The sequence below is a fragment of the Manis javanica genome, chromosome 4 (genome assembly GCF_040802235.1).
Source record: "Manis javanica isolate MJ-LG chromosome 4, MJ_LKY, whole genome shotgun sequence".
Lineage (NCBI taxonomy): Eukaryota > Metazoa > Chordata > Mammalia > Pholidota > Manidae > Manis > Manis javanica.
In genome coordinates, this window is record NC_133159.1 from 84306016 (window position 1) to 84450194 (window position 144179).

At 36.0% G+C, this 144179-nt stretch overlaps 1 protein-coding gene across 3 annotated transcripts; it reads left to right on the forward strand.

The window, feature by feature from the left end:
- The first annotated feature begins 6081 nt into the window (after window positions 1-6081).
- SNX7 (sorting nexin 7) lies at window positions 6082-108073 on the forward strand. Of its 3 annotated transcripts, XM_073234329.1 has the most exons (10): window positions 6637-6772; window positions 19254-19345; window positions 32847-33029; window positions 39654-39764; window positions 40120-40284; window positions 42289-42487; window positions 46876-47075; window positions 49198-49284; window positions 89426-89578; window positions 107807-108073. In XM_073234329.1, the coding sequence occupies exons 3-10, from the start codon at window positions 32859-32861 to the stop codon at window positions 107870-107872; spliced, it is 1152 nt and encodes a 383-aa protein (XP_073090430.1). In that variant the 5' UTR covers window positions 6637-6772; window positions 19254-19345; window positions 32847-32858; the 3' UTR covers window positions 107873-108073. The 3 variants fall into 3 exon arrangements, with proteins under 3 accessions (XP_073090429.1, XP_036880347.1, XP_073090430.1); XM_037024452.2 differs by lacking the exon at window positions 19254-19345 and having other exon boundaries at window positions 6095-6772; XM_073234328.1 differs by lacking the exons at window positions 19254-19345; window positions 89426-89578 and having other exon boundaries at window positions 6082-6772.
- The last annotated feature ends 36106 nt before the right edge of the window (window positions 108074-144179 follow it).

Here is a 144179-nt window from a genome sequence, read left to right on the forward strand (position 1 = left end):
TGCAGGTCTATCTGCTAGAATCATTCCTGGTAACAATTCTGTATTGTTCAGTATCCAATCAAGAGAGAGGATCACACAGTCATTTGAACAGGGAACATTTAATATAAAGCTTGATATTAAAAAGGGGATTGGAGTAAGGAGAAATTGTCTAATGAGAATTAAAAAGGATTCTAAAGAACTTAGGAATAGCAGATATAAGATGTGACCATTATTCCTAAGGCTGATATAAGATGTCATTGGAAAGAGTACCACTTTGGCTTCCTGAATGGTGAAGAAGTCAATGAAGTACTTCATTAGTGGAACCTGCTAGAAATCTACCTCTGGGAGCTGCTGAGCCTCAGAATTTTGTGAGGCACCAGGAAAGCTGTGGAACACTGTTGTACTGGGCACTTATGCCTTCCTCAGGAGGCTAGTGAACTTCCATGTCCAACTCAGACTGGGTCAGCTCTGGCTGACTGTGCAGGATGAAAGTGAGGGGATGAAGGACCTCTAGTGTTCCTGGTGTGTGTCCATGCCTGGGACTGAGGAGAAGATATAGGGGGCAGCAAACTGGGTTGGGCCAGGCCCACAATACCTGAGTAACTAGACTATGCCACCACAGCTACATGAGTTTGATGGTGAATCAAACCCCATAAGAAGCTGTGCCCTACCAACAAGATGGCAGTGTGAGAAGTGAGGCAGAAACCTCCTCCCAAAACCACATATAACATGTAAATACAGCAAATACAACTAATCCTGAAAGAGCAACCCAAAAGAAGACTATGACAGACTGCCTACATCTGGGGAAAACCTCTCAGTAAAGTAGCAAAGCCAAGATCTGGCGGGCCCCAGGCCTTCTCCCTACCCAAGCTCACTGGCAGGAGGAAGAGAAATGGAGTGGGGAGGAAGTAGAAGCCCAGGACTGCTAAACTCCCAGCCCTGGAGATCTGCTCCAGGAGCATGAACCCACATTACACGGTCTGGAAATTAGTGAGGTTGGAAAGCAAAGGCAGGCAGAATACTTGGAGAGACTGAGATTCCAGCTGCTTGTGGAGAACAGATACCCACAATCTGCCGCTCTGGGAGGCACTTTGAAAGACTTCCCAACAGCGAGAGGGGTGCTAAAGAGGCAAGGATTACACAGAGCTTGCTGCTCAGGAGAAAGGACAGGTGGACAAAATTGTCTCAGCACACTCAATGCAACAGGTTGGGAACTTTCAGGAGCTTCAGGAGTTCCATCCCCCTGGCTGCCAATGCAGCCCTGAGGCCCCCATGATATGCTGCCTGCCACTCCTTCCTCCCGGCCAGTATCAGTTTGCAAACCTTCTGCCCCCACCATCATGCCAGGCCAGCCAGAGGTTGGTCCCACCTACAGTAGCCACAAGGGCATAATGTAGAGGCTCCTCCCCACACTCTCAGCCAACTGGCCCTGGCAGGGGAGGCAGGCACTACAGCCAGGAAGCAGAAAAGAACTCTTTCCTCCCAGCAGGCAATGGCACCACTTGCCTGCAACCCCCACCATTGCTCCAGGTACTGGGCAGCTCCAGAGAGTAGAGCTTCTGAGCACTAGATGGTGCTGCCTACACAAAGTTATTATTCCATAGTAATCATTAGAAATATGAAATGGCAAAAGAATTTTGCACAAACCCATATCCCTCAAGCAGCAGAAAGAGGGCTAAATGAAACTAAAATCAGCGATCTCCTTGATAAAGATTTCAAAATAAAAATCATAAACATGCTCACAGAGCTACAGAATAATATTCAAGACCTTAAGGAAGAGTTCAAGAAAGAGATAGAAACTTTGAAAAATACAGTATCTGAAATGAAATATACAATGGAGGGATTTAAAAACAGATGAGGTAGAGGAGATGGTAAATGAAATAGAAATTAGAGAACAGGAATACAAAGAAGCTAAGGCACAAAGAAAAAAGGATCTTCAGGAATGAAAGAATAAGAGAACTGTGTCACCAATCCAATATTTGCATTATAGGGCTACCAGAAGAAAAAGAGAGAGAAAAAGTGATAGAAACTCTCTTTGAGGAAATAATTGCTGAAAACTACTCCAATCTGGGGAAGGTAATAATCTCTCAGACCATGGATGTGCACAAGGTACCCTAGGAAGACACCAAGACATATAATAATTAAAATAGCAAATCAGCCAGAGAGAGAAAAAAGATCACATACAAAGGAAAACCCATCAAGAATTCAGGGAGTTGATCTCTGAATCTGGGTGGACCTTGAGACTTGCTCCAGCTAATGTAGGTGAGGTAGGGCAGAGACAAGGGACAAGCATGATTAATTTTCCTAAAAAATGCTGAGGTCAGCATAATAAGCTCAGGAGAGACTTATCTTAAGGCTAAGAAACCACGCTCTGAAATGGCCAGCCTGAGAAAAAAAGGGGTTTTCTGATCCCACAGCCCAGCCTTAGCAACAAGTCCTAGGCAACCAGGTGGAAATCTTCCTTTCCAGTGCTTGTAATTCTTGGACATTGCAGCCAAAGTGGTTTTCCTTCCTTGGAGCCCCTCTTAATTAGCAGGAGGCTTTTTTTTACTCTTCATTAAAAGCTTTGCTGGTTGCTCTGTACTCTTGTCTGTTGGCTTCATTCTTCATTGCCTCCAAGACACGATCCTAGGAAAAACAGCATCTCAACCAGTAACAATGGTACATAGCAATGCCCATTCTGCTTCAAAGGAAGGAGGCTAGGATGAAGATTCTATACTGTTTAAAGGATACACGCTAAATGTTTTATGGGATGAAACTTAGAAGGAATGAAGTAGGGTCTAGGAGTCAAGAAGGTTTGGGAAAATGTATGTGGATTGGAATGGTCCCAGAATCAACATATATTTGTAGCCCATGGCAATGCTTTCCAAAAAGCCCCACTGGATGAATTTTTATGATAGAATAGTAAGCTTGAAAAGAATTTTGTTTCTGTGAATTATAATCCTACTGCTTTCCCAGGCACTCCTGTGCTTGTTCCATGGCCTCACATACCAAGTGGCCAAGGTGTTAAGGACAGACACTATGTGTCAGCTCAACATGGATTTCCCCCTACCTAAAGGAATGGCTACTTTCATGGCTGAGCGTTCAACTTGTCCCATCAGCAACTACTCCTGGTCCTCCCCCTGGCACACAATCTGGAGGATGCCTTGATTTGATCAGCTTCCAAAAGATACACACTGGATTTGATTTTTCTGCTCAGCAACTTTCTCCCAAAATGATCGTCCACACACTTACTGGCTTGTTTATTCCCCATTAGATTTCACACATACCATTTTTTAACCAATTAATCATCCTTCAGCAAAAGAAGCAAAGCCATTGGGCAATGCTCATGGGGTGACTTGTGTTACGAATCTCATTACCAGAAACAGCCAACTTTATGGATGGTTGAGTTAAAGACTCAGTTATGATCTGAGGAGATCTCACCTGGAAAGTGTGGGAGGAAGAGCTTTCTGACAAGATGTATATTCTCAGAGCCAAAAATTAATATGTGATACTCTTTTTCCTATAATCATAATAACAGTTCAGGAAACAAGAGGCAGGACTGGGTAGGACTCCTCTTAATATGATACCTGTACTTAAAGTTTTGGACTATGCTGGTTTGGAGGTTTTAGTGCCTAAATAAGAACTCTTCCATTAAAGAACCCAGTGATGAACCCATTTAATGGGAATCTGAGACTGTTATGTGGCAGTTAAGGACTTTCTATGCTGCTGAATAAGCCCGCACAGTGTATTGGTAATTAAATTAAAAATTTTCTTCCATAAATTGCAAAACATCAATAGGATACAGCAAAACTGGAGGAGGATTAGACATATTAGACTTGAAACTGCATCAGTAATGAGTAGGTTTGGATTTTCTTCCTTTGGGGAACTGGTGCTTGAGGCATAGCTGGACACCACTCAGCAGGAACGGGAGAAAAAAAGTATGTGAAGAAATATGATATTAATTTTGGGCCACTAGCAGAGTGAATTACTGTAGGGTTTTTTTTTTTTTTTTTTGGCTGACCAGCATTGATACGGCCTTTCTATGTTTAGAAAACTCTTCTGTGTAAGGAATCTCCAGAGGACTTGGCTAAGTGGGCCAAGCAGATCTACCTTCCAGGGTTTTGAAACTAGAACTATTACTACAGAGATCCAGGACTGTGGGGCATTCCTGTGGCAGTAATAGCAGAGGCAGTTCTCAGAGGCACCTGTGATACTGTTACTGGTGTGTTTAGATCCCAGTTCTTTGTCTTCTCAATGGAAATACTTCAATCAAGTGACAGACTTAGGACAGTCTGAAGTGGCAGGAATTTATAAGCAAAGCAAAAGTAAGCTCTTGAGAAGGATGGACGGTGGGCTGTTCAGAAAAGCCCCGCTATTAGGGTTAGGGTTGTCTTTAAAATGGTGAAAAGTCCCTCCCCTCATCTTACATCATTCAATTGACATGTTGATTGACATTTTCAGGTTATATAACCTTCCTAGTGTGCAGGTCTTACTTATAAATTGTCAAGTAAAAGCCATGGGGTGGCAGGATAGAAGTGGGTGGAGGTAGGCAAAACCACAATGTAAATTTATTATAATTATGGTATAATGAACCATTAGGTAGCTCCAGTTGCATTCTGGGTCTTAGTGTGCCAACCTGTGTTGGTGCTCTGGAAGGCGGGTTAGACTTTTTTACATCTTGTTTGGCCCTGTTAAGGCAGGAGACTGAACCATAAACAGGAGGGGTTTTGGGCATATTCTGCCATCTGGTGACAAAGGGGTAGATGAAGAGGCGGAGGACCTGGTCCAAGACAGGGTAGGACCCACTCATGTCTGCCTAACTACCTGACAGTACTGATGGTGGTGACAGCATCTGGAGTCCAGTGACATCAGCATCAATGGCAGTATGTGGAGATGGGATACATCCAGTGTTTAGCAATATTGGCTGCACTGTCTACACCATTAGTTCAGCGGCATGGCTGGGGCTGTGATCCAAGTTGTGTAGTCTTGCTGTGTTCTGTCCATTTTCTGAGCCTGTCTCTATGCTTTCTGACAATTCTGTGAGTTACAGTATCCTTAGGAATTTCCTGTTCATATTGTAATTAGAAAACCTTGACTCTTTCTCACTAGCCAGATGAGCTTAATGAGAAAACAACCATCTTCAATAGTTTGTATTCCTTCTAGTCCTTAGTAGAGAACCTTTTTAAGTGAGTACATCTGATAGCATCGTTTATGAATAAATAAAGTGATCCCTAACCTTAAAAAGTTAGAGTTTACTACAGAATGTAAAGAATTCGCATGAAATAAGTACAATCTATAAAATTGAATAAAACTAAATGCTAAATTGCTAACAAACTGTGTCATTTGGAAAAATCTTCCTGAAAGAGATGGGACTATAGTTAATTCCTAAAAGATGAGCAGAAAACAGGCATTTTGGGTACAGGAACCATAAAACATCAGAAGAAGAGGGCATATTCACAGGGCCCAGAGACCAGTCCAAGTAAAGAATTGGGCATATAAACTGAAACCAATGGGTGGGCGGGGGGTTGAGTGGGGGAGATACTTTGATTAAGAGGGAACATATTATTAAAGCCTTTTCCTCTAATCAGAAACAGAGAAACTCTTTCCCTATATATCTTACATATATCTCTTAAATTTTTAAAAGTTAAGCATTTTAAACATTGGGTTAAATAGTTTGCCAGGAAAAGTTTTAGAAACCAAGTTCGACTTAGTCCTCTCCCTGGTTATATGCAAACTTCTTAGACATTTTTGTCAGGACTGATGGGAGAAAAGAGCTGAGACTGAGGATAGCAAATAATAAAACGTGCAGACAGTTCCAAAGAAATCAGATTGCATTCAATTTTCCATTACTTTGTAATTTAATTTTTTTTAATACTAAGCAGTGAACCATAATTACAGGTATGCACTGGCAGCGCAGACTGAACATTATTTCCTGGTGGCAAAGTCCAGTCCTGCTCCTTGTCCTCGACTCTCAGTAATTAACATTCTTGCTCATTAACTTCAAGAAGACGTCTAGGAGTAAAGATAAATATGAAAGTGGCTGCAAATAGTTTTAAATCCAACCTGCCTGGCTTGACAGTAAAATGACCACACGGTCTGGTCACTGGGTCAAAAATCAATTACAAAACAGAGGAGCTTTTCTTGTCTTTATTTTTGCATTAGCCTTAGTAAAAAGCGGACTAGAAAACCACAACCAAGAAGAAAGGCAACCATTAAAGCAGGAAATACACTATTGGCTTTTCCCTCGGCGGGATGGGTCGGCTGCCTTCCAGCCCCGCGGCGGCTCCTCGCCCAGGCGCTTCTGGCCAGACCCACGCCCCCGCGGAAACCCTCGCCTGGCAGCCGCCCGGACGCCCTCCTCCAACTTCCTCCCCGGCTTTCTTCCAGCGGCCGGCGGCCCTTTCCTACCCCAGCCACAGCTCGACAGCCCCACTCCCGCGCCTCTCGCAGGCCCCAGGCTGGATGGGGGACGAGCCCCGCTCCCGCGCTCGCCGCGCCGTTTCCGCGTCTGCGCAGCGGGCGAGGGGCTGGAGCGGGGCCGGTCGGGGAGGCGCAGGACGCGCGGGAGCCAATGGGCAGGCTCGGGGGAGCCGGGCTGGCAGCGGCGGCCGGCCGGGCGCGCACTCTCGGGATGGAGGGCGAGCGCCGGGCGTCTCAGGCGCGCGCTGCGGGCCTCCCAGCCGGGGGCGCCGGCGGGGAGAGCCCGGGGGATGCCGAGCCCGTCCCGGGCAGCAGCGGCTCCTCCTCCCTGCTGCAGGCCGAGGTGCTGGATCTGGACGAGGACGAGGACGACCTGGAGGTGTTCAGTAAGGTGAGGGCGGCGGCGGCGCGCCCCAGGAAAGTTCCAAGGCAACTCCCGGAGTTGGCACGGCTGTGCGGCGGCCCCCGCAGCGGCGCGCGGGAGGCTCGGAGCTGGAGGTGGGGTAGTGGGGGGTTCTGCGCGGCCGCCCCCGCTCCGCCGGGCCGCCCGCCGCGCCCGCGCTGCGTCCGGCAGGGCCCCGACCGCTGCCGCCCAGTCTAATGCACTTTGACCTACCCCTCGGCTGGGTGGTGGCATCGTGGAGTCTGCAAAGTTGTAATTTTTTCCCTTTTTCGTTTTCTTCACTGACGCAGACGTCTCCTCGAGACAGTGCCCGAACCCGAGAGACGGTGGCCCGAAAGTGGCCCCGTCCTAGCAGCAGCTTTTCGCGTGCGGCCAGCCCTGAACTCGGGGAGAGAGATAACTCGAGTCTGGAGAAATTATCCTTGATTTAGTGTTACTGGCTGTGGATTTGAGACTCGGGTGAGTCTCCAAGTCCACTGCGAATAGGTGCGACAGAGTCCCCTCTTCAGGAGAAAAAGGTTCGTGTGTCCAGCAGGAAATTCCCTCACTGCAGAGCTCAGGATTTTTCAGATGGTCAGCGACTGTCGGCCAACCCACTGCCAGACGCTTTCGTTTTTTCCTTTCCCCAGAGAAATCTGGACCAAAGGGCCCTCTTACTTTGTAGTAGAGAAATTGACTCGGGTTAGTGGCGGACGTGTGGTGCGTGTACGCTGGTGGTTGTCATTTCTTTTTGGAAAAAAATACCTTTCTGGCAGGGCAGCTGAAGTTTCTCACGTTGCTGCTGGTGGAATACCTGAGTTGATGTGAGAACATTGCATTAATTACTAAAGTTAAATGTTACTTCGAGATGTTAGGTAAAGCAACATACTTAACCACTGCTTTATTGTGGGAGAGCGAAGTGCAGTTAGAAAGTGATATCTGACCCCAAAGAGGAATATTATGCAAAACTCCTTTTTCTTAGGATTAGATGAAATGGTAGGCACGTTGTGTTCTAGATATTTAGACAGAGTATCAGTTTGTGCTCTTGATAAAGTGTTTGACCTTTCAGTGTGCTTAAATTATAAAACAGTGAATTTATTTTATGTTCAGTTGTAAAAAGTTAACACTGCCTTTTTACATTCCACATATACTTTATGTTCAGGTCAGGGACAATAGGCCAGCCCTTACAATGTCTTCCAAGATCCCCGTGAGTCTCTGAATATTTGTGTATGACTCTACATTGTGAAACTTCTAGCCGAGGGAAGGAAGAGTGTTGGGAGTCGTCGCATTTGTGTACCAAATCATCTGGGATTGTTTTAAACTTGGCATGTGGTTTCTCCTTTCTTAGATTCTGAGTGTTCTAGCTCCCTCTTAAGAATCACTGTTCTAATGAGCCCCTGTTGTCAGAGGTAGAGCTAAGGTGAAGCTAATGCAATTTAAGCTTCAGATGTTGTTTTGTTTGGGTGGTTGGAAATGGGAGTTGGAGATGTTCTAGGTAGGTTGTGGAAGGACAGGTTGCAAGCAGAAACATTTCTAAGTAAGCATTTCTGGTATATTGCCTACAGCTGTCTCAGAATAAAGGAATATAGATCTCCATGGCTTCAATCAGTTGTTGAGATTTCTTTTCTCATTGTAAATAAAATTTTGTTTTTCTACATAGTTTTGTATTCTTTTTAAAAAGGTTGCAAACTTCAGCTCCATACACATGGATCCACCCTGCATATCAGTGTTGTTCAATTACATGTGTTGGACACTTAAACAAGTTAAGAACCACTCCTACAGAAACTGGCCACATAGATTAAGGTAAAGATATCACATTGGTTGAAGTCTGAAAAGAATACTTAGAAATTTTTTAAATTACCCTCTTGCTTATATTTCAGTAAGTTGAATTTTTCAACCATTAACTACGGTAAGTACTCTCTATTGGCCTACTAGTTCCTTTTTAGCCTTCCGCTATGTAGAACTCTACCCCGCTATGTAGAACTCATTGCCCAGCCTACCCTAGGATGGTATTAAAAATTACTTCTAAACTATACTATGGTAACCCTTTAGTACTTTGAGATCCACTACTTTCATATTTAGTTTATGTTTACACTTGTGGTTCCTTATTCTCTTAGATTATTTGTGAATATATATCACGCTGCCATCTAAAAGCTTTTGCATGAGTAGGATCTTTGGCTTATTGTTATTCTTTTCTTGCCACAGTATATTACAAGTACATGTTAGATATTTTGGCTAAGATGCTGTACTAACTATTTCTTGGAAATAAAGAAATGCAAGGTTCAGTTCTTGTAATCACAGTCTGGAAGTCCAGGTGGAAAATGTGACAGAAACTCTAAATGACAACATAAATCAAGAGAGATGGAGAGTAAAACAAACAATTGTTCTGAGTTTTCAAATAATCCAGTGAAGAGAAAATGATGCCAAATATCTCAAAAGACCATAGAGAACATAAGAGAACATAACTGATGATTCAGAAACAAGAAACAATAACAAAAACAAAAGGATAAAAATTATAACGATATTGTATGAATAGCGTTAGAACTGGGCCAAATGAGGTAAGGCTTGCAAAAAAATAAATGTAATTAGAGAAAAAAGGCCTTTTTCTCTGTGTTTAAAGGGAAAGGTTCTCCTTTTTTTTGGAAAGTATATTAAAGTAAAATACATTACCTTTATTTTTATTACATACTTAATGTGTAGAAGAAAGAGCAATTGAAACTTATCATAGGTAACTAGGTCACAGGGAAGCACTGAGATTCTTACCTGGTAGCAGTAAATGAGAACTCTAATTGTTTGTTTAAAGGTATTCAGGACTGTAAAATGAGATTTGCATTATCAAGCATAATCAGGGAATTTACATATGTAATTATCCTCATCACCACTAGTCATCCAGGAGAAATGCAATGCAGGCATGGTACGCCAAAACTAGAGTTGTGTAAATATTCTTTTTTAAAATAATAGGCAAAAAGGAAAGCCCGGACAGTAGAGATCAGTATAATTCAGTATCCAGCAAGGCTATCAAAGCAATAGAACTATTTGATATTTTATTTATAAACTCTTTGAAAAGAAAGACATGGTCATGTTTTATTAGTTATGGAAAACTAAGATTGCTTTTATGCTAAATCAGAAATATGACAAACATATGGAGCAAGGCTTTTAAAAGAGTCATTCATATTTTTATAGAAAAGGTTATTTTTGAAAGAATAATAGAATATAGTTGTTGAGACATCTAGCTCCCATAAATATGTATAGGATCTCTGTCAATCTAGAAATTCATAATAGTTATAGAGGAACATAATTATACTATTCAACACTTCTATCAAATACTTAGAAGAAGATATTGAAAGTTTCACATTTGTTTTCTGAACCATCTTTATTTAGTTCCTATTGTGTGCCTGTATCAGTCCTTGTCCTGATGAGAATCAGAATTGTCTCCAGTGATTTAAATGAAGAGAGTTTAATGCAAGAACTATTTATAGAATTTTAATCAGGGTTCAGGAACAAACAAGGAATACTGAGAGACTTAGAGACTTGTATAGCAAAAAACATTAGCACCCTTAGTTTAAAGGGAAGAGGAATGGAAATAGTGTTGCTGGAATCCATTGAGAGCCAGAGCAGGGGAGATGGGGCCACTTTCACAGGAACTGTATTTACAGAGAGATGTAGCTAGAAATGTGCTACTGCCAGAAATGTGGTGCCTAAACAGGGAGGAAATAGGGAGGATATTCCCTGAGCTATGCTCCTGCTTTTGATCTCCTGCTTATGGCCTCCACTGATAAAGATGCTCAGGTGGTATCATCCATAGGGGTCAGCCGTCTAGGGCACAGGGAAAAATGGGTGGAAACTGGGAGGTCGAAAATAAAGAATACCAGCATAATATATAGTACAAGTATAGAGAAAAGCTTTGGATAAAGATAGCCATATCTCTATCTCCCATCCCATGTGCTCCTCCATAATGTGACCTGCTACCTTTCTATCAAGAGGTGGTATCTGTTCCCCTCTTCTTGAATCTAGGTGAGATTATTATGACTGCTTTGACCAGTTACGCTTGGTAGAAATGATGGATATGGTGCAGCCTCCAGAGCTAGGTCATAAAAGGAAACATAGGCTCTGCTTTGTCCAGTGGGACACTGTGCTTTTTGTAGCTGCAATGTAAGAAATGCAAGCTAAGGTCTCCATGTTACGGGGAAGCCCACGTTCCCTTGAGAAACCACATGCAAATACTCCCATCAGGTGCCCCAGCTGAAATCCCAGGTACCATCCAGCATCAAGTGGCTGGCTTGTGAGTGAAGATGTCTGTATGATTTCTACCCCCAGCATGAAGCACTTCCAGCCATCAGATCTTCTCAGCTGAGGCCCTGCATGTAGTGGAGGAGAAGCAAGACATTTCTGCTGTGTCTAATCTAAATTCTTGGGCTACTAAACCAGTGAGCATGATGAAATATAAAAGCAATGAAATTGTTTTATACCACAAAGTTTTGGGATGATATATTACACAGGAGTAGAAACTATAATAGCTAATAATCTGTATAACAAAGCTTTCCAAATCTTCTGATAAATTAGAATATTGGGTTCAGGAGTAGACTATGATATTTAATTGGGGTAAATGTAAAGTCCTGAAGAATGTTCTGCTAGTCACTGTAAATAAAAATACAGTTTAGTGGGTAGGAGCAGAGCTACACTGCCTGTGGCTACACTGCCTGTATTTGAAATCCTGGCTCCACCACTTACTAGCTTTGTTTCCTTGGGCAAGTTACTTAACCTCTCCATGCCTCAGATTTTTCATCTGTAAACTGAAGGCAAATAATAAATATGAGAATTAAATGACTTACATGCAAAGAGCTTATAGTGTCTGGCCATGAGATGCTGCTGCGCAGAAAGACCTGCAGTGATGGGCATGTTCTGTACCTGCCTATTTGATGTGGCAGCCACTAGCCACTTGTGACCCCTGAGTACTGGAAATGTGGCTACAACGCATAAGAACTGACCTTTTAATTGTTTCAGTTAATTTACACTTAAATGTGAGTACCTTGAGCAGTAGCTTGAGTTATAGGTTACTAAAGAAATATCTTTGAATGGATGGAATGAATGATTTCCTACCTTGGTGATCCATATAGAAATATGTAAAATACACATACTTTGTACACACACATGCACACATATATGTACATAGTGTATATGTGTTTAGTGTATGCATCTATGAGTGTCTGTATGTACATATTGTTTGTGTGTGTATAGTATATAAAAGTGTGAGTGTGTGTGTGTGTGTGTGTGTGCATGCACTCTCAAATGTCCAACTCACTTGAAGTCTAAAATACAGGATTACAACAGGCAAGTCATGTGTTCCCCCTTCCCTGGTCTACTTCTGAACTTTCCTCGGTGGGTCTTACTATTTTGATGATGAAAAGAAAAGAGGAAGCAGTAAAGCTAAGGGAAATAGTGATGATTTGGAACTATTTATATTCCTTCCACTAGAGGCTCCACTCTCTACCATCACAGCTTTCTAACATGTAAAGTAATTTCGTATGCCTCCCAGTGAAGGAAGAGTGAGTGAGTGAAACAGAAAGATGAAAAACCCTCAAGTTCTCCTTATGAATGAGCATGTATATGGTCAACAACAGAATTACACAAGGGCATTTCAGGGTAAATTTGGGGAGACTTCGAATAGGACCATTTTATGTACAAATATTCCTATCAATTTTCTTTGATTGAAAACTCAATTTACACAAATGACATGATATTGAATCTAAACAAACACCATATTTCCAAGATCATATAGAGTATTAATTGTTCTGTGATCTGCCCTGTCCTGCCACTTCTGACGTTCCATTCTACCCACTGTATTTTAAAGGGGAATTGATAGTCTTTGTCAGAAAGTGGCACAGGGAAGTTAGGTCATCTGCAGATGCCAGCACTCTGTTATTGGTTCTTTGGAGCGCTATGTTAAGGTAGAACCAGAGATCTTACCCGCTCAGCAGAAAGAGGGCTTGGATCCACAAGCACTGTCATTCTTGGGCACAAGAAGTGGGGAAGGCTGCAGTAGTAAGTTCGTCTGCACATTTGCTGTTGTGGAGAATGAACAAAGAGGTTTCACTGATAATATGTTCTAGCAACTGCCACATAATATGAAAGGCTGGGGAAGAACAAAAAGTAGTTTAGCTTGGAAAAGACTTGGGTTAATTCTTTTCACAACTCTTCATGAAGAGTTATGATCAAGGTGGATTAAATATTTGTAGTTCTGAAGGATAAAACTAGAACCACTAGGTCAAAAGTATGGGGAGACAAGTTTTAGGCCAATTTAAGGAAGAGTTTTCTAACTGAAGGTTCTAAAATGAAAAGGATTACTCAGCATGGTCATGAATTCTGTCACTACAAATGTTCAAGCACAGGCTGGATGACTAACTGTCCCAGAGGAGAGGAGGGCAGGACAGTTGGGCTGCCCCTTTCCACTGTTAAGAAGCTGTTACAAATGGAATTTTAGATTACTAAATTTAACTACAAGAGCAATGGAAAGTCCTGACAAGATGGTCTGCTCATCTCTTCAACTTAATTCCTGAACTATATTGCATCATTCTCTGATTCTTGTATTTCTCTTTCTATCCCTTTTATCTTTTCCATTTCATTCACTGCTAATGATGTGACTATTTCTGATACACATAATAAAATACTTACTGTTACCTTCTGTTTATCCCTTTCACTTGCTCTTCATGTCCCTTAAATATCTAAAAAATAACCTCCATCACTTTTATCTTCTTGAAATCTCTGTAATTAGTGCCATCTTCATGTTCCCATTGCTACAATTAAAATAGTTACATTGTTACATCTGAAAAGCCATTAACTAGGCTAGGCCTCTGTCTCTAGTCTATCCTTTGGGCTTGCAGCAACTGATGTTTCCGATCATGTCACATTTTGCCATTCAAGGGTCTGGGTGATCAGCCTGCATACCGGCTGTCCTGCCTTCTGCCTCACCAGTCTGTCTCCTCTACAGCCTGATTACTTAAAATACATCCCACGATCTATTGCATCTACTTGGAGCTTGTTGGAAATGCAGTTTCAGAGCTCCCTCTTGACCCAATGAATCAGAATCTATATTTTAAAACAGGATTCCCTGGTGATTTGTTTGCACCTTACAATTTGAAAAGCACTGATCCAGAATCACTGATCTATGGTCCACTTGCTGTATGTGAGCTTACTTTGTATTTTTCTATCTCTGTGTAATTTGTTTTAGGTCCACAAAACAAAATCCTTTCTGTTATTTATGGCCCAATGTAAAGCTGTCTGTTTCCTAAGGACTTCTCCATTTTCCATCTTAATCTCTTCACTTTGTGCTCCTCATAATAGTGTTTTGAATCTTGTGATTCTTAGTAACATTTTGCCTTATAAAAAGGTGTTTATTTATCTTCTCTAAAACCTTGATTGCTTGTCTACCTCCAATAGATTAAACTCCTTGAGGGTAGGAGAGTAGGAACTCTAAATATACATTAATATATTTACATTATACATTATTATTAGAAATACATTAGTGATGACATGGCCTGTGACCTTTTCCTGTGTGTAGACCCAATTATTACAGTAATTTGCCAATGGTCTGTCTTCAGTTAATCAGTTTGTATTGTGTTGGTCTTTCCTATCTGAATACTAAACCAAATAGAATTAAAACAAATTGTTCTTATTAAATGGTGAGTAAATGGTAATTGCCAGATGACACAGAACTATGTTGAATGTCAACCCTGGACAAAATTTCCTACTTGGATTGCCTTAGAAGGTACAAACACTCAGCATAAAAAACCCAAGGAAATCATTTAGGAATCATCTTTTACTTGAAAAAAATAAATAAATCCTTTTAAGTTAGTAGCACCTGATTCAATCGGGGCCTGGTGGTAAGCAATGGCAACCGACTCTGGCAGGAAATGAATGACATGGTGAATATTATTAGATTGCTCACAGAGTAGTTTTGAAGTTGGGAAATGCGGAAGTGGATAGGCACTAGAAGAAAATGTATCCAATGTGGTGTTTGGAAAGAGGATTGGATGCTGTATAGCCAAAAGGAAAAATTAATCCATGGGAACCTATAGGAAAGGGAACTATGTACAGTTCATTTTTGCCAATGCATTTACTTATTGGTCAGTAGAAATGCAGAAAATTATAACAAATACTTTGGGAAAATGATGTCAAAAGACTGCAGATATGAACTTAATATGCCCTAAAAATATACTTTGTTCAATTGGGTTTTAAAGGTACAATTTTATTTCTGCATCCTTGAGGTTCTCATCAGATGCTCTGGTTAATGCTGACAATCTGGTACAGTTTTCCAAGTGGCTGGTGTGATCAGAAGGAAAAACAGATTCAACAGCTATGGAATATAGTGCTCAAAATTAATTTTATCCATGCATTTATTTATTTCTTTTGAACATATTCCGAAGAAGATATAAGACTAAAAATTAAAATAATCATTCACAGTTGCTCACTTTAAGAATGTATCTTAAAGTTTTCTCAGTAAACAAGGGAAAAGTTGTATCCATAAAAGACTTTTAAATGGAATATTTGATTAACTCTGACACTACATGTATCAGGCATGCTGGACAAAAAAATGTATTGCTTGTAGTATTAATAAAAAAAGATATTGTCAGGCAATCAAAATTATTAGCAAGTACTGACATAAAAAGTCAGTAAAACATATGTCATAAAATAGAACAGAAGGCTAAACCGGTAGTTCTTAAAATTGAAGATAGAATAATTTTACTTTTTAACTTTGAGAAATGCTTTGGTATGCTGCACTCTATTTTTTTTCACTAACTTCTTTGACATATAATCTGTATACCATAGAATAATTTTACTTTTTAACTTTGAGAAATGCTTTGGTATGCTGTACTCTTTTTCATTTTTTCTTTTTACTTTTTTTTTTCACTAACTTCTTTGACATATAATCAATATACTATAAACTTCACCCATTTTGGGTGAATGATTTTTTTTTAAATAAATTTACTGAATTATACAGTGAGGTCTTCTGAGAATCACAAAAATGTATTTCTAATATTTAAAGAGCTTATATTTATTTAAGGGAGGCTGTTCTGGTATTATATTGGTAGTTTAGGTTGGGCTGTATAACAACTACTTAGGTTAAAAGTATGGGAAATATGGGAAAAAATTCCATGAAATCAAAGGAGGCAGGCACCAGGGAGATAAAACTGAGGATGAACACTTTTAATTTAAAATTACCAAAGCGTATGTTTTTCAGTTACTGTGAGAGTGTGACCAAAATTTTGGTGTTGTCTTTTAAATGCTTTATTATGTGTATAGCTTCCCCTTTGAATGAGTCATTACATGTAGTGTCTGTTAGGCTATTTAGAAGTAGTAGGGTAAAAGAATATTCTTGGCACAGCTGTTTTAACTGTCTAATAGTTTTCCTGATATATTTTAAGCATATAAAGTCTCTTCAGGAACATTCATGTTTGTTGGTGTGGCTAGATATCAAGGCTTTCCCTGGAGAATATCTATAAAGATGGCACTTATGTTTAGGGGAGTAGTTTTAATTTACTGTAGGCCAGAATACATTTTAGCCCTGCCTAATAAGTGTACAGTCAGCTGGTTACACTCCTTAGGAACTATTTTTATTATATTCCTTAGATAGGTCTTCAGTGTGATCTGCCCATAGAAAACTTCTTGAAGAATTCTGGTTAAAGCAATTATTTTTCCTGGCTTATACTACTTCCAGTGAGTCAGCATTGAATCCATATAGATATTTTCATGCCTGCAGAAGATACATAGTTCTTTTTCAGCTTACAATGGGTTTATGTCCCAATGAGCCCATTGTATGCTGAAAATATTGCAAGTCAAAAATGCATTTAATATTGAACATCATCACTTAGCCTAGCCTACCTTACTTAAATGTGCTCACAACACTTAATACTAGCCTATAGTTGGGAAAAATCATCTAATAAAAAGCCTGTTTTATAATACAGTATTGAGTATCTCCTGTAATTTAGTCAATACTATACTGAAAGTGAAAAGCAGAGCAACTCTATGGACACAGAACAGCTCCAAGTGTCTGGACTGTCCACCCTTGTGGTCGTGTGGCTCACTGCTGCTGTCCAGCACCAAGAAAGAGGATCCTACCACACGTATCATCAGCCCCAGAGAAGATCAAAATTCAAAGTATGGTTTCTACTGAATGTGTACCACTTTTGCACCATTGTAAAGTTGAAAAATCATAAGTCCAACCCATTGTAAGTTGCAAATTATATGTAAACATATGTATGTATATTACGTCTGTCTCTGTATATTATATAACTATCTATATAATACCTGTATAAAGCAGAAGCAAGAAGCCTGTAGGCCAAATCTAGTATGGTTTGTTTTTGTAAATAAAGTTTTATTAGCATGCAGCCACACCTGTTTTTTAATGTATTGTCTGTGATGGTTTTCACATTACAGTGGCCAAGGTGAGTAACTGTGACAGAGAGAGATGGCCCATAAGGCCCAAATTTATTATCTGGCCCTTTATGGGAAATGTTTACAGTCTCCTAGTAATAGAATAATAAAATTTTCATGCATTTACTTACCACTCAGCTTAAGAATTAAAACATAAACCTAAAATTTGATATGTCCTATGTAGCCATCTCCAATATTCTCTCTTTATCCTGCTTAAAAGGAAATAATAATCTGAATTTTGTGTTTATCATTTTGCTTGGTTTTCATAAAAGATTATTCTATATTTGTATCTTGAAGCAATATAGTTTAATGATTTATATGGATTTGGACCTTGTATATTTTAGGAATTTAAAAAATGATACTGTTCTGTACGAATTCTTATCTGATTTACTTGTTTTTCCTCCTAACATTATGTTTATGAGATTTGTTTGTGATTTTGCCTGTAGTTGGTTTTCATTGCTCTATAGTATATACAACCTTGTATGCATATGCCACAATTTATCTATTCTTCTGTTTCTAGTTTTTTCTAATTGCTAACAATGCTCCTTGAATGTATTTGTACTTCCTCAGGTTTTGTGCACTAAGTAACTATGTATTAACCATAAGAATTGATTTATTCTTGCTTTACATTTCTATTTAATTTCATGGGCAACTGAAAAAAGTGAATTCACTGACAACTCCCAGGGATCATACCTTGATGTACTTTTGACTTATGGCAGTTAGGAGGTCAAATGCTAGTTCTTCCACTTAACAGCAGTTAGAGTTTGAACAAGTGATTTAACCTCTCTTTTCTCATCTGAAAACAAGGTATAAAAGAGCACCTACTCAATAGTTTTGCTTTCTGATTAAAAAAAATGGGAAGAAATAGAACCTGGGTCATTGTACGGTTTACATAAGATAATTCACATAAAGCCTTCAAGCAGATAATGTACACATCACATTTATTCATCTTTTTATCCTCTCCTTGATCCTCTGTGATCCAAAGTGAGATAAGACCTCTCTCAGAGGTTACAAGTAAGAACACTGAACCTCAGAAAAGTGAAATAAATGACTTATGTCACATAAAACCACGTGAAACATTTCTGTGGTCAGTATATAGTGTTGTAGTGCACAAGACCTAAGGAAGTCCAAGTGCATTCAAGGGAACACTGCTGGAAAATAGAAATGTAAAAATGGATAAATAAATTATGGAATATGCATGCAGGGTATATATACTACGTAACTGGAAATTTTGTTTACCTAGAATGTTGTAGGCCTCTTTAGAGAGCCCAGAACAGGCTCTTCCCCCCAGTCACATTTTCAGCAGCATTCCACAGAAAGCCTTTCTAATTTTTTTATTATTATTATAAGCAGGCAGATTGGAAGGAGTTGTAAACCAAAACACAGCTGGTAATTCTAAACTTAGGCCCATCAAGATGAGTGTCCCTCAAAACAACAGGATTTCTCACACTCCCTCTACTTTAAGTTGCTTTTTTACCAGATGTCTCTTGGTGCGCGTGTTTCTTGTGCATCAGCAATTTTATTTGCATGGCCTTTTCATGCCACTGTTCTGATTTATCACACTTCTCACATTGATTTTTTGTTCCCTCTCCTTGTAAAGGGAAAATAGCTGTTTGTGCACAGATGGCGGGTGCGATTTAGTGTTATTGGAGTAATTCATGTTATATTTATGAGATGTTCCGGAGTAGCATCTCAGAGAGGGATATTAAGGAAGGACATCTCTTAGAGAGGTCGTACCTAACCCTTTAATCTGTTTCTTTGAGTGTTCAGCTCCGAATGGCAAGGCACTGTTTTTTTTAAAATTCAGCTATGTATTTTGTTTGTTTCAGTAGTAGAACTTTGGAACCATCTAATTGTATTACAGGAGGGAGGCAAAAACATTTTTCAGAAATTACTGTAAAAAACAATGAATGAATGGAGACAGGATGAAATATTTTAAGCTTAGTGTCTCCTTACATGTTGTGTATCACTCTGGGTACAGACATGCTGTTAGTTTTTAGGGCTGCTGTAACCAAGTCCCACTAGGTGTCTGAAGCAATGAAAATTTATTTTCTCATAGTTCTGGAAGCTAGAAGTCTGCAAGCAAGGTTTCAGTGGGGCTGGTCTCTTCTCAGCAGTGAGGGAAGGATCCCTTCCAGGCCTCTCAAGCTGGTTTGTAGATGTCCATCTTCTCCCTGTGTGTCTGTGTCCAAATTGCCCCTTTTTATAAAGACAGCAGTCATATTACATCTGGACCCACCCCAGTAACCACCTTTTAACTTGATTGCCTCTATAAAGATCCTATCTCCAAATAAGGTCACATTTTGCAGTACAAGGGGTTAGGACTTCAACATATAAATTTTAGGAGGATGCGATTCAACCCGTAACAGATGCTTATAATGAAAGTAACAATAAGGAAAACTTACACTTAACTTTTAAGTGGCTTTGTCAGTAAATTCCAGTATCATACAAACACAACTCTAATGTCCATTTATTTCAGTAAATTCACTTAAGTGGTTTTCTTACAGTGGATATGTTGGTTTGGATAAGGATAAAAGACAATGACTTCCTGTAACAATTTGGCTTACTTCTTCATTACACATATTCAAATCTCAATCTGAGATCATCCCAAGATTTTTTGGTTGTAGTGGTGTGTGTGTTTTCACTATCTTAGCTATAGGACAGGTATTTGATGTCATTTAAGAAGTAGAGATTTACTACACAGGTAATTTCTCTTCTGCTTTAATGCCTTGAAGAAAAAAATGAGAAGATGTATTTTCATTGTCGAAAACATTGTAAGATAATGGACATATATCTGGATGCTAAGAATGAATGAATATATAAATGAAGTTGAGAGGGGTTAGGGTGGCAGGGTGGGGGTTGGGGGAGAGAGAGAGATAGCAAGAGGAAAGAGGCCTGCATTGTGGAGATGAGACCTTTCTTTGGAAATACAAATTTTAATGATCCATTTCTGGAAGCATCAACCACAAAAGGTTAAATGGAATTCTTTTTTGTTAATTGGTGCTTTGGCTTGTCTCAAACACTCATTTCTGTCACTTATTCATGTCCAAATGTAAATCTTTTAAGTATTGTCAGTGTATTTTTTCCTTTTCTTTTGAAGTGAATCTAAAGCACTTTAGTCTTATTAAGGTTTTAAGAATGTTTTTGAGTGATTCACAGTAATTTAAATCCTTCTACTGAAATCTGAGATGTTGCTAAATTTCAGCCTGTAATTTTCTTCCTTTGCTAGACATTGAAGCATATTTTTATGACACCACACTAGATCTCATTGTAATTGTGAGCATAAATTCATGCAGATCTTTCCCATTCTACAAAAGGATGTCTTTTAAGCAGAAGAAATAGAATGCTAAATTATGTAGCAGTTCGAAGAGGTGAGTTGTGGTAAGTTAAGGGGGTAACTACAGAGAATGCCAAAGCGCATGGTTGTCTTCCATGTCAGTGAAACTTAAAGTACATTTGCCCTGCAAATTAAAATTTTCAGCTTAAAAAAATACTGTAGGTTTCCCCTGCTATTTGAAAGTGAAATGTTCCTGTGAAACCTTTTGAAAGTCAAAATGGCATAAAGTGAAGAAGCAATGACCATTAATCTATGTGGAAATAATATGAGCATTCCCAGACAGAAAAAAATAACCTCTTTTAGGCTTTTCTGATGCCTTAAAATGCATTTTGCTAATGGATGCACAAAATAAATCAAGAGAAAGCACAGATGCTCGCAGACACAGTTTAAAGCTTTTGGTGGCATCATACTGAGATGCTGAGAGTAGTTCCTGGGGAAGGAGCTTGGTGGGGCCACTCTTGCTGCTGGGGGTGCACACTGCCTCCATAGTGGCTCTCTGCAAAACAAATGTAGCAGTTCGAAAATGTTGCACGCTCTTTTCACTTTTAGCTTTTTCTCATAAAAGAGAAAATCCTTAGGATCTCTTTCAGTTAGCAAAACAGGTACTAATTTATGTCTTTCCTAAAAGTGAAGTGACATAACACAAACTTTCAAAAAGTGGGGGATACCTGTATTTATATAAAATGGTTACTGAGAGAGACTTTTGTACATGCTCATTGCTCATTGATTTGGAACTTCTAAATTCTGTTTTTAATGGCTGCTTAGTATTCCATTGTGTTAGTATCTCATAATTCATTGTGACAATCCCATTATCATATGATCCCTGACATTTAAATATTTCCTATTTGACTATGCAGTTTTGGTGAGTTAAGAAAAAAAGTAAATGGTAATCCAAGGTCTTCTGCTAGAATGACCCTAGATAACTCTTAACTTACTGTAATAGTCCTTTCTGTCTCTGAACATATTATGTACAGTGTTAGCTCTGACAATTTTAATATTTCTTCTCAAAATAATATGTTAATAGTATGTTTGTTTTAGAGTATTTAGGGATATACAAAAACTCACATAGGAAAATATTAAACTCAGTAGCAATCCTAACACCTGGCATAACTTCTGTTAACTTCTTTTTGTACAGCTTCTGTTTGTATGTGTGTGCACATTGTGAGTGTGCTCACTCCCCCTTGCCTTACTCATCTTCTGTGTCTCCTTTTCTCTCCTGTCCTCTGGTTCCCCCATCATACACTCACATAAACAAACATACACACATTAGAATCAGGGGTACACAGATTTTATAATCTTAATAATGTACTGTGAGTATTTTTTCCAAGTTACTATACATTCTTCCAAAATATTAGTTTTAATCACTTTATTATATTCTGTCATAGAGATAGATTTTATTGTGTCCTATCCTAGAGATGCACTATAGCTTATTTCACTGAATTTTTGTTGCAAAACTTTTGTTGTGTCTTATTGTGTCTATGTTTTTCTGTGTCTGATTAACCTACCTGTAAGTTGTTTCCTGTTCCTTGGTCTAACTCATACCTAGATGTATTTCCTTTCACAAATTATTTTGTAATCACAGTAACCTGTAATCACAGTTACCTTCTTAACATAAACATCATTGTTCTTCTTGTTTCTTCAATAAGCGTGACTTGCCCTAATACTTTTGTATTATTTAATTGAAGGATTACCCAAATGCTGTATTATGTAGCTCATATAACTACATTTCTGGGAGGGACCTTGAGAACAGTGCTCTGGATATTATTGCTACTTCAAAAGCATTTAAGTTGATTGATTTTGAGGGAAAAAAAGTCAATGTTATAATTTCAGACTTTTGTGATTCATAGTACTATTAAAAAGTAACTTTTGTTAGAATATCAGGTCTTTGCAACATCTTACTGTATTAATGAATTTGGAAGGTATTATTTTAGCCTCTGAGGTGAGAGAGATTTTGGAGATTTTAAAGTCCACTCCTTAATTTAACCTAGAAAGGCTGAATTAATCATTCAAGGTTATCTACTTAGTGGAAACAGAACTAGATCCCAGTTTTTCACCTCCTATGTAATTATTTTTTCATTCAGGACTGGCCAACTCTTGCTAAACTAAGATAGACTTTGCTGCAGAATTAATCTCTATGTGTGTCAGTTAACTTTAGTTTTTGCCTAACAGCAGACAAAACTTTGTATTCTATCATCTATATTCTTGCTTTTGGAGAAAAAAAAGGTATCTAAAAGAGAAAGTATGGAGTTGGAGAACAAGTCATTACTACCACCGGAAAAATAACTTGTCATTTTGATAGTGTTAGTTTTATCTTTGGGTGTGAATGAAACATGAGTGTATTTAAAGTTTATTGCATATTATACTTTTTTTTTCACTTCTAACTTTAAAAATAACATGTAGACCTTCTTTCCTAGTTATTTAAAAACAAACTATTGAAGATACCTGAGGGGATGACCAGTGTGTCCAAGGAATTGACCAGTGGGATTGGGGCTTGAGGAGGGATCCAACATGGTTGGGAATGAGAAAGAGGCTTCCTTGGCCTACGTGGGCAGGGCTGAGGAGGCAGCTGACATGGTCTGGATATTGAGCACATGTAGGGGATTGAATTTATAAGTAAATACATTCAAGATAATGGGAATCAGGCTTTTCTTTGTGGGAGAAAAGAGTTACAAATATGGAAAGGGGGAAGGCTGGAATAAGCCATGTGGTGTAAAATTATAATTGGATGTATCAGTGTATACTCATGGTATTCAAAATCTCTTTATATCTCTATTTGTCTGTATTTATCTAGATCCAGGTGTGTGTGTGTGTGTACACATATATATGTATTCATGTCTATCATACATATATTTCCTAGTATTTATATTTTGGTTTCTAAATTCTAATGTCTAAATGGAACCAAAGCTGCTTGGAGGAATGTCTGATTTCATGGCTGGGCCAGGAAAAATATAAGATAAACTGAAAAATTTTGTTATGCTGAAAAGTAAAGTGCTCATGGAGTAGTGAAGATATAGCAAAAATACCCAGGTGCCAGCTTTAAGGTGCCACTAGTCAGGTGTAGGACACTTAGAATATCAAAATAAATTATGATATTAATGGATTGTGACCCACTGAGTAAAACAGGAATCTGCAAGTCTACACACATTTGATTAATTAACTAAATAAATACTTTTCATCCTCCTTAATAGGAAACCTGATACCAAAATTGAAAAGTAAAAAAAAGCAGTATGTATGTTGTTTTGAAATAAGGACTATAACAAGAATCAAAAACAGCTAATAGAATTTGCTTCTGAGGACAGTATGAACTGGTAATAGCAGTGCTAGAGGAGGGAAGCTGCTTTTTTATTTCTGTTTTCTTTTAAGCCTTGCAGAATGATTTAATTTTTGAAAACTATAAATATTTTTTCAATTATTTGTACATAATTTAAAGCTTGGACAAAAGTTGCAATTTCACTTAGAACTTAGGTTTTCCAATCACCACTCCACAACTTTTGCTCTCTCTGTTCTAAGTTGGTTAAATTGAAGACATGATGTTTTATTACTCCTAAGAGGCCTATGTGTCTTTTTTGGAAACAAGGACACTCTCCTACATCATCACAGTTGTAAATATACAAATCAGGAAGTTGACGCTGATGGAATACTACATTGTAATCCACAGAGCCTTTCAAACTTCTTCAGTTGTCCGTAGTATACTTTAGAGGGAAAAGTCAAATGTTCTCCCCCATTGGTAGAGTCCAGTTCAGGATCATGTGTTACAGTTAGCTCTTTGTCTCTTTAGTCTTATTCAGTCTCCAACAGTTTCCTTTTTCCGTCAGGGTATTGGCATTTTTGAAACTGTTTTATAGGCAATGTCCTTCCCCTCAAACATATACATACACTTCTTCCCATCATTTAATAAAATTTTATCAGTTTTAAGTTAAAATTGGGATTAAACCAGTTTATTTTTGGTTTAACAAAAATCAGGTATAACAGTTAAGCCATGTAACTGAATTATGATTGCATTTTCATTCCTGTACACCTTTTCTTTTCTTGAGAGTACTTCATCCATCCATCCATCCATTCATTCATTCATTCATTCATTCATTCATTCTGTCTTTATCCTTCCCTTTCTCCCTCTCTCGCTTTCTCTCTCTCTTGGCTCTTTTTGTGCCAATCATATTGCATCTACAAAATCTAACATAGCACACCTCTGCCCATTACATTTGAATATATTAGATATTTTGCCTCTTTCCTTTCTCCCTTTCCTTTCTCCCTCTTTCCTTTCTCTCTTTCCTCTCTATCTTTCCCTCCTTCCTTTGCTCACTCCCCTCTCTTTCTTGCCTTCTATCCCTCCTTCCCTCTTCATCTTCCTGCCTCCCTAGAGGCTGTCTTCCTCATCTAGTCTGTCAATCTGAAACATTCTTTAACTACCATCCAAAGAATTTCCTTTAATCTTCTTTTCTGTTAACTCTCCTGTTTTTAAGATTTGATTCCTTCTTTCTTGGAATATGCCCTTATTTTGGAAAAGTAAAGAAGTTTCCAAATAATGGGTACATAAGAAGTCAGTTTTTGAAATCTTTCCTATCTGAAATGGCTTTATTCTACCTGTATACTTCAATTACAATTTGTCTGGCTATATAGGATTCTAGGTAAAAAATATTTTCCTCTCCAAATTTTGAAGATACTGTCATTTTCAAAGTTAACATTTAGCAGTCTGAAGCCATCAATCTGGAAACATTTCTGTTCAAAGGAAATTTTCTTTCTTCATTTTCTGGAATTCCTTTTATTTTGGTATTTTTTGCTTGGATCCTTTAAATTTTTTAAAATTTTTTCTTAAGATATTATTGATATACACTTTTATAAAGGTTTCACATGAAAAAACAACAAGGTTACTACATTTACCTATATTATCAATTCCCCACCCATATACCCCATTGCAGTAACTGCCCATCACTGTAGTAAGATGCCACAGATTCACTGTTTGCCTTCTCTGTGCTACACTGTTTTCCCTGTGACCTCCCCATACCATGTGTAGTACACATAATAACCCTCAATTCCCATCTCCCTCCCTCCCTACCCACCCTCCCACACTCCTCCTCCCCTTTGGTAACCACTAGTCCCTTCTTGGAGTCTGTGAGTCTGCTGCTATTTTGTTCCTTCAGTTTTGCTTCATTGTTATCCTCTACAAATGAGAGAAATCATTTGGCACTTGTCTTTCTCTGCCTGGCTTATTTCACTGAGCATAATATTCTCCAGCTCCATGTTGTTGCAAATGGTAGAATTTGTTACTTTCTTATGGCTGAATAGTATTCCATTGTGTATATGTACCAAACTTCTTTATCCATTCATCTACTGATGGACACTTAGGTTGCTTCCATATCTTGGCTATTGTAAGTAATGCTGCAATAAACATAGGGGTACATATGTCTTTTTGAATCTGAGGAGTTGTATTCTTTGGGTAAATTCCAAGGAGTGGGATTCCTGGGTCAAATTGTATTTCTATTTTTAGGTTTTCAAGGAACGTCCATATTGCTTTCCACAATGGTTGAACTAGCTTACATTCCCACCAGCAGTGTAGGAGGGATCCCCATTCTCCTCATACTCACCAGCATTTGTTGTTCTTAGTCTTTTCGATGCTGGCCTCCTTACTGGTGGGATTCTCATTGTGGTTTTAATTTGCATTTCCCTGATGATTAGTGATGTGGAGCATCTTTTCATGTGTCTATTGGCCATCTGAATTTCTTCTTTGGAGAAGTGTCTCTTCATATCCTCTGCCCATTTTTTAATTGGGTTGTTTGCTTTTTGGGTGTTGAGGCATGTGAGTTCTTTATATATATAATTTTGGATGTTGACCCCTTATTGGATATGTCATTTACAAATATATTCTCCCTTACTTTAGGTTGCCTTTTTGTTCTGTTGATGATGTCCTTTGCTGTTCAGAAACTTTTTAGTTTGATGTAGTCCCATGTGTTCATTTTTGCTTTTGTTTCCCTTGCCTGAGGAGATGCATTCAGGAAAAAGTTGCTCATGCTTATATTCAAGAGATTTTTTTCCTATGTTGTCTTCTAAGAGTTTTATGGTTTTATGACTTACATTCAGGTCTTTGATCCATTTTGAGTTTGCTTTTGTATATGGGGTTAAACAATAATTCAGTTTCATTCTCTTGCATGTAGCTGTCCAGTTTTGCCAACACCAGTTGTTGAAGAGGCTGTCATTTCCCCAATGTATGTCCATGGTTCCTTTATCATATATTAATTGACCATATATGGTTGGGTTTTTATCAGGGCTCTCTAGTCTGTTCCATTGGTCTATGGTTCTGTTCTTGTACCAGTATCAAATTGTCTTGATTACTGTGGCTTTGTAGTAGAGCTTGAAGTTGGTGAGCATAATCCCCCAAGCTTTATTCTTCCTTACCAGGATTCCTTTGGCTATTTGGGGTCTTTTATGATTCCATATGAATTTTAGAATGATTTGCTCTTGTTCATTGAACAGTGCTGTGGTATTTTGATAGGAATTGCACTGAATCTATAGATTGCTTTAGGCAGGATGGCCACTTTGACAATATAAATGCTTCCTATCCATGAGCACGGAATGTGTTTCCATTTAGTGGTATCTTCTTTAATTTCTCTCATGAGTGTCTTGTAGTTTTCAGAGTATAGGTCTTTCACTTCCTTGGTTAGGTTTATTCCTAGGTATTTTATTCTTTTTGATGCAACTGTGAATGGAATTGTTTTCCTGATTTCTCTCTCTGCTAATTCATTGTTAGTGTATAGGAATACAACAGATTTCTGTCTGTTAATTTTGTATCCTGCAACTTTGCTGAATTCAGATATTAGATCTAGTAGTTTTGCAGTGGATTCTTTTGGGTTTTTATGTACAATGTCATGTCATCTGCAAACAGGCACAGTTTATCTTCTTCCTTGCCAATCTGGATGCCTTTTATTTCTTTGTGTTGTATGATTGCCGTGGCTAGGACCCCCAGTACTATGTTGAATAGAAGTGGGGAGAGTGGGCATCCTTGTCTTGTTCCTGATCTTAAAGGAAAAGCTTTCAGCTTCTCGCTGTTCAATATGATGTTGGCTGTGGGTTTGTCATATATGGCCTTTATTATGTTGAGGTACTTGCCCTCTATGCCCATTTTGTTGAGAGTTTTTATCATGAATGGTTGTTGAATTTTGTTGAATGCCTTTTCAGCATCAATGGAGATGACTATGTGGTTTTTGTCCTTCTTTCTGTTGATGTGGTGGATGATGTTCATGGATTTTTTAACGTACCATCCTTGCATCCCTGGGATGAATCCCACTTGGTCATGGTGTATGATCCTTTTGATATACTTTTGAATTCAGTTTGCTAATATTTTATTAAGTATTTTTGCATCTACATTCATCAGGGATATTGGTCTGTAATTTTCTTTTTCTGTGGTATCTTTGCCTGGTTTTTGTATTAGAGTGATGCTGGCCTCATAGAATGAGTTTGGAAGTATTCCCTCTAATTCTACTCTTTGGAAAACTTTAAGGAGGATGGGTATTAGGTCTTCACTAAATGTTTGATAAAAGTCAGTGGTGGAGCCATCTGGTCCAGGAGTTTTGTTCTTAGGTAGATTTTTGATTACCAAATCAATTTCATCACTGGTAATTGGTCTCTTCAAATTTTCTGTTTCTTTCTGGGTCAGCCTTGGAAGGTATTTTTCTATAAAGTTGTCCATTTCTTCTAGGTTATCCAGTTTGTTAGCATATACTTTTTCATAGTATTCTCTAATAATTCTTTGTATTTCTGTGGTTTCCATAGTGACTTTTCCTTTCTCATTTCTGTTTCTGTTTATGTGTGTAGACTTTTTTTTCTTGATAAGTCTGGCTTCGGCTTCATCTATTTTGTTTATTTTCTCAACGAACTAGCTCTTGCTTTCATTGATTCTTTCTATTGTTTTATTCTTCTCGTTTTTTATTTCTGCTTTAATCTTTATTATGTCCCTCCTTCTACAGACTTTGGGCCTCATTTGTTCTTTTTCTAGTTTCGTTAATTGTGAGTTTTGTGCATTCATACGTTTTTTGTTTTTTTTTTATGTAGGCCTGTATAGCAATGTACTTTCCTCTTAGCATGGCCTTTGCTGCATCCCACTGATTTTGTGGTGTTGAATTATTATTGTCATTTGTCTCCATATATTGCTTGATCTCTGTTTTTATTTGGTCATTGATCCATTGGTCATTTAGGAACATGTTGTGAAGTCTCTGTGTGTTTATGGGATTTTTCATTTTCTTTGCGTAATTTATTTCTACTTTCATACCTTTGTGGTCTGAGAGACTGGTTGGTACAATTTCAATCTTTTTGAATTTACCAAGGCACTTTTTGTGGCCTAGTATATGGTCTGTTATTGAAAATGTTTCATGTGCACTTAAGAAGAATGTTTATTCTGCTGTTTTTGGGTGTAGAGTTCTGTAGATGTCTGTTAGGTCCAGGTTTTCTAATGTGTTGTTCAGTGCCACTGTCTCCTTACTTATTTTCTGTCTGGTTAATCTGTCCTTCAGAGTGAGTGGAGTGTTAAAGTCTCCCTAGAATATATGCATTGCATTCTGTTTCCCCTCCCCTTTTAATTCTGTTAGTATTTGTTTCACATATGTAGATGCTCCTGTGTTGGGTGCATAGATATTTATAATGGTTATATCTTCTTGTTGGATTGACCCCTATATCATTATTTAATGTCCTTCTTTATCTCTTCTTACTTTCTTTGTTTTGAAGTCTTTTTGTCTGATACAAGTACTGGAACTCCTGCTTTTTTCTCCCTATTAGTTGCATGAAATATCTTTTTTCCATCCCTTTGCTTTTAGTATGTGTATGTTCTTGAATTTAAAGTGAATCTTTTGTAGGTAGTATATAGATGGCTCTTGTTTTTTTATCCATTGAGTGACTTTATGTCTTTTGATTGGTGCATTCAGTCCATTTACATTTAGGATGATTATTGATTGGTATGTACTTATTGCAACTGCAGACTTTAGATTTGTGGTTACCAAAGGTTCAAGGTTAACTTCCTTATTATCTAAGAGTCTAACTTAACTCAATATGCTATTACAAATACAATCTTAAAGTTCCTTTTTTCTTCTCCTTTTTCTTCCTCCTCCATTCTTTATATATTAGGTATCATATTCTGTACTCTTTGTCTATCCCTTGATTGACTATTGGGATAGTTGATTTAATTTTCATTTGCCTAGTGATTAACTGTTCTACTTTCTTTACTGTGGTTTTATTACCTCTGGTGACAGCTATTTATCCTTAGGAGCACTTCCATCTAAAGCAGTCTCTCCAAAATAAACTGTAGAGACAGTTTGTGGGAGGTAAATTCTCTCAGCTTTTGCTTATGTGGAAATTATTTAATCCCTACTTCAAATTTAAATGATAATCTTGCCCAATAAAATAATCTTGGTTCGAGGCTCTTCTGTTTCATTGTATTAAATACATCATGCCACTCCCTTCTGGCCTGTAAGGTTTCTGCTGAGAAGTCTGATGATAGCCTGATGGGCTTTCCTTTGTATGTGATCTTATTTCTCTCTGGCTGCTTTTAATAGTCTTTCCTTATCCTTGATCTTTGCTATTTTAATTACTATATGTCTTGGTGTTGTCTTCCTTGGGTTCCTTGTGTTGGGAGATCTGTGCAGCTCCATAGTCTGAGAGACTATCTCCTTCCCCAGATTGAGGAAGTTTTCTGCAATTACCTCCTCGAAGACACTTTCTATCCCTTTTTCTCTCTTCTTCTTCTGGTACCCCTATTATACGAATATTGTTCTGCTTGGATTGGTCCCACAGTTCTCTCAATATTCTTTCATTCTTAGAGATCCTTTTTTCTCTCCTTGCCTCAACTTCTTTGTAGTCCTCTTCTCTAATTTTTCTCTCATTTATCGTCTCCTCCACCGTATCTAATCAGTACCCTCCATTGTGCTCTTCAACGATTGGATCTCTGACTGGAATTCATTCCTGAGTTCTTGTATATTTTTCTGTACCTCCATGAGCATGTTAATGATTTTTATTTTGAAATCCCTGTTAGGAAAATTCATGAGGTTGATTTCATTTGAATCTTTCTCGGGTGTTGTATTCATAATGTTACTTTGAGCCAGGTTTCTTTGGCATTTCATATTTGTATATGGCACCCTCTAGTGCCCAGATGCTCTACTCTCTGGAGCTGCTGCTCAGCTCCTGAAGTAATCTCAGGGTTCTTAGGGGAGCGGTATTGGTGCCTGGGGGAGGAAAGAGCTGTTTCCTGCTTCCCAGCTGCTATTCCTGCCTCCACTGCCAGACTCAGAGGGCCGACCACACAGGTTTAAGTCTCTATGCTTTGCAGTTTTAGTTGCTGTAGATGGGGCTTCCCTCTGGCTGGCCTAATGTCAGGGTAGGGTTTGCTGGTTTGCGAGCCACGTGGGGCTGGCCGCAAGAAAGGCACAGTAGACTTCATATCACAGAGGGGGTCCTTCGAGCTGTGCAGACAGCCAGGGAACTGGAGCGCTGGAAGAGCGAGAAAGTTCCCAACCTGCTTGGCAAAATGCACCAGGACAATTTTGCTTACCTGTCCTTTCTCCTGAGCAGTAAGTTCTGTGCAATCCTTGCCCCTTTAGCAGCCCTCTTGCTATTAGGAAGTCTCTCAGAGTGCCCGCCTTTCTTTTGTCCCAGAGCAGCCGGATATGGATCCCTGCTTTTCACAAGTGGCTGGAATCTCAGTCTCTCTAGGTATTCTGCCTGTATCAGCTTTCCAACCCCCTAATCATGAGAGTACCGTGAAAACACCATGAAATGTAGGTTTATGCTCCCTGGCAGATCTCCAGAGTTAGGTGTTCAGCAGTCCTAGGCCTCCACTCCCTCCCTGCTCTGTTTCTCTTCCTCCCACCAGTGAGCTGGGGTGGGGGAAGGGATTGGGTCCTGCCGGGCCGCAGCTTTGGTTTTATTATCCTGTTCTGTGAGGTTTATTCTTTTCTCCAGATGTATGCAGTTTGGCATAGCCTTCTTTCCTGTTGTTCTTTCAGGATTAGTCATATGAATTATATTTTTGTATTATGTGTGGTTTTAGGAGAAAGCCTCTGTCTCACCTCTCATGCCATCATCTTTAGTCTGTCTATATCGGATCCTTTAATTTTTTAAAACTACTTTTCTCTCTTTTTTTCTACCTTTTATTCTTTTGGTTTTTCTTGGGTTCAATTTTTCAAATGTCCTGGTCAATTTTTATCCTATTCTCATATTTCAATTTTCATGCCCTTCTTTTTTATTGTTGCTTTTTTTTACTCTCTGAATTTTTTTTTAATATTTTAAACCTCTGCACATGGATTTCATATCATTCTTATCCCTAATGATGTCATATGTTTTGTAAGGATTCTATTCTCTATTCTGCCTGCTTCTTGTATTTTATTTGTGAATCTTAATTTTTTACATCGAGGCTTTCCACATATTTATGAGTTTGGTGTTTCCTACACCAGATAATAGGAAGCTAAGTAGACATTCGGCGTTCATGGTAGGGGCTTCATTGATGTTATGTAAAGACCTAGCCAATTCTTTAAGGAACTATAATGGTCAGATTTTTCTTGGGAATCGTCAGCTAAGAGAGGAAATCTCCAGCCTCTATATGGGGTTTTCCCCTAGCTACCAACATTCTTGGGGCCAAATTAGGGACAAGAACTGGTCATCTTTGCATCTAGTATTTAGGAGTTGCCCTTGATATCAGTGTGGTCCTAGGGCTTCTTCCTACATCCTGCCTGGTACCCTGGAGTTTAGACACTCCAGAAAGGAAATTAACACGTTTTTTTCAAATTGGGAAGGAAAAGTCACCTGATCGCATAGGGTAGGTGAAGGAATCTAAGGTTCTATCTTTTGTTTTATTAGCTTTTCACCCAGTCCTCCGGGTTTAGCTCTACCAGTATTCCAGGTCCCCACATTCTGCTGTTGCCAATTCTTGAGTTTCTGTGGGATTCTCATAAGGTCATAAATGTGCCTTCTCTTTCTTGGTTTACCCTTCTCTCCTAGGTTTATTTCCCAGCTTTCTTGGCACTGCTACTTCCGTTACTACTTGACAATAAGATTTCCAGTTTCTAAAAAGTAGCTGACTTTGTTTGCATAGTCCTTTCTTTTTACCTTGAGGTCTTATGCCTTTTTGTCTTGTCTTTGTTTCTTTATTGTCATTTTCAAAGTGAGATTTTAAAAGAAGCAGAGATAAAAATACATGCTCGAAATCATATTTAACTCAGAGTCCAGTTATCCTTTTGTTCTTGACATATTTCATTAATATTTGTGGTATCTAAGAACAAGAGGATTTTAGCTTTTTTTTTCTATGGATGCTCATTTTTTAATGTTTTTATTCCTTAGGATGCCTCATTAATGGACATGAATTCCTTTAGCCCTATGATGCCAACATCCCCTTTATCAATGATAAACCAAGTCAAGTTTGAAGATGAGCCAGATTTGAAAGATCTCTTCATCACAGTTGATGAACCTGAAAGCCATGTTACTACAATTGAAACTTTCATTACTTACAGGATTATTACCAAGGTAAATACTTAATGAACAACTGCTTAAATAAAATTGTTCTCTTTGAACTTTTGGAAGTGCTTTTTATTCACTGTAACTCTTAACATTAGAGATTCTTAGCTGAGGTGACATGTTTTCTGACTATTTTTGGGTAAGACATTGCATCTTAACTGCCCTTCACTTGTTCTGTGAAATCAGTGATATTCAAAAGAACTTGAATAATAATCACCAATCTTTTAGTAGTTGTGATTCTTTTTTTAATATATTTTTTATTTTTTATTAAGATACATTGATATATGCTCTTATGAAGGTTTCACATAAAAAACAATGTGGTTACTACATTTACTCATATTATTGAGCCCCCTTGCCATTTCAGTCACTGTCCATCAGTGTAGTAAGATACCACAGAGTCACTACTTATCTTCTCTGTGCTACACTGTCTTCCCCATAATCTCCACACACACCATGTGTACTAATCATAATACCCCTCAATCCCCTTCTCCCTCCCTCCCGACCCGCTCTCCCACACCCCTCCCCCCATTGGTAACCACTAGTCCCTTCTTGGAGTTTGTGAGTCTGCTACTATTTTGTTCCTTCAGTTTTGCTTTATTGTTATACTCCACAAATGAGGGAAATCATTTGGTATTTGTCTTTCTCCACCTGGCTTATTTCACTGAGCATAATACCCTCTAGCTCTGTCCATGTTGTTGCAAATGGTAGGATTTGTTTCTTTCTTATGGCTAAATAGTATTCCATTGTGTATATGTACTACAACTTCTTTATCCATTCATTTACTGATGGACACTTAGGTTGCTTCCATTTCTTGGCTATTGTAAATGGTGCTGCAATAAACATAGGGGTACATATGTCTTTTTGAATCGTAGAAATTATTTTCTTTGGGTAAATTCCTAGGAGTGCAATTCCCGGGTCCAATGGTATTTCTATTTTTAGTTTTATGGGGAACCTCCATATTGCTTTACACAATGGTTGAACTAGTTTACATTCCCCTCAGCAGGGTAGGAGGGTTCCTCTTTCTCCACATCATCGCCAGCATTTGTTGTTCCTAGTCTTTTTTATATTGGCCATCCTAACTGATGTGAGGTGATATCTCATTGTGGTTTTAATTTGCATTTCCCTGATATTTAGTGATGTGGAGTATCTTTTCATGTGCCTGTTGGCCATCTGAATTTCTTCTTTGGAGAAGTGTCTGTTCATGTCCTCTGCCCATTTTTTAATAGGGTTATTTGCTCTTTGGGTGTTGAGGCATGTGAGTTCTTTATATATTTTGGATGTTAACCCCTTGTTGGATATGTCATTTACAAATATATTCTCCCATACTATAGGATGCCTTTTTGTTCTGTTGATGGTGTCCTTTGCTGTACAGAAGCTTTTTAGCTTGATGTAGTCCCATTTGTTCATTTTTGCTTCTGTTTCCCTTGCCCAAGGAGATATGTTCAGGAAAAAGTTGCTCATGTTTATATTCAAGAGATTTTTGCCTATGTTTTCTTCTAAGAGTTTTATGGAGTAGTTGTGATTCTTAAAATTGGAACATTTCAAGTTTTTAGGTTAAAAAATTATAAAGAAATATCTTTGCATAAGAAGGGCCTCAGTTTGCTAATAAAGAAAACAACTAGTTAGAACTTAGTATTTTAGATTCCCATTTCTTCTGAAGATCACAAAAAGTAATTTCATTTGTTTTCCAAATAAGAACAAGTGATCACTATATTTTATATATGAGGTACTGTGACTCATCCAGTAATTCAAGGGCAGAGTAGATCTAGAACCCCAGCTTCCTTAATCCTGATACACAGCTCTGCAAAAAAGACAGTTGACCTCTGCCAAAATAAAGCAATGTCCTTTATGTAATGTCAGCCTTTAAGAATTCTATTTACAGGTTATATTTTGTTTGTTAAGCCTCACTATCTCATTTGTAGTATGTCTCTTTTGTAACTGAAAAGGTTTTGGATCTTCTTCCTATAATCACTTCCTCCAGTGCAGTCTCTACACTGTGGTTCGTTATGTTTCATAAAAATGTATACATCTGATTTCTACACTCAGATTCTTAAAATTCTTTCTTTGCTCCTCATTTCCTATGAAATAAAGTACAAACCCGTTTATATGACATATAAAGAACGTCTCAGTCTGTTGCCAATAAGCATATATGGATCATCATTTATTCCCCACATTTAATCCCCCTGCTCTCCACTCACATAGAATATCTTCTGTTGTTTAAGGTATAGTATTGTAGGCATTCTTGCTCTCACAACTTTGCATATACTTTTCCTCCTGTATGGTTTATAATTCCCAGTTCTAGGCAGGAGAACTGTTATTATTCAAGACACACCTGAAAATCTTGCCTATGCATAGGCTGATTATCCTCTTTCCTCTGTTTTCTCCTTCTGTCCTAAATTAACTCCTAAATAATGTAAAACTTTGGAGTCAGAGTAGCAAAGAAATTAAAAGCCTACATTTAACCCTTCTAAGCCTCAGGCTTTTTTTTTTTTAATCTATAAAACTTGAGTGATAATGGAACTTGGTTCTGTAGAGTTGCTGTAAGAATTGATTTTGGATAGGTAATCAATGTAAAACACTAAGCAAAATTCCTGATACCTAATACATGTTCATTAATTGGCACCTACCTGTACATGAGTAGGTAACTGTGTGTTTATTTGTATTTATTCCCAAGGAGTCTGTGATCCTCTCAAGGAAGACAATTGTATCTTAAGTTATTCGTAATTCCAAAGACAATCCTTAGCTATAGTAAGTAAGCAATGTAACTTTTTGATGTTTGAGTGAATGAAGAAATTTATGGTATCATATCCATCGGTTAGCAAGAGGCTGTGTAGCAGGACAGCCTGGAGTTGAACCTTTCCTCTTCCTCTTCCTTGCTATATGTCTTGAGCAATTTAATGAACTTCCTATGCTTAGTTTCCTCATTTGTAAGTAAGATAACAGTACTATTCTTGTAGGGTCTTTCTGAATATTTAATATGCTAATACAGATATGTTGCTATGAATAGAGCCAGATTTTTCTTGTAACTACTGTTATAATCATCAACTGTTATTACCCTTCCTAGAAATGAATTTGTGAAACTAAAATATTTTCCCATCATTTATTTCTCTGAGAAAGATAATCTTTAGAACCCACCTTATCGATTTCATTCCGATCATGGACATATAATTCTGAGTTATCCATAGTTACATCATACTCTAAATGTAGGATTAGTAGCAACAGTAATAGTATTACAGTGTGTTAAACCAATAATGTTTGTTGTGCTATTACTTTGTCACAGGCAATGTTCTAAGCGCTTTATACATACTAGCTCATTTTAAGCTTATAGCAATCTAGGCCCTAGATGTTATAATTTACCCCCATTTGTGCATTGAAACTCAATAAGTTGCCAAAGGTTACACCACATTTACTTTAGTTTGATTATACATGTTTTCCATTATATTTTTGTGCATATCTCTATGGTTATGGCAAAGGTTTAACTATTATAAACTAAGTCACTTTGTTCTTTTTCCAATTAATTTTGTTTTATCTTGTTATATAGTAACAGAATATACCTGTATATATTAAAATAAGCATTATAGATACAAATTAATAAACATTTAATATATGTATATTATATTATCAAGCATAATCTTTTCTTTGTTACTCACTTATTATCACTATATTTATTTACTCATCTATTCAATAAAACTTTTGTTGAGCCCCAATTATGTCCCAGTTAATGACCCCCTGTGCCTTCATGGAGCTTTCAGTCTAGTGGGGTGATGGGTATTAAACAGTTATATGCTTAATTATTTAATTATCATTATAAATGCTGACAGAAAAATACAGGATTTTATAGTGTAGCACAGAGAAGGCACATAGTGGATCTGTGGCATGTTACTACACTGATGAACAGTGACTGCATTGGGGTATGGGTGGGTGGGGACTTGATAATATGGCAAATGTAGTAACCACATTGTTTTTTTCATGTGAAACCTTCATAAGAGTGTATATCAATAATACCTTAATAAAAAAGAAAAAAGAAAAAAGAAAAATACAGGATTTTATAAGCATGGGGCACTCCATCTAATTTGGAGGTTCAGAAACAACTTCCTCGGGGAAGTTTTAGTATTAAAATTTATATTCATAGACACTAAAATTATAAGGATAAATGCATTTACACACATATACATACATGCACTAACAATCTGCTATGCAGGAACACTGAAGAATAACCTGACTGTAAATAACCGTATCAGGAAGCCCAGTTTCCTGGCAGCTGATCCCCTTATGGGAAATGACCCTTTATTCTCCAGGTTAGTATATCTGAAGTGACTGCTCTGAAGAAATACTTTACCTTTTGGAGATCTAGAGATGTGCCTTCCTTTAGTACATATCTAAGTAAGAACTAAGATTTAATAAGTTCTTTCCTCTCATATCTTCATCATTATGACAAATTCCTAAGTGTCTGACAGTGTGCAGGTAGGGGTTAGAGTATCTTCTTGATTCTGAGATTGATATTCCCTCAGAAACAGTTTTCTCAATGCTCAGAGCTTAGTGACTGTTTGCCCTTGACTGAAGGTCAGTATTTATTGAATGAGTGCACGCTGGGGTTCAGGTCACATGAGTCCTTTCATGCTAAACTTCAAACACCTGAGGTTTTATGGTCAGACATGAAAAATTAAATGCCATTTACAATATAGCTTCCATAGAAAACTATATTCTAGAATAGAAGCATTGCTTGTGCTTCAGATTAACTTTTTAGAAAACATGTTCTTTCTAAATTGGAGATATGTTGTCAAATCTCATTATTCCTACAATTTGGAAGCTTTTATCTACCTTCTAATGCCCCAAATTGGCCACTTGAGATGGGACATGATTCTATTCCTGCTGTAGGGGAATTAGTTATGATCTGAACTCAACTGATAATACTTGTCTTCCTTGTCATATCTTAATCTTATAACTCTTTAGGAATAGAATAAGTTTTACAGTAGGAAGGAAGAATACACGATCTTTGAGGCTTTTACTTCTGTTTTCTTCTGTTATTCTGTTTGTTGAGGAACTCTTTTTAGTCAATGATAGACCAATGAGGACAGAATCAACCAATTATTTGACTTGATTTTATATCTTCCTCTCACTGAAATTTATATCAGGTTGCTCTCTGTTTATTTAAAGTCTTGAAAATTCTTGTAGACATACAAAGCTCAGCCTTATTTAAATTGCCCAGTTTTTGAGTATTTTTATTGTTAGTTATGTTAGCATAATAAACCTGTACATATCTGCCTGATACAAGGAGATGTACAATAAATATTTTTAAATGAGTGACTCTAAGCCATGTTTTGTGTGCATGTGAATATATGCATGTATGTGTGTATTTGCCATATACATGTACACATACCAACTTGTGTATACATTGTTAAGCTATGTTTCTATTTAGATTTGGTTCTCCTATTTTTACCATTTCCGTAACTTGTAACATAGTTAAGATTTTGTAGTGTTTTGTGAATATTGAGTTTCTCAGACTTCTTCATCTCATTTACTCCCAGTTTTTTCCGACTAAAAAGGGAATGTTTTGCTAAGATATATTGTATGATACTCTAAAAATTCATTTTAAAAGAATAAACTTTGGAAGTATAGCTTTTATGAGTCTTATTCATGACACTTGAGATGGTATCTTATGATTGAACTACTTAATTTTACAATTGTGTTCATCTGTGTGGGTGATTGATATTTCTGGTGAATGTGAAATATGTATGCAATATGCTACTCCATCTTTCCTCCTCCAGGAAAATCTCAATCTTTGTATTACTATGTATAATTTTTTAAATGTAGAAATTCATTAATTAAGATATTGGTGGGAGTGAACTCTTTTATGATAGATGAATATGCATTAGATAATCTGTTTTTGTATCTGGCTTAGAATTCAGGCAATAAAGGTGAGTTTGATATTGTACCCTTCTTATCATATATGTTGGCATAGATTTTTGGTTTGTTGAAAACAGGTATTTTCATGTATTTGCTTAATTTTTAGTAATTTAGGCATACAATTAAAAATAAAATTCTCGAAGAAATGACAGGAGGATTTTCTTTTCATATGAAATCTCCATTAATAACATTTTAAAACAGTGGTAAAATTACCCTGTAATTTTGTAATTTTCATATACTAAAAGCAAATTTTAGCAAAGCAATTCATTTGAGCAAATTCCAGGAAAACATTTTTTTCTCAGTTATGTTCAGGTTATTTTCCAAATTGCAAAAATAGGACTTTCCTCAAATTCTGAATTCTAATCATCTTGAGAAAGAAATATATTTGAAATCTAAATTCAGAACACACTGTCTTGTTAGCAAGAAAGTCATGCCAAAGATAATAGTAGTTAAAATCTTGTGGAAGGCAGATGGTTGCTTTAAGACAGATTTTTCAGTTTGGATTTTAAATTTGAGCATGATGTTTGCTTTCTTTCTTGAAATACTGGAAAGTTTCCTTTGTTTCATCTGCTACATGAATTAATGACTGCAGGGAAAAAAAGCACAGGCTGACAAACACTGAATAATTAGAATTTGTTAATTTTTCTTCAAGACCCATATATTTCATAATGTCTAAAATAACATTTAGCAAATGTCTTCTGTCTTACTTTCTCCTACTTTCCTCAGACATCTCGTGGGGAATTTGACTCCAGTGAATTTGAAGTTAGGAGACGGTATCAAGATTTCCTTTGGTTGAAAGGGAAACTTGAAGAAGCACACCCCACACTGATTATCCCAGTAAGTTTATGTATTTTTTTCATAGAATAGGTGCCATTTTGCCTTTTGAATTCTAAGTAAAGTTAGAATGTCTAAAACCTCATTTAGACCTTTAAATTCAGGTAATTCATTTATCTTAGTAACATTTGTTTTTAAACATTTCAATCTATGTACAGTTTTGCTTTTTTAAACTATGGTAGTATGTTAAGATTTTGCAGTTGTTTGGTTTTAGCGTCATGAATTTTGAAAAATGATTTTTATGAGAAATAATCACATGTTCAAATAGTCTTCCAAGAAGAAAAGGTGTTAGAATTCCTTATAATCCCTTACAGTGCTATAGAAGGCTCAGATACCTTTTTAAAATTTTTTGCCTTAGCCGTTGCCAGAAAAGTTCATAGTGAAAGGAATGGTGGAACGCTTTAATGATGACTTCATTGAGACACGCAGGAAGGCGTTACATAAATTCTTGAACCGAATTGCTGATCATCCAACTTTAACATTTAATGAAGACTTCAAAATTTTTCTCACTGCACAAGCTTGGGTAAAGAGTTTTGATTTATACTTATATAATTGTTTAGTATCTGTATGTATGGTAGGCTGTACGCTTCCTCTTGCTTACCTCTGTAAATCAGACAGCAGTGTCCTTGAATTAAGATAGATTTTTAAACACTGTAGAGATACCTTCATGTTTAACCCTGTGTCTAATCTACATGTAAATATTATCGAAATCTTGTATCTTCCTCATATTTTTTGTTTTTAATGTCAAGGTACTCCTTTCATATATAGCCAATACTGAATATACACAAATATATTTCTTTGACACTATTTTGAGTAATAATGAGTCAGGGCTTTTTAAGTTAGGATAAAGGTCTATAGGAACTGGATAGTTGGAAGGGTAGATGGATGGATGGAAGGATGGATGGCTAGCTAGCTAGATTATATAGTTTCTTTATTTTTACTTCAGTAACATAATGTGAGGGTGTCTAATCTCTAATGTACAAACCTCATGTGTTCCTCTTCTTTTTCTTTTCTCCTATGATGATAAAACTCACCAAGATCATGGATAGGACAAATAGTCAATATTAAACAATTACTGACCAGTGTTGAGTTTTATATCTCAGTTGTTGTCAAAGTGATAGGAGTTAAAAAGCAGTTCGTCTCGATCTTGACAGTCCTGCTGTCTGGAAGTCCTTGTGACTTACATGAAAGAATCTGTGGCCTGACTCCAGAACCTTAGGAGCTGTTAGCAACATCCTCTGTAGTCACCAACTGTGACCTGTGCTGTCTTCTGATGTTTCTATCAGGTGATGCTATAGGACCACTGAAAAGATGTATGGCCTAGTCAAGGAGGTTATCTGTTTTTATTTGCACACAAAATCATACTGATTTAAAAATAAGTAAGTTTGTATTTTTTTGTGTAAGACCGTCAGGAAAGAAAATCTGGAGAAGGATAATATATTATTTAAATAATACATAATGATATTTTTATCTGTGGATTTGATAGTCAGCATTGTTGTTTATAGTTCTTTTTATTTCGTGTTTCTTTTCAACTTTTATTTGATCCAAAAAGCTTGTGTTTCAACAAGTGCCCCAGCCATCATCAGAATCCCTTGCTCTCTTTCTTGCTGTTCTTCGGCAGTAAGCCATACTCATGAAGGGATACTTTTGTATAGAGTATCCTTTTATAACATTTCTTTTATTTTGCAACTCTTTAGCTATCTCTCCTAAGTTAACTATGAAACAGCTAGTTACATATCTTTTAAAAATCTTTCTCTACAGCTGGCAGGCCAGGGGAGGTAGTGTCACAGTTTACCCACTTCAGTTGGTTCACAAGCTGTGGTTGGGGGTATCTGTTTATGAACTAGCCTAGTGACTTTAAGAAGACAAAGCAGGTTAGTGCTTAGCAGTAAAGTCTCTAGAGTCAGACTGCTGAGGCTTTCCTTGTCTACCACCTAAATGTTCCTGGACCTTGAGCAAGGTCTCTACTCTTCCTGTGCCTCCTTCTGTAATGAGGATAGTAATAAAACCTACCTCATAGTGTTACTGTGAGTTATGTATAAAAAGATGCAAGTATAGTGCCTGGAACATATTAAGGTCTCAATAAATGTTATTATATTAAAGAAGTAATGAAGTTTTCCAGTTTTTTATTCAGGATGTAGTTTAGACCCTGAGATATCTTCTGTCAATCACTTTTTCATTAAACTCTGTTATAAAACATAGAGTGCATTCCACATCACCTTCATATCTTATGCAGTATCTCCTTCAGTACAGTTTCCTCTGTTAAACCTGATTCTTGTAAAGATCCATGCTCTAAGGGAACACTTATATACATTTTAAATAAGTACTTTGAAAAAGAATATGCTTGAGACTTAGAGAAAGAACTATACCAATAAAACTCATCTGCTTCAAACTAACAACAAAAAGACATATAGGAAATGTTTATACCCTCTTTATTTTTCTCATTAGGACTCTTTTTTGTTGGTTCTGGACTACTGTTGTTTGCTTCACCGCTAATATTCCACTGTTGTTTTTTTTTTGTTTCTAGGAACTTTCTTCTCATAAGAAGCAAGGGCCCGGATTCCTCAGCAGGATGGGGCAGACAGTCAGAGCTGTTGCAATGTCGATGAGAGGAGTTAAAAGCCGCCCAGAGGAGTTCATGGAAATGAACAACCTTATTGAAACATTTAGCCATAAAATTAACTTGATAGATAAAATATCTCAGAGAATTTACAAGGAGGAAAGGGGTATGTAGAATCAGTGCAGTGTGATTTCCAAATTGTCCAATTTCTGATGGATCTTCACAATTGCTGGTATAGTAAGGCACATTAAGTTAGCATTTCTTTTTAGGTTCTTTCTCAGGATTTCCATCTCTCTTCTTACAGTACCCATTGGTTCTTGCAAGCTCTTTATTTTATTTGCTAGAGCCCTTAGCCTATTAATCATAGTTGTTTTAAATTCCTGGTCTTATAATTCCAGCATCACTGCCATGTCTGGTTCTGATTCTTGGTCTGTCTCTTTAAATCGCACTTTCTGCCTTTTTGTGTGCCTTGCAGTTTTTGTCTTGATAGCCAGACATGCTGTACCGGGTAAAAGGAACTGTTGTAAACAGGCCTTTAGTACAGTGGTTGTGAGGTGCTGAGAGGGAAGAGGAAGTGTTTGCTAGTCCTATAATTAGATCTCAGTCTTTTTGTGAGCTTGTGTCTGTGGACTGTGCCTTCACAAGTGGATCACAGTTTTTTTCCTCCCCCCTTAGTTGGGGCAGGAGGGTCCAAGGGAGCTGAAGTTGGGGATTTGCCTTCCTCCAGGTCAGTTAGGCTCTGTTAATAACCCAGCAAGTTATGATCTGGTTAACTAGTTTTCCCTGAGGGCAGGCCAAGTTAAGAACAGAGTGCTCTGACTGTTTCCAAACGGTTCATTTTCCATTTCTCTGGTAGGAAGCAGTGGGAGGTTTTTATTGATATTTAAACAATGGCAGTTTAGATGAACTCCTGGGTAAATCTCACAATATTGGGGCACCCCCTTTGGCTAGATCCCCCTAGAATTTTTAACCCTCAGTTGTCCACATTGAGGCTCCAATGATTCTTCAGTTAGAGCTCCAGCCTCAACCCCAACACTGGGCTGCCGGAGGTGGTTTCTGCTCTTGAGTCTCTGCTCCAGGAAGCCACAGTTCCTTGTATTTGTAATCTTGGAGGCAGTGGTTTGTACTGTGTCTTCCTCTTTCTTACAGATAGAACAGTGGATTTTTTCAGTCTCTTCAGCCCTTTACTTCTTAGAACAGAGGGTGACTTCTAAGCTCTTTACACGAGGAATCACTCAACATTGTTATTACAATTTCACCTTCCAAGTGTGTCTTATTCCCAGATGTATTATGAAAATTTCTGATTCCTAAATGATTTTGAAGGTATTTATGGCCAGTCTGTATTTGTTTTATTACATCACTAGCTGTTCTTATTCCCATTTATAAATAGTAGTGGTAAAGTAAGCCCTGAGCTTAAGATTTTGAATATAGTTGTATAAAGTTTGTCTTAACTTAGACAACAGCTTAACTATCAAAGAAGTGATGTTTTAGGAAGTAGGGTTTCTGCATTTTCTAGTGATTTTTTGGTGGGGATAGGTACTTTGCATTAGGCCTGTTCAAGCATACAGAGATACTTATGTACTAGAGAATAGGTCCCTTTTCCTAATTTCTGTCTTCAATTCCTTTTCCTATTTTCTGTTTACCTCCCTTCCTTCTCTTTATTTTCTTTCTTTTTCTTAGTTCATAAGTTAGACTTTATTCCATGATGGCTTTTTTCTAATTCCATGATGACTTTTTGCTAATTTTCTAATTGCTTTTACCTACATAAAAATAGATTGCTTAGTCAGAAAATATATTTCCTAATATAAATTGGTTTTAGAGATCAATTACTTAAAGTCCCGATGTTGATGACTTATTTTTTATTGTTTGTCCCCTATTAAACTATAAGTCCATCAGGACAAAAGGGAAAAGAAAAAGGTTTGTTTTACTTCTAGTATTGCAATAGCACCTAACATTTAGTAGGTGTTCAGTTAAAATCTGTTCAATTACTGAAAATATAAATGAATGAACATAAGATTTGGTGGTAAGAAAATATGCTTTACCAAGAATTATTTGGTTATAACAAAAGATAAAGAAAAGATTACTGTAGCTGAATGTCTGTTGCTCTTTCTCTGTCTTTCTTTTTCTACACATTGATACTTGGTAAGGTCATTGTGGTGACTGAATATGGTTTAATAATTTGTTTTAAGCCTTCTTGGTCTGCCCTTTTATTTGCCATTTGTCTTTTTTTTTTTAATCTCAAGAAGGTGATTGTTTTAACTAAGTTCTGTGATTCCAATTCTGTTGAGTAGATTCTTAATGCATAGTTAAGTGGGATAGCAATTCAAAGAGGCCCTTAGAAACTCTTGATACTAAGTATTTTATTGAATATCAATGTTTTTTATTTGCTGGGCTAAGGGGATAGTTTTAAGATCTTTGATATACCCTAATGTTTGTGAAATGCTCAGAAGAAAGCTGGGTTTTGTGATAAAATTTATAAATATGAGCTCTCATTTTCAGAGAGTGAATGCCACTGGCCCCAATCGAAGGGATTTCTTGGTCTTTAGAAGGTGAAGCCCACCTGTCAAGGTTCCATTCAGAATAATGGATGCTTTTTTTTCCTAACTTTGTGAGTCTAAGCTATATAGGGCATTTCATTCATATTTAATTAATGAAGAATTCGGTGATCATAACTAGTAGCTTCTCTTTTTATTTTCTATTCAATTTTTTTCTTTGACTTTGTTTTACTGTACGTTTCTTAGTTTATTTGCAAATTGGTATAGACCACATGTGCTGCTTCTCTGTGCTGGAGATTAAAAGAAGAATAAGATGGTACTTGTCCTTGAGCTCACAGTCTAGTTGAGGAAACAGATGTATTAAGAGATAAATTACAGTGCAACTCATTAAGTGTTTGCATATAAATGTGATCAGACTGCTATGTAACTACAGCTTAGAATTTAGAGAAGCTCTCTCTATAAAAAATACTGCACAGGTTCAGTGACACACATTGATATATACACAAATTGAAAAAAGAAATAAAGGTGAATATTTCCTTTTCCAGAAATGCTAGTTTCATATGGACATTATTTAAAATAAAGGATAGGCCTAGATGAGGAGGGTGGTATTTGGAAGGGTTCTGATACTTTCATTGGGTGATAATTAATATTTTCATTGTTGATATATATATTTTTATCTTTTTCAGTTTACTTGATCATACAAACTTTTGAAGGTTTAATAGTTTAATTTGGAGCAATATGATATATTTCAACTAACCCTGATGAGTAATAAGATGATTAAACAAATGAACTTTCTTGTATTTATATGGATGTTAGAAAAAAAATGCTCACTGCTTATATATTCTCTGCCATAAAAAACTATTGTTGAAAGTTGATAGTATGAAAGCAAAATGTAATGTTCAGATTTTAAGATGAAATGCAAAGTTTTGAATAAATGGCTTATCAAGCATTGAATAGTCTTAAATGTTCATTAAAAAATGAAAATATTTATTGAACACATTATACATCGGGCTTTGAGATAAAAAATAATGACTCAGCCCCTGTCTGAGGGAGCATATGGCCTAGAAGTATGTGAGTTACACAAGCCATTAATGTAGAGTGGGATAATAGAAGTATACAGTTAGGACAGGCTTATTGAAGACAAAAAAATTCCAAGAATCCTTTGGAATAGAATCAGAAGAGATATATGTGCTGTAGGATTTAAAGGATTAAAATAGTTGTTTGCTGGATAATAGAAATGATAGAGGACAAGGCAAAAGGATATGGGTAGTTTGATTTGGGAGAAATCATTAACTACTCATGAATGAGCAATTATTTTGGCTTGAATTAAAATGTCTTTGGGAGAGAGTCTCAAGATTTGTACCTAGAGAGGCACTGTAAGGACTGAACATAAGGTATTTCTGATTCAGCTAAGAAGCTTCAATGTTTATACTTGTGACAAAAACTGAAAGAAGGAGAAAAGCTAGACATTCCCTGAAGCAGTACAGGTTAGAGATGCTGATGACAGTGAAGCCGAGGCTACAGAGATAGGTAGGTTTGGTAGGTAGGTAGATAAGGATATGTATGCATGGACAGAGAGATAAATAGATAGATATTAAGAAATATTGGAATTGGTGATTGACTCACTGTATGCAGGTATGAGTCTAGGATGGCCCCCAAATCTTCTGCTTGGATTGCTGGAAGCAATTGCCGTTAAGTAGGATATGTAATCAAGAGAAGGGGAGAAAGAACACAAGTTTTATTTAGGTTTTGTTGCCTTTGAGACACTTGGGTAGTTTGGTAGGCAGAAGTCCATGGTAGACATGGTGGCCATATAATTTATCTTCTAAGCCAGAACACTTTTGAGAATAAAAAAAAGATGCTATTATTGATCACACCGGGACAGTAGTCATTCAAGGACTGATGTGAGCAGACTGGGACAACTGGTCAATTTAATGAAAAATGATATCCATTTTTTTATGCTTATGTATAAGAGCAGGTGCACAATGAGAAAAATAAGTTTCTTACTGTCTGTAACACAGGGATTTTGAAAACTTCTGTAAAACTTAATTTTTTTTAGAATATTTTGATGAAATGAAAGAATATGGCCCAATTCATATTCTGTGGTCAGCGTCAGAAGAAGATCTGGTTGATATTCTAAAAGGTGTTGCCAGCTGTATTGACAAAAGCTGTCAAGCCACTGAAAAAAGGATGTCTGGACTCACAGAGGCCCTTCTTCCTGTCGTACATGAGTATGTGCTTTATAGTGAAATGTTAATGGTAAGAGCACCTAATTATGCTTTCACCTTAGACCTTGACCTGATTATAAGCTTTATAAAGACAGCTTTTATTTCTGTTTTTTCTCATTACTCTTTTCCTGTTCTAGCAGGACACTGTGTATGAAGATGCTTAATAAATATTGGTTGACTGAGATTTAATTAATGAATTAATGCATATGTTAATGAGAAATATTCAACAGCAACAACATTTTGTAAGATTATACACAGATCTGAAGCATCCTTATAAAGATTTACATAGAGAACATGATTAGTTTTCCAACCTTTAATATTTTACTTAAAACATTTTTCAGGCTTTAGAAATTCCCTTTCATGAAAGAATTGCTTTCCTGCTTCTAGGTACATTTGATTTAGCAATATATTTAGCAGCATTATACAGAAAGTACTTGAGTAGGATCTTGATGTTCATTCTGCCTTCTGGATGCTTCTAAAAAGAAGTCTTCAAATTAAAATGTTTTTCCTTGAAAAGGCTTCCTCTTATATAAAAGCTTTGCATTTCACCTCAGTTCAAGTTAAGGTTTCTACATATTTGGGACTTAACAATGCTATCTATAAAGCTAATGTTTTTCATCCAGTACTACCCTCAACTCACAATACCTTGCAAAAATTGATATCCTAAGGTTTTAGTGTTTTAGGGTGGTGGTGGGGGAAGGAATCAGCTTACATTAAGATACAGGCCATTTCTTCTGCCACCTATAATTGTAGTCATGTCTGGTTTCTGTTTTCATGTACTCTTGATTTTTTTGGATTTTGTTTTTTTAATTATGCTTCTGTGTTGGTAAGAAAAACTCTTAGCCTTTAAGCATGAGATCTGTCTCTTTCATGTTTAGGTTTTCCTTTCACAGTCATTAAATATTTTGAGGATATTCCAGGTTTCTGCTATTATTTAACTTTACTGGGGTCCTTTAAACAAACCCTTCTTGTTTCTCAAAAGCCTCTATTAATGTTTCACTGCTGAGGAGACTCCTGTTTGTCTCCATCAATTTTTTTGGCTACATTATTGATTTCCTCCAGGCACAAAAGTAGCCTGAGTAGTTTTCACAATGCTTTTTGTTCTTAGTATCTCTCAATTCTCGTACAAATAGTAGAGCCACTTTATCAGGCTTCATTTAACTGATTCGTGTCCAGGTTCTTCTCTTCCTCTGAAAACACTCAACAGATGTGTGTCTCATGAAGGCCCTCTCGTTTATGTACTGTACTTCTACTCTCCCTGTTTGAATTGTTCTTTTTTTTTCCTGAACCTGTTTAGAACACTTGTGTTCATTATTATAATTTCATTATTTAAATTAGTACTATGAAAACCAGGGAAAGATGAATACATATAAAAAGACTCCTTGTGTCTATGAAACCTAAGTACAATGTCTTGGAAGATATGTGAGTTGCCAAGGAAAAGACATTTTAAAAGACTAGCAAACATAAAACATTATACAATTCTGCATTCAAATTTCTTCACAAGGATGTTTGAAGTTGAAAGACATTGAAACATAAAATCATGGTTATTCAAGAGAGCAAAATGGAACTCCTATCAGTCAGCGAGGAGGCCATGATTTCTCATCAAAAGCTTGGCTAATTGATTAATATTTATATATTTTAAGCTAAAAGAAAATCTTAAGATCTGAACGTACACTTCAACTTCCTGATGATTCCTTACCCCACTGTAATTGACTGATTAACATGCCCTTGGAGTCAGATAAGAGAGAGCCACTGATTATAGATATTTTCAGGTGAGTGGCTTATGTGACCTCCCAGATGTAATCAGTTTATACCATAGCATATATTTTCAGTGCTCCAACTGCTTATTTTGTTCTTTTCTCTTTCTGAAGAACTGCATGCCTAGAGTGTGCTATCAAAAGTTGTGCATAAAATAATTAAACCAGCAAGATGTGCATTGGGAAAACTAATAAAAGGCTTATGAAAAAAATTCTGCTAAATACTTGCTTTCAGTTCAGCTTTTAGAGATCAAAATGTTTTTAAGTCGTTATATTCCCAAATGACTCATGACTTGTGGAAGAGATGCTATTTATATTCTGAAATGTATATTTTTGTTATACAAAGATTATTAAAACTAACTATAACCTATTCCATCCTTGTGTTTTAACATAAAGGATGTTATGAAAAGAAGAGACCAAATACAAGGAGAACTGGATTCCAAAGTTGAAATTTTGTCCTATAAAAAGACAGATATTGATCTGGTAAGTTTTTAAGTTTCTTGATATAATCATATAGAATGCATTGCCGAAGTTTTTTATTAGCAATTTAGAGCTCCATTATATGCTTGTTTTTAAGCATTCAGCAAATGATACTAAAATTTCTTCCAAAAATCTATTATACATTTATCACCTGGAGAGTCTGCAGGCTTCACAATAATGCTTTTCTGCCTTTTTGTCTTATATTGTCTCCTTTTTTAAAATTGTAGTATAGTTGATGTACAATTATATTGGTTTCAAGTGTACAACGTAATGATTTGACAGTTAACTGTATTATTAAATGTTCACCCAACTACTATAGTTACTATCTGTCAACATAGCCAGATGTTACAGAACCATTGACTATATTCTCTATGCTGTAGTTTCATCCCCCTAATTTATATTATAATTGAGATTTTGTGCCTCTTTATTCCCTTCGCCTATTTCACTTGCCCACCCCAACCCCTCCCCCATTGTAACCACCAGTCACTTCTCAGTGTCTATGTTTATTGCTGTTCTGTTCATTTTGCTTTGTTTTGATTTTAGATTCAACATATAAGTGAAATCGTATGTTATTTGTCTTTCTCCACCTGGCTTATTTCACTTAGCATAATACCCTCTAGGTCCATCCATGTTTTGGCAAATGGCAGGATTTTTTTTTATGGTTAAATAATATTCCATTGTGTGTATGTACCACCTTTTCTTTATCCGTTCATCTATTGATGGACACTTCAGTTGCTTCTCTAACTTGTCTATTGTAAAGTAATAGGGGTGCATAAATCTTTTGAATCGGGGATTTTGTTTTCTTTGGGTAAAGAAGTGGAATTACTGGGTCATATGGTATTTCTATTTCTAGTTTTTTGAGGAACCTCCATACTACTTTGCACAGTGGCTGCACCAATTACATTCCCACCAATAGTGTAGGAAGGTTCCCTTTTCTCCCCATTCTCACCAACACTTGTTATTTCTTGTCTTTTTCATGGCCATTCTAACTGATGTGAGGTGATATCTTATTGTGGTTTTAATTTGCATTTCACTGATGATTAGGGATATGAAGCATGTTTCCATGTGCCTGTTGGACATCTGTATTTCTTCTTTGGAGAAATGTCTGTTCAGGTTCTCTGCTCAGTTTTTAATTGGGTTATTTGTTTTTTGGGCCTTGAGGTATATGAGTTCTTTATACATTTTGGATGTTAACCCCTTATCGGATAAACTGTTTATGAATACATTCTCCAATAATGTAAGTTGCCTTTTTGTTTTATTGATCATTTCCTTTGCTGTGTAAAGATTTTTAGTTTAATGTAGTTCCACATATTTTGCTTGTTTCCCTTGCCCAGGGAGATGTATCCAGAAAAAAATCATTCATGTTTATGTTCAAGACATTTTTGCCTGTGTTTTCTTCTATGAGTTTCATAGTTTCATATCTTACATTTAGGTCTTTAATCTGTTTTGACTGTTGTGTGTGGTGTTAGGGAGTAACCAGTTCCATTCTCTGGCATGTAGCTATTCAATTTTCCCAACACCATTCACTGAAGTGACTGTCTTTTTTATCTATTATATATTCTTGCTTCCTTTGTCATGCATTAATTGACCATATATGCATGGGTTTATTTCTGGACTCTCTGTTTTGTTCCATTGCTCTGTGGGTCTGTTCTTGTCCTAGTACCATGCTGTTTTGATTACTGTAGCTCTGTAGTTTAACTTGAAGTCAGGGAGCATAATCCCCCCAGGTTTCTTCTTCTTTCTCAATATTGCTCTGCCTATTCAGGGTCTTTGTGGTTCCATTTAAGTTTTAGGATTATTTGCTCTAGTTAATTGAAAAATGCCATGGGTATTTTGATAGGGATTGTGTTGAATCTGTAAATTGCTTTGGGCAGGATGGCCATTTTGACAATAATAATCCTTCCTATCCATGAGCATGGGATAGATTTCCATTTATTTGTGTCTTCAATTTTTTTCATCAGTGTCTTAGAGTTTTCAGACTACAGGTTTTTACCTTCTTGTTTAGATTTATTTATAAGCATTTTATTTTTTTGATTCAATTGTAAATGAAATTTTTTTTTAAATTTCTCTTTCTGCTGGTTTGTTGTTAGTATATAGGAATGCAGTAGATCTCTGTATATTGATTTTGTATCCTGTGAGTTGCTGATTCCCCTTATTCTAACAGTTTTTTGGTGGAGTCTTTAATGTTTTCTGTGTATAGTATCATGTCATCTGCAAACAGTGACAGTTTTACTGCATTCTTACCAGTTTGGATGCCTTTTATCTCTGTATCTTGTTGTCTGATTGCCATGGCTAGGATTCCAGTACTATATATTGAATAGAAGTGCTGAGAGTGGGCATCTTTGTCTTGTTCCTGATCTTAGAGAAGAAGCTTTCAGCTTTTCTCCATTGAATATGGAGCATGATGTTAGCTGTGGGGTTGTTATATATGGGCTTTATTATGTTGAGGTCTGTTTCCTCTATGTCCATTTTGTTGAGAGTTTTTATCATGAATGAATGCTGAATTCTGTCAAATGCTTTTTCAGCATCTATGGAGATGATCGTCTTTTTTTCCCCCTCATTTTGTTAATGTGGTGTATCACATTGATTGTCTTATGAATATCATAACATCTTTGCATCCTTGGAATAAATCCTATTTGGTCATGTTGAATGATCCTTTTGATGTGAATTCAGTTTGATAATATTGTTGAGGGTTTCTGCACCTATGTTCATCAGGAATATTGATCTCAAATGTTCTTTTCCATGTTGTCTTTGATTTGGTATTAGAATGGTGCTGGCCTCATAGAATGAATTTGAAAGTATTCCCCTGCTCCTCTGGTACACATCCCACTGCTGGTAAATATTTCAAACTGTTGCCTGTGTGTTGGATCTCAGTGGGATGCAAAGAGCATTTCCATCTTCAAAGGGACAGGAGTCTGGACTCCTCACAGTGCTCCAACTCTCCCTGGTGCCCAGCCTGTTAATCCCAAAGCCAAATTTAGTGTGGACTTGTTTCCTGAAGCAGATATCCAGGGCCAGGTGTGCTGATTCCTGAGCACTTATCCCATCCCCATTCTGTTCCTCTCCCTCACCAGGTGTAGATGGTCTGTTCTGCAACCCTCAGGTGGTTTTCAGGGTTAGTTGTATTTGCTGTGGTTGCGTCCTTGGTGTATAAATGGGAGGAGGTTTCTGCCTTGCCTTCCTACTCCACCTTCTTTTCACCACCTGGATCCTCTTACAATGAATAAAGTATGAAGTCATCATTTTTTTCAAATTAGGATGTTAGAAGAAAGTTTGGAAAGTATCTAATATTGGTCCAGAAGGTTAGCAAGTTCTCAGTAAAGAAATCCAGTTTTTGCTAGTTTTATAGGATATTTATACAAATTAAGTTGGTGTTCCTATATGCTTTTTTTTTAGTTGTTATATAAACTTTCTCAAAGTATGTATCTTTTCAAGTTTAGTCCTTTCCTTAAAATACATTTTTATGGAAATTTTCAATATTAAAAAAGGTCCAATAATATAGTGGACTCATATACCCATCCCTGGGCTTCAAAAATCCCTACATTTTGCCTACCCTTTTTTTTTTTCTATCACTTTTCTTACTTTCTTTTCTGAAGTGTTCTAAAGCAAATTCCAGACATTCTGTTATTACCCACAATGTTTTAATATTTATATTTTATTGTTTTTACATATTTTCAGAGTAATACTATCAGATCAGAATTATTATTCTTATTTTAAAGTGAAGAAGAGGACTATAAGGTTGAATAATTTAACACAAGTTTATATAATTCTTAAAGCAGAAATAGGATTAGAGGTGATGTTAACCCCTGCCTCCATCTGACCAATGCTGCCTCTCAGAGAGCAGGTATAAAAGTGGGAAAAATTATTACTTTGCTTAACTTCTGTTGAGTTGTCTATGAAGGATGCTTTCTTAATCTTTGTTTTAATTTAAGGATTTAGGTAATATTGAATACAATATTGAGTACACAGTGACAGGTGAATGGGGGAGTCCTTGGAACCCCCACCCCTGCTTATCTGTAGTATTATAGCCCCTACCCCAACCTGGCTTAGGACTTGGCATCCTTCTTCCTGCTTCAGTTTTCTCCCTAGCCTTAATCATTTTTTAATAATACAAGATATTATTTCCTTACTGATTTTCTTTATATCATCTTCCTTTCTCTTTCTCCCTGTCTGTAATCTAAGCACCTTAAAGGCAAGAATTTGTTATTTATTTCCTGAAATGTTCTGAGCCCCTCAAACTGTGCCTGGTACATGGTAGAAATTTTAGTGAATGAATGAATGAAACCTGCAGTGACTGCTCTGATTCATAAAAACATTTTGAAGGCTCAGAGCAAAAAGTCTCTCCAAAATCAGATTTTGTGCAAATTGTTGAAACTTCACTAAAAAGTGATGGAATTATCCTCATCTTTCTTGACTATGTTTAGTTTTCAAACTCAAGTTCATTCTTGGTGAAATGTGAGTGGGGAGTGTTGGGCTTCTGTGGACAGAGTAGGAGAATGGAATCTGTGACAGAAAATAATAGAAAATGTAGACCCAGGGGAGCAAATGCTCAAGCGAAAAACATTTTTGCTTTTACCTCAAGATGAGGAGAAAAAAGAGAAAACCAAAGATAAACCTTTTCAATAAGACAATATATATATTTAAAGAGTCAATTAGAAGGAACAAAAAAGGGTGGCTACATGTACAGAGATAGCTATCTTTTAAACTGTAGAATTTCTTTATTTGTTAAATAATTTTGAAAGATACAGAAATTAGTGATTAAAAATTTACCCCTCACTAAATACTAGAAAAAGAGTATTTTAAAGTTTCAGGAGAATAGTGTAAAATGGCTTAAAAACCATGCATCTGTTCAGAATGGCTTAAATTCATACTTTAAATTGAAAGAAAGAGTAGTTAGGATTGTTCCAACCACAAAAACACAGGAAAAAATAGCTTAGGCCCAAAGATGGCTAGGCTTTCCCAACTCAACTAAAAAAGCACATTATTTTTTTCATTTGACTTGCAAATATTTTGTCTTTTGCTCTATAAAGAGTTCCTTGATATCTCAGTATAAACCTAATGATCCATCTGTATTTATGATTTCATTTTTGTGTGTGTGTCATATCCACTATAAAATGTTCCTTACCTATTCTGCTATGTTGTAAGACTGTATAAATTAGAGACTTTAATTACCTGCATTGTATTCTGTAAGATAAAATTTAATTCATAAAGATCTGAAACCAGACACATTTAAAAGAGATGTGCAAGTATTTTTTTGCTATGCATCAAAACAGATCCTTCCTAAAATGTATAGGGACCAAGTTAATGATGTGTGAATGGTACCTGTTCCTTATTCAAGCAGTTTATTTGTTTACAGATTCCACTTCCTAATCCCTATATGTTATGATGTTTTCCTTGGGAAAAACCTTCCAGGGTTACTCTCAAAATGAACTTGCCATAATTAGTCACAGAACAACTGGAGGGAAGTTGCTTGGAAATGTGCAGGATAGGGTCACCATGGAAACACGCCCTTGTGAGGTCCTTCTAAGGAGCCGTCTTTGCAGTCACCATGGCGACCTGACAGAGAACTGAACATAGCAATCTAGCCCTGCTGTTTACCATGGCAACCCAAGCAGGGCCACTTTGGAGACAACTTGGGGGCCATTTCTATGTAGACTTGCTGGGGCTGCCTTCAGAGGCTCCATCAAAGTCACCTTTGAGTGGGATGCTATATGCAAACCCAGCAAACCATTTCACAATGAAAAGGTCTGTGGCATGAATGAAGCTTTACCAAGAAGGTCAAAGTCTAGGGGAGTTACAATTATTGGTTAGAAATACAGCAATGATGAAACATTCCAGAGTTCATGTTGGACATGTCATGTGATCTTTCTGTGGGCTTCATGGCAGACAAATACAAAGTCTGGTTTTTTACCTTTGCCTATAACTTTGTATATGCTGTAAATTGGCAATAATGACTTTGTTACTTTTTCTCATCACACAGATATGCCCAGAAGAACTGCATATTTTTCTGCAAACTAAAATAATGATTTAGAGTGAATTCTTTGATTTATTACCTGGGTAATTGCAAAGTGGCTGCTTCTTAGAGTTTGTGGTTTGTAGTTCTTATCTCTCAACAATAAAATTAATGTTTGCAAAATGACCTAAACTCAGTAAGACTATCAGAATACTCATTTGAAGGTCAGTTCAGCTGTACATGTAGAATTTTGTCATTTAGGCTTTGAAATTTCGTAGACCTAGGAGCAAATCCTAGCTCATCTGTTTATTAAGTCTGTGATTGAGGACACTTTTCATAACTTGTTTTAGCCTTGTTTTATCATGAATCATCTGGGAAATTAGCAGTTTAGGGACTAAATGATACCATGCAAGTAAATTATTTGGGTCATAGTAAGCACTCACTGTTAGATGATGGTACTTTGATGACTTTATAGAAATAATATTTGAGATGGTTCTTGTAAAATGACTGAGGAATGGTTCCCTGAGAAGTAGGGGGGAATATTTCAAGTAGACTGAATACTATGAAAGAGTAGTAAAAGCTCAGAAAACATGATAAACTGAGGAAACCAGGTTGATGTACAAGAGACAGGAAGGGGGAGTGACTATCGAGGAAGATCATAGACAGATGGGATGGGAGCCTTATTATCTGTCAGGATGAAGAAATATTAACTTTATCCTTTGGGCAGTGTGGAACCAGTAAGAACCTGAACCGAAGAAGTGTAGTAGAGTTGCAGAGGGCAGTAAATTTGAGAAAGATGTAGGTGAAAGGTAGAATCTATAGCACTTAAAGAATGAGGGGCCAACATTTCAATAACATTTCTAGCTTGTAAGGACAGATAGGTGCTCTATAAACTGAACTATAGCATAAAAAAGGAAGAAGATTAGAGATAAGTGACATCATGCTAAGATTACATTTAAGGTAAAGGGATTCAGCAAAAACCTTTCAACAAATGGTGAGTACCTTACGTGTAAGAGACACTATTCTAAGTACAGTGAAGACAGTGTTCAAGAAACCAGGACCTCCTGAGGCTTACCTTCTAGTGGATAGAGACAATGAGAAATAAATAACTGATTAAAATTTATAGTATATTGTCATACAGTGATAGTTGTGGAGAAGAGGGAATATTGTGCAGCATGTAGTTTAAAATTAGAGGTCAGGGAAGATCTTACCAAGGAAGTGAGTGAATAAAACCTGAAATAGGTAAGGTCTTGAACCTACCAAGGGAACGTTCCAGGCAAGGGTCAATAAGTGCAAGTACACCTACCCATTTCAGGAAAAACAGGGAAACCAGTGTTGCTGGGATTGGATAAACAAGGAGAAGAATTATGGGAAATGAGATCAGAGAGGTAACGAGGGGACAGATCACATAGGACCTTATAAAGTTTGGTCTCAGTGAGATAGGAAGAGAACAGTTGAACAGGACTAATAGGATCAGACTTGTTATAAAATGATTAGTGTGCTTGCAAAAGACAAAAGATGCTGTGTTTGTGGTGTGTGCATGTGATGGGTGAACCAGAGATGGAGACCAGTTCTTACAATCCCTGTGAGATGTAATGGCTTTGATAAGAATGGAGGTGGTGGGATCAGATACTGAGTGTAATTTGAAGGTATAGCTGTTTGCTGTTTAGTGGACTATGGATTGTAAGTAAACAAGGATGATACTGAGGTTTTTGGACTGAGCAACTGGAAAGTAAGAGTTGGCATTAATTGAGATGGGAAAGACTTTGGAAAGGATGGGTTTAATGGGCAAGATAAAGAAATCAGATTTGGACATATAAGACTGATGTGCCTAGCAGATAGCCAAGAGGAGATGTTGAGTAGGGAATTCCATATAAAAATCCAGAGGTCAGGGGAGGAATCTAGCTGGAGATGCACATTTGAGAGTTGTTAGCAGATAGACAGTATTTAATACCATGCGATTTGTTGAGGTCACAAAAGGATGAGAAAAAAGAGGTCCTAGAACTTAATGGGACTGAGCCTTAGCATATTCCAACATTAAAAATCAGAAAAAGGATAGCTGGTGAAGAGAAGGGAAGAGAATTTGTATAGCTTTGGCTGGTGGTAGATGATTGGGGCAATAAAATGAACTGAACAGATTCATTCGGGCTTATTCAACTTTTTAAACTACTTCTCCACTTATGAGGCATTTATAAAAACAGTTTGATACAGCATATTAAGATAAATATAGATAGATAATAACAGATTTCAAGAGAAATTGGGAGTTATGTTATTGGCTCCAATAAGAAAATGCTCAATGACATAGATTTGTTCATTCAAAGGAAGAAACTTTCTGACTGTGGAGATAAAAATATAATAACTGAGATTATGAGGAAAACTCATATATTTGGAAGAACTTACAGTTTTTGCAGTTATAAGTTTTCAGAGTCAGAACTTCTGTTTGAAAATGCTTATTCACTTCACTGCCTAACTGTAAGATAAATAAAGTTCATCTGTGGTGCTAAATAATGCTGCATATCCATTTTATTTTTGTTTTTATTTTTGAATGATGCTTTATAGTTTTCCACTCAAAGTAGCATTCAAATATAAATGAATATGAATACATTTGACATTTAGCAATATGTGCATAGAATCTGAGAGTTGGATCCAGATATAATGCCATAGCTGTTTAGCAGTGTATTTATGTGAGCAAAAAAAATCATTTTCAGAAGATCATTATAGTTTAGATTTGCATATAGCCACATTCAATAGATGCAAACAGATACCAAATTTATTCACACTGGTCCTTGCTCTGTGTGACTTGTTATTTTGAATCAGTAGTTTCCTTATCATCAAATAGTGGTTATTAATCTTCAGATGTTCTTGATAATATACTACATGCTGCACAGAGCAAGACTGACTTCTCTCTAAGCTTTGAAGAAAGGAAATATTGACAAAAATCTTTTTTTGTGGTGGGGGCAGAGGTCACCTCTATCTTTTCTCAGTTATTTGTTGTCTTACCTTTTTTCCCTGTGTTTTTTAAGAATTTTTTCCTTTCTATATGATTCATTTCCTAATAACTAGTTTCCTCTCTCTCTGCTTCTTTTTTGTCTGTTTGCATCTACACACACACACATACACACATGTACATACACACATACACAGCCATGAAGGACATGACATTATCCTGGGGAAGGAAAAGGGACTTAATTCTTAAATACTTCCTACTATCATTTTGTCCTAGAAAGCATCTAGCAGACTTTTCCTCACATCTCATTGGCCAGAGTTGTGAAAAGCCCATGATCAAACAGTGGCCTGGGAGTGGGACTGTGACCATCAGAATTGACTTAGACAAGCCACAGTGTGCTCCCCAGTGCAAATACCTGGAAGAAAATAGGGATCTCTCTAGTAGTAAGAAGGAATAGGGAATGGATTCTGGGTAAATAAGTAATAAATTGGTGCCACACATACACAATATAGCAGCATATTGGGGTCACATAGACACAGCTGAAAGGGAATTGGGGATGAATGAATGATGCTGTAATCAAGAAGGCACTCAGCGGCCTCTCCTCCCAGACCAAAGTCCCTGGCAGTGCCTAGAATTCCTCTACCTCTATACACCTTCACTGGCAGGCTTCTCATTCAGGACATCTTTGGTTTGAGTGGTAGGAAAATAAGTAAATAAAGCCATGTGTTCCTATTTGTATAAATTTGTAAAGATTAATAATGAATATTTTATTAAAGAGCAAAAAGTGTTGTCTACCTTGCAAATAAGAGTCCACTGAGCCTGGGATCTGTATTTGAAATTTTACCATATTACTTTTTCCCTCTATCATTGATTTATATGCCCCAGCACTTCCAAGTAGAGCAGTCTCCATAAAGCATTTAATAAAAGGTCCTAAACCCAATTGCATGTGATTTCAGCGACAGCATCAGGTGCCTTTGTAGTTTTGGGCAAGTTACTTAGATTCTTCTTGATTTAGTTTTCTCAACTATAGGAGTTGTGGGGAATGTCGATCCTAGAGTGTTGTTAAATCAGCACGTGAAAATTCTTAACCTAGCTAGTGCTTAACCAGTGTTACATTGTAAATATTTTTATAAACCATATTAGAGGAACTTTCTTTGAATTGGCCATTGTATTCTCTAGATCAAAATTTAGAAGGTGGTAGCTATAATCTTGTTTATTAGATGTTTACAATTTAAAATAAAAAAAGGAGACAGCAGTTAGCTTGAGCTGAACAATGCCGGCTCCCACTTGTCCCATCTAGTCACTCTAGGCAATTGAATATATATTTTAAAACATATCTGAATCTATACAGATTATTTTTAAAAATTGTTTTTTGGGCTCCATAAAAATAATTAAACTACACTTGGTATATTGCCATGTTTCTGCAGTGGGGGACATCTCAAGAAGGAGAACTGTAAATCCCTTTATGATAAGCATCAACAACATTGAATACATCATATTTTTCCTTTATGAGTTATTTTGAGAAAAGTTTCCTTTCTGTTTTACACCAGCAATAACACTTAATTTCTCCAGAGCCATTAGCTTATTTTTAGCATATATACATGGGTTTTTACACCTGATCCTACCCACCTTTATCCCACCCCTTACATTAACTACTGTACTGTTGAGAGCACCAACTCTGATCCACTTTTGTCTGACAGATGTGTTATGTGTCAGTCTCACCCCTGGATTGACCTTGTTTTTATCCTTTTCCTATTTTCCCTTTGCACTAATGTCTTTATCTAGGTATCTTAGTTGTTGCGCATAACCTTGAAAGTCATCTTGAATATAGTATGGGGAAAGCAAAAAAGAAATGAATAAATAAGTACTAGAGGTAAAGTATTCCAGATTATCTCAAAGATAACACATTTTTTAAAACATAAGTGTGATCAAAAGAAAAAAAATGTGTTTTTTGTTATTTCCTTAGGAATCCACAAACACCAGGATGTCTTTTGTGAACACAAACTTGAACAGCAGCTGACACATGTTAACTGTTACTCAGAAAATTAGCCAGGAAGTATTAGAGGTGGTGAAAAAACTGAACTATTTTCAAAAGTTTTATCATGAAATTTACATAGGGAAATTATTGCATAGTAAGGTTTACTGATTTGAAGAAAGAACACATTACAGTCCTGGTGAATAAGGCCTGTGTCTGTTTGTGGTGGGTGAGAGTGGAAGGAGAGAAAAGACAATGAAAGGCTGTAGAAAAAGAGAGGCAGTGTAACACTGTTGCAGATGATTTTCTAAAGAAAAACTGTAGTTCTGTGTCTCTAGGAATAGTTTTCATCCCACTGTCTGAACTGCAACAGAAAAAGTAGTAGTTGGATAAGTAAAAGGGACAGTTTAAAATTCCAGTCATATCTTCTTAGGATTTAAGAAATTCTACTTATGGCATCCTTGTAGATTTGTGGTTTGGTTTGAGGAGTTCTTCCCACTAAAGATATAATAGTTTAAACAGCTGTCCTGTACAGAAACTCAAAGTAGATTCAGTTTCCTTTTAATTTAGACTTTTTGTTAATAAAAAATGTGCCCTTAAGGGTCTGTCTTATCTTTCTTTCACTCCCAGCCCTGCTTTGGCACTCAATAAATACTTGATTATGCTCAGAGCAATAACACAGTGGGAGTCTGAAACCTGGAGAGGGCTTTGATTCACTTTTACTTAACTTGCAACCTTAATCAGACATTAATTATTCTTTATCCATGATCATGCAGAAATAATGCTTACTTTGAAGAAAAGTTTTTGAACATGAATTAATGTCTACAAATCTGGAGTTTGTATAAGTAAAAATTTCATTAAGTTAGAGGAAGAAAGTATAAAAAATAGAGAATATAAAATGGTATAAAACATTGTTTAAAGTATGAATTGTTTCAATATTACTTCTAAAAATAAAAATATTTATTTCCATAAAGAATAGAGCCAGTAGATTTTCCTCTAGCATGGTAACATATCACTAAATTATGTGCATTTTGATTTATTACGTTTCTGGGCTTTGAAGAGTAAGCTTTTTCTATTCAATGTTAGTCAATAAGTGAGTAAATTTAAGGGGAATTGCTCTATCAAAACACCACTCAACTTTCAAAATTCTATCCCCAAACTAGTACTTTCGTTTTGTAAGCATAATATTTAGTACATATTGTATGCCAGATACTGTGTGACTCATTGGGATATATTATCCAATGAGTAATACTATAAATTATGAGGTAGTTTATTCCCATTTTTGTAAATGAGAAAATCATGGCCTCATTTGTCAATCAGCCAGGAGTTACTAGCTCCCTCCCTGTCTAAGCATTTGTTGGTGGGGAAACTGCAGTGACCAAGACTGACACATCCCTGTCCCTAAGAAAATTATGGTCTAATGGGGGGACACTAAAAATAAAGGAAAAAATAACAAATAAATGACTCTAGTGGTTTTTGATGTTGATTAGTGCTATAGAGAACATAAAACAGGATCACGTTAGCCAATGCCAGGTGGGGAAGAGAAGGCTTTTTGAGAAGATAGCTGAGGGATGTAAGGGGCAATCAGCCCAAGATCTGGCACAGGTGTTCTAAAAAGAATCCATGCAAAGCTCTGAAATGGGAATGAGCTCTGCATGTTTCAGGTACTTTATAAGATCTCGTGTAGCTGGAAAATAGAGAATGAAGGGACAGCGGATGAGGAATGAAGACTGAACAATCAGGCTAACATCATGTTGTTAGCTAATACTTAAACCCCATTCAAATTTTGCCAGTGTTCTGTAATGTTCTTGACAGCATTTGGTTAGACGTCCCCTTCAGTTTGGGACTGTTCTTCATCTTTCTTTGACTTTCATGATTGTTACACTTTTGAAAATTGCAGACCAGTTATTGTGTAGTATACTTTCCATATCAGTGTGTCTTATCTTCCCTTTGGTAATGTAAATTATCAATCTTTGACAGAAATATTGCTCAATTGATGTTGTGATCTTTTCATAGATCCCTGTAGACAGCACACGACTTGTCCCACTAATGATAATATACTCTTTGATCATCGTCCTTTCTCTTTGTAATTAATAAACAGTTTGTGGGATGCTACTCTGTAATTATTCCATCCTTACCAGTTGGTTTACCTTTCAGTTGATTTACACGTGTGTGTGTGTGTGTGTGTGTGTGTGTGTGTGTGTGTGTATTATGTTTTTCTGTTTTAGTCGATGGATTCTAGTCCAATTTTATCATGTATTTTGATATGAAAACTGCCCATAATTGGGTAGTAGGACCATGTTCAAGGTGTTTTTTTTCCTTTTTGCATGTTAACATCATTCCTTGCTCCTTTCTATATAAGAAGACATTCTAGGTTCTTCTTGTATTTTTCTTGCCCCAGCCCTAGAATCAGCCATTTTTCAAACTAGCCCTGGTTACTTTTAGTGGAAAAAATTATATTTAGAATAAAGCATCTTGAGATGTTAAAATATAGTCATTGCTGTTTGAGATATCACATTCCAACACCTGAGTAGACAGAAATAGTGAATATATATCTATGCATAATTATATACACACACATATTTATATCTGTATAGGTACATTTATGCCTATGTTTACATACTTATATTATATATGTGTGTGTGTACAAATACGCACTTATCATGAGTTCATACCAGTGCCTCCAATTCAACTCCAGTATCATAAGAGACTTATTTGACCAATACCTTGAATATAGCTTATCTTGCAAAGCTGATGTCATCTTTCCTGAGTGTCGGTACTCCTCCCCCACTCAGGTTTTCACACCCTGCACTGGGCCGCATCCGTGCAAGAGCATCCCCCCTGCTACTCTGGGATTTTGTTTCCCCATGCCAGAACCCTGCCCCTCCCATGTGGCACCTACCCGCCCTGTTTGGGCTGTTACTTCCCAATCCAGAGCACTCTTTGCAGGGACTACTGCGTCCTCTTGCTATTGCTTTGACATCCTGCTCTGGGCCAGTATGACTTTGCCTTCTTCCTCCATCAGCATGGGCACCAGCCTGACTCTGTCCTACGAAATAAGTTTTAGGATTGAATTATTCAAGAAGAGAGGGGAAAGGAAGAACTTGAAGTTGCTTTCAAATGCTCACTCTGTTTTCTGTGTGGGGAAGAAAAATGTAGTCAGTGGGGAAGAAAAAGACCTTTTGAATCTAGTGTAAGAGGAAGGTGATAATGGCATGAAGAGGGTGGTAGTAGTGGAGATTCTAAGAGAGGTTAAGGGGTTTGTGCAGTTATACAGAGCTAGTGAAATAGCAGAACCAGAAATATAAACTGGCACCACACTCCCTGGTTTCTTATAAATACTAATTTTTTCTGATAGGTGAGTCTGAAGTCCAGAGGTGTGAGAAAATTTTAAAACAAGTAACAATTATCTTCTAAGAAAATCAAACCAAAAAGGAATTTTAAGAGTTTAGTGCTTTCTCTGTATCCCCTCCAATATGTATTTAAACACATATATACTTAGTATTCATAATAAATTAGAAATTGCAACTTGACAACACTTTGAAACGTATAGAGTTACAATGATCTCAGAAAGTTGAAATTCTTTTTTTCTTCTTTCAAGCAATTATTGTATGGAATTTTATTTTATCCAGATCAGTATGTAACACTAAAACTAATTGATGATAATAAGTTACATTCCTTAAGCACTTATGATACACCAGGCAGAATTCTAAGTGCTCTTACATATCTTCATACCATTAGATATTAATGATAAATATGTGTTATCTCATTTAAGTCCCACCCAATACATGAAGAAGGTACTATTATTTGCCTCATTTTATAACTGTGAAAACTGAGGCTCGGAGAAATAAAGTCACTGGTTTAATGTTGCACATGTAGTATTGTAAAGCAGGACTCCTGAAATTATGCTGGTAACTATGTTCCAGTTATATCAGAGTGTATGTAAACTGTATTCTAGGGCAACATTCGAAAGGATACTTACTGTCATGCTTCAATTGACTAAAACCAATCAGTTTGCATGTGTGATAAGTTCTATTTCCCATTCCTGCTGCAGAACATTAGTAGTGATTTGAAATATTCTGTCATAGTGAACTGGCAGCTTTAATGGTATTAATTTTAGAGGAAATTGACCTGCCTTGCTTATCTGTCAGTAAAAAAGAGGATATGAAATGAGCTAAGGGACACAATTTCATCCCTAATATAGTCAGTGGTTCTCAGTAGTACTGTGGCCTGGGAAGGAATAAGAGTTTAGGTCAATGGGACATTTTCAAATATACAAACTTCCAGAGGTTCTGCCATTCCCAGGAGACCGTCTGACAAGACAAGGTTTTGGTCCAATGTTGAATTTTTAGTTAGAATCTTCAGATTAACTTAGTCATGTGTGTTTAAGGTTACACACACAACTGGATGTGTGTTTTTAAGTATATGTATTAAATAATATATTAATGTAGATATAACAACTTTTTCAACTCTCACATGCATCTTCAACATTTCTTTTGAGTCACTGAATTCTCTTTTTATTGAAAAAGATTATGTATTTACATAGTTCACCAGCCAGGAAAAAGGAGCTCGGAGTCTCTGTTTCTGTCCCTCACTTGTGAATCCCTATATGTTATATCCCTACAAATATCATGTCCAACCACCAATATTAATTTATATGCATTAGGAACTTCAACATTTCATTTGTCCTAAAAGATATTCTTGACCCATAAAGCAATTATCATGTTGCTTAAAAAAAAATACCAAAACTATGTATTTGAATAGGAAATGTATTCCCATGGTTCAAAACTCATACATATCATGGAAAATCTTCTTCTCATCTCCATACCCTATCTTCCCGATTCCCACCACTCACATTAGAAGTACCTACTACCATTGGTCACTTTTGTAGCCTAACATGTTTCTTTATGGATGTTCAGATACAATTATACATCCTGATTTTCCTTTTTTAAATGAATGTGCTAATATGCTGTGAAGATTTCTACGCTTTGCTTTATTACTATAATAACATTTCTTGGACCATTCCAGTTATTGGCCTTTTACAGCTATATATTTCATCATATGGATGTGTCAGAATTTATTTAATTGGCTCTTACTAGTGAACATTTATTTGTAATCCTTTGCTACCATAAACAGTGCTTCATGAGTAATCTTGAATATATATTATTTTGTAAGTGTACCAGTAGATCTATAGAATAAATGCCTAGAAATGAGGTTGCTGAGTTAAAGACTATTTGTTTTTGATGTCTCATTACTAAATATGCTCTCTTGGGCAAGTTAGCTAACTCCTCATCTGCTTGGTCTCTTAGTTTATAGAAAAGAGAAATAATAGTATCTAGCTTATAGGAGTAAATGTGTTAACACATAAAGGTGCTTAGAATAGTGCCTAGTACATAGGAAGGGTTATTATTGTTGATATTATTATTATTTCCACCAAAATGCTGTCCACTAGGAGAGGTATTTACATTTTCACCAGCATGTTTCTGAGGCTTGTTTACTTGTGTACCCTCCACTCTTGCCTTGTCAGTGTTATCAAACTGTAGAATGTTGCCCTAGGATGAGTGAAAAATAGCATCCCCTTATGATTTTAATTTGCATTTGTCTTATGATGTGTGGTGTTATGTATTTTTTAAATATGTTTAAGTAAAATCTGTATTTCTTTTTTTGTGATTGTCTATTTTTTGTTCATTTGATTTTCTCTATTAATTCTCAGTCTTTTCCTGATTTTTAGAAGATTCTTATTAGGGAAATTAGTACTTTTTGTCATTTGTATTTTAATTTTCTTAATAATGATTTTTGTTAGGCAGAAATACTTAGGTTTTATAAAGTCATATTTATGTACCTTTTTCTAAAGGCTTTTAGTTTTATGTGCAAATTAAAAAGTCTTCCCCTATTTCAGGATGACAAGAGTTGTCTCATGTTTCTTCTGTTAACTTTTGGGTGTTTTTTCTTCACATTTGAAATCTTTGAACCATTTGGAATTAATTCTAGTTGTAAATATAAGATGTGAATTCAATTGTATTTTTTCCCAGATAGCTATCCAATTGTGTCAAAACTATTGAATAATTGTTTTCCCCAGTAATTTGCAATGCTGCTTTTGAAATAGTCAATTTTTGTTTTTCATATTTTCAACTATTTTAAGACTGTATGTTTCCTTGGTCTGCTTTTTAGTTAATCACCAGAACCATACTGTCCAAGAGGTTTTAAAAATGTGTTTTGTATATGGTGGGGTTTGCCTACCCCTGTCTATTGCTCTTGTCTATTTGCAGTGCTTTTGAATGTAGATTTTAAAGTACTTGTAATGATAATCAAATACTTGAATTAAGAGGTCCTTTCCTAGAAATAATTACTATGGTGTCTCCTTTTTTAAAATAACTAATTTCTTCAGTAGACTACTATATATATGCAAAAGTACTATTAGTTTTGTTTCAAGCTAATGTATTCTCATGTAGTAATTGAGAAAATATTCAATAATATTAGAGGCTTTCTAAAAACACAAGTAAAAGCTTTATTAAAGGATACATTTTTGGGGGGAACCTCTAATTGATAGAGTTGAGTATATACACAGTTCCAGTTATATTGATCATAGCTTTATAGAGATGTGTTATACAATATAGTATCTACTAGCCACTTATCACTATTTATATTTGAATTTGAATTAATTAAAATTAAATACAATGAAAAATTCAGTTCCTCAGTTACACTAGCTACCTTTCAATAGTCATCTGTGGCTATTGATACTATTTTGGGCACTATAGAATAGAATATTTTTATCATCACAGAAAGATCTGTTAGCTAGCTTTGTTTTAGAATATGTTGCAATTTCAAGAGCTGTATGATGATTTTGTAGATGGAATCAAAGGGGAAAAGTCATATCTAAGGGAGGTTTTAGCTTTGCTAGGGATTCAGATGGAAAAGAGATGAATGGCTGAAAAAAACACCAAGAGAACTGAATTAATTAAAAGTGTAACATAAACAGTACTTCAGGAAAGATAGCTTGGTAGTTTCTAGTTACTAGACTTTCTGGTCACATAGTGCATCAGTTACATATGTTGGAACATACCTCCCAATATATGTATGTTTTTAATTTACAAATTATCTGCTTGCACTACTATACTCTTATATTTTATCTGTATTATAAACTATGCATATAAATTAAAAACATTGGATAAGAATTAAATATAAGGTGGTCAAAAGGTACGAACTTCCAGTTATAAAATACTTAGGTCATAGGGATGTAGTATACAACCTGGTGACTATCATTAATAATATTGCACTGAATATTTGAAAGTTGCAAAGAAGAGTAGATCTTAAAAGTTCTCATCATAAGAAAAAAAAATGTGTAATGCTGGGTGTAAACCAGACTTACTGTGGTATTCATTTTGCCATTTGTACATACGTCAAATCACTATGTTGTACACCTGAAACTAATATAATGTTTTATGTCAATTAAAAAAAATTAAATACAAATGGAAGTTCCTTCCTGCAGCCCTGTGATTGTATAGCTATGCTCTGAAGTTCTTGTACCCCATTTTGTAGTTTGGTAGTATAGTGTGTTTGAGTAACAAGTTAGAGAACCTGGGTTCCAGTAAGAAGTTAATGAAAGTCACTTAAACCTCACTAAGCCTTACTTTTACTTATTAGTAAAATTACTAAAAGAAATAATATTTACTTTAAGGTGTATAGGAAGAATTAAATAAGATGATATGTGATATATTGTTTGCTTAAGTAGTAAATAAAATAAAAATATTTCATGACAGAAAATTGTATAGCCTATGAAGGTATGTGCAGGCATATTTCAGAGATACTGTGGATTGGTTCCAAACCACAGCATAAAGCAAGTACCACAATAAACTGAATCAAATGATTTTTTTGTTTCTTGGTATATATGTTTTCACTATACTATAGTTTATTAAGTATGCAATAGCATTATGTCTAAAAAATCAAAGTATATACCTTAATTAAAAATTATACTTTTGCTAAAAATGTTAACCATCATCTGAACTTCTGGTGAGTTGTAGTCTTTCTGCTGAAGGGTCTTATCTGGATGCTGTTGTCTACTGACTGGTCAGATTGCTGAAGGTTTGGGTGGCTGTGCTATTTCTTAAAATAAAGCAGCAATGAAGTTTGCTGCAACCATTTGACTCTGCATTTCATGAACAATTTTTCTGTAGCATCCAGTGCTATTTGGTAACATTTTACCCACAGTCGAACTTTTTTTAAAATTGGAGTCAATCCTATCAAACCCTTCCACTGCTTTATCAATTAAGTTTATGAACTATTCTAAATCCTGTGTTGTCATTTCAGCAATTTCCATATTCTCTTCACCAGTAGATTCACTAGTAGAGTTCATCTCCAGAAACCGTTTTCTTTAGTCATCCATAAGAAGTAACTCCTCATCTGTTAGATTTATCATAAGATTGCAGCACTTCAGTCTCATCTTTAGGCTCCACTTCTAACAGAGGTTCTTTTGCTCTTTTCCACCACATCTGCAGTTACTTCCTCCACAGAAGTCTTAAACCTCTCAAAGTCATCACGAGGCCTTGAATCAGCTTCTTCAAAACTCTTGTTAATGTTGATATGTTGACCTTTTCCCATGAATCATGAATGTTCTTAATGGCATCTAGAATGGTGAATCCTTTCCAGAAGGTTTTAAGTTTGCATTGCCCAGATTCATTACAGAATCACTATCTATAGAAGCTATAGCCTTACAAAATGTATTTTCTTCAATAATAAAACTTGAAAGTTGAAATGATTCCTTGATCCATGGGCTGCAGAATGGATGTTGTGTTAGCAGGCATGAAAGCACCATTAATCTCACTGTCTATTCCCATCAGAGCTCTTGGGTGGCCAGGTGCATTATGAATAAGCAGTAATCTTTTGAATGTAATCTTTTGCTAACAGTAGGTCTCAACAGTAGGCTTTAACCATTAAGTAAACCATGTTGTAAATGGATGTGCTGTCATCTAGGCTTTGTTGTTCCACTTATGCAGCACAGGCTGAGTAAATTGACCATAATTCTTAAGGACCTTAGGATTTTCAGAATGGTAATTGAGCATTGGTTTTAACTTAAAATTACCAGCTGCTTTAGTCCCTAACAAGAGAATCAGCCTGTCCTTTCAGTCTTTTAAGCCAGGCATTAACTTCTCTTTAGCTATTAAAGACCTAGATGGCATCTTCTTCTAATAGAAGTCTGTTTCATCTTTATTGAAATATGTTGTTTAGTGTAGCCCCCTACAGTAATTATCTTAGCTAGATCTTCTGAATAACTTGCTGCAGCTTCTATGTGAATCCTTATTGCTTCAACCTGAAGTTTTATTTTATGGAAATGGTTTCCTTTCTTAAACATCATGAACTAACCTCGGCTACATTCAAACTTTTCTTCTGCAGTTTCCTTACTTCTCTCAGCCTTCATAGAATTGAGGAGAGCTAGGGCCTTGCTCTGGATTAGGCTTTGGCTTAAGGGAATGTTGTGGCTGGTTTGATCTATCCAGACCACTTATGCTTTCTCCGTATTGGCAATAAGGCTGTTGCAGTTTCTTATCATTTGTGCTCGCTGGCGTAGTACTTCTCATTTCCAAGAACTTTGCCTTTGCGTTCACAACTTGGCTCACTGCTGGTGCCAATAATCTTAGTTTTTGACCAGGTCTGGCTTTCAACACGCTTCCTCACTAAGCTTAATCATTCCTAGCTTTTGATTTAAAGTGAGAGATGTCTAACTGTTCCTTTCCCTTGGATACTTGGAGGCCATTTTAGGGCTGTTAAGTGGCCTAATTAACTATTGATGTGTCTTAGGGAATTGGGGGCCTGAGAAGAGGGAGAGAGATGGGGGTGCAGATGGTTGGCGCTGTAGTCAGAAGACATACAACATTTATGAAACTTGTCATCTTACACGGATGCTGTTCATGATGCCCCAAAACAATTACAATAGTAACATCAAAGATCACTGATCACAGATCACCCTAAAAAATATAACAATAGGGAAAAAGTTTGAAATATTGCAACAATTACCAAAATTAACAGAGACACAAAGTGACCAAATGCTGTTTGGGAAATGGTACCATTAGACTTGCTGTATGCAAGGTCGCTGCAGACATTCAATTTGTGAAAAATACAGTAGCTACAAAGTACACTAAAGCAAAGCACAATAAAATGAGCTCTGCCTGTAAAATCAGTAAGTTTAGACTTTTGACTTTGAAGTAATTTTTAACTTTGTAAGACCTAATGGTAATGTAATATTTTGCTTTTCTAAACTTTGATTATATCCTTCAGAAACAAATACAGGAAATTATCATATCTAAAGAATTAAAAGACCTCAGTTTCTTTTTTTTTTAATTATAAGGAGACATACCCTTTTTTTAAAAGGTTTATATGAATAGAACTCATGGAAACACCTAGGAAGAAGTGAATCAATCCTCTTCAGTCACCTGTGTATTTACTGTACCTCAGTTGTGCAAAGAATTCAGAGAACACTACATTTCCCAAATGGGAACGTTTAAATAGTTGGCTTTCTGTTGCCTCCAGTGTTACAGGAAATCATAATCATTCTTTATTTGAGGGATATTAATGGTGTTGGAAGTGCTAACTTGAAAGGTGATGCATCAGCTACACTTGTGGGTGTTTTATAACTCAATTTGTCATTTTAGAAAGTGCATTGTATTTTACTGAGCACGTTACATTTGGATAACAAAATTGGCAATGGGTGTCAGACAGAAAGGTTTCTGCTTTTTAAGAAAAGTACGTATTGTAAAGTTTATAAAAAAGGTACTACTTAATAATCACATGTATGCCTGAGCAGCATTGTATAATCAAGCATCTAATTTTTTCAGACACATATTGCTTCTCTCCCAAATCAGAAAATAGTAAAATTTTATTGTTAAGAGCCCTCTTATCTCTCCCCTGCAATTTAATTAATACTTGCTAAGAAGAGGTAGCTGTCAGATTAGAACTGAATTTTTGAATTTTCTATTGTCTTCTGATGGAGTGGCAATCTAAGTCTTTTTATTTAGGTATATTATTTTCAAGAACTTTCTAGATGATAATTTCTCAGCTTTTCTGAGTATGAAGAGAAATTTTTAGCATTTGAATAAATAGATTGAATGGTTGATTTTTTCCATAAAAGGAAGTAATAGAGAAGCCACTTAACAAAGAAAACAATGAAGATATTTTTAAGTAAGAATAGCTACTATCTTCAAATTGTATTGTTTTATTAAAAAGTTCTGGTGATACATGCCTTTAGGGTTAGGTAGAGAAACATTTCAAACTCAGTGGTATTTAAAAGTATAAAGGACTAATCCTTGGAGAGGCAGTAGGGGCACAGCCTTGATTCATTGCTAGTATTTGCCTTTTCTGAAATCATTCATCCATTCTGCAACTATTTATCAAATTTCTACAAAGTGTAAGCACTGGAGAGATAATGGTCAGAAGATCAACACATGGCTCCTCATGGTAGAGTCTAGAGTCCACCAGGGAAGTACAAAAACAAATAATTAAAATAATTTATAGTTCTAATGAATGCTAAGGAAATGAACAGTGGACTGAGAGAATAGGCAAAAAGATCCTGTTTTGTAGATAAATGCTGTTCTGAGAACAATTATTGAGGAACTGGTATTTAAGCTGAAATTAAAAGAAAGCTACCTAGAGGATTTAGACTTAAAGTGAGAGAATAATTTTTTAAATACCTCACCATATATTTGTCTCTTTGATATAACTCAATAAAGCTTGAATTTGTTTTTCAAAAGGGTCTTCTACATCTTTTGATAAATTTATTTTCAAGAACTTTCGAGATGATAATTTCTCAGCTTAATTTTTTTGTTTGTATTTATCATAAATTATGTACTTAAAATTTTGTTTTCTAACCTTTTTTTTTTGGCCAGAGTATAGAAATATAATTCACTTTAGCATATTTATCTTGTATTCAGCAATCTTTGAAGTTATTTTTAATTTTAATAACTTGTAGACTCTTAGGGATTTATTATATAGAAAATCCTAACATAGGTACGCATTGATGGTTTTGTCTCATTAACCCAATCATTACACTTTTTTTCTTTTTCCATTGCTTATTGTGCTGTCTGAAAAATGTATGTTAATGCTGTTAGTGATGGGACATCTGTGTATTAGTCCTGATTCTAAAGTAAATGTTTTCAACATATATTTTTATTGGTAATAATGTATGCTAGAGTCTTTTATATATACATTTTTAATCAAATTAAGGTAATTCTTATCTAATTCTGAGTGATGAGAGATTGATTCATAAGTGAGTATTGAATCTTACTGACTGGTTTTCTATATTTATTCATATGATTGTATGATTTTTCTCCATTATAAACTTAATGTGGTGATTTGCACATGGAATTTCTTATTTTAATCATCCTTGAATACCTGGGTCAATTCAACTTGGCAGTTGCTGGATTTGGTTTGTTCTGTTTTTAAGACTTGTGTCCGTATTTTTTAATAAGAATGATTTGTCACCTTATTGTACACTTTAAACATACACACTTTTATTTGTAAGTTACACATCAATAAAGCTGGGGGAAAAAATGATTTGTAACTATCATTGCTTATACCAGAAATGTCATATTTCATATCAAAGTCAGACTAACCCTCACAGATTTCTATATACTAGATTAATTTGTGAGACTGTCATTTTTTTGTTAATGAAGGAAGATGCCCTTCCTTCTTTAGGAGCCAACCCTTGTAAGCTTGTTTGGATTGAGGGGGTCAGTCATAATAATGGAGAGACTTTAAATTTTAATTGTGCTATCCATGTGACCTTACTACTCTACTTATAATTAGAGATAATCACGCAGTGATGAAAAAGGATGCTTCTTGCCACCAGTTCTAGATTGTAAGTGATAAAAGTGATTAAGTGATGAAGGATGGATGGTTAAATAGTGAGTGGAGGTGATTCTTAGAAAGATTAGTGAAATTTCCCCTGGATTGCTCTTTAGCAGTGATGGATCACAGTTCTTGAAAAAATTTTGATATTTTCTTCTTTCATCCTGGCAGCTCTTCCTGGATAAATAGACTGTGGGGAAGCTGCTTTCTCAATCTATAATTTTTATACATGATACTTTGACAAAACTGTTGGTAATCATGGCAATTAACTCCCCTAGAATTATCATGCCATAGTGTATGTATTAATTACTTATTAAATATATAGTTCAGCAGTCAAGCAGATTTGCTTCTAAGACACATTTTAGTGTAGTGTGTAGTTGAGACATTTTTACCAGAATTTATTTTCACTGATACAGAAAAGTTGGAACATACACCTCAATAACTAGAAAGAGACCCATCAAAGGACATGGTAAGTCCAAATTTTTTAAATCTCCTGTTTTAAAGTCTCATGTGAATATCACCTGCATAATATACTTTGTTTATGTTAATTTAACAATATTTTTATATGCTTTCCATAAAATATCTCTAACAAGACTGTGCCATGGTTAGTCATGACTTTGGCTATCTTCTAGGCCATCACTGAGTATTAATGTAGATACATCAATCCCAGTTTGAGAAACATACAGTAATACAGTAAAGGATTTCATGTTGATCTTACCTAAAATTGTATGAGAATTGAGAGGACTTTCTGATGTTAAGATTTGCCTCTGAGATCAGTGTCAAAAGCTGAATGAGACAAGAAGGAAACTGTTTCACAAAGAGGCCCCATGGCCAGCATGGTGGTTGGCACATAGTAAGTGCCGTACTCAACAAATAGTTGTTGAGTAAACCAGTGTATTTTCTAAAAAATAATTGCTAATCTCTGATAAATAAAAACTAAAGGCCTAAGGGAATGTTTGAAAATATAGGTCATCTTAAGTCACTGGACAGGTTTTTCTGTTACTAGGAAGTATACTCTAAAGTACTTTCAGAGTCAGGGGGAAAAGGTTCATTTGCATTTTTTTATTTTAGGATTTTATCATTCCATAATTAGTATGATACTAATATTCCTTGGATTGGAGCAGAATAATTCATTGATGTGACCTGGTGACAGTTTTCTTAAATGGATGTAATTTCTTGACCTTTTGGCCTCACCCATCTGAATTGGAAAAGGGCCTGATGAAATGACCTTATGTAGATATTTTGTCCTGGTGATGTTGTCCAGTCTAGCTGCCAACACTCCCAGGTATATTGAGGATTTGGGGGATCTTTCTGAGTTACTAAAGAAGTGTCTCCTTGTTTCCCCCGTAGCTGCTGTTCCTGTGTAAAGCAGGTCCCCAACAGGGTACAAATGAGTGAACCAGACAGATGCAATTAGAACATTTCTGAGACCTTAACAATCCTTTTATAATCACTTCAGCTTGCTGCTCTAACCCTACCATGTGCTAAATGCCTAAGTCTCAGGCAGTTTGCTAACAACACATTATTCAAACTGATTCTAAGAAGTTGGTACTTTCTTTCTCCTCATTTTACAGATGAGGAAACTGCAGCCTATCAAGGAAACTGAACTTAGCTAAGGTCACACAGTCAGGATTCCCACCCATGGACTTCAGAGCCTAGGCTCTAGGTCACTGACCTATAAATGTATGATTATGAAAGTTTTTAAATTCAGGAAAAAAGAAAAGGAGGAGCCAAAAGCAACTTATTAAAACCCTAAGGTAACTGAAAACGATGAAATGTTTCTGCTTTAGAATGGACCTGTCAAAGTGAATAGTGCATCTGAAATGTGTTTTGCTCTAAAGCCAAAACATCTGGCCATTAGGAGGCAGGGGACTTGTCACTGAGGCAGATGCTGTGGCCTCCTTGTATCAGGCACTAGTCTTGCTCCCCACTTGCATCAGAGCACTGGAATGGAGCGATGTCCTGGAAATAATAATATTACAGCATCTGAGTTGATCACGATGTTACTCTTCACTTCTCTCTATCAATGCTTAGTTTAAATTCATCAAACGAAGAGTGCAATAAGGGTATTTATTGGATATAAAGTTACATCATCTTTAGGGGAATTTTTGAATTTAGATATTCTGGATGTTTTAAAATTTAGTTTGGAAGGGACTTCTTTATTTTATGAAAGAAGAGCAAACTCACTGATAGACTCTTAGGCAATGGTAAGTTGAAGTAAGAGGGAATGCCCAATGCCCAAGACATTGTGGATCTTAAGTCCCTAATAGGTTATAAACCTCCAATGACAGGCCCTTCCTTCTCATATTCCCCCTGGGTGTGCCCTTAATCATGTGCCTGGTTCAATGCCTGGCTATAGTAAGTATGTAAAAATAAAGATTTGCTGAATGAATGAATATTTACTTTTATACTCAATTTACTTGTTCTTCCATCTTACTGAAAAAATTAAAAACTGCCTTTTGGAGGAAAATTGGTGGGGAATGGAATATAGAAAACAACTTAGATTGAGTTTTCTAAATAATTCAGAAGAAAAAACAGAATTGGGAACTGGAATAGGATGTTGAAAGTATACTGTTACAAAGACCCACATCTTGTGCAAATTCTACTTTTGTTAATATTATTGGAAACTTGGGCCATCTAGATTAGGGGGAAAGAAAGTTACCTTTAAGACTTACAAAGTTAAATGAGATGTCATATGTGACATACAGTGAGGGACCTGATTTTAGTAGGTACCCAGAAATGTTAACTTAGTTGGTAAATATTAAGAATATGTGCTGCATACATGCAGGAACTTAGCTCCCTTTCCTAACTCCACCTCTCACTGCAGCTTCAAGGCATTTTTTGTACATGCCTGACTTTTTCTTACTATCAGGACATCCTTGATAGGATTACAAAGAAAAGAAAGATGATCAAAAGGCTTTGAAGCAAGATTGTAAAGGAGATCAAAGTTGTTTGTCATCTCTTTAATGACAAAGGTGATTTCATTCTTCTGGCTGGGTAGATGGTTATCCAATTTTTGTGCCCATCCCTCCAAAAGCAGATTGCTCTCTTTCATAGTCCTTGCCAAATGCATACTTGCTCTAAAGTAAATCCTAAATAGCTCCACTTTCCTGCCAGAAAGTCCAAATAAATTCTCAAAGTCCATTTGTATAAGAAGGCATAGCTAAACACATTCAATGGAGTAATTGTGATTTGTTTTAGTAAATGTGAAAGTTCTTTTTTCTGTAATGGAAATGTATTGAGAAAATAACATCAAAAGGTCAAAATTAGATCTTAAAAGCAAAGGACTACCCAATCTTTTTTAAGTACACTTTAATCTCTAAGAAGAAAAGCCCAATTATTTTCAGATGTTTAGTGTTAGATCAAATGTGTGCTCTTGGGATATATCATATAAACATGTTATATAGTTGATGAGTATACAAGTAATACCATTTTGTAGAATTTGTCTCCAAATTTATTATAAATTTTTATTTGTGGAATATATTCTTTGTACTTATATTATAAATTTATATTTATTATAGATTTATATTTGTGGAATATATTCTTTGTAAGAATATTTTTAATGTTTTTAATATTTTATTTACTACCCTAACTTTGTGAGACTACAGTTCATATCTGTAGCACTTTATTTATAAATAAATAGATACTTATGAAATAATTTCCAGAAATGCATTTTATCACAAAGAAAAAAATATCTTTATTGTAGGATTCTAAACTATCATCTCTTTTTTATAAAGTTAATAAAATGGTATTTTAAAGTAATGTTCTATGAAAAAGAATTATTTTCATATTTCAGATTAGTCATTTGGTTAAAAAGAGCCAATAAACCACATTTGCATGGATTTATATAAACTTTTCTGCATTAGAAGATCCATATCTGATGGTTGTACTAAATTCTATAAAGGTCTATTTTAATAAAAATTATTAAACTACTACAGGTATCTAGATTGGTTTTACCTGAAGTCAGTTACCTCTAAGGAGGAAAACTTCCAGTGTGATTAAAAGGATTTGCAGGATTGAGTGTACCCGTGATTGCATTACCGGCATGTGCTTCAAAAATTGAATTAACTGTAATTGTAAAAATGATCCACAGGCCTATGCCAGTAGAATGTAGGTTTTGTTTTCTAGCAGTAACGAATGATCTGCACAGATTCATCCAAACTGTTTTATGGACTTTCCCATGTAACCTGTGACAAACATTCACAGAATGGTGACCAGGGTTCAGACTTGTAGTCAGTGTAGATGGAACCTGTCGTGTCTGTTCTTGACCCTTTTGATCATCAGGGCTTCTCAAGGTAACTGAACCGAATCGAAGAAATAAAACAAGCCCAACCTAACATGTAAAGAAGGGAGCTTCCTTCAGTTGCATCTAGGATACCTCCAAGTTGATGGGATGTGACCTTATGCATCCATTATTCTTTGATTTGACATCCTCCTCTTAGGCTGTACTTTTCATGGAGGAGAAATAATGAAGTATTATATATGAATATTACTTCAGTTTTTCAGCATTATGTATTTTTAAGGTGATTTGTTTTTCATTTTCTTCATTGTTATTTCAGTTTTTCCCTTTGTGATTTTGACCTAAGAAATCACTTTTTTCCTCACTTTATATGAAATTTTAGTGGAACATGTTCCTCTCAGGAAAAAGTTTTTAATTAGGAACAATTATTTATTTTAGGGTTTAATTCTCCCTTCTTTCCAGAACAAAAGAAAACTCCAAAGTGTAAGACTCTTGCCTTTTGTAAGATTTATTTGGCTCCTTTGTGCTCATTAGATTGTCTCTCTTCAACATCCACCATGTGCCTTGCCCACGGTAAGCAGAAATAAACATTGATGAACTAGTGAATAAAGTGTATCATCTTTTTAGTATGCAACTGTCGCAAGGTTATTTTCTTGATGAGTATGAACTGCTTCTGAACTGTTGTTTCTTTGGCTCTTAATGGAAAACTTTTCAGTTATCTTTGACATCAAATTTCCCATAGCTCAATCACTATACATCGGGGAGTTCCCTGAATTTGTTTGTGTTTCTCAGTGTGACTTGATTCTGCTAAGGGACACTAAACCCAAAGCTTCTATTTAATTAAATGTGAACGACATTTGAATTACTTACTTAGAAACAGTAATATGTTTTACAGTTTACAGAGACCCCGAAAGCATAGGGCTTCAAAATAATTGGCATCAAAAGAGATCACAGGCAACAAATACAATCAGAGTTATATGTATTGTAATGAGTATAACTAGACATTCTTATACGGACATGTATTTTAACAATTTTCAAATGAACCACATCATTATTTTTTTGAAGAAGAAATTCGAAGGCAATTTAAGCATCCTTAAAATATCAAATTGAAAACCGTGGTACTGAAGAGGGGTTCTCACCTGAAAGATCAGAACTGCACATCAGCTATGCAGAGATGCAAAGCACTTCTCTGGGTAGTTTCCTTACAGTTTTACTTCTCTTATGGCTCTTATTATTATCATATAGCTCTTACATTATTTAAAATACTCAGCTATGCTTTCATGTAATTGAAGTGTCCACATCACCTCTCAACTTGCCCAAACCACCCAAGTTTTACTATAGCAAGTTACTTTGGAAATTTTACTCCTGTTGACCTCCAAAAATTATTTGATGTCCTGTATGCAAATTAGTGGTTTTGAACGTTTTCCATAGAAGTGTACCTCACCCTGCAAAACTCTTACTGTTGCCTCCAGGCCTTCATTTCCTATCGCACCCTACCCCACCAGTTCACCCAGCTAACCTTATCAGCAGCACATTGTCTCCCAAAGCCCACATAGAGCCAATTGCTAAACCCTAGTAGTTCTGCCTCCCAAAATTTTAGTCTCCTCCTCTCAGTCCTGCTGGCATCAGAAATCTGATTGTTACCCCTGACCCCTCATCCTCTTCCTCAAACTCCTTTAGTGATTCCACTTGTTTTCTATTAAAATCCAGACACCTCCTGGGAAATCCATTTGGGACCTGGCACCTAAGTGCCTGCCTCTCTTTCCTCATTTTTGCTATTCGCCTACTCACAGTTGAGGTGCCAGCCTTATTGAACCACCTCTAATCTTTCAGACACTCAAAAATAAACATGTTTCCAGGACTGTATACCTGCTATTTGCTTTCCATGAAATGCCCTTCACATATTCTTTATCTGGTTTCTTCCCTTAGGTATGAGCCCTTTAAGGGAAGGTCTATTTCTTTATACTACATCTTAGTTCTATTTTTTTATCATTAAAGTATAAATGACATATAATATCTTGTTAGTTTCTGGTGTACAGCATAGTGATTCAATATTTTTATATATTATGAAATGATCCCCATAATGTCTAGTTACCACCTATCACTATACAAAGTTACTACAGTATTATTGACTATTCCCTTTGCTGTAATTACATTCCCATGACTTGTTTAATTTATAACTGGAAGTTTGTACCTCTTAATCCCCTTAATCTATTTTTCCTGCCCCTTAACTCTTCCCCATTCTAGTAACCAGCAGTTTGTTTCCTCTACTTATGAGTCTGTTTCTATTTTGTTTTAATTTTTTCATGTTTTGTTTTTTAGATTCCACATATAAGTGGAAATAATGTGGTATTTGTCTTTTGCTATCTGACTTATTTCACTTAACGTAATACCCTCTAGTCCATCCATGTTGTCACAAATGGCAAGATTTCATTCTTTTCTTACGACTGATATTCTGTCATGTATAGTATATACACAGTGTGTGTGTGTATGTGCACATGTTCTTTATCCATTCATAGACACTTAACGTTACTTCCATGTCTTAGCTATTCTAAATAATGTTTCAATGAATGTAAAGGTCATAATATCTCCTTGAATCATTACTTTTGTTTTCTTTGGATGTATACCCAGAAGTGAAATTACTGGGTCATACAGTTTTATTTTTATTTTTTTGAGGAACCTCCATACTGTTTTCCATAATGGCCGCCCAGTTTACATTTTCACCAACAGTGTGTGAGGGTACCCTTTCCTCTGCATCCTAACCAACACTAGTTATTTCATGTCTTTTTGCTAATAACCATTCTGATAGTATGAGGTGAAATCTCACTGTGTCCTTGATTTGCATTTCTCTGATGCTTAGTGATGTTGAAGACCTTTTCATGTGCCTGTTGGCCATCTGTATGTCTACTTTAGGAGAATGTCTATTCAAGTACTCTGCCCTTTTTTTGATCATATTTTTTTTCTTTATTCAGTTGTTCAAGTTTTTTATGTATTTTGGATATTAACCCCTTATTGGATGTGTGATTTGCAAATATCTACTAACATTCCATAGGTTGTCTCTTCATTTTGTCAATAGTTTCCTTCACTGTGCAAAAGCTTTTCACTTTGATATAATCTCATTTATTTTAGCTTCCGTTGCTCTTGCCTGAGGAGGCTGGTCCAAAAAAATATTGCTAAGACTGATGTCAACTGCCTGTGTTCTAAGAGTTTTAGGGTTTCAGGTCTTACATTCAAGTATTTAATCCATTTTGAATTTATTTTAGTATAAGGTGTAAGATAGTTGTCCAGTTTCATTCTTTTTGCATATAGCTGTCCAGTTTTCTCTGCACCATTTTTTGAAGATACTGTTTTCTTCCCCATTGTATATTCTTGCCTCCTTTGTCATAGGTTAATTGACCATATGCATGGGTTTAGTTCTGGGCACTTTATTCTATTCTGTCGATTTATGTGTCTGTTTTTCTGCCAGTTTTGTTTTGATTACTATAGCTTTGTAGTATAGTTTGAAATAATGGAGCATGATATCTCCAGCTTTGTTCTTTCTCAAGATTGTTTTGGCTAATTCAGGTCTTTTGTGGTTCTGTACAAATTTTAGGATCATCTGTCTGTTCCAAGTTCTGTGAAAAATGCCATTGGTATTTTGATGGGAGTTACATTGAATTATATTACTGTAGACTAGTTTAGGCTGTATAACATTTTAACAATATTAATTCTTTTAATCCATAAGCATGGAATATCCTTCCTTTTATTGCTGCCATCAATTTTTTTCATCAGTATAGTTTTTAGTGTATAGGTCTTTCACCAACTTGATTAAATTTATTCCTAGTTACTTTATTCTTTTTTATAAAATTATAAATGGGATTATTTTCCTAATTTCTCTTTCTGATAGTTTGTTATTAGTGTATAGAAATACAACTGATTTTTGTAAGTTGATTTTGTATCCTGAGACTTTACTGAATTCACTTATTAGTAGTAAGAGGTTTTGGTGGAGTCTTTAGGTATTATTTCTTCTGCAAATAGTGATAGTTTTACTTCTTCCTTTCCAATTTATATGCTTTTTTTTTTCTTGCCTAACTGCTGTGGCTAGGAATTCTAATACTATGTTGAATAAAAGTGCTGAGAGTGAGCATCCTTGTTGTCTTCCTTATCTTGCAGGAAGAGCTTTCAGCTTTTCACTGTTGAGTATTATGTTAGCTGTAGGTTTGTTATATACGGCCTTTATTATGCTCAGGAATGTTCCTTCTATACCCTCTTTGTTTAAAGTTTTATCATAAATCAACACCAAATTTTGTTAGATACTTTTTCTGCATCTATTGTGATGATCTTATAATTTTTATCCTTTGTTTTGGTAATGATACATCACTTTAATCGATTTACAAATGTTGAATCATCCTTGCATCCTTTGAATAAATCCCACTTGCTCATGGTGTGTGATCTTTTTAATGTATTGTTGAATTTGGTTTGCTAATATTTTGTTAAGGATTTTTGCATCTATGTTCATGGGGCCTGTAATTTTCTTTTTTATGTGGTGTATTTGTCTGGTTTTGGTATCAGGGTAATGCTGGACTTACAAAATGAGTTTGGAAATATTCCTTCCTCTTTAATTTTTTTGGAATAATTTGATCAAGATAGGTATTAACTCTCCTTAATTATTAGGTAGAATTCACCTTTGAAGTTGTCTGTTCTTGAACTTTTGTGTTTTGGGAATTTTAAAATTACTGATTCAGTATCATTACATGTAATTGGTCTGTTTAGATTTTTTATTTTTATTTTTGTGATTCAGTCTTGGAAGGTTGTGCATTTCTAGGAATTTATCCAGTTCTTCTAATTTGTCCAACTGGTTGGCATATAATCATTCACAGTAGTTTCTTGTGATCCTTTGTATTTCTATAGTGTCAGTTATAACTTCTCTTTCATTTCTGATACTATTTATTTTGGGCCTGCTCTTTTTTCTTTTCCTTGATGAGTATAGCTAGAGGTTTATCAATTTTGTTTATCTTTTCACAGAACCAGCTTTTAGTTTTATTGATCTTTTCTGTTGTTTTTTAGCCTCTATTTCATTTGTTTCACCTTTGATCTTTATTATTTCCTTCCTTTTCCTGACTTTGGGCTCTGTTTTTCTTTTCCTAACGTTAGATTGTTTATTTGGGATTTTTCTTGTTTCTTGAGGTAGGCCTGTGTAGGCATGAACTACCCTCTTAGCAGTGCTTTTGCTACATCCACAGATTTTGAAATGTTCTGCTTCAATTTTCATTTGCCTTGAGGTATTCTTTGATAACCTGTTTGAGTTCCTCATTAACCCATATTTTTGTTTAGTACCATGTTGTTTAATCTCTATATGTTTGTATTTTTGTCCAGTTTTCTTCTTGTAATGATTTCTAGTTTCATACCATTGTGGTCAGAAAAGCTGCTTGATAATATTTCAGTCTTTTTGAATTTGTTAAGACTTGTTCTGTGGCCTAGCATTTGATCTGTGCTGGAGAATATTCCATGTGCATATGAAAATAATGTGTATTCTGCAGTTTTTGGGTGAAGTGTATATATCTATTATGTCCATCTGGTATAGTATGTCATTTAAGGCTGACATTCCCTTATTGACTTTCTGCCTTGATGATCTGTCCATTGATGTAAGTGTTGTATAAAGTCTCCTATCATTATATTTACTGTCAATGTCTCCCTTTATGTCTGTTAATATTTGGTTTATATATTTAGATGCTCCTATGTTCGGTCTATAAATATTTATGAATGTTATATCCTCTTCTTGGATTGCCTACTTTATCATTATGTAGTGCCTGTCTTTGTCTTTTATTACAGTTTTATTGTAAAGTCTTTTTATTATATGAATAGTGCTACTCCAGCTTTGTTTCCATTTGCATGTAATATCTTTCTCCATCCCTTCACTTTCAGTTTGTTTATGTCTTTAGATCTGAGGTGCATCTCTTGTAGGCAGCATGTAAATGTATCTTACTATTTTTGTCCATTCAGCCACTCTGTATCTTTTAGTTGGAGCATTTAGTCCATTTACATTTAAAATAATTATTGGTAAGTGCATACTTCTGCCATTTCATTAATTGTTTTCTGGTTGTTTTTGTACTTCTCTTTTCCTTTCTTCTTCTCTTGCTTTCTCCCTTTGGGCATGATGAATTCCTTTAATTTTATGACTAGATTCCTTTCTCCTTATGTTTTGTGGTACTATTGTAGGTTTTAGTTTGTGGTTACCATAAGGTTCTTACACATACCTATATGTATAGAAGTCTATTTTAAGCTGATAGTTACTTAAGTTTGGAAGCATTCTGAAAGCTTTATATTTTACCCCGCACACACACACATTTTGTTTTGACATTATATTTTACATCTTTTTATATTGTGTATCCCTTAATTAGTTATTGTATTTATAGTTGACTTCACTATTTTATGTCTTTTAACCTTCATACTAGCTTTTAGAGTAGTGGAACCATTGTGCTTACTATGTATTTGCCTTTACCAGTGAGATTTTTTTTTCTTTCATATATTTTCTTATTTCTAGTTATGGCCTTTTCTTTTTCACTTAAAAAGACCCTTTAACATTTCTTGTAAGACTGGTTTAGTGGTGATGTACTCTTAGTCTTTCCTTGTCTAGGAATCTCTTTGTCTCCTTCATTTCTGAATGATAACTTCACTGGGTAGAGTATGCTTGGTTGAAAGTTTTTTGTCTTTCAGCTCTCTAAATAATCCTGCTACTTCGTTTTGGCTTGCAAAGTTTCTGCTGAAATATCAACTGATAGTCTTATGGAGTTTCCCTTTTATAAGGCTATTTTTCTTTCTCTTGCCACCTTTAATATTCTCTAACTTTTCCATTTTAACTGTATCTTGGTGTAGATTTCTTCTGGTTCATGTTGTTTGGGACTCTCTGATTCCTGGACCTGGCTGTCCAGTTACTTCCCCAGATAAGGGGATTTTTCAGCCATTATTTCTTCAAATAAGTTTTCTCCTTTTCACTCTCATCCTTCTGGGATGCCTAAAATGCAAGTGTTAGCCTCATCAGTATAGCTGGCATTGGAGCTGGTATGGGCCAGGGGTCCATGGCACACTGTGCCAGGCCTGCCTTGGTAGAATACCTGGAGCTGAAGCTGGGATGTCTGGTGGGTCATGTAACAAGCTTCAACAGAGCCACCCTGGCAGGTTGGCTGGAGCTGGTGGAAGCATGTTTTGGGGTTCCTGGGGTGCATTCTACTGGGCTTCCCTTGATGAGACAGAGATTTAGCAGGCATAAGCTGTGGGGGTTCCTGGGGCATGCTGTATTGAGTGAGCCTTACCTTGGTGGCACAGCTGAAGCTGAAATGGACACAGGCTGGTGGTGTCACAGTCCTGGGGCACATTGGTGTGGCCCCAGCAGGCGAGCTAGAGTGCCTGACCCTGCTCCTACCCATGCTATCAAGGTGGAGGGGGAAGGTAAAAATAATCCTTGCCAGCACCTCTGACCCCAGGGAGTTCAGGCAGTTCCCCATCCCTTTGGTGGATGCTTTAGGGTTAGTAAATTGATTGTCTTCATTTACATGTTGCCCTTTAAACTGCTATTTTCTTGCTGTGTCTCAGGGAAGGTGAGTCTGTGAGGGTCCCTCAGTGATAGTCCTCCTGCAGATCACTGTATTGGGAGTGGGGTTCCCATCATTACTCTGCCTCCACTTCTCCCCCATTCTGTATGTGATCCCTCTGTCCTTTGTTGTACAGACTCTGTTCAGCCAGCCCTCGGTTCTTCTTCAGGATGAAATGCCCTCTGTGCAGGTATAGATTCGGTGTGTCCAACGGAGGAGGTGAATTCAGGGAAATTCCTATGCTACCCTCTTGGACTACCCTCCGACTTAGTTCTTAACGCAGACTCGGTAGATGCTAAGTGAATGCTGCTGAGTGAGTGGGAATGAACCAAATCTTCATCATTTTTCATTGTTGTCTCCATAGTTCCAATGCATGATAACTGGTTTCTTTCCTTCCCCTCCTCCTTCCTCTCTCTTTTAACCATACCCACATATCTCTAACTCAGGAATCTGTCTGAAGTATAGCTCTGCCTTGGCCAAAATCTTCCAATGGCTTAGCCTTTCCTGCAGAATCCCATTTCATGCTCAGTATCATTTATACCCCTAGTCAGTCTCTGATCAGCATATCCCGCTGCATTTCCCCTTTTCTGTTGCCCACGTCTAGACTCCAGACTTACTTCTTACCCATTCTTTTGTCACATTCTGTAGCATACCATTTCTGTGGTTTTGTTTATGCCATATCCTCTTTCAGGTATTTCCTTGCCCCAGGCCCTGCATACTGAATTAATATTCACAATGTCCCCTCCCCAGTCAAAATTAATCCTCCATTTGGTATCTTTCTTTATCAGTTTATTTGTTCCTTCCATTATGATGCATATCGTGTTCTGCTTTGTATTATAGCCTTTTGTTTTTGTTTTATTTTAACATATCTGTATTCTAGTATGTTACAAACTTCTTCAGGTAAGAGCTGAACTAGTTCAACTTGAAAGCCTTTTTCCCCACAATTCCCCAGCTTGTAAAATGAAGATAATAATACCAAATTTGTAACATTATTGTGCAGATTAAATGAAATGATATATGTCGAGTATATAGCTTAATGCAGTAGCCCATAGCAGAAATGCAATAATGGTCATTATTATTGCTGCTGTTACTGGTACTGTGGTAGGGACTCACATTGGAGGACATTATTTTGTTTGCCTGAGCTCTTAGTATTAATGCTTTTCATTTAATTTTGTGGCTAATTTTTAGCTGAATATAACTGAAGCTAGACATTACCCATTAGCTTTGCTGTTAATTTTTTTTTCTTTGCTGTCTTACAGTCTTTTCTTATTTTTTCTGGTATTTCATCATTTTCCTGGCAGAAGGGGTTGCTTGCTTCTTCAGTTTTTCCACGAACAGAGGGCCAGATTGCTTCTAGTATGTGTGAAAAGAATTATTGAAGCTTTAATTCTTTTTAATTCGGTCTTTTCTGTACTGTTTTGCAGTAGAGAATATGAATTGAATTTCCTACTTTTAGAACTACTGAAACCTGTGTGGTCAGAGGGCCACTGATGCTCTGAGTGGGCTTCTTTGGCCTGCCACGTTTCTAACACATCTTGCCGTCTCACTTGGATTAAGTTTTATGGAGAGTGTATGTGCAGAGCCAAGATGGCACCATCTGAACGAATAGTTCTTTGTACCAAAGGACTTGCTAAAATTGAAGTCGACTAAGGAAAAGCACATGTAATAATATTACACGTTTGTAAATTGTTAGAATGATCCAGATCATTCTTAATTTGCATTAGGTACTTTGTGCTCATTAACAATTAGAATTTCCTAGAACTGAAATTATGGGAAGGTGATTTATGTGAAGAAATACCTCATGTCTCTTTTTTTCCTTTCCAACTAAAGAAATGATGAAATCATCAAAGAAAGGAAAAACTACTCAAGATATAGCCATAAAAAATGATGAGAATTGATCACAATATTTAAAGCATATACATTATCTTCCACACTGGTAAGAATAGAGTAGGAAATTGCACTGGAAATGGATTCAGACCTAGGCCCTCATGGAGGAATGGAATATTTCCAGAGACCAAATACTGGAGGAGGGGAGGGAATCAGCACTGATATCACCAACTGATGACGATGGTGACGGTGGCAGTGATTAGTAATAGATTAACATTTAGTAGGCAAATCGTCAGGCAGGCACTGTGCAGATTAAATGATGCTCATTCTCTTGTTCATCTTTTATAAAAATCTCTATGTGATACATATTATTATTATTATATTCACTTATCAGGTGAAGAAACTAGGGCTTCAAAGGTAGTCTTCACCCAATGTCACAGAGCTTGTAAAAGACAGAAGGGGGACTTAACCTCAGGTCAGCCTAAGCAATCGCCAGTCTTCTTAAATGCTACGAGCTTCTTTCTGCAGGTGAGAGTGAGGTTGGAGGACAGACAGGCCTTCCTCTCTGGGAACTATTAGCTGGAGCGCAAGCACCAACCCTCCTGACCACCACTGCCAAGGCCTTTCATGAGGATTTTCAGATTGACAAAGGGAAAGCTCTTTGTTGTAAATCTCATAGGGCAGTGACACCATTTTAAGATCCATCAGGAGTGGGAGGAAGATAACACATGTGATTTTGCTAGTGTTTCCTAAAGCTGGTTTCCATAGGGCACTCGGTCCATAACCCCACTCCCGTGCAGACCAGTGTTGGATTGCAAGACCTCAGCAGAGGAGAAGAGCACTGTGGTTGCAGTTGGTCTGGGTACCCCTCCTGGCCCTAGGTGGAAGAGAAATAGGTTGCCAGTAATCTCCATCTGGCAATAAAAATGTCAAGATGCCATCCAGCAACCCAGAGGAGTCAGGTTCTCTAAGCAGCCTCTGAACTGTTCCCAGCAGGCCCAGGTCCTGTTTGAACCAGGCCTTTCGGCAGTTGTACTCGTAGCTTCTCTCTCAGTCCACATCCCATTAGACATCCCTTTAGCAATCCCATGAACAGCCCGTTAGACAAATCCTCTAAGATTTAGCAAAATAATTACCCTGAAGAGTATGTATCCCCATAAAGTAATAAATAGTTCACTGAGATAGTTTACAAATAAAACAAGAAAGTAAAAAATAAAGCACTTTCCCTTCACACATACAAGATATGAACAATCAACCTTACCACTGAACTAGATCTTCCATAGGTACTAAAAGATTTCTATACTACCAAATGTCTATTCTTAGGGAAATAGATCCTATATGGCTGCAATGTATTAAGAACAGAGAAGTGGAAAAAAATAATTCAAACAGACATTGGAAGGAAAAGAATTTTCTTTCTGAGACATACATTTTCACATGTTAACATCTCTAAAATGTGGATCTTCTTAAATGATAGCCTCTTTCAAATACTCAGTCACACAACAGTGGTAACTTTCAGTCACACAACAGTGGTAATGTATAATGTATCTTTTAAAACATGAGAGAGATAAAATCCAAGAACTTTACCATGGGCTACATGGTTCAGTAAGATCCAGTCACCCACTGTTTCTCTAACCTCATCTCTAACCTTCCCTCTTTTTTGACTCTGCTACATGCCACAGCCGTGCTGATCTTGTTCTGGAACCATCTAAGCATGCTTCCACCTCTGGGCCATTGCCCTGTTTCCTCAGCAAGGAGTGATTTTCCTACTGAGAACCCTGTTGTCCACTCTCACATCAACTGCAGACATTAATGCAAATGACACTTTCTTATTTACACTTTCCCCTGTCATCTTATCTAAAATTGCATGATCCTAATATTCCCTGTTTACCTTTATTTTTCTTCTTAGCATTTATTATCAATTGAGAGTCCCCATTTCACTTACCTTGTTTATGGTTTGCATTCGACAGTGGAGTATAAACTCTTGCAAAAGAGATTTTTTTGTCTATTGTCTTCGCTGCTAAATCTGTGAATTCTAGAAGAGTGCCTGGTACAGAGATGTCACTTAACAAATATATGCTGGCTGTATAAACACATATGTGTGTATAAAATATATGTAAATATATAAATACATCAGTATTCCAAATATAAAACAGTAAATTGATTAGATGTTTAAAGGTTGGTGGATGAGGTTGCGAGGAGGTGTAAATACCACACTAAGCCTGTCCAGGGGAGCACAGATAAGGTGTCAGGTGTCTTGAGGTATAAGTTTGCCTCTGTTACCAGGTGAGTGAAATTTGGCAAGTTAATCCTCCAGGCCTCCAGGTCAGACTGCATAGTCTGTATGGATGTTAAAACATGTCAGTTAATTGAGCTTTCTGCTAAAAACAATTGAAAAATGAAGACCAGGAATCGGAAGCTGAAGTGAATGAAATAGTAATATTTTTTAACATAAATATTATCACCACGAACAATAGTGGTAATGAGAGTGTTAGGCAAAAGAATTTTGAGACAACATAATTCAATTTCCTTTGTTTTATAAATAAGGAGACTGAAGCCAAGGTTTGAAAGTCTTAGAGTTAAGTGCCAATTGGTGGCAGATTGTAGAACTCTATTCAACGTCTGACTGAATCCAGTGGCTTTATGTTCACTAATTAGTACAAATAATAAATACTGGATATTAAAAAGAAAAGAATTATTCCTAAGCTGTTTGATAAAATGTTCAGCTTAGATTTGATGAGTTCAGTTAGTGGTAAGAATACATAGCTCAATTTATCTCCTTTGTGATCTATTTCAGCTTGTAGAAGAGATTGGAAAACTCGAAGATAAAGTGGAATGCGCTAATAATGCCCTGAAAGCAGATTGGGAAAGATGGAAACAAAATATGCATAATGATATCAGATCAGCGTTTACAGATATGGCTGAGGAGAGTATCCACTATTATGAACAGGTGATCAGTGGAATGCGGTACTGCTTCACTTCGAAGAAGTTACCCTCTCTTTTCCTTCTATCTGTCCTGTGCTGGGAGAGTCTGTTAAGGAACCAAGTGTCACATACAAAAGCCTCTGTGGGGCCTAGTGCCAGTGAAGTCGCCAGTTAACAGAATAATGCTGAGGCCACCCACCAAGACAAATGTGTTTGTGTGTAGGAAGGGTGACAGGCTGTCCTTAGCGTTGCCCCCAGTGCCTCATATGAGCTGAGCTTGATGTGAGCAAGAATTTTGTTTTATTTTCCCCTCAGATTCTTGTTTTGGAAAAACTGGAATTCCTCAAAAGCACTTGATGGCACTTCCTAATGTTCCCCTGTCTTATTTCCTCTTCCTCTCCCTTTCTTATATGATACAGGTTTTTCAAAGTAAGGGAAGGAACGCAGGTTTGAATGAGTAGAAAATCACTTCAGGGATGGTACCTAATGTTCCCCGCCTTGCCTTCTGTAGCTATTCAAAAAACCAACAAAGGAGCATCCTCTTCTATTCATTTTATTGATTAATTTTTTTAGGTCAGTTTAGTTTAGTTCAGTTGTGGGCTTTTCAGTAGTTCAGGGAAGAGCCTAGTCGTTATTTCGCTTTCTAGTGATTATTTGTTATCTTTTTACAACTAATAGATCCTCAATGTGGTTATCATTTTAAATAAATTTTATACTATCACTTGCTTCATCCAGCATATTCTAAACATGCTTTTCCTAGAATGTGTATTTTAAACATACATCTTTAACCTTACTTCTGGCTGAATTAATGACTACATGAAATTGATACATTGAAGAACATTACTTTATGATCTATAGTTTGTAGTGCTTGTCAGTTTAAAGGTACTTTCAACTAAAATATTACATGTTTTGAAAGTAAATGTTTCATTCAACAGGATTTGCTTCAGCCTGGCTGCTGCCAGACACTGGCCGGGTGACCCTAGCGGGACCACAGGACACAGAACAAGTGCAGTGTCTTTCTCACGTAGTTACAGCCAGGGAGGGAAAGAGTCAATGAAAACAAAAGATTACAAAAAACTATAGGTTCCAGGGCAGAAAGGCTTCACAGGGATATCTAACCTAATCTAGAAGGAATGAGGAAGGTTCCTCAGAGGGTATGTTTCAGATCTGAATGGTGAATAAACAATAGCCAGATAAAGATGTGAGAATGTTCCAGGCAGAGCAAATACATGCACAGAAGCCCAGAAGTGAGACAGAACATGTTCAGGTAGCTGAAGCTCTTTGTTTGGAGGACAGAGGAATGGAGGCAGTGCTGAGTTGCAAAATGAGGCATGTAGAGGGGAGAAAGTTTTCCTCAACCATCTTAGAATTTCCGACTAGGTCTGAAAATTAGACTGGCAAAGGTGCACTAACAGGAGAAAAGCCTGCAAATTGACCTAATGTCAGTTCTGTGTGACATGGGCACCTTCATAAGGAAGTTCAGGTTGAAAGAAACAGCTGAGTATTTTGATGTTAAGTTTGATGGAAGGTGGGCAGTCATGTAAATATGAGGTGAGGAGTATGAGGTAAGTGTAACAAACTCATGGAAACTTAGAAAAGCTTGTTTGGAGTTTTCCTGGTTCCCCCATCTTGGATATAAGGATGCTTGCTTCCTCTGGGTGTAAGGACCTCTTCAGTGAGGGCTTCATCACCTGCTTCAGGGATATGGGTTGGGGGAAGGTCAAGGTGACCCTTCTGCCTCTGCCATATTCTCAACCTCCTTCAGCTTATATTATTCAATATGCCAAGGTGCATATTGTGCAGTATTGTGTGCAGAACCCCATTAGACTAAAGAGGGCCCTATGTTTAGTCTTTTATTTTTCATTCTTAGGGAAATGAGAAATAGCATTGAAGAGATGTCAGGGAAGTGATACATAAATTAAACTTGCCTTTTAGAAAGATCACTCTGGCTGTATATGGGTCACAGTGGAACAAAACTGGACATGATGAGACTAGTTAGGGAACTTTCAGCAACAAAGACAGAGATGTGAACTGACAGGGACTCCATGACAATGGGCTAGAGATTGATGGACAGATTCAAGTGGTTTTGTTTTTTTTCTTTTATATAGGTTGGGTTGGAAAGATCATTTTCTCTCTTTCCTTAATTTTTTATTCACATTAACAGCCTTAGGTAAATTCAAGTATCTAAAAGGAATTTCTCATAAATCTCACACTTTAAAGCATTTAAAATATTTCTGTTGAATAAAGCACATTTACTAACATAGACTTTATTACCACTTAACCATTTAAATCCATAGAAATAACTTTATCTCTCCTTTGCAATAGAACCTGTCCATGCTGATGTTAAGGATTTTTTATGACATCAAATGAAATAATTTATAACACAATGCTTTGAAAATTAGAATATGCAGTATACTATAAGTGATTATGATTATAAAATGTAAGTATATTAGGTATACAAATCATGTGACAAATGTACCTACCATATTTTCCTTTAAATGATCAGGTCTGCAAGCTTTTCTCAGTTTGGACTTTTTATTTTTTTAAGAGAAAATGTTTATATGAATTCCATTGAACTCCAATTAAGTTATTTGGGTTTTGACTGTACCTCTCATATAAATACATATTTTTGTCATTTTCATAGATTGAATTCAGTTTATATGAAAACTGTTATGCTCAAAACAGTTAAATTGGCATCATTATTGCCATACTGCCATATTGCAAGTTGTGTTTTTCACAGCAGTTTATATCAGTATGGTATTAACTCTTTCCTCCAAGTAAATTTCTAGGTGTTACTAAAAATGTATCAAGTGTACTATATCTTCGATGTATAAATTAAGAGGAATCATTGGTTTTCTTTAATATGACTTCAGAAGACCCCTACAGCTCTGGTTGTTTGTTGTTTTTATTTTTCTTTTCCTGAGTGAAAAACTTTTAACTATGGCACATTGGCCCGAGCATAATCAGGAAGTTGGAGCCCTTAAATAATCAAGGCTTCCTAATTAGCACACAGACTGTGTGTCTTGAAACAGGGACAGTCTGCTGTTATCTGTAAACTTCAGAATATTTCAGCTATATAGAGAAGTGAAGTGTTGCCAGAATCTTTCCATTCCTTTTTAGTTTAATCACATTCTTATGGAAATACTTCTTTTTTCATTAATATTTGCAAAGCTAAATCTCCAAAGGGATTTGTTTATAGTGTGATAGATGAAGTCGAGTAAAAACATTTGCCTTTGGACTTACTTTTATGAAGTGAAATGGTCACAGCTTGTTTATTACCTAAAATTTAAATTTCAAAGTGACAGAGAAAAAATCGGATTATAAATAGGAAGTATAGGTCCACATGAGAAGCTAGTTATTGTCATATTGAAATGTACTTAGATGTGTGAATTTACTTGGAGGCAGTTGACACCAAGTGTAAAACATGTATCTCTAAACAAACTTTGAATAGGTAAAATGCACTTATTCCCTTTTTTGTCCTATGTGGCCAACAATTAAGAATAAATTTGAATCTTCTTAAAAAAATTAATATAGCAGAACAAGAAAACCAAAAGTCCAGTGACGAAGGGTGGATAATTTCAAAGTATATTAATAGTCAAATAACCAAAGAAAATGATTTCCAGTTAAAATGTGTATGGATGCTAAAATGATAAACTATGACACACTGGGTGAAATGTATGAATGTTTTCTAATGGTAGGACAAAAGTATCTGTGTTTGTTGCTGCTGATAATGATGATGATTCTGGTTATGGTGAAGAGATTTGAAAGGAAGTGATCCTTAGTAGGTATTACACACTGAAAGAATATACACTTCAATAGTTGAATTTTAATACCATAATCGTGAAAAGCTCACATAATGTTAGCTTTTGTTAAAAAGTACTTCATATTTAAGTGAATACCATACCAAAATATGTTTTTTTCCTTTGCACATTTTATTTTAGAATTATTAGTTAATATATGGAATTCTTTTTTCATGGCCTTATTTTCCTGGTTGTGAAATTAATACATGTGAACTACAAACAAAAACAACAAAAGCTAAGTACACTAACACATAAAGAAGAAATAAATAATGCCCGTAGCCTTTTCTCCTAGAGAGTGGTACATTTAACGACATGTATAGAAAAATAATTTGCTATGTTCACATCAACATATTTATAAATTTCTACATAGCTTTCTGAGTATATCAACATAAAAATATGATTATATTTTGTATCATGGTTAGATATTATTTTGAGTTCCGTATTTTTCATCTGTTTGAATACTTTGCCACATAATGACGTAATCTTCATTTAATGCTTCATATTAAATACCTTTTTTAGCAAAGAGAACTACTAATAATTGAGCTTTTATATTTTTTTGCTTTCATAAATAATACTTTAAAAAATAATTGTGAGTATTAAACTTTAACAACTTTCTTGATAAGAATGTCAAGAAATAACCAGGTCAGAGGTCACTGCACTTCAAATGCTATCAATCTTATTTGAGAATGTCAGTTGCCTCATGTAAAATCATTCATTTAAGATTCTATTAGCATCAAAACCCTGTGCTAAGCACTATGAAGAATCCAGATTCAAAGTTAAATCTTGCCATTAGTAGGTTACAGTTTATTAGGGAAGAATAATAAGTATATATATTTTTTACTTGATTAATACAGCTTTACAATATACTAATTTTTTAATGGAAGAGTATTTACATTAGTTTTATTTACTTGAATTATAATGAGCAGACTTTTGCAGAAGGCTTCTGTCATTACTGAATAATACAAATATAGGTATCTACATGGAAATCTAGAAAGCAGAACAATTATAGCATAGGATATTTTCTGGAAGATAAATGAAGAAAGGAGAAAATCTTTGGAAGGGTATACCATCTAGCCAAATGGATAATATCACTAATGCTTTTCCTAAAATCTAAGTCCAACTATTTAACGACCCTTTACAAATTAGAGAAATTAAAACAAAATAGAGTATCAGTCCTTTCACAAAGTAAGTAATGGATGAGCACTGAATATCCTAGAAGTTCTTCAAGTATAGTTGAATTTATGTATAAACAAACGTATTCCTTGTTATTTTGGGGATGGTAAAATGAATTCTAGTGAAAGAATTGTGCAAGTTCAGTGATGCACTGCATGCTTCAGAATATTAAGTAAGTTTTGTAAATAGTTTAAAAACCCTGGTCCAAGTAAAAATAGCCCCCAAGCACTGTGACTTTATGAGGTTAATCTCTACTGATAGTGATTATGAACTGTCAGCTAAGCAAGTTTCTGATAGATGGCATTTAGATTTCTGCTCACAGCTTCACTCTGTTTTAAAAAACTGCTCATCTATATGAATTAAACAGCAATGAGAGAGAATAGATTCCCTAGACTGAATTCCATCCAACAAAGAAAAACTGTTATAAAACATGACAAACCTGGGAAGAAAGTCACATTTTCAAAATCTGGGAGGTAAAGCAAAAGAAGGAACCCTGGCCATTCTGTCTTATTCCCTAGAATTTGGAAAAGTGGTTTAAAAAAATTACAGAAAAGTTAAAATTTTTAAGTCATAGATTCAAAAAGAGAATATGACAGAAGAGAAAGGAACAATTCTAAAAAGTAAAGAGAGTGAAACAGTTAAAGAATCTGATTACGCCTGAGGACCAGGGACTATGAAAGGCTTAGACATAAAGAGAGATGCAATCAGAGATGAATACAGAAGAAACAGTGTCCAGGAGGGCACATTTTAGGAAAAAGTAAGGTTTTTGGAAAAAAACAAGTGAATGGCTTCCAAATAATAACAAAGTTAAATGGAAGTGGGTGTGATGAGCTGCTTTTGGAAGCAGTACAGTTAGGAATTATAGGCTCTAATAAATTAGTGAAGTGAATCTCTAGTGGAAACCATGTTATGGAAACAGAAAACAAAATTACTTCATTTCTATTTCATTCCTGTTCTCACCATCAAGAAGAATGAAAGTGTAAGTTGAAAGATATATGAAAATATAAAGAAACAGTAACTAAAATCCAATATATTTGAAGAGATAACAAAACAACAGCTATCCATTTCCATAAAAAGGGAAGGTTGGGTGTATTCCTTTTTCCAATGAGTATTGTGAAACCTTTCCTTTACCAGCCCCAAATTAGTGTTTACAAAGCCCTAGCTGAAGCCCTTAATTCTAAACTGACTTACATACTAAGGAAGATTCACTAACTTCTGCTCACCCAGGAGAAATTCAGGCCATTTTTCTTTACTAGGTGAACATTAAAATTAGCTCCAGAGAGGATTTTAGGGAATACTACAACAATGACATATGTTTCCAAAATAGTCAACCTCTGTAATTTCTGATACACACCATATGCAATCACCAAATACTGTTCAACTCTTGTGAACAGCCTTTTAGAGAGGATGGAAGAGGTAGAGGATTCACCCGGACCGAGTTAGTATGGTTTTGATCTCAAGGACTGGCAGGTAGTTTTAGGCTTTCTTTTGAAATGTTGTGACAGAGGCTTAATAGATAGTCTGTATTGAACCATTTAAATTATTTTTTTTTGTATTGACAATTTCATAGGATGAAACTGAGTGATCAGATACTTTCTTTAATATGTCTCAACTCTCCTAATCAAAAGAACAAAGAAGTTGGCTAAAGTTGGAATAATTCAGAGTTATCGAGGAGAGGGATTTTTAATCCATATCAGGGCACTTTTTTTTTTACAATTGTGCCTCATAACTTACTAAAAGCTGGTACCTGACCTAATCTCCAGAACCCAGGAAGATAGATTTCCAGATGGTTCAGAAAAGAGCTGTTCGTATCTTTGGAACTGTTTGAGGAATGTTTCAGAACTATATTAAACACCCTAGGATTGAATAGAATTCCCATTATGTGTAGGCTAGATTTCCTGGAAAGCAAACACACCAGCTTGGAAGACTAAAATGCTTAGTACTTATTCAGCCTAAACATTTTTATACCAATTAAATTTTCCAATTGGTTGCATTTTCTGTCCACATTATCCACTTTCTTAATCACTGGAGGCCTGAATTAGGAAATACAGCAAATTAGCAAATACACACCACTTTTCTATAGGTCATCCAATTTATTTAGGGGTGGTCATCATCAAAAGGAAAATACCATGTTTTCTTTTTCATAATGCCATTAAGTGGCCATCCATTGAATACCTCAGATTTTCTCCCCTTTGTATTTTTAGTTAAGAGACCAACTCTGTTTGCTATTTAATTATTAATCTTGTCCTTTATACTGTCTATGCCATATACATTTGTTTTGACTGCTTAGTAAAGGCTATTAAGTTCTTTTATTATTGGCTGATTGGAGGGGCCATCTTTAACAACGACAGAGGTTGGGAAGCTGCATTCTCAGTTTGATAGGTTCTACCAGGAATCTTGGGTAAGTGAAGAGGTGAAAATTGCAAGCAGAGGGAAATCTACGCTAATGACATTTTATAAGCAATTTATTAAATTGACTATTATAAATTTCAGAGGAAGTCCCCGGGCACAGTTCTTTGGGTTTCTAATAATTGTATATTTGGAAAAATAGTTGATCATACAATCATTTCCTTCCATTGATTGGCTATCATTGGTTGTGGCAGCTTGATGGCCAGGTGCCTTCCACCTAGATTGTACTCTTGTACCTTATTAGAGAGGGTGGGCAATGCACATTTAAATTTCTAAGAAACTTTTTAGAAAAAAAAAGAACTTTATACCTTTGTTTAATGTCTCAGATTTATTTGCTTGCAGAAGCCATTTATGGAATAAATCCCTGAAATATTCTCTAGAAAACATGTAGGGAACTGATAGGAAGATTATCTTCTAATGCTTAGAGCCTTTATTGTAAAATCATCTCAAGAAGTTTAGGTAGCCATGAGCTCTTGACAGAGTAAATTTCAACTCCACGTGGCTTAAGAGGCTGCTCTGTTGTAGTCAACCCCCTTTTGAATTTACACCTTAATAATTTGATAAAGCCTTTCAATGATACAGGTGAATGCTCCCCTACTATAGCAAATAAGAAGGCAAATACTATCCTCCACTGGATGACAAGGCCCTGCTTTCATATTCCAAGTACTTCCTGTATTTTTTGTCCCCAAAGGAATGCTTATCCCCAAGCCAAAATTATCTTTCGGCAAGATTCTCTTCAGCCTGTAGAAAGGGTATGTTAAGATTTCACCTACGGTAAGTCTAAGACTTGAACCAACTCTTAGAAAACAGAAGGAAATTTAGAGAAGTGCTTCTCAAATTAACTGTGGTGAAGAACATGTCATTTTCTTTCTATCTGCTAAGGATCATTAAGTGATCCTCCTGCATGACCAGTCTGCAGCTCATACCACATGAAATTACCACAAAGACTGGACAAAATTTTGTGAATCTGTAATAAACAATTTATGGACTGGGCATCAGCCCACACTTTAACTAGAATTACTTTAAAGATCAAAATAATTACCCAAGGTCTCCCAAATTATGTTCCATGATATACTAGATAAGATCAGCATTTCTTCTTGCAGGATTAGTATGTGATAAGTAAGCTCATGGTGTCCTTTCTCATTTAAAAGTGTATAGTCTATTTAATATTCAAGTATTGTATGAAGTATATAAGCATAATTATAGAAATCAGTCTAAATGCAGCAGAGTATGATTTTTGCTTGCTTCTAACATTTTTAGAACTCTAAAGTAGTATGCAGTTAGCTATTCTGTTCATTTTATTAAGTGATTATTTCTGTTCTGAATTGTATATTCAAAGCCATAACTATAGTTGATGTTTTCATGTAATTGTGGACATCTTTTATTACATTTCATAAAAACTATAAAGATTTTTGTTTCACAGGTTTCTGCTTTCTTAAAACTTCTATTAAAATATTCTCACCAATCTCTTACATTCTCATATATAATTATTTCTCAATTATACAAATGGAGCTGAGTTAAAGTATGAAATGGGCAGTTATGCCATAGCATGGACAGTTAGTGCCTCTTCCCATCCTTTGGATTAGATACATTTGTCCTTTTTTTAAAATAAGCAAGGGTTTGAATATGATACTACATATTTTAATGAAATAATTTCTTAAAACACCTAGTTTCTGAATCAAGACTTTCATTTTATTGTGCTTCATAATTGAGAGGTGATACACAATGGGCCAATATAATAGTTCCTTTAAAGAAAAAGATGAAATTGTTTAAATCACACACATGCACATGCATATACCTCATGATACAACATCTTGAAAAAAGAAGGTGGGTATGCTGATGAAAAAAGCCATGATGTCTGCCACTAGCCAACTGTAAAATCTTGATCATGTCTTCTCTATACCCAGTTTTCTAACCTGTCAAATAGAGGTATTGATAGTTCTCCCCTTCCCCCACTCCCCACCCACAGACACCCCTCAACCCCTCACAGGTCTTAAGGAAAATTAAATTAGAAAATATGAAATGCTTTAAAATAATGTACTTAAACATTATAGCAATGCCTTGATAATTTTTTAATAATCCAAAGGTAAATGTGCTCTTTATAGTTTGCTGTACTTTCAGAATGTATGTGGTTAAATAAACACAGATAAGCTTAGTGTTTGAAGTGTCTAGTACTAAACTGGACAAACTTCATATAATTAGCTTGTTATTAGTCAAAAACAGTGATGATAAGGTACAGAAAAGTAAGAGTTGAAAAGATTTGAATTCATGTTTTGGCTCCTGTATTAATTCTTCCTAGAAGATTTTCAGTGTATTAGATCTTTTTAGCCCCCAGTTTTTCCACATGTGAAAATGAGAGAAAATGAATAAATTACATCCCGGGCTCTTTCTATCTCTAGCAGATCTTGAGTTGGAGATCTGGACTTGTACGACAAAATAATAACAAAATGGACCACAAGATGGCGTTTGTAGCTAATGAGTCCTTTTGCGTGAACCCTGTTGCAGTCATTTAAGTATTTGCAGTATTTACAAATGCAAACTTATTATTTATATTCGAGAGATATGTAAAAGTGATTTTTATAAAAATATGCAAATCCTGTTATTTTTAAAGTTACTGATATTTCTAAAAGTATAAATTGGCTGTGATTCTTAGAAGCTGAATGTAGACTTCTCCAAAAATGAAATTTAGAGAATAATTTTGAGCTAAAGCAAAATAATAGAGGTTACTTTCCTCTTGCAGCATCAGCTCTTAATTTCTTTCTGAATTGATTACGTTTTACAATTCTAAAATGTGCAGCTCCTGATAGTTTTTACTGTTTTGAGTCTTATGTTTATGTGATAAAAATCAGTTACTAAAATGTTATTACACAACTGCGTGACCTACATTTTTTATAATGTAATTTATTTTTCAATGTTATTGACTTGTTATGGAGATATTTACATATTTGAGCTTCATTGTTTCCTCAAATGTAAGTGATGCCATTTGTGCCTAAGATAATTTGAGAAAGCATTAAAATACTTAGAGGACACTCAGTCAACATTTCTCTTTTTTAGTTTATTAAGAAAGATGGAATTATCACCATATTGTCTAAAAGACACTTTTAGATTAGTGGTTTGCAATGGAAATTTCTATTTTTAAAGGAAATTTATAGTAAGGTTTGGCTTTTATCACATTTTATAATAATAGGTATCATTGCTGTTTTAAGTAAATTTATGTATCTTATTATCATAGAGATGTATAGACATGATTTTATTAATTTGACTTACGTGATAGCTTAGATGAAACTGAACCTTCTGTTAACTGTTCCCTCAACAGGGTGATTGGTAGCATTACCTGTGGAGATACCAGACTCTGTGCTCTCCTGTCACATGGTGTCTGAAAGCATGGGCTTGACACAGGGATCACTTGTGACTTGGAGCTGAGAGACCGTAAAGACTTCTCTTTATTCTAGGCAACCTCAGTTTCCTCATCTACAAAGTGCTGAAAATAATAGTACCTACATTGTAGAGTTATTTGGGTATTAAAATATATACATACATGCATCGGTATGTAGGTATATATGTAATGGAATAAAGAAAAATGGAAAGTGAGCCCAGAAGCAAATTTAATATTCTCAGTGAGTCACTGAAAATAGATAATTTTCCTATTTGTAAATATCTTTCCAGGAGTCTCAACTACCTTATCCCTTAAGCCACTACTTATTTTACATGAGCCTTAAATTGCCAGTATTGAAAATAAGTTTCAAAGCTGATAGATAGATAAAATATATGTGAAGTCCTTAACTCAGTACCTAGCACATAATAAGGTTTCAGTAAATGTAAATTACTAGTAATAATAGTAGCAATAGTAATAATTGTAAATATTTCTCAATTATTTATGTATCTTCTCTTTGGAAATTGTTTATAATGATAATTATTTTATAAATACCAAATACTGAGGGGAGAGGTAAAATTTATGTTTGTTGCATTTCCATGTAGAGTCAAGCCAAGCAGAGCAAAGCATACTTGACAAAATCACATATGATCTAATTTGCCAATATGGTGTTGGCCAAAATTAGCCCCTGGAAACCTTCACTTTTTATTCTAGAATGAAACTTAATGGACACCCATAGTCCTTACAGGCGCCGAAAGGTGAAGAGAGTTGCCTGAAATTGTGGAACAAAACCTCACCATATCCCACCAGCTTGAGAAAGTATTGATTCTTCAATGTGGAGGCTCCATTGAACACTGTGTTGTGTATATACAGACACCAGTTTTGTCATTCATTGTTTAGAAAACTGAGTCACACGGTGTGGGATCACTCCCACTTATGAGGACTGAAGAGACCTTTTCTCATGGCAAGATAACACTGCCACTTTGCTGAAGTAGCAAGAGATTTACTTTCAAAACTAGTTTTGGTATTAAAACTTGGTTTCTATTCTGTCTGCATATTTGAACAGTTTTTAGCATGTGAGTAGGGACAAAAGGGCTTAGGTTTACCTGTTGGGTCTCTTTCCCTTCCAAACAGTTCGGCTCACCTTCCAAACTGTATGTATGGCTTTGTTTCCCAGTGCTGCCCTTCAAAGAGAAGCTACCCTTTGTGGCCTGTGACTAAGCTGGAGCCAGCTGGGAAAAGAGGCACTGGATTCTCAGTTAACAAGGATTTGTGATACACTTGCTTTCTGGTCACCAACATCCTGCCTGGTAGCAGGTGAAGCATGTGTATTGGTTTGCTTTTATTTTAGTGAGAAGCATGGGTGCTGGAGAAGAGTGCTGGACTCTGGATTGCAGTTTTCTTAACTTTAAGATGCAACTACTTGATTTCACAAATGTAACAAATAAAACAATAGGTATAGAAAATTATGACATTATTCAACTCAGTGGAATTCCTGCTGTTGATTCTCTGATGATAAGATGAGAATCTAAAGCTAGAATGAGTCGATGGAACTATTAAAAGTCAGGCCAACACTGATGCTGGGTATTTTCGGTTACTCTAATTTTGATCTCTATTACCTCACTTCACTAATTGTGATGATTTGAAAGTAGAAAACATGAATTCCCTGGTAGAAAACGATGAGGAGCCAAATAGCAGAAATATCATTTTAAGAAATATAATTTACAATTATAAGCAAGTCCCACACTGAGATTTGAGATTTTGTTATTGTTTTGATGATTCTTTATATCCTCCAATTATCACAGTCCCAGCCATAATAGATACTGAACTAAATTAAATTGTTTAGCTATGTGATATGAACAATCCATTTTCTGAGTTTTTGCTTAGTTTTTCATACTCAAAAAAAAAAGCAAGAAAAGAGTAGAGGTTTTAGAGTGTTAGAGATTATCTTTTATATTTTTAATTAGATTTATAGACATTAATTAGATAAATGTACAACACATCAGGTAGCAGGTTAATATTACACATTGGCAGGAGGGGGCAGTTAACATGTTTATTTAGTGAAAAATCTGCTATCACAATTCCAAAAGAGGTCTGGTAGCATTAGGAGCTACATAGTTCAGGGCCAAATCCTTAGCTTTGTAGGCCCAGAAAACATTAGTGGTCGGCAACCTGAGTGAAAGTCAGGCCTTTATGGCAAAACTTAACATTGACAAGTTCAGAGAGCAATAGAAGCCAGAATGTCGATTGATTGATAATTCAGATTTAAAAATGAAATTTTTATGATGCCCAGCAAATTTACATCATAGTTCAATACATTCCTTCTCTGTAATCTGCATTTACTGAGCACTTACTGCATCTCTGGCATGTATTAACTCAGTTGTCTTTGAAAGAGTATATGTACTCCTTAAAATACATAATTTTTAAGAGGTATGTAAGGAATCTGTTATCACACACTCTATTTGCTTATATACTGTTTCCTGAAATTTGATCAGCCTGATGCTCCTGAAGACATGCATTTCCTTACCTACCTCGCCTTCCAAAATTGTCCTTCTACACTGTAAAAGAAAAAATATCTCATCTTGATGGCCCAGTGACTAATTGAATGTACCCTGGCAATCATTCAAGACATTGGTCATTCTTCATTGTTGATGAATAAATACTAGTATACCACTTACCACTTCTGTAATATCACAGACATACTTAACCATTTGGACCTCACATTTTTCATCTGTAAAACAAGATTCATAACTGTCAATGAGAGGTTTAAAGAAGCATGATGTGTAATTAACAACCATTATAATGCCTGACCAAGTATTCATATCTATATATAGCAGTTGTCATGTTATTTCTGTTGTTTTTCTATGTCCATGTCCTGTAATCTGTATTTCAAAATACATTATTTTGGAAAAGAAATTAATTCACAACATTAACCAGTATGGATGGCTACTGAATATCTTCCTTAGACATTTATTAAACTGGGATAGGATAGTTGAAACAAAATATGACAATAGAAGTTTCTTCACAAGAGGATTAATGCAACCTTTGGTGCATTTGGATCACTTATTTAACAGGAATTCTAAGTAGAGCAGACTGCTCAGCATTTCGTTTTGGTTTTTACCTTGAGGATGTTCAGAAGTTTATTTAAATGATAGTTTGGCAGGGTTATCAAGAAGATACGATATCTCTGGAAAGCAGTGATTGTTTTAGGTTTCTCTGCAGGGTTACCAGGTAGTAGATTTTGTACGGATGCAGCAGAGCCTAGAGCGCTCTAGTACAATGTTCTGTTCTCTATCAGACCTTCAGTATCAGTTAATAGTTCTCCTTGTTTTGTGAACCTTGTGGATAGATTTTTAAGTCATTTGTATTTTGGCATTTTTATATTTCCTTCTTCTTATACTCAAACTTCGGTGAAGGAAATTCTTGAGTTTCTATAAAGCTGAATTTTAATTTTTTTCTTGGCATTGAAAATAAAATACTAGTAACAGCTAATATTTAACGCATGCCTGCATATGATGTTAACTGTAGGTTTTTTGTAGCTATGCTCCCTTAGGCTGTGGAAGTTCTTCTAATTTCCTGAAACTTTTCTTGTAAATCAGAAATAGAATGGACACTGTAATTTCAAAGTGCCTTTTTTGTTGAGATGATATTGCATTTAATGCAGTCAATTGGTTGATATTTAAATGGTAATCAATCTTATATTCCTAGGATAAACCCCATAAGGATAATTTGTTCTACAGGTTGCTGGATTTGCCAAAATTTTGTTTAGAATGTTTGTGTCTATATTTATGAGGGATATTGGTCTGTAGTTTTCTTCTCTTGTAATGTCTTTGGTTTTGGTAAATTTAAAACCATTCATATGGCTTCAATTTTCTGGAAGAGTTTGTGTAGGATTAATATGATTTCTTCCTTAAATGTTTGATAGAATTTGCCAATGATGACACTTGGGTCTGGAGTTTTCTATCTGGGAAGATATTTAACAACAAATTAAGATTTGTTTGGGTTATCTGTTTCTTCTGGAGTGAGTTTTGGTAGTTTGTGTCTTTTTTAAAGAATTGGTTCATTTCATTTAAGTCATCAAGTGAATAGTTATAAAGTTTTTCATAATATTTCCTTCAGTAGAATCCAAAGTGATGTCAACTTTCTCATTCCTAACACTTTGTCATTTGTGTCATCTCTCCTTTTATGATCATCATGGCAAAAGTTTATCAATTTCATTAGTCTTCTCAGAGATCCAGTATTGGTTTCATTGATTTTTCTCTGTTGTTTTTCTGTTTTCCCTTTCATCAATTCCCACTCTGATCTCTTCTGTTTTTTTTTAATTTGGTTCACTTTGTTTTTATTTGTTCTTCTTTAGATTTTAAGATGAAAACTGAAGTCATTTATTTAATACCTTTCATCTTTTCCAATGTAGCCATTTAGTACTATTAAGTTTCTCTATATGTACTGCTTTGGTAGCATATCAAAATGTTTATATGTTGTGTTTTCATTTTCATTCAATTCAAAATACTTTCTAAATTTCCTTCTAATTTCTTTTTTGACATGGAGTAATGTAAGCATCCTGTTTAGATATTAAATATTTGATGAATTTGCAGGTGTCTTTTATTATTTTTTTATTGAGGGACATACATACATAAACTGCACAAATCTGAGTATACAAATGATGAATTTTGACATGTGTGTACACTCATGTAATCATCACCCAATTCAAAATATCAGACATTCTTACATTTTTTCCTCTTCACCTATTTCACCTATCCCCTACCCCCTCCCCTATGGCAACCACCAGTCTGTTCCTTGTATTTATGAGTCTATTTCTATTTTGTTTGTTCATTTAGCTTTTTGGATTCCACCTATAAGTGAAATCATATGGTATTTGTCTTTCTCTGTCTGGCTTATTTCATTTACCCTTTAGATCCACCCATGTTGTCACAAATGGCAAGATTTCATTCCTTTTATGGCTCAGTAATACTCCTGTGTGTATGTACCACATCTTCGTTACCCATATATCTGTTAATGGACAGTTAGTTGGCTTCCATATTTTGGCTATTGTAAATAATGTGATAAACATAGGAGAGCATATATCTTTTCAAATTGATTTTGTTTTCTTTGGGCAAATTCTCAGAAGTGAATTTCTGGGTTGTTCAGTATTTCTATTTCAGTTTTTTGAGGAACTCCCATACAGCTTTTTATGGCTGTTTTCTAATTTAATGCCGTTATGTTCAGAGAACAAACTTCCTATGACTTGGCTCAGTCAGTCAATCATCTGTTTTAACAGAAGAGTGTATCTGGTTCCTATTACACCATCTGGACCAGCAGCAGAAGTCCTGAGTCTGAGTTCTTCACCACTAAACTATATGTTCTTATCACATTGCCCTTACACAAACATGCACAGGAATTCATGGGGCTTACTCCTGTAAGGGAACATTAGTTAGCACACTCTAGTCTTAATTAGATCCCATTACTATATATTCCCATGATATCTTGAAACTTCATAGACCCTTACTTGATTATATTTGCTTACTGTGTTTCTTGCTAAATCATAAATTCTGAGGTCGAAACTGTGCCCTAGAACCTATTATAATGCCTGGTATAATAAGAACCCTAAAATATTTGTTGAGTGAATAGATGTTTTATGTCAACCCTCCATCCTCCAAATCATGTACAGTTTAGACAGTTACAGATGACTTAAGGTCTAAACGTTTAAAAATATACTAAATGTGAGGTATTTACCTTTAATGTCCTTTCATGGGGATAAATCCATTTATCTGTAAAGACATCAGGCTTCTGCTGTACCATCTAAGAGGAGAGGTCACTGTTTTGTGGTCCCTGTAGTAGCTGCCTGACCTTACCTCTCTTCTCTCTTATCTGCTTCTCTGCCCTTCCTTATCCCTACCTTATTTTGTTATTTCTCCATCTTTATGAGATGGATATTATTACTACATATCTAAGGAAGTAGGATATAGAAATGCTTATACTTTACCACAGAGTAAAGGAAAATCCTAAAACTGATTCATTACAGGGACTAAAATTATGTTTCTTGGATTGTACTGATGGCTACTACCTTCTAAAGTTTCTTACAGCAAAAATATCCCTTAAATTCTTAATAGACTGATTATTCTTATGAGATCTATTTTATCCCAAGCCTGACTTTCAAAATAATTATCAAATATACAGTATTTTCACCCATTAATTTGCTCAGTGTTTTTTTTAACTTGGCAATTAAGTTTTTCAGCAGTATTTTATACTGTACTCATGCAAATATATATTCTGGCCATATTAGTTTTCTAGGCTCTTGAGACTATTTCATAATCAATTCACAGGATATTTCCTTTATTAAAAACCTGATTTGGAAAAATGCCAAATTCTTGTGCTCTAAATCTTCAGTTTGAAAAAGTATTGTATATACCTTTCATCTTTTCCACACATACATACTTTTTGGAACAAAACACATAATTTGAGAGCTTTAGAAGGTTAAGTTTTTTATAGTGTTTTGGAAATCTGTGGTGTGTCATTTAGTACTGGTTATCAAAAATGGACATGTTAAAGCTATAAAAAAGAGGAAAAAGAAGTGATATGAAAAATGTTTAAGCTGGTGAACCAGTGTTAATCAGTCCAGCTTTGGAGTATATCAGTAAATGCATGTATATAGTAACCTGTCCACATTTAGAAAAAACATGATTTCTTTCCTAAACAATTTTAGCTCAAGCTGAATATACATTAGAGTAAATGTGTTTTAGTAAAATCCTAAGTATGAGCAAACTATTAAAATAAATGAATAAAAATAAACTACAGATAACTGACTAGGCTTTTGGGACGATCAGTCCCAGGCACAGTCATGAAGCAGGCCACATTTATATGTGTTCCCATGCCTCCAATCCCTTCTGATCCTTTTTCATTTTCTGTGGTACATTAATGATAAAAGTTTCAGCACCTAGTCCCTACAGATGATCATAATATAATAATTGCTAATTTTTGAGCACTTTGTACCCAAAAGTTCCACATAGATATTTATACAGATTATGTGCATTTAATTTTCACAATTGCACCTCTTGCTAAGTACTCTCATTAATATAATTTATAGCTGAAGAAACTATTAAATAAAGATTAACCAACTTACCCATACTCACATTTGCTGCAGGAGAATTCACATCTGATCCAGGCCTGGTTGTATCACCACTCCTCCATCCAAATTCTTAATGAGTGCTGTCTCAGATCCAAACGATCCATCTTTTCCTCTGTATTAACAATGGAGACTACTGGATTATTTTAGCAAACTAATACATGCTGATATTTTGAATGTTTTCCCCTCATTTAGCAATAGTACCTCACATTAAGAATTAAAATATATAGAATGTGACAAGACCTCTGGCAAGCTGATGGGAGAGAGGAATATGGCAGATAGCTCTAGGAACAGATATGTAAGGATTTATTAACCCTTTTACCCCTGACAGTGAAGTAAAAGCTGGTGTCCTCATGGTGTGTTTCCATTATTCAGTGCCTTGCTGCGTGGGAGTCCTTCTGTGCATCGCAGACTGACCTCCACTTGGAAGATGAGCCCTAATCCCATTGAGCTTCTGTGTGATCTTTGGGAGACAGCATCTATTCCACTAGCCAAAGTAATTCTGGATGGCCCATGTCTTTTATAAAGTGGATCAAAAATGTCTTGCAGTATCTGGAAAACCAATAACATGAAACTCAGGTATTCCAGATAATTGGTATGAATTTGGATATATATATATATATATATACACATACATATTTAGCTTAGTTTTCATTGGTTTAATTATGTAATTTGTATGCCAATTACATATAGAATTTTTTTTTCTTAAATATTTGTGGAATATGTCATTTTAAATATATTATAAAGATACAGTTTTAATAAAAAGTTTATTATGAAATAACTGGCCATGGTGTGTTCTTTTTCTACTAGTAGCTCAAGCCTCTGAAGGAGATTCTAATATGAGTTCAGCATATGTTAGCCAGTATGCATTCATTTTTATTTCATCATTATTTTCTCTTGAAATACTATTCACATTGATATTAGGAATTTGAAATCAATATACAAAAATAATTTAATGTTATCAAACTGATAACTGAAAGTTAGTTTGTTAGAAGTTAAAGTAATTGTTTTCCATAATTTAAAAATAAGTTATAATTTTAAATTATTTGAGTTATTAGTTAGAAATCCGGATACAGTCATATTCCCTCTAATTTATTCCTTTTTTTACATACTCTTCAGAACCTACACCTAGGTTTTATTTTTTAATGTACACAGTGTTTATCAAATTTATTTTCCCATTTATTTATTGTCTACTCTTTTTAAGATACAGTTATAGGTGTTTATGATCTGTAGTGATAAAAAAGACATAGTACACCCACTTTGTTTTAAGCTTACATTCTAGTAATATCTTACAAAGTGACTTCATACTCATGACTTTAAAAATAATAAGTTATTTAATATTCACTAATTTTTGGACAGATATTCTCAAGACGGTAAATTTTGAGGTATTTGGTCATGCATATTACATTATATACATAAGTTTAAGTATTTGGATATTAGCACTTAAATAGGTATCACAAAAAAATAGACATTTAAATTATTTTAACTAATAAGAGATACAAGACATTAAGTATAAAACAAAAAGTTTCTTAAATACTGGCATTTATAATTCTTAAGCCATTTGTAATAAAGAATATGGCTTTATTTTTTTTTTTTTGATGTTTGACTGTTGACAGCTTTTAAGCCTCCCCTCCCACTCTTCCTTTCGCTGTACATCTGTGCAAGCTGCTAAGGAAGCCAAGTAGTCTCCCTCTTTTGGCACTGACAGTAAGTTCAAATCATAAAATGGACTTCCTGTATGCAGAAACCCACCCTGTAACCCACATAAAAACCCTAAGCTAGTCAGTCCCCTTTGCCAGCTCACTCAAGTCATTTTTAAAACAGCCTGACATGCCTTCCCTGTGCTCCCAGAAAGCCTCATTATCTAAGTAATAAACCTTTTCACACCCTCTTGGTGAGTGTGGTGTCACCAGTCTTGACAGTCAAGACACATTTGAGTGGGAGTCCTTCTGGTTTATCAGCATGGCCCCAAATGTATTGTTTTGCAAGCCAGTTAACCAGTCTGAACTTCATTTTCCCCATGTGGAGATAATATTCTTGACCTCAAATGGAGACAATACTGTTTTACTCACTGGTCTTTAATGATATAGCAAACTTAGAACACCTGCCAAGAAAAATTGGAATGTGGGAGTTAGGTGAAGCCGATCAGAAGGTACAAACTTAGAGTTATAAATAAGTCCTGAGATACAATGTACAACATGGTAACTGTAGTTAACAATACTGTATTATATATTTGAGAGTTGCTAAGAGAGTAGATCTTAAAAGTTCTCATCATAAAGGAAAAATGTGGTGAGGTGATGGATGTTAACTAATCTTACTATGCTAATCATTTTGCAGTATGCACAGTTATCAAATCATTGTAACACCTTTAATTTATAAGTGTCATATGTCAATTTTACTTAAATGAAACTGGAAAAATAAAACTACCTGCCAGAGAAATGGTAGCCAATAAGATCATCGGTTAACTAAATGTGAGTCAGATAAAAATGTTTTGTTTTTAGGTAAGCTTTTAGGAAAGTGTCTTGCCAATGGGTTTCAGCCCCAGGCAAGTTCACTATGGATTCAGTGTGACCAAAGAAATTGACAACAAAACATTCTTTGGGGTGAAGGGTTATACCCAACTTTATTTCCAGGTGGCAGGTCAGTCACTAGCAGCCCATTCACTCGAGTGAGTCTATATGCAGCAAGCTGGTCTCTGCTTCTGGGCTCCTCTGTCCACACAGCTGTCCTCTGGGCCTCTGCACAGTCGTCCCACACAGTCGTCCTCTGGGCCTCTGTCCTCAGCACTCCAGCCTCTGCTCTGCTCTCCTGCAGCCTTACAGCCCTGCCACCGTGTCGCGCGTAGAGTATTTGGCGGAGCTCTTTTTATAGAGTCAACAACCATGTATTGCCCACAGGTGTGCAGTGAGACAGTCAACTAGGGCCAGGTGAGAATCCTGGCCACAGGAACTCTCATTTTATCCACAGAAATCTTTTAGGAAAAATACCTTTTCTTCTTTAGCTTTGAATACTTCCCTCTTTCTTCCCTCTTCTATTCCTTTCTAGTCACATGATTGTCATCCCGCATGTACACCATACATACCCACACAGGTAGCTCATGTTAACTAGTGTGTATCCTTCCTTACATTTCTCCATGCTTATAGTATCCTGTACAGACTTAAGCACATATACATATACACATACTATCCCACATAGTCTTTTAGCTTTATTTTATAAAACTGTCATACATGCTAATAATACCTCTCATTTCCTTACTCAACAATACCTTGTGAAAATCTTTCAAAGTCAAGTATAGCTCTGATATGTTTTTTAAATGCACAATATTCCATGGTATGAATCTGTAATAATTTATGCAACCATTTTATCATTATTTACTTTGTTTCTAGTTTTCATCACCCCAAAAAGAAACCCGTATCTTTTGGTTATCACTCCCTAACCACCCCCACCAGTTTCCCCAGGCCTAAGTAACCTAGTAATCTGCTCTCTGTCTCTATAGATTGGTCTTTCCTAAAATTTTATATTCATGGAACCATGTAATAATGTGAACTTTCATGATTTGCTTCTTTCACTTAACATGATGTTTTCAAGGTTCATCCATGTTGTAGCATTTGTCAGTACTTTATTCCTTTTTATGGCTAAAATGATTGGGTTGCAGGGATATGCTGCTTTTTGTTTATTCAATATATTTGTTTAGCCATTCTTTGATAGACATTTGAGTTGTTTTCAGCTTTGGCTATTATGAATAATTCTGCTATAAAAAGTTGTATATAACTTTGTGTGATGATGTTTTCATTTCTGTTGGGCCTATAGTTGGTAGTGGAATTGGTGGATCATATCACAACTATATTTAACCATTTGAGGAGATAGCAGACTGTTTTCCAAAGTGGCTGCACCATTACATTCCTACCAGCAGCATATAAGGGTCCAGATTTCTGTACATCCTCATGAATTCTTGTTATTTTCTGTTGTTTTTTTTTTAATTATAGCCATCCTAGTGGATAAAGTGGTATCATGTTTTGATTTACATTTCTTGTTACATCTTTCCATATGCTTAGTGGTCATTTGTATATATTTGGAGAAATGTCTATTCAGATCCTTTCCCCACTTTTAAAGTTAGTTTGCCTTTTTTTTTAATTGTAAGACTTATTTACATATTCTAGATACAAATCCCTTATCAAGTTATGATTTCCAAATATTTCTGTCACTTTTTTGATAATGCACTCTGAAGTATAGAGAGTTTTAATTTTGATGAAGTTCAGTGTATCTATTTTTTCTTTTGTTGCTTATGCTTTTGGTATCGTATCTAAAAATCCATTGCCAAATCTGAGGTTATGCAGATTTACCCATTTTTTTCTAAGAGTTTTAACTTGTAGACTTAGTTCTTTGACTCTTTTTTTAGTTAATTTTGGATATGATGTGAGGAAAGAACCCAATTTCATTCTTTTACATGAGGATATTCAGTTGTCCTGGCACCATTTGCTGAAGAGACTATGTCTACAGTTTTTACCATTGGGAAGGGGTTTCTGAAATGCCTATGTAGCTTTCTTGAACTAGTTGTAGTGATGTGTGCTGTGATGGTTGTTTTTAGTGATATAGAAATATGATTACTGGATACCTCATAAAAAGGCTTTTAACAACAACAAAACAACACATTTAACTTTTACTTAAAGATGTAACATGTACTTTCATTCAACACATACTCAACAATAGCTTCCCAGAATACCGATTTCCTGCTGTTCAATTACTTTTCTGCCAAGCACATACCTTTTTAAAAAAGACAAAGAAGGACTTGAAGTGGGACATTCCAATAGCTGTTATATGAAATTGATGATATATTTAGTATGTTTTGAAATTAGCTTAAGGCCCTTTTCTATAATTGGCATATAGTAGCCAGGGAATACTATTCTCTTTCTAAGGATTCCATTCTTTCCCTTTGTCCCATTTATCTAGAGGGAAATTAAAAATCTTTTTACCTAACTAAGTATTCAAAGCAGAAAGAATCAATTATGAATTTCTCTATTGTTTTGACCTGAAATCCTAGGAAGAAAGAAACTTATTTCCGGTGTCTACGGGATGTGATGGTGTACTTGAATGAAAGTCCTTGCCATAGTGGAGGGTAACTCACGTGAACTCCAGAATCAGCAGGCTTAGGCTGAAGATCTGATTTGGGGAAGCTACCTAACTTGTCTGGTTCAGTTTTATTACGGGCAGTTATGGAGCAGGAAACATTATATACATCACTTTTAAAGAACTACAAACACATATAGGCACACACTGTAAATAGGAAATCATTACTAGGTATACATAATGAAAAGATGCAAATAAATTTCTGTATTTTTTTTCCTCCTTTCCTTTGCCTCATCCCAAAGATAATTTTACATAGCTTCCTTGAAGGTCATTTTATATTGCTCTGGAATCTCTTGGTGGTCCATTTATGCTTTTGACCATCTGTTTCTTGTGAATTTCTTTTATCTTTGCTTTAAACAGGTTTATAAGTTCTTACATTTTTTTCAAAACTCACAGTTGCTCTATATCTTGATCAAGCCCTATTATTGATTTTTCATTGCCCTTCAGCCTTGTTTCTCCATACGTCTTTTCCTGAGATTGTTTCAGCATTTTTATTCCACTTGACAAAGGAACAAATCAAACTACTTTAGATAAAAGGAAATTTGATGCACTTATAGAAAGAAAAAAATGGGATATTTGGTCATAACAGGTCGTGAGCAGGTTTATTTCTATTTCTGTCTTAACAGCACTTCTCAAAAGGGTTGACTTCATTTCTGCCTTTTGCTACCTTAACATGAGGCTCATTTTGTGGTTTTCAACTGTGGGCCATTTAGTAGAGTCTGGAGATATCTTTGGATGCTACACTATATGAGAAGTGTACTACTGACAACTATTGATAGAGATCAAGGATGCTGCTAAACCCCCTACGGACAAGCCAGCCACCAATTAACAAGGAGTTGTTTGAGCCAAAATACCAAGCCTGCTAAGGTTGAGAAATTCTGGGCAAGATAGTCTACTAGTACCTCCTAGCTTACAAGTTCCCAACTTTGCTACTAGGAAAGAAAGAGCAACTCCCTTTCAGCTTCCATTCTGTTGAAAATTCCTAGGGAAGAACTGGTCGGGGATACAACCACCTTCTGCCTATCTGCCTCATCCCTGCTCCAGACCAGTCTTTGTTGCTAGGAGGTAGGATGCTATTACCAACATAGCATAGGTCAGGCTCTCATTTTTACACAAACTGCTGCAGGCAGGGAGATTATGGCCAAAGCATGATGGCAGTTTTCACTCAGATGATGTGTTAAACGTTCACTCACCAAAAAAAAAAAAAAAAAAATTGAGGGAGAGGCTACATTATGCAGAGGAAAGAATATTGGGGAAGACAAAACACATTCTGTCCACACTAATTTTAAAATGAATGTATATTTTTATTCATTTAGATTTTTGTTAAGTTCTATACATTTATATAATTAACAATATTCTTATGCCTAGAAATTCTTCAACAAGGAAGGACTAACAAAAATAGCTCCTTGAGGAACGTGGATTAGTGATTACAAGTGTAAATAAACCATTAGTCCAAAACATAATTACATAGGAGTTGATCATAATTTTATTGGCTAAGAAATAGCACAAGATTGTGAAATTAGAGTTGTTAGTTCACTCATCTGTATTGAAAATATAATCTTTACATTAGGTTTGATTGAGCTTAGTATATAAAATATATTCCTATGCTGCAATAAGGCACTGAGATTCCATCAAAGCACACTGATGTAGGGAATATATCGAATGACAAAGCTGTGATCCTTTCTTTTACAAATATGTTCAACTACATAATTATCTTAACAAATGGAGTAATGAGGGACTGCTCCATCCAATTTCACAAAAGATCAAATTCAGTGTTCTCAATGTTTCACGAAGATTTGGAAGTTAAGAATAACTTTAACCAGATGTAGGGTTACAAGAATGTGAACCATGAACAGCCAAAATTCAGAGAGAAATGAATGTTATCTGGAAACATATTCTGGCACCCCAACTCTGACACCTAGCTTATAAATGTAGAAATAATGTTCCCGTGTGTTTAATAATGGCTTTAGATAAACTCTTTGATCTTTAGAGATAGAATTAAATTCTGAGCATACTGTAAAAAAGGAAAAAAAGGCATTTTAGCATTTAAAATTCTGAGCTCGTTAGTTAAGTATTCTAGGCCTCAATTTCCCATCTGTGGAAAGGAAGAATTAATCTGCCAAGATCTATATTTCTGGGAAGTACAAGAATAAATTATACACAGCTGACTTTGACGTCTTTCTTTTACTAAAAAAAAAAAAATTTGTAAGTTCTACATCAGCTTCCCCTTGTTACTCCGAAAATTCTTGAAACTTCCAGTCCATCCGTGAATATCCCAAGATAAGGCAAACTAGTGGTCATATCCACCAAGGTATAGTATAGTAAGAAAGGTTCAGAATATGATGTATATGTGTGGATATAAATAGGTCTAGATACATATTTAACTTCACATTTATGTACATACATGTGTGTGTGTGTGTGTGTGTGTGTGTGTTAATGTGAATAGCAATTAGTGAAAAGACATGAATTAAAAATCACTGGAGCAGGAAGCCAACTGTGTATGTACTATTGCTTATCTTCCTCCCTTTTTTCATGTATTATACTTCTTCCCAGGTTTGAAAATGTGTTCACGTTCACATTCATAAGATTATTGAGCAACAAGATCCTCTAAAATGGGGCAGCTCTTTGGGTGTGTTTGCCACCATTTAGCTTGTGTAATTCTTTAAGCTATAATTACTCATGTTCAGAGGGAAAAACAACTTCCATGGTTCCTGTTTATTTTTTTCTTAATGCAAGATAGGAGACATTGTATTTTTTATTCTAAAACATGACAGTTAAATGCTTTCTCATTTTAAGGGAGATCATTTTCAGAATCTGCAATTTTAATAGTAATCAGAGCTGGTTAAATGAGGCATTTGATAATGATGAAAAAATATTTTCCCTTCCTACTTGAAGTATTATGATTTGTGATTTTAAGATTAAATTATTGTACCTTTTAAGTGTTTTATTTAAATAATCTGAAATTGTGAAATCTTTTGAAACCCTTTGCATTTAAATATCATCACATACACATCCACCCATGCAATGACTCCCTAATTCCACAAATACCCTGCTGCTAATAGGTGGCAGACACCTTTTCTGTGCTGTTGTAAGTAATAATGGTAAATAAAATAAACATAACGTGCCCTCAGTAAGCTAAAATTTTAATGATATGGTCACCATACTTAAAAATAAATCTCAAGTAATGCATGTATTAGTGTCTAGGGCTGCCATAATCAAGCCCCAAACTAGGTGGCTTAAAACAACAGAAATGTATTGTCTTTCAGTTCTGGAGTCTGGAAGTCTGAAATCATAGTGTTAGCAGAGCCGTCCCTTCCTTGATTACTCTAAGGGAGAATCCTTCCACACCTAACCTGCCATGCTTGCTGTCAATCCTTGATGTTCCTTGGGTTGTAGATGCATCACTCCAGTCATATGACTGTCTTCTCGCTGTGTGTCTTCACACTGACTTCTCTCATTAGTGTCTCTCTGTCCAAATTTCCTCTTTTCACAAGGACACTAGTCATAATGGATCACAGCTTACCTAATGACCCCATTTTAATATATAAAGACTCTATTTTGAAATAAGGGTGCACTCTAAGGCATTGGGGTTAAGACTGCAACATATCAACTTATAACAATGCATATTTACAAATTATGACAACTGTTATGATGTAGTCAGACTATTAACACAGAAAATAACATTGAAAATCTATTTTAAGTTTAGTAAACAGGGAAGAACTACTAAAGACCCAGAAAATATGAATAACAGGCAAAAAGGAATAGGAGCTAACTGAAACAGCACATGCAAAGGTCCTGAGGCAGGGGAAGGTCTGATGCACAGGAAGTGAAATACAACCTGGGTATCTGAAAGGCAATCAGTGAATGATAGGGAAGGGGCCCCAACATAAATTGTTCCCAAGATAAAGTTTTTAACTTTATCAGAATTTTTTTAGGAATTGTGAGAATTTATCAGAATTTGACTGAAGTTAGATGAACTTTTTAAGAAATATAATCAGTATTTATGACTTCCTTGATAGTAAATGAAAAATGTGGGGACACTGGAGGATATTAGAAATATAGGAACAGCAGAACAAGGAGACGGGAAAAGCTGAAGTATAAATAAGAACATCAGTGGAACCTCTAACAACTTGAAGACAGGCTACAAATTGTCATAACCATTATTAACATTCAGGGTGACCTGGACTAGTACAGCCATACTGGTCTTTAAAATGCTTAAATACTTTGATAATAATTGGTATACAGCCACTGCCATACACCTCTATTCAGCCTGCTAGCCCTCTCCTGGAATCTTCTCTAGATGACCTCCAAATTTCAGATATGAACGCATTACTCATGAAACAGCCCCTGTGCTAACTCTATCAATTCCTGTTATCTATTCTAATTTGTCCACCCATAATGCACTGGGCATATCATAATAAGAAAGATTTCAAATGTGATACACAGATATATATATAGAAAGATATTTATGTGTACATACATGTATAGGTGTACAATAATATGTAAACACATTTATATGCATGCAACAGAAAATTAAAGAATAAGTTCTTAAATTATTTAATCAATTTAATGGCCTTCTTAAATTAATTACAAATGAGCTTGAATGTCAATTATTTTATATACCAGTTTTAGCCATAATCTCTGAAATCTTAGCCACCAAAATTTAAAAGCTTTGACTAATGGTAAGTTGTAGAGGCTGGAGACAGAGCTATAGCTGAGGAAATGAACACTGCAACATAAAATCTAGCAATCACCAAGTTGGCCTTGATTCAGGCTGGTATTCACATCCAAACGGGTCCCATTCCACACAGGAAATATTAGAATGAGAGGCTTCAAGTAGAAGCAATGCCCAAAGTCCAGAGAAATAACTGCATGCCAATTCCAGGAGAACAGCTCAGGTATGAAGGACAAGGTCACTCCAGGTGGGAGAGGATTGGCCTATGCTGGTTTCAGGAAAGGTTCTGATCTGAGTAGAGGAATGGAAGGCTAACACTGACAAAGAAGTAGGATCCATTTGGCTATAGCTAATAAGAAACTGTCTCTGGTAGTTTTAAACAGGGAGGAATTGTGTCATCACTAACTAAGAGGTGCAGAAGGAGGGGCACTTTAGGAACAGCTTAATCAGAGCACCCCCCTTGTGTCTCTCTAGTCCCTTGTCTATGCACACTTGGCCTGCTGGCCTTTCCCCTGATTGCTTTCCTTACAGTGTGAAAATAATGGCTTTGGTTTCATTATCCACATATACAATATCCAGAGGAAGTGAGATGCTGTCTTCCAGTGGTTATCTATTTTTAAGAATAGGAAAACTCTTGCCCAGAATATCCAACAAACTTCTCCTTACATCTCATTTCTCTAAACTGGAACTTATGCCCATCTTGAACCAATCCCTGTTGGCTATTATGTTATGCACCGACTGGCCTAGTCCTGAACTCCTGAACTAATCCCACACGAGGAGAATGAGATTACTCTTTCCATTAAGCCCACTCCTGGATTTATTGTCAAAATAAATAGAGCAAGGATTTAGAATATGATTTGATACCCTAGTATTAGAATGTGTCAGGTAAAGATACATACTCTAGGACAAAACTAGAAATGTCAAAAATTTATCTAGGATATACCCATGAGAGATAAATAGAAAAGGAGCAGAGAAGGGAAAGTTCCAGACCTCAAAGTAAATCAAAACCTAAAAAAGGAAAAGCGGTAGGAAAGGAAATGTGGCCACAGTTTGATGGGCCTCAGGATGTAGCACAGCTCTAAGACTTTCTCAGCTCTAGTCCCTCTGCCAGGCTGTCACTTGACTGTCAGCAGCGTGGGGAAAACATGAGCCCCTGGGAATATCACTGTGGATCTGAATGTGCGGCAGCTGCAGGCTGCCTGCTCACTACACTTCTCACAGCAGGTTTTCTCTGGGAAGAGATCTATGCTCAGAGGCTGTTTCTCACTTTCTTCACCTTCCAGTGTCTGGGAAATACAGAAAACAGATTTTACCAAAATTTATTCAATGACAGTAACTATTTTTACTCTTTCACTTAGAGGCACCTTCTTAAAAAGAAAGGTTCGGGAAAATTTAAATATTACTAAGTTTAGTAGACCCTTGCCATTACAACAGGTTTTGATAAAATGCTTTAATCTTATGTGTTTTAAATATATTTCTGTCAACACTTTGGAGTTACAGACTTAACTCACTTGATTAATGGGAAATGTCTACCATATAACCTAACTGGCAAAGCCAGCCCTTATTGTCGAATAAGTCAGACTTTCTAGAAGAAAGTCTATCTTTATTTTCAATTTCAATTCAAATAAGTGTATGCATTCATATCTTCATGACAGTTCTCCCCTCTGAATTCTAAGATAGCTGCATGAAGAAATAAGCCATAGGTGGGAGGATGGGTATGTAGACAGATAAACAGATTAGTCTTGCTACTAGTTTGTCATTTGGATAAAATAAAGAATCACAACCTTCAGCATTTCTCATAACAGACTGTTTGCTTTGCTCTCATGAGACACAGTCACTGGAACAATGCATTGTTTTACGATCTTCCAGAGACGGATGTGATGAGGTCATTAAATAAAAATTAAATAATCCAGCCTTACCACAAATTCCCCACACTGACAAGAACAAATCATTTTTAATTACACTGTCCCTCGCTTTATATATATAATTCTTTAAATAATTAAATTAGGAAGTAACTAGCTATAACGTGCTATGGGAGGATGGAGGGAAGAGTGACTCTTAGAGATAACAGGAAAATTAATCAAAGATTGGGTAACCTTAGGGTCAGTGTCAGAGAATGAATTGGAGCTGAAATAGGTTTAATGGTTGAGTAGGTTATATGGAGGTTTCCCTCCATCCTATTAGTTACCACATCCATCACCTCAGAGTTACCTCATATTTATTCATTTATTTATTTATTTATTTATTTATTTATTTATTTATTTATTTATTTTTGGTGACAAATTTAAGTTCTCTATCAGTGAATTTCAAGCATAGAACGCAGTGTTATTAACTATAGTCACCAGTTACAGTTATACTTGCAGACCTTATTGACTTTGTAACTGAAAGTTTGTACCCTTTTACAAGCCTATTGCTATTTCCACCCCCACCAGCCCTTTGCAACCACTTTTCTGTTCTGTTTCTGTAAGTTTGATACCGTGTGGTATTTCTTTTTCTCTGTCTGTCTTGTTTCACTTAGCATAATGCCCTCTAGGTTTATCTGTGTTGTCACAAATGGCAGAGTTTTCTTCTTTTTATTTTTAAGGCTGAATAATATTCCATTGCATATATATTTATGTTTATATAAAATCACATTTTCTTTATCCATTCATCCCTTGATGGACTCAGGTAGTTTTAATATCTTAGGTATTGCGGACTGTGCTTCAATGAATATAGGAGTGCAGATAATATCTTTGAGACAGTGCTTTCATATTCTTTGGATATATACCCAGAAATTGGATTGCTGGACATATGATAGTTCGACTTTTAATTTTTTAAGGCATTTCTATACTGTTTTCCATAGTGCTTGTATCAATTTTCATTCCCACCGGAAGTGCACAAGCATTCTCTTTTTTCCATATCCTTGCCAGCATTTGTTATCCCTTATCTTTTTCATTAGACATCCTAACAGGTATGAGGTGGTATCTTATCGAGGTTTTGGTTTGCATTTCCCTGATGATTAGTGATGTTGAGCATTTTTCCATGTGCCTGTTAGCCATCTGTATATCTTCTTTGGAAAAATCTCTTTTCAGGTTCTTTGTCCATTTTTTTATTGGATTTTTTTTTGCTATTGAATTGTGTGAGTTCCTTATATATTGTGGATATAACTCCTCATTGGATATATGTGGTTTGCAGTACTTTCTCCCATTCTTTAGGTTGCCTTTTCATTTGGTTGATTCCCTTCACTGTGCTGAAGCTTTTTAGTTTGACATAGTCCCACTTGTTTATTTTTGCTTTTGGTGTCAGTACCAAAAAATCATCACCAAGACCAATAACAAAGATTTTATCCTCTATGTTTTCTTCTAGGAGTTTTACTGTTTCGGGTCTTACATTTAAGCCTTCAGTCCATTTTCAGTTGATTCTTGTGCATAGTGTGAGGCAGTGGTCCAGCTTCATTCTTTTACATGTGGCTGTCTGGTTTCCCCAGCACCATATATTCAAGAGACTATCCTTTCCCCTTGTATGTCCTTGCCTCCTTTGTGAAAAATTAATTGACCATGTGTACATGGGTTTACAGATTTACTTATCCTATCACATCATGTCCCACTGTGCCTGAAGTCTGCTTGTCTATATCATCCTGGGAATAATATAGTCACAGGAATAAATCATTCTCTAATTCTCTGCCTCAAATTGTGCTAGTTCAAAACCATTAGAGAAAATATGGTTATTCTGTACATAACAAACAAGTTACATTTGAATTGGAGGCTGGCAGATTAATTAAGAATTTATTTCTGTAGCTAAGATTGGAGATTACTGAGATCTTCAGTATAGCAGTGGCAATACAGATTTGAAAGAAGTTGCTAAAATGTTAGGCAAAAAAACAATACTTTTTTGAAAGGTAAAGAGGGACAGTTTCAGGATAAATAAAAAATAAATTGTTTCAGAGCTAACATATAGGAAAAGGACCTGCAGAACTCGGCAATTAAGAATCGATGCTAGCCATAGTGAATAGTTTTGCTTATAACTCTGTATCTTGAAATTGCCACAAATCAATGGCGAGTCACATACCACACCTAGCTTCAAGGAAGACTGGAGAATTAATAGTTATTTGAATACACAGCTTCCACAGAAAAAGTCAGTTTCATCTCTAAGAAAAAGGAAAGACTTGGTAGAGGCTGGATAACTAGCAATATCTACAATAATTCAGAACCTTGGGTGGACAGTGTAGAGATTTTCACCACTTTTTATTTCTATTGCTATGTCTTACTTCTGTGGGTATGGCAGTGGATCGCAGGCTGAAAGACTGCGTATCATAAAATGTGATATTATCAAGCCTGATCCCAGGTTTCATGTCTTGCCCAGAGCCACTCTTGAAGGTTATAGATTCTTTCAACACTGTTTCTTTTAAATTATAATTGCAGTCTTTTGCTTTTTAAACTTCTTTATTATAAAATATGAATGTTCCTTAGAGAAACATCACACTACCTTTTTCCCTTCCTAGCTTCCTCTTTTCTCCTTTGTTTTCTTCCTTTCTCACACTCATTCTTCTTCTTGGTGTTTGATGTTCCTATATATTTCCATCATATGGAAATGCATCCCACCCAAAGGAATTTAGATTCTAACATTTCAGGAAAGGGAGAATTGTGCTGAAATCAGTGTTTCTTTGAAAGGTAAAACTTTGAATTATTCGATCAAAGAACCTAAGAGCTCAAGATGGTTTGATGACATGATTTATATCCCTCAGCAAACTTAAAAATGGCTAAAATGGAAAATGAAGGCCAAAGACTATAATTATCCACTTTTAAACTTCAAGATTTAAAGTACAAGAATAGCTTCACTTTCTTTGATTTTTCTCCCAAAGGTTTCAATGCTGATCCTTCCTCTCTAAGAGGTGTGATTAGTTGAGTGTTCCTTAGATATATATGATAAAAATCTTCAAGAATTCCATTTTGGAGGTCAGTATTTTTTCCACTTTAAGGCAAGAAATCTACAAATACCAAGACTTTGTAGTGAACAATTAATTCACTTTTAGAGAAAAAAAGTTCACAATATTCTGCTTTAACAAGTAAACATCGTGAACTTTTCATTTAAGAAGCATAAGTGCTATATAGTAATAACCTAGAATCTTAAAAGCTGCAAAATACTATGGATATGAGCTAATTTAGTCAGTCAGTCCTGATGTTACAAAGAAATTGTGAGCCAGCATCCCCATCAGACCAACCTCATAGCTTGTGATCTCTACAGTCACAGAGGTTTCTGTGCTTAGACTGCCCAGTGCTTGGTTTAATGCTGCTATTGTCATCTTGGAAGTCTTAATTCCAAGTGCTCATTCCAAACAAGGGGCCTTATGTTTTCATTTTGTACTGGGGCTCACAAATTCTGTAGTGGGTCTTGATTTCAGTTATTTGAAAACAGTGTCAAAATTATTGGTGCTTATCTCCTCTCTCCTCACTTTCATGTGTTTAGTTAAATATTATTTTAAGTGAGTCTCCTCCTTTCAATAACATCCTTGTTAACAGACAGCATCTTGATGCCTTTACTCCCCATAGTATAGAAGCGCTGGAAGTGAGATTGGAGAGGCTGCATGTGATAGATCATAGGAAGCTCTGCAGGCCAAGGTGAGCATTTTGATTTTATTCTAAGAGAAGCTGTGAATCAGCTGAGAGTTCTGAGCACAGAAGGGATATGCTGTCATGTATGTTTTAGAGGATTCTTAGTAGGAGGTGAGACCTGCTACAATAGTATATTGAGAGATGATCGTGGCACAATGAGAAGTGGTCAGATGCATAAAACTGATACACTCTCTGTCTTCCCACACTAATTATGTAAAATCTAATCATTTTTAAATTAAAATTTGAAAAGTCTAAGTGAAAATTTCAAAGTCTTTTTGTCCTCACAACCATCATAAAGCCCATCACATGTTTTTGACTTTACAAAGATATAAAGGACATGAAGCAGCCTGGCACAGCAAGAGTATTCCAAACATTGTAGCAATTATTTTTATTTAAAATATACATTCATCTTCATATTCCACAATTTCTAATTTATGTACTGTTTCATTCAATAATGACCAAGTAGCTTTTGAGTATCTACTTGTGCCACCCACTCTCCTCAGTGGAAAAGTTAATGGTGAAAAAGATAGGCATTATCTTTGCACATAAACATTCACAGCCTACACATTTTTACAAATGTGGGCACAGGAATGTTAACACTAAAAGCCACTCAAGAGGAAAACTTAGGCATGAGATCATTAAATCTTAAAATTTTAATGAAAGTACTATATTTGATTTTACATTCTTGGCTTGTATTTATATTACTCTAGCAGTTATTTTACAGCTAGCTTTAAATACTATTACATTTGGTATGTAGCAATTATGACAATATAGCCCCCAAATCAAATGTATGTTATGTAACTTTCATTGTCCTCCTTTTAGGATAAGGCAAATGGTATTGTCCTTAATGTGTCATTATGGAAATATTATTAACAATCAGATAGAAGAAGAAACTTTATCACAAATTTGGCAGATTTAATTTATTCCTTTTAGCTCTCAGAAACCTTTCATAAAAGTAGGTAACAAAGAATCTAATGTATAATCTTGTTGTGAGTGGGCAGTTATATACATTGAGATACCTGACACCCAGTTGTTAGAAGATGAGAAAAATGCGAAGTCCAACTGAAAGGCTAATTGTGTTTTGTGTCATGTGTGGCAGTAAAAGAAAGGTACGCAGGGCAGGACAAACACTTTCTAAAGCTGAGAGTCATTCACGTCCAAATGTTTTGCAGCACGTCCAAACAAATCTTACAGAGAAGAATAAATCTGTTCTATTTTTCTTACCTTCATTCATCAAAATATCTTTAAAAATAAATAAAAGGACAATAACTTATTTACATATTATTTCAACATACCTTTCCCTGGTTCTAGTACAAGGAACAGAGACACTTGACATTTGAATCAGTGATTCTCAAACTTTTCTCTTACCACCTCATTTTCCCTGATTCGCCTGCTACATTGAGCTTTCAGGAGCTCTTAACAACAGGGCACATAGATCCCAATCCTTGAATCCTGCTTGTCTGAAGGAAAGGGTGTAAAGAAGATCAAAGAAGTAGAAAAAGCTATCTCACCAATTCCGGATACTTTTGGGTGACTGCTGTCACTAGCACAGGGACTTTGAAACTTCATTGCTGCTGCATTTTCAAGCCCATAATCCTTTGAGAAGCTGTGGCCCAGATAAATCTAAAAGAGAACATGGGTAACAATATGGTGTTGGTTTTGAGGTGATGTGTTTACAATACTTTACATTTGATGTGTGAAAACACGTTGCCTCAACAAATTTGTAAGCCTTAAACATATCTTTTTCCATTGTGAATCTTGAGTAAAACAGGGCTACCAGATCACAGTGCTTTCCCAGGAAAAGAAACATAGGGGATGGACAACCCTATTTGGTTATACAGTAACAACGGATAGTTTGTGATACTGTGTCAAACACTTTACAATGATTAGTCTTTACTTGTTTTGAGTTATTATGATATTGAAACAATTATTAATTTTTTCAGATAAGGAAGGTAGGCTTGGAGAAGTGAAATGGCTTGTATAATTTCACACAACAATCAGTGTAATTCACAGGAAAATAAATGCTCTTAACCATGACCCTTAACTGCCTTCCTTATCTAAGAACTCCAGGTTTTTATTTGCTTATAACAAGCCTAAGCCACTTTGCATTCCCTGAAATATTAGTCCTACAGTGGGGGAGGCAGTGGTGCTCTGCCAGCAGAGTCCATTGGAAAATGGGCGTGTCACCTCCCCTATGTAGAGGGAAGAGGAGGCACCGTGCTGCCAGCCACAGCCAGTGATTTCACCTCTAGAGACCCTGTTGAGTGAGGAGGAAGTATCAGTGCCTAAAAATGGGATGATCTACCAGTTAAGACTCCGAGAACTAACAATAGACTTGCCTGGGTGGGTGTTTATCCTGTCTCTGTGAAGTCGCTTCACTTCCTAGAGTGTCTGCAAACTCAGGGTATGTATCAGCTGGCTGGCTGTTCAAGTTCCGTCCAGCTAAACTTCTGTGAGCCCGTGAAACATCGCATTTTGGGTTGTAGATTACTCTTACCATTACCCAGCGCCTATCTTAAACCTCAGTATGTCCTTTCTAATGCTCAGTTGAGTCTGCATTGTTTCTTTCTGAACAAAATATTTAAAGTTAGGAGAGAAGCTCTAAGAGCAAAGCTGCACCTGCCAACGCCCCTCAAAGTGCAAGATGTCAGAGTTCATCTTCGTCAAAATCCCTTAATTCACAAAATAACATTTTAAGCAAAAACTGCCATTCTTGGCAATAGGAAGAAGATTTAAGCAGGCATATTGGCCCAGTAATGCTTACTGACATTTCAGTGACTGGAAGCACCATGCTATACTTTGTAAATCAATCATAAACATACTTATCTATATATTGAATATCATTTGAAGTTTCTGCTTTTTCTTCGCATTGGTCATTGGGTAACTATTAGGTGTTTCTTACTGATTTATATGTAATCTACTTAACAAGCATGTTTGTTTATGATACAAATGGGGGTTATTCTAAGTTCTAGCTGCGATTTCCTCATTTTGTACTATTGTGCAAACAGTGCATGCCATAGACTTTTGCCATAACGACGGTCTTTGCTCAAATAGCAAAGACACCTTACATCTTTGATACACTTGTAACTTCAAAGTCCTTTGATAAAAACATCACAGGAAAATAAATAGTTCACAAATGTTTTCTTAGTGCTCTCCAGTGCTCCCAACACGAGACTACTTTCCTAGATTGTTTTATATACTTCCACATATGACCGATTTAACTGTTTTTGATTGACTCAGTGAGTGAGTTCGGTGAAACCTGTCAGTTTTATATTGTGTAATGGTCCTACCAATTTAAGTGAATTTCCAGGGAGTTTGAAACAACCAAGTGATAAACTCAGGAAAAGCAGTTAAAGTGATTTTACCTGTAGTTACAGTTCCATAAATTATGTTTTACCCACCCCAAATTTGTTTCTTTTTGTATAAGACATCCCTATTATTTTATTATGTTTTTACCTGTATATTCTTCTAAGATTAAGTTTACATGGAAATATCTGGAATTTTAAAAAAAGAAATGTGAAATGAATTTCTAGATTTATCTCTATAGTCTATTGAGAAGAGATTTCAGTTGGCAATGAAAAACAAAATTAATAGATGGCACTTTATAGCTACTCAAGGATGGTATGAAAAATATTAATTTAAAAGCAGTTTTTAAAAGAGCAATGTCCATTAAATGACAGTAACAATGCTGGTCAGAGCATCTGGGTTTTTTTAAAATTCTTTTTTAAATTAAGGTATCATTGATACACTCTTATGAAAGTTTCACATGAGCAACATTGTGGTTTCAACATTCACCCATATTATTAAGTCTTCCCCCACCCCATTACAGTCACTGTCCATCAGAGTATAAGATGCTATAGAGTTACTACTTGTCTTCTCCGTGCTATACTGCCTTCCCTGTGACCTACCTACATTGTGTGTGCTAATCATAATGCCCCTTAATTCCTTTCTCCATCCCTCCCTACCCATCCTCTTTAACCACTTCCCTTTGGTAACTGCTAATCCCTTCTTGGAGTCTGTGATTCTGCTGCTGCTTTGTTCCTTTAGTTCTGCTTTGTCGTTACACTCCACAAATGAGTGAAATCATTTGGTACTTGTCTTTCTCCACCTGGCTTATTTCACTGAGCATAATACCCTCTAGTTCCATCCATGTTGTTGCAAATGGTAGGATCTGTTTTCTTTTTATGGCTGAATAATATTCCATTGTGTATGTGTACCACATGTTCTTTATCCATTCATCTACTGTTTGACACTTAGGTTGCTTCCATTTCTTGGCTATTGTAAATAGTGCTGCGATAAACATAGGAGTGCATATGTCTTTTGAAACAAGGGATCTTACTTGTTTCAGGTAAATTACTTTTTTCAGGTAAATTCCTACGAGTGGACATCTGGGTTTAATTTTTTGAGGAAGCTCCATATTGGAAAGTATATAGTTTTTAATGAATTATGTATAATATTTGAGCCTCCATGATCCTATGAACATTGTAGTTGCTTATTCACTAAGAATGCTGAGGCTTACAGGTGGTCATTTAGGATCAGAATGAATACACTTCTGGATATCTACTTCCAACTGAGATGGGTAAATTGAGGACAGAATTACCACAGAAACTGAAAAAATAAACAAATGGACAAAACACATGAAACAAATATTATCAAGGCACTAGCATCAGGTAACAGGACACTGACCCACCAAGATGGGGGAAATGACATGTACTGTATGATTTCCATAGTTTACTGCCTATAAATTTTCCAGGTCACAGAATATGGAGGCAGAATCAGCCAGAGTCTGGCCATCTCCGAGTTGAAGAGACAGAGCTGAGTTTGAGGACCAAAAGATGCCTAGAGTTGGCCTTTCCAAAGTATTGGATAGGAGAAGGTACACAGAAAGAGAACTCCGGAGATCTGAGCTGTCCCCTTCATGCCTTTGGCAGAATGCTGATGAGTGCTGAGTGTGAGGAAACCACCCAAGGCCAGGGAAAGAATCGCCTGAATGGGTTAAAGGTGACAGTTTCTGTCTGTAACACAAGGCTGAAAATAGCCATTTTTCCCAGCAGCCAAACTGGAAAGCATCATGATTCATAAGGCATAAGGTGGAGCTCACTGAAATATCTTTACTGATAGTAGGAAATATTTAGTCTTAAGCACTTCTCCAATCTTGCCTAACAAATCTGAAAAGCAAGATCAAACAATATCCAAGTAAATTAATGGTGGCCCAGAGCAAAGCTCAAGTATATTTATGACAATACAAAAATATCCAGCATCTAACAAAGTAAAGTTCACAATGTCTGAAGTTCAATAAAAAATTATCAAGGAGGCAAAATAGTAGAAAAATACAATTCATAATCAAGAGGAAAAAAAATCAGTCAATTGAAAGCTAGAACTAAAACATGTTAAAATTAGCAAATAGAAACGCTAAAATAGTTATTATAACTCTGTTCCATAGGATCAAAAATTAAGTGTAGGCAAGGAAGATATAAAAAAGACAAACATTGCATTTCTAGAATGCAAACCAGAATATTTGATATGAATAATACACTGGATGAGATTAATGACAAATGCAACATTGCAAATGTAAAAATTAGTAAACATGAAGATGTGGGAATAGAAACTATTAAGATGAAACACACAGAGAAAGGAGAATTTTAACAAAATGAACAGAGAATCAGTGAGCTATGGAACAATAAGTGGCTAATACACTTGTAGTCAAAGTACCCAAAGGAAGCAGATAGGGAGAGAAAAAAATATTTGAAGAAATGAAGTCTGAAAATTTCCAAAATCAATGAGCTCTTTAAATCCACACATCCAAGAATCTCAGTGAAACCCAAGAAGACAACTACAAGCCACATCACAATCCAATTGTTGAGAACTAGTGATAAAGAGAAAATTCTTTAAATTCATATGATGAACTTATATCCAGAATATATAAAAACCTCCCAAAACTCAAAAAAAGAAAACAACTTATTTTTTTTAAGTGAGCAGAAGATTTGAATAGATCAAAAAGATATAGTACTGTGTCAAATAAGTAAATGAAACAATACACAGCACCACTTATCATTAAAGAAATGAAAATTAAAACTACAGCAAGGCACTACCATGTAAGTATTTGAATGGCTAAAATTTAAAAACATGAGCATCCCAAGTGCTGACAGAGAGGTGAAGTACCCTTGTAAGAGTCTAGCAGTTTCTTAAAAGTTACACACACCTCTACCCTATGATCTAATCACCCATTCCTAGATATTTACTTAGGAGAAGTGAAAGTCTATGTCCACACAAAGACATTTACAGGAGTATTCAAAGGAGCTGTATTTTAATCACCAAAATCTTGAAATAAATCAAATATATATAAACAGGAGAATGAATAAACAAATTGTTGTATTTTATACATGTATGTAATGTAATTTTATGTATATATTATTTTATATAAAAAGTATTTTAAAATTAATAAAATTCTATACATGCAGGTACCATAATCATTCTGTGCAAAAAAATTCATATGATGGAATACTATTCAGCAATAAAAATGAATGAACTATCAGTACATTCTACCTCATGAATTAACCTCTGAATAATCATGCTAAGTGAATGAAGCAAGCAAAGATGGAGTAAGTAAGCATTATAATTCTATTTTTATCAAATTCTAAGAAGTGCAAACCAATCCACAGTGACAGATTAATCTCTATTCAATAGTGTTAAACTAATTTGGGGACAGAATATGTGGATCAAGTGAGGAGAGCTGGAGAGAATTTATAAAAAGGTACAAGGAAATCTTTGTGAGTGATAGATATATTCATTACACTGATAGTGTTAATGTTTTCATGAGTGTATACATATGTCAAAACTCATCAAATCATACACCTTAAATATGTGGTGTTTGTAGTATGCTAATTTTACATTGATAAAGCAGCTTAGAAAAATAAGTACACTGAGAAATACATACCGTTTTCTATCCCTCATCCCTGTTAACATTCTAATTTGGAGTGTGCTGTCTTGGATGGTAAACTGTGCAGTTTCACAGTGGCAAAATAGAGAAGATGTGTATTTTCCTTTGACAGTGCTATTATCATATAATACAGATTAATGACTAAATATTCTTGCATATAAATATTTGAATCATTTTGAAAACCCTTTGCAATGGAATGTTTCCTTTGGGGCTGCTCTTTTGCTGATAACTGGATATGTAGCCCATCCTGGTCTGAGCCCTGGAAACCAGTATAAGAAAAGCCCACTCTGTGATTCCTTGCCATTGGCATTTCATTGTGTAGCTCACTCTTCAGCACTGCAATCATTCAATCATTGTTACTTACCAGAGAAATTATTCTTAAATTTGGGAAGTTTAAAACTTTTTGTAGAAAAATATTTTTCTCATTGAAAGTGTAATTCATATATCTTACAGAAAAATTTAGAAAATACCAAAAAAAGAGTAAAACTGCACTGTATAGTTACAACTACTATTAATAATATTTGGCAAAATTTACTTGCATTTTTCTATGAAAAGACATAGTTACTTGTTATAAAACTATATAAAACCAAGAATCTTGCTTTCTTCACTTGATATTAAAAATGACATTTTTTTTTGTCCTAAGCCTCGCTTTAATGGCTGTCATAAATTCCATCATTTAGATAGACTATAGCTTATCACCCATCTCCTGTTAGACTTTTACAGGGTTTTAAATGGCTTACAATTGTAAATAATACTGCAATATTCGTCTTTTGCATAAAGATGTTTTCTTGGAGAATTTTCTCCAAATGGAATTATTTACTTAAACATATCTACAACCTAAAAATTCCTTCTTTCCAATTCAATAATTCCTTAGTATCTATTGAGCACTTTATCATGCAAGACACTACAATAGAGAATAAGGACTTGAATGTAGCCTGAAGTCCTACACAGGTCTAGGAAGGGAGAAATTGCCATAAGAGCTTCAGAGTAATAGGTTCAAATTCAAGTTTGAAAGCACTTAAACAATATTTTTAAAATTCCAAATATGGTATTAGAAGAAGAATGGGTCAAGTGGAATTGTGTTGTAGGTGTTCTGTGAGAATTCTTCCATGCTCTGGGCTTGTGTGTTTTCTCAGTAGTCCTCCGTGGGAGTCAGTTTAACTTGAATCAGACGTTCATATGCTAAATGATAAGCATCTTGGTATGGCTGTGGTAGAAATAACTAAATGTCTACCTCACTGATTTTAATGATGTTTGCTGAAATGAAACTAAGTCGACAATTTGAGTTCCTTAATGTCAGTGTGCAAAGAAAGTCCCCACAGGTAAAAAAAAAAAAAAAAAGAGAGAATACCATAAAATAAAAAAGGTGTCAGTATTTCTATTTTTAAAATGTGTATAGAAATTTTCTCTCACAAAATTTGGATTTTATTCAAAATACAGTTTTTGGGAAAATGTGCTATTGGGAATATTTGAGAAATCATTAGTGTTTGTAACTCCAGGCAGAAAATATGTTCCTAGCCTGGAGCAAATAAAACTTTGAAGCCAAAATCAGTCAAAGGAAAAAATAAAGTGGGAGAAGCCCATTTATACAAGAAGTTGTCTACTCCCATTTGCCTGTGTCTCTCCCAACCTGGCTGCAGAGGTGCCCAAAAAAACCTCTCTAGTCCCTGCATGTCCTCGCCATTCCACCCGCCTTGTAATCCTCTGTTGATGTGGAGGTGGACTAAGGTCAGGCGAGAGATTCTGGAAATATTGCCATTTTACCCACAGTGTTAACGGGTAGGGAAATACGAACCACTTAGTAAAAGATAAAAGTGAGAGGAAAAGAGTGGTCGGAGACAACCTGAAACCTGCCTGAGCAAACCCATTTTGGGTCATAATGTTAAATTAATGTCAATGAAAGGACAAATACATTTACGTTGAGGGCTTTTTGGTTCACTGTTGTGACATTTAAAAAAAAAACTTAAATAATGAATCATCATTTTTAAAAAACTCAGGGAATTAGGACAACACTGTGAACTTTTTGAAATAATGTTTGGTTATTTAGAGAAGGACATAATGGAGCCAAGAAAAAAAAACACTGGAATTTATTCTGGACTGGAGTAAAGGCCTGCAATTATCTGGATGGACAGACAGAAGACCACTTAGCATTCAGTATTCAGAATGCAGTAGGAAACTTCTAAAAGGTCATTAATATCATGAGTCTTTTAAAAGCAGCTGTGAATAGAACAGAGAAGAATTAGCAAATGCAAGACTCTCTCCTCCCCTCCATCCTGTGGGCCCCACAGACATTTTCAATCAATTACTGGAGTCCTTCCCATCAGGCCTCAATCGAGCTTGGGATCCTTATTCTAACACCTTGTGTGTTCAGTGCCAACAGATGGACTTTAAAGATCTTTAATATGACTTCCAAATACGATATATATGGATGTTTCACTTTTTTCATTACCTGCTTATTTGATAGAACTGCTGTGAAGGATACATAAATAGTTAATGTAAAAGTACATTGTCAATAAAATGTTGGAAATGATTAAAAGCAAAAAGACAGCTAAGGTGGGGGGACTTGATAATATGGGTGAATGTAGTAACTACAATGTTGCTCATGTGAAACCTTGATAACATTGTATATCAGTGATACCTTAAAAAAAAAGACAGCTAAGATGATTATTTGTCTGTGTTATAAAAATATGGCTAATGCACTAACAGGTTAAATTATTTTACCTACAGCCTGAATTAAGTCTTTACTGTATGCAGATTTTTTTGGTAGAGTCATATTAGACTATTTCAGTATTGTCTGCCATTAGACACTGTGTTTTCTGAGGGCAGATGTGTTTTTCATCTTTGTATTTCTGGCACTCAGTATACCATCTGGGACATAGCATATACCTAAGACTTGTTGAACTGATATCAGAATCAAAATCTGGGTAATTCATTATTTTCTTCCAATTTTTTGTTGTGATAGAGTACACATAACATAAAATTTACTATCGTAACCATTTCTAAGTGTATCACTCAGTAGTATTTAAGTACATTCACATTATTGAATTCACTATTTTTTAACCTCACTTTTATCACAATCTTAATTGAGGCCAGTAGTTCAGGATTTTATCTTCCATTTGCATTAGGCATTTCCCAGTCACTGTGAATCTGGATTTTGTGTAATACAGTATAGCTAATTCTGTAGTAATGCTTATAAATTAACACAAAATATTCTTCTAAACTATGTAATAATGTGCCTGCATTTCTCTGGAGATGGCTCCCAAAAGGAAACTATTAATCCATCCACAAATATGTTTACTGTTTGAGATTCAAGAACCTAAAATAGTAAAAGAATCTTTGATTTTTTATCTCTGTGTTCAGTCTTGGTACCATCTGCCAACTAATTTTCAGATTCCAAAGGCAAATCTTTTCATATGTGCCTTCTTGAGCATTGTACACTTTATTTCCTAAGAATTTAGGATTCAACTTGCTCTGCTCTGAGAGTAGGGTGTTTTAGTTTACAGAAATATTGAGCCAGCAATGCATCAGCAAATTTGTATTAAGAGGGGAGATGAATATTTCAAAGCTCATATTCATACGGCCTTGGGAGGAATTTGTAATCTGGATCCCACAGCTGCTGCTAAGTGAACTGGGGTCATTTTTCCTCTGGTTAAGCCAGTAGGGGGTTCCCAATGCCTGTCTCTACCACAAGATGCTCTCTGCATTTTTATTACTTGCTGTAACCTTAAAAACTGTGTTTGGAAATGCATGATTTTTTAAAAATCCCCTTATAAATTATGTATGTTTCTATTGACTTAAAATGATGCTCATTCACAGGTTCTGTTTTTGGGAGAAAACAAAGCATTTGGATGGGGCTAGATTCTTAAAATATTTTTCAAGAGAGGGAGCTAAATGGGGAAGCTAATTTATCCGAAAATTCTAAGGGAGGGTTTTGGGAGTGATGTCATAAAATCTGGTGTGTGTATGTGTGTGTGCATGCTATGTGCTCCCCACGCTGCAACAGAATGCATCCATTTTACCTGTCTCTTCCTTGGTGGCATTGTGCTTCTTCAACAATTGACTCTAAATCTCAAGGCTGTAAGGCTCTGTGATTGTAGAAGGTTGTCAGCTAGGAGACAGCAGAGCACCACATTTTAAGGGAGAGAATATGCTAAAAGTAGACAAACAGGGAGGGGCAGGCAGCTGACACCAAATTCTTATATCTCCATGAACCTCAGAGTAAAACAGTGCTTTGCACATAGTAGATTCTCAGCAATTATTTGTCAGCCAGATTTTATTTTCTCAGTTCTTTACATTGAGGAATTCTTTGGGTCTGTTTAATAATTATACTTCTGGAGAAAAAACACATGAAGACATATTAGCAATCTACGGTTTACATAGTGTAAAGATATCAACCTTTGAAAACACTTGCTGCATTTGTTTCCATAGAATTTGCTGTAGGAAGAAAAGAACTAGTTGCAAAATTTTCTCCTGATACTGATATTCTCATTTTTTGAGTTTCTTACTTCAGTCATGAGGAGAGTTGAAGCCCTTCCAGCCATACTATTCTAAAGTTGATTTCTTATGTAAAATGCATATTACATCATCCTTTAGTATGAATACTTGCACAAGAATGAACTATGGTTAAAAATTCCTATATTTGGAAAGGCTGGCTTCTATAGCTTTTACGTGCACAATACAGAGTTGATAATGAGTCATTTTTTTTTTTTCATTCAACAGCAAAATGTTTCCTTCGCTGAGTTCTGAATGAGTCTTATGAAAAGAATTTTCAAGTGGTGCCTGGGAGAGCAAGGCAGTCATTACTGACTTTACAAAAGCTACTGTGGATATATGTTGCCATATCACCAACATTTCTGGTGATTTAAATTCAGCACTAAATTGACTCTGATAATGTTAAGCAACAAATTGGATACAATTCCAGTAGCACATATTCTGATATCTTATCTAGGGAACCTCAGCTGTTCTGCAGAAATAAGTTTGGAGAAGGGCTGCATGCAACCTTAATTATAGGGCAGATGGACTGGCTACAAATGGATGTTCTGCTGCTAGAGGTCTGTTTCAGAGAAGGATGCAATCAGTTCAAGCTGGTTTTGACGGATGTTTCAGACTGTGGTCTTGTAAACAGGTCTGAAAATAGCCACTTTTTAAAGACTGTAAATTCCTGTAATTAGGGTATGCCTTAAAAATTAACCCTAAAAAGAATAATGGGTGGAGGATGAAATAGCGTTCAGTTGTGAATTACTAGCTGGATGGCTGTAGCACTGTTCTTAAGAGGAGGAAGCAGGTCATTAGAAGGGATGCATCTAAATGCTGTGTCAGAAATGAAAGGAAAATGGAGTTTCCTTGGTGCTGGAGAACTGTGTAATTAGCTGGGATAACAAGCTTTGATATTTATTGTAGTGGAATGCAAGGAAGAAACTGAAAAACAAAACTCCTGGTGTCTCTTCTCCACATCTGCCGAACTAATTTGGGGGTAATTTTATCATTTTAATCTGCATGATGCTCTTCCCCAGTTGCTAAAGTACCCTGGTGTATACCAGATGTCAGACATTTAATGAGGCCTCAGGGGCACAGGATGGGTTTGATTGCAGGTGGTTAATGACTGCCAGGCCTTCACACAAACCCGTAAACTGGTGTTTTCTGGTTTGCATTGATTTGCCATACTTGAACTCTCCAATCAGTGTTAGTGGCCACTCTAGCCACCAGGAGGAGCCGGTGGCTACTCCATCCACTACTCAACTTCACCCAAAACTGGTCCAGTGTAAGAGAAAAAGGCTTCAAGTCACGGTACTAAGAAGTTAGTATTATGAAAGTTGGAGTCAAAGCTCCCACCTATAGAGGTATGACTTGAAGTAGAGTAAAGTGATTAAGAATGTATGGTTCCTAGAGTCTAGGATTTAAGTCCAAGGAAAAATACAGATTTTCACTAAGTCTGACTCCTTAAGTTTAATATTAATTAAATATTAATAATTAATAATAATAATTAATATCAACATTAAGGATATATTAATACCTATCCCTTCAATTTGTTATAAGTGAGGAATAAAATAACCCAGATGAAGCATGTAGCTTAATGTCTTGTACAGTGTTAACACTGCTCCAACAGTGTTATTTGTTTTTGATGTTATTGTCTGGTCCTTTGGGTGTCTGCTTTTTCATGGGAATCCTCCTCTGTGGAGCTCAGCTTCCAGCCAAATTCGGTGATGACTTAGGTCGCCTATGCTACAGCCATCAGTTCCCCTTCTCGAAGTAGTTTTAGCTCAGTTGAAGCACTGGGTCTAGTCATATATACTCAGGTTAGAGTCCTACTTGTGACATTTGGTAACTCTGTGACCTTGGAAAGTTGTGAGAGAAAAAAAAGATGTGAAATTATACAGTATTTGTCTTTCTCTGTCTAATTTATTTCACTTTGCGTAATGCCCTCAAATTCCATCCATTTTTGTCACAAATCACAGGATTTCCTACTTTTTTATGGCTGAATAATATTCCTATATGTGTGTGTGTGTGTGTGTGTGTGTGTGTGTGTGCGTGTGTGTGTGTGTGTGTGTTTATGAATATATCTCACATCTACTTTGTATCCATCTGTCCACCAACAGACACTTTGGTGGTTTCTGTACCTTGGCTATTGTGAATAGTGCAGCAATAACCATGATGTTATGATTTTTATCTCTTTATTAAACTTATTTTAGTTTTCCTGATTTTGTTGAACTGTCTCTATTTCCTTTTAGCTCACAGAGCTTCTCTGAAACAACTCTTTTGAATTATTTATTAGGTAAATTACAAATCTTCATGCCTGTGGGATTGGTTACTATAAAATGATTGTGATCCTTCAGTAGTGTCAGATTTTCTTGGTTTTTCCTGTTCCCTGAAGCCTCGCTTTGCGGTCTTTGCATTTGAAAGCAGTCACCTCCTTCAGTCTTTACTGATTCTGAGGCTTTCCCAGACCTTCTGTGGGTACACCTGCTGCACACTTCCTGCTCCCTCTTGTGGAATTCTTAAGCTTGTACACCTTTTCCGGTTCCTGCAGAGCACCGAGCTGATTGCTGACACTCCCTGATTGCTTTCTCAAGGGTGCTGCTCAATGCTTCAGTGTGTGGTCCCTCTCAGACCCGCAGTGTCAGACTGGCTTTCTAAGTGTACGAAGTAGCCAATCTGGGAAAACTCACTCTTTCCACTGTCAGGAGCACGTGCAGGGAAACTGCCGGGCTGTGGGTTGGGTGTGGATGAGGCATGTGGGGCTCTGGAGGTGCCTGTAGGACAGTTGTTGGGGAGGTGCAGAGGGGTGACCCCACTGGCTTGAGGGTGGGCCCCTGATGGAGTAGTCAGTAGGATCTGTGCCCTCTGACACTTTCATTCCTACCTTTGGCTGCCCCTCTCCCAGTCCCTCACTAGCCCCCACCCCCAGCCCCAGCCGACCACCATGCAACTCAAGACCCAATACTTTGGATTCCATGAGAGAGAAATGGCCTCTTTGGCAGCAACTTGCATAGCTCAAGAAACCAGGTGTTCCTGCACAGGCTCTCATTTTCCCTCTCAGGAGAAAGCATACACCTGAGAACCACTCTGTTACATGCCCGAAGCTGTGTGGCTTTGGGGGAGGGGTGATGTGAGTAAAGTCACACCAGTCCTCTTGGCCCTCTCCACAGTGCTCCTCTTGGATTATTTTGCTCCACTGGTGTGCTGGCACCCCTCTGGCTGGACGGCAGGACTTCACAACGGCTCTCCTGTCTGTGGGTGATTGTCCAAGACAGTGTTTTCCAGGGGCTTCCAGACCTTGGCTAAGAGGCCTGAAGGTGATTCTCAGGCCATGTCAGGTCTCCAGCTGGAACCAAAGCCTGTGTGCCTATTACCAGATGCAAAGGTGGGCAAGAGTCCTCCTGTGTCTCTTGGCGTGTGGTTCTGGGTCCGACAGATTCCGCAAAGGAACTTTTGTTCACAGAGGATACCAAAATGTTGTGCACAGGGGATAGCATGACAGATGTCTGATTCAGTCATCTCGCTGATATCACTCTCACGATCTTTAAATGTGTAAAACAAGGGGAACTTAATCACTTAGTTGTTGCTAGGATTACAAATGAGATGATTCACGTAACTGAGTTTAGCATAGCATCTGGTGCATGGTAAACACTAAATAAATGTTTGGCAGTATTATTATTCTTTAGTCCCAGGGTTCATTTTCTTTAAAAAAGTCATTGATGCTCTTTATTATCTTTCATTTTCAGTCTTTTCATTAAACAAGTTTCAGGCATCATTGATCATAGGAGATTTTTTTACTGGACAAGTGGATCTTCCCATTTACCCTGAACTCACTTCCCACCACTTAAAACTTTGATTCTGATGATAAGTCTACTTCAGTTATTTTAATATTAGAGACTCTTGGTCAAAAACGTATGGTCTTCATTTTCTTAGTCTTAGATGTCTCATTCTTTTAGCAAAATTATACCTGGATTTGAATATCAACTACATCTGATAATTTAAGAGCCTCTTTTGACATTAATTTTCTTATCCTTAAAATGGGAATAAAAATGTCTAATTTGTGGCATTGTATTTTTAAATAAGTTTATTCAAATAAAGCACAGTGCCTGGCACATGGTAGGCTCTGGATGAATTAGGCAGACTGCAGGAGGAAGGTGGGGAGGGGGCCCTTGGTAGGGACGGATGGGATTAGATAACCCCAGTGTAGTTTGACTACAAGTTGGTGCCCCTTGTATGGGTCTCTGATGCTTTGGTATTTTCAGTGATGATGGGGAAGGATCCACTGTGGCTAAATGCATTGCGTGGATTCTGGAGCTAGACAATCATGAGGATACTGTCAAAACTACATAAGTGACCTGTGGACCGCTATGGATTGAAAGAGCAAGGGCTTATGGTCAGAGCCAAGCTGAGAGATACCCAGGGCATCAATCTATAAGTGACTGTAAAACAACTACTACAATACGTCAAAGATGGAGCGCCACTTACTTCAGGTCTCTTCTGTAACTCCTTCTGTAGTTGGCTTCTTCCATAGTTTGGTTTCTGCCAAATTGGAGTGCGCCTTGGAATAAAAATTAAAACAAAAGCAAACTTCCTTGCCACCACTGATGGATCTCTCTTGAGAATTTTTTCAGCAGTTGACAAGCACTCTGAGAGCAACCACTGACAACTGACTGAAGTCAGCAGTTAGAGCTGAAATTGAAAAATGTATGATAGCGCTGCTTCATAAGAAGTGGGACTTTTCCCCCCTACACTTTATACCCTTTAATATACCTGCCAAAGTGTTTTCTGAATTAGAAAATTGTGCGAGAAACTAAAAAGTGAGAAAGAACTATTGAGAAGGTGAAAATATTCTTGCTGACATAAAAGACAGAAAAAAAGAACTCTCTATGGTATTTTGAACAAGACTTTGTAGCATATCCTTAAGAGTTCCTTCTATGTTCATACATATAAACTATGAGTGAGGAAAAACCACAGAAGAAAAAATTCCAAATTAAGTTAGAATATCACATTACACTCAATATATGAGATTAAGTTACCTTAAATATAATAAAAGAAGTATAAGAATGCAATTTTCTCTTCATTCAGTAAATAATTATTGGCCAGATAATTTTGAAATAGTATGTGTACATGAAATCAGTAGTTAGATCAACTTGTCCATGTGTCTAGGTATGGCCCTGGCAGGCAGTTCAAGATATTTTGTCATGGAGTTAGAGAAACTGCCTTTACTTTTATTCTTCATTTTGGTAAGAAATAAATTACTTAAAGTGTCTCATAACATAGATGCTCATAGTTAATCCTGGATAAAGGGAAAGGGGAAATTAATTGACGATATTAGCCATATTGTACTCCACATAGTTCGTTTTACATATATTGCATTCCATAAATGTGATTCACCATCTCTCACAAATTCTCTAAATTTGGCAAAAATCCTTGTTCCTGTTTTTGAGGAATGTTTCCAGAGGCTGAAATTTCATTTTATTTATTTGGTTTAATTAATCAATTACACAACCACATTCTGAGTACCCCACACTGTGTGCTTCTGTGGATTCCCACTGTGACTGGAGTATAGAACTAAATTCAGTCAGGGGTAAAGAATTGCCTCTCTGAGGAGTGACAGCTGAGTTAAGACGTGAAGGATAAGAAAGACCAAACATGTGCAGATCTAGAGCAGAGGAAATGACTGGTGCAAAGTCTTGAAGGCGTGAATGAGCTTGATATGTGGGTGCCTTGGGAAAGAGAAACAAGTTTCCCTTAAGAATTCTTAATCACAGGCTTGAATTCAGAGTATGGGACTCTCTTGTGTGTCTGCCTACATACTGAACCAAAGAATCATTTTATTTTAAAGTCAGCAGGGTTGACAGTGTCCCCGACACCCAGCGGAGGTAGGTATACATCTTCTCTGTGCAGAAAGGCCTCAGAGTGTTGTCACAGTTAAAGTCCCCCCACACATACAAGGAAACAGGGCACTGTAACTGGGAGACAGCAGAAACTATAGTCTACAGAATCAAAGACCCCAAAATGGCAAAATGCTAGAATGATTAGAATTAGAATTGAAAATGAGTATGTTCAATATGTTTAGAAAAATGAAAAATAAGTTTTCTGTTTTCCAGCAGACATGTATTGGACAGCTTTTATGTGCCAGGCTGTGTCTTAGGTGCAGATTTTAAATGTTCTAACATCTTATAAGTTCTCTGCTCAAGGATAATTGGCCCAAAGGTTTAGCTGTGGCCCTGGAACACATATGTATCTGCTCCTTCTTGGAGATACTTCTTCTGGACTCTACTCAAGGTAGGTTTGCTGTATTTTTGAAACGTGTATCTATCTTTTGGTCCCATGGGTGGAGTGTCTGCAGGTTCACTTTGAAGGACACACCTGTTTTCCACTCTGCTTGTCACTCTTTTGCTCTGTACTAGGTCTCCCAGCTTTGCATGGCTCCTCCCTCTCTCCTTTTCCTGACTTCTTCTTTACTTGAAGGTCATTATGGCTGCCCCCCGTTTTCACCCTCAGCCCTGCATCTCATGTGTGTTCCTCCTTCTGGCAGCACCAGCTAATGACTAAAATCTCTGGACTCCAATTTAAAATTTCCGGGGATATATTGGATGGGAGTGGGGAGCAGAGAAGCCTGAATGCCCCATATGGATAAGGTGAACAAAGGGTGGGGATGTGAGTTTAATAATTCTGTAAGGGTAATTCCTCGTTGGGGGGAGTTTAGGGGTTTGGACACCCAACCTCAGGTGTGTCAAAATATATTCCCTTTACAGATGAGGAAACAAGGCTCTGTTTCTTCACAACCCAAGGGTTTGACTGAGCTCTGAAAGCCCTGAGTGTGGAAATTTGAAGTAAAAACAACAGCAATCACAAAAATACATGTGGCAAAGTCTATCAATATGCTGATGACTACTTTGATATTTTCTGAAATATTAAATTCCAAAGGGTGTTTTTCTCATTTTTTTATGCATTTTCTTTGTTATTCTTTAAATACATAAACTAGGACACATGAAAGTTCTTTAGTACTTAGAAGAAAATTCCATGCCAGACTGAAGGTTGAAAAATGAAGGGACCGACATTTCAGCCTTTCACAGTTTCCTGAACAAAGACTTGATCTTCGAAAGGCTTTGTGAATTAGGGGATATTCCTTTCTAGTGGTGTGTGATAAACTGGGGCTTTTTGCTTTTTTTGAATTTTTGCTTTTTGCTTTAATGCTTAGAAAAGCATATTTGATGAGAAAATAGAGTGTGCTTTGTAATCCTGTGGGCATTTGGGCATGAATTTATTTTTGCATTATTTGAAAGTTGAAGAGTAAGTTTTATTGCTTAGATAACATAAAATAGATTTCTGCCAATAAACTGCCTTTTGACATCTTGAATGACAAATAAGTGACTCTTACTATTGTCTGACAACCCCAAGCCTTCGGGCAGATGTCTGTCCAGCTAACTCATCAGTTTTCATCAGTGGGGCTCTTGGGGTCCAGCAACAAGGAATAGCAGATGCTGGCTCTTTCCTTACTTTCCCAGTCTGCTCATTAAGCAAACAATTCGAGGCCACACCTAGGAGTCGGAGGCAACTAGGACTCATTTTCTTTATTACGTCTCAGCCACTATCACAGTGCCTCCACATAGTAGGTGCTTAATTATTATTTACAGAATGAATGAATGAATGAATTTTTTCACCTTGCAATTTCACCTGACATCAGATATTTCGTTGGAAATTCCTGTCGTTGGAAGGCATTCAGAGTAGGCACAGTAAGTAGTTCAGATTGAAAATGCACTGTAAGCTAACCCAGAGCAAACACAATTCTGAGTGACCCAGAAATCATCCAGTGTTCACCACAGCCATTTTTCTGGGATATTTTGGAAACTGACACAGTCTTCCATACTTACTTGAAGCTGAAATAATTCTAGGCCAAAGCTACTTATATTGGGCTGGAAAATAGGATATAGAGTATAGAACAAAATAATTTCCACTATGTCTCTCTGTTCCCATTCTCCCTTCTTTCCATTTCTATTCCTTCATAAAATATTTAATAAAGTTAAGTATGTTGCAGGCCATAGGAAAAGAGGTGAACAAGACATGGTCTCTACCTTCAAGGACCTTTCAGTCAGCAAAAGGCAGAGGGAATTAACAAACAGTAATGAAATACTATGGGTGTGTTGTTAAAAGGATATAGTGGGTATTGGTTGTATAGTAGAAAAGGAATCATTTTCATCTTGAGATTTGGGGAGTGGCATGATGTTTTTTTAGAGTTTAAATATGATCAGCAATTCTTTAGATATTTCTTAAAGTTTATATGGTTTCATTTTGGAAAATAAAATCAGGTATTCAACTGTAAATGGAAACTTTCCTTGAAATATTTTTCAAGGTTATCCCCTTTTGGAAGAATAGGACCTGTCACCCTAAGCCATTCTGCTGCAGAAGTTTCTCAGACATTCTATAAGTCGCTAGGATGTCCCCAGGCACAGAGAAGAGAGTACGGTGTGGCCGGTGACTGCAGATGTTTACTATGGAGCAAGGGGTAAGGGCCTAGGTGGTGTTAGAGGTCTATCTCTTATTGGCTGGTGTACAAATCTGTGGTTTTCTAGAGTCAAATATCCTTACCACCTATCTGACTTTGGGATTTGAATTTGCAGAGTTTATGAAAATATTAAGTGGCCATTTACTAAAGTATGTATATATAAAAGTCTGAGGAGAGCAGATAAGACAAAGAGGAAGAATAGGATCACAGAATGATAAAAATATATATATTAGAGGGATATATTTATTAGATCTAGGTGCTCTTTTCTAAATCCTAAAATTTCTCATGGGCAGACCATATCAATTTAATTTTTTTCCTAGCAATGTTCAGAGACAATTTTCACTTGCCAAAGATTGTGGGAAATGTTCAAAAATGGAAAGGAGTGATAAATCGGACAGGTTTTTGGTGATGAATGTATTAAGATCACAAACACAATTCATGCACTTAGATACTTATTTTTATTGCAAAAGCCTTTAGAGAAAATATTTAAATCACTATTTAAGGTCTCTAATATCATAAATTCCATTGGCATCTACCCTCCCTATCATTTCAACTCTGCCTATTCTATAAACACTACACTTTCTAAATCTATTTCATGAAGTCTAAAAATTGAATAATATTCAGATTAGAAGATGGGAAGGGAAGATAGAAAGCCTTCCAGACTGAGGTTTTTTTATTGCTTTTTTTGCATTCTAGTGTTTTTCTAACCTTTATGGATAACTCAATTATATAATCATAGGTCATTGACCATAATCAATATTAACTCATACTAACCAAATTTAAGTAAATCAGATGGCTCATTCACTAACTGAAACTGGAAGATTTTCACTTCAAGAAACCAGCTTATCCTTCTTTTACCCAAGTCAGTTCCTCCTCAGTGACAGTGTCAGGGTTGTTGAACTGGGAATTGGGATATTCCTTGGCAAACACAGAATCAGGAGAGAGAAGTGGAATGTTTGAGACTGGTTTTACTGATTCACGGTAAGGCCCCGTTGACTTTCTCTGCTTCACAAGAGGTTCTACCTCTCCAATGACTAAGAAACGTGCTTGTTAGATATCCTGTCTGTTCTCTTTAGCAAGTACTGGAGAAATACTGCCAAACTCATTTTCTGCTATCCTTTTTTCTATGAGCCATGATGATATTTCCACTTCCCTTAAGACATTTTTTTCTTTGAGAAGATTTTGATCAACTATACGCAGAAGTCACATAGTGTCATGTCCCAGTACTGGATGGGCTGAGGCAGTGACAAAGGACTGCCCTGGTTCACTGCAAGGGGACAAAGATGCTCAATGAGAGGAGCATCAAGATGGCATTACAAGAAGACTACATGGAGCAAGAGATACTGAGGACAGCCATCTTTGCAAAGTACAATCTGCCACAGTCCGCCCTTTGCTTGCCACAAAATATGTACATTCCTACCCCAAGA

Bases quoted from the DNA above. Each gene is read 5' to 3' on its own strand.
- SNX7 (XM_037024452.2), top strand. From the start codon at position 6,533: ATGGGCAGGCTCGGGGGAGCCGGGCTGGCAGCGGCGGCCGGCCGGGCG. The intron at 40,285-42,288 runs GTAAAGAGTTTT...TTTTGTTTCTAG, and splicing joins TTCTCACTGCACAAGCTTGG to GAACTTTCTTCTCATAAGAA. The intron at 49,285-89,425 runs GTAAGTTTTTAA...GATCTATTTCAG, and splicing joins AAAAGACAGATATTGATCTG to CTTGTAGAAGAGATTGGAAA.